The following is a 144,179-nucleotide window of genomic DNA, read 5'->3' as shown; positions in this document are numbered from 1 at the left end:
TTTCGAGACAGGGTTTCTCTGTGTAGCTTTGGAGCCTGTCCTGGAACTCACTCTGTAGACCAGAGATGGCCTCGAACTCACAGAGATCCGCCTGCCTCTGCCTCCCGAGTGCTGGGATTAAAGGTGTGTGCCACCACTGCCCAGCTCTCCATTTCTACATTTTAACCCATGAACTGTTACCTAAATTGCTTTCCCTCTGGGGTCAATTCTGTTCCTAGATCATGAAGAATCTGTCCCTTCCCCAAACCCAGAGCAGAGTCTGGGGCTCTCACCCCATATGAAGACTGCTTTTTCTGCATCAAAAAAAAAAAAAAAAAATCCAGTTAAAAGCCACCACATGGTAAGTCCAGCTTCAGGATGCAGGTTTGCCTGTCATTCAGGAGTGGGCAGAGTGAAGGAGGGGGAGATGGCAAAGGTCCCCTGGGTTGCTGGGAAGGGTCCTTTTCCGGGTCCAGCTGGTGAGAATCTGTCTCCAGTGTTTGCTCCTCAAACATCTCCGGTTGGTTCATAGAACAGCCCATGATATTTCCCCATTTAAAGCAAAGCACTTAGCGCTTTCCATCTTTCCTGAGACTGGCTGCAGTCTCGCCAGTTAAGGATTCCTAGCCCCAAAGTAGCCACACCCCTAGCACTTGTGTGTTTTGGAAAAGTTTTCTCTCTGCAACATTGCAGAGTTTCTGCTCTCAAGACATTGATATGCTCTGGCAATGGAGGACTGTAGATGTAACGGTCTAATTAAATAAGAAACACAGAGCCAAATGCAGAGTTAAAAGCCTAAGAGGTCAGAGCAGTAGCTAAGAGCTAAGACCAAGACCGCCTTCTTACCCCTCACTGCCGCTGCTGTCCTTCCCCTGAGAAAGAGACCTACTTCCTGTGTGTCTGTCATTTTATTGACTTTCTGTTCTGCCTTCTCATTGGTTGTAAACCCAACTACATGACCTCCTCGTCACTGCCTGTCTGTACAGACCTCCTGGGCTCTATGGTTGGTATTGAGATTAAAGGCATTGTGTCTCCATGTTGGCTGTATCCTTGAACACACAGAAATCTGCCTGTCATGTGATCGGGATTAAGGGCATGTGCTGCCACTGCCAGACTTCTGCTGTGGCTTGCTATTATTGCTGACCCCCAGGTAACTTTATTTATTAACATACAAATAAAATCACATTTCAGCACAAATAAAATATCACCATAAAGGACGTCAGAGTGTGTGTTTCAGAACGAGTGGGCATCTCTGTGAGCTAAGGCAGGCTGGTGCTCCAGGTTAACACTGCGCCGTCAGATCCCATACCTGGTCCCATGGTGACTGCCATCTTTATCCTCCTATCTAGAACACCTGCACTCAAGTCCCTCAGGAAAACTGTTCCCTATTGACAGTTTCCCCATCGCCAAGCCACCTAGGGCTGTTGATAGTAAACGCTGTGAACTAGGCAGGCTTTATTGATTCCCAGACACCCTACAGCACCTCCTATCTCACACAGCACCCCACTTCTATTCTCCTGGCCACAGCAGACAGGGCTTCTCTTGTTCTTCTGCACTAAACAACGAGAGTGTTTACAGTTGCGGCTATGCGCCCTTGCTGTCCCTCCACAGCCCTGGAGCTCAGAGGTCCCTCCACAGCCCTGGAGCTCAGAGGAGGCTGAGAGGCAGCAGCAGCCAGGGCTCCCTCCCTATGCACAGAAAAGTGTGCAATTGTAACTCAAATCCCCATTTGATCCTGGATGGAAGGATGATTATCAGTGAACTCCTAGAAGTGGCCGTAAGTGGGGCGTGTGTGCCTCTTGATGCCCAAGACTGGGTTTGATTCCCACTCAGGGGAGATTAATGCATCAGGCTGAAGTAGATGAACTGTCCCCAAAACAGAGGCCCACTATCCCTGAGGGAGCAAGGATTGTTAATGAAGGTATAAGAAGAAAATAATATTACGTTTTCTCTTAAAACTTTTAAAATAAATTTAATAACTTTATTTTGGAATATGTTTAAAATATATTTAAATATATAATAAATATCAATACAGAAGCATAACTGTGTTATTTAGAAAGGAAAAGTAGATGGCAAAGGGTGTCTCTCAATGGTTCGAGGCCCCAGGTTCAGTGCCCAGTACCAAGACACCCAGAGATAAATCAACAATATCAATAAAATGAAAGGGTGCATTGATATTGAGGCTACCTGCTCAAAATATTTTTATTGCCAGGGACAACCTGAAGGAACGATTTAAAGAGCATTATATTAGAAGGTCTGAACAGTCTTGCCTCATACTGAAACTCCATGGTTACACAGTGTTACATCCTAGGACAAATGCTACCCATACAGACCTGCTAAAGAGGGAGTGAAAACATCCAGTGGTCTCCCAGCCATAAAAGAATTCATAAGGGTTGGAGTTTTTTGTTCGTTTTGTTTTGTTGGTTTGTTTGCTGACTGGGACTTTGGATCTTTCCACCCTCCCAGAGGGAACCAGATCATAACCAGCTCTTGGGATGCAGCAGGAGGAGGAGGCTGTGGTCAGTTCTGTGGGCTCCATCAACCAGGCTGACCCTGGTATAAAGAATGTTACAGCTTCTAGTCTTTGTATATTGGGCAGCTTAGATAGAACAATGCTATTCTAGGTCTGTTAGGCTTTTTTTTTTTTTTTTTTTTTCTAAAGTGGCCTGTACCATCGTCAACCTCTAAACTAGAGAAGGGCCACTTGGCCCTCAAGCATGTCCCGGCAGGACTGACTAAAAGAGTTTGCCTAACCTTTCACTCTGGCTTCATCCCTTCTTCCTCCACATCTCCCTTCCTCTTTTCTCCACTCTTTGTTTTCAGCCTCTCCCTGGCTTCTGAGGATGCTGGCAGCTTACCTGCTCCTCTCCCCAGGCAATACAAGTTGAGATGACCTCATTCCATTGGCCAATCCTTATGGGAAAAACTCTGAGGAGTCTGTATCTTGGCTCATCTTGCTCTTGATCCCTTCAGCAGCACCTACAATTTAATCTTTCCGAACTCCTCCTGGGCAGAAACACTGCCAGCGCGTACACACACACACACACACACACACACACACACACACACACACCCCTGAAATCCTCAGTTTAGGTGCCACTTTGGCCTCCCCTCGTTCCCTAGGCGTCATCCAAACACACCCATAGTTCCATTCACTGACGTTGTTCCACGTACTTTCTCGTGGCTCACGGACATGGCACCAGCACTGTTCTGTCTCTATCCTCCTGCCGTAGTATGAACCATCCAAGGCCAAGGTTGAAAACACTTCTCCATAACTGGTATGGACATAAGTTCTTAGTCCATTGAGTGAAGGAAGGAAGGAGACCTGAAGCCAAGTTTCTCTTCACAGTCCTGTCTGTCCACCGGAATGAGAAATATGCTAACAACAAGAGCAACCACAGCAGAGCTGGGGCCATTGTGCGCCTCCCTTTGCTTTCAGTGAGAAACCAATTAAGGCTGATAACTGGTTGAGCAGAGACCAGCAGAGCAATTAATTACACACCTTGTTCAGCTAAGAAGCGGCCGCCTTCTCCCGACACTGAATCATCTGGTCCAGGTAGAAAGCATCTCCTGCCGCCTTGGCTCTAATGGTGGGATTGTTTTTTAAGATCATTTCTTAATCAAAGCTCGCCCAAGATTGTCTCTGCATCTTGGGGACTCAGACTTTGCACCAGGAACTTGGATTTGTTTTTGTTCTTCCACAGTTGCTGGAAATCTGCCAGTACTTACCAACCATCACTAATTAAAACGATTAAAATGTAACTTTACATAAAGGTAATTCTCTTTCCTGGTCCTCCCCAGGAAGGCCAATCACTTTTTTTTTTCTTTTGGTTGCTGGGGAGATCTTAAGGCTTTGTATAAGCTAGACAAGTGTTCTAACACAGAGCCCTCAGGAAGTCACTTTTAAAAGCTATTTATCTAATTACAGGATTTATTAACTTCGATTACTAACTTCTCCCCTTGACTTCATAGTCTCAACCGCGGGGGTGGGGGGGGGACATGTTTTTCTTTTATGCCTGAACTTTACATGAAACACACACTCTCTCTCCTCTCCTTCTTCCCTGTTATCTTTCTACATCCTCCACCACACATGGTGTATACACACACACACACACACACACACACACACACACACACACACACACACACACACCTCTGATTTACAAGCAAGTCAGACATTATTAACCAAAGCTTATACAAGGCCACCCAGAAACAAAGAGTGGGGAGTGTCACTGTACCCTGAGCGAACCTCTGTCAGGGTGCCTTCCCCATCTAATCCTTACTCCTAGGCTCACACACCTGTTTCAGCCATGCGTTCATGGAGAAAAGTTCCTCCACCCCTCCAGAATCTTTAAAAATAAATTCTCTGGGGGCTGGAGAAATGACTTGGTAGTTAAGAGTCCCCACTGCTAAGATCGAAGTTCAGTTCCTAGCAGCCACTTGGGCAGCTCACAACCACCTGTAACTCCAGCTTCAGGAGACTCTGACGCCTGTGAGCTCTGTGGGCACCAAAACTCATGTGCACATACCCATTCACACAGACACAAACAGACAGACAGACACACAGACAGACAGACAGGACAGACAGCAGACACACACACAGACACACACACACACACACAGACACACACACACACACACACACACTCACACATGCACTGGCAATTAAAAATAAAAAACAAATCACATTCTTTCCCCTCTGGCTGAAACTATAACCACCAGAGGCACCACAGTCTTACCCAGAAGATAACTGAACTGCAAGTCAAGTAAGCAAATCCTACAGTCATCTGCCACCGCAGACTCACTAGGTCTCTCTGGATCCTTTAGACATTGGGCAAATGTGAATTGTCTTAGGGTTCCTATGGCTGTGAAGAGACATCATGACCATGGCAACTCTTATGAAGAAAACATTTAATTGGGGGTGGCGGCTTACAGTTTCAGAGGTTCAGTTCGTTACCATCATAGTGGGACATGGCCACATGCAGGCAGGCATAGTGCTGGAGAAGTAACTGAGAGTTCTGCATCTTACAGGCAACAGGAAGTAGATTGAGTGTTACACTGGGTGAAGCTTGAGCAAAAGAGACCTCAAAGCCTGCCTTGTGCAAAGTGCAAAGTGATGCACTTCCTCCAACAAGGACACACCTGTAGGGAGCCGCCATTCAAAGATGGCGCTGGCTTCCTGGTAGCCTAGCTGTAAACAACTCCATATTTGGCTATGCTCTCGGGACTACGTGTCCTGTGTCCTGTGACCTGCGCATGCACGGGTATGGTAATTGACCTTATGTCCTCAGCCTATCCCGTGGCTCCCTGTGCTTGCATTCTGGCGGGACCCAATCACAGTACGGCACGTTTGCCTGATTCTCTATATAAGCAGCTGCAGTTTAGTCCTCGGGGCCCCTCACCTCCCACTCTCCCTTAACCAAGAGGCACTCCAATAAAGTGTGATCTGAGAAGAATCCTCGAGTGGTGGTCGTTCTTCCTCGCTGGCCGAGGAGCGCGCCGCACATACCTACTTGAACAAGGCCACACCTCCTAATAGTGTTACTCCCTTTGGGGGTCATTTTCTTTCAAACCACCACATTCTACTCCCTGGCCCTCAAAGGCTCGTAGCCATATCATAATGCAAAAATGCATTCAGTCCAACTGCAAAAGTCCCCATAGTCTATAACAGTCTCGACGATGTTTAAAAGTTCAAAGTCTCTTCTGAGATTCATGCAATCTCTTAAATGTAATCCCCTGTAAAATTGAAATAAAAGAACAGATCCCACCTTTCCAACATAAAATGGCGCATTACATTTTCTCTTAAAACACTACATGCATTTTCTCCTTTTTCTTAGTTTTGTTTTCCCACTCTTCCTGTTTCTACCAAAAGTTCCTGGGAGCACAGACAAGGTAATGTATATAAAATGCCTTGGATCCCTACAAAGGAGGCATATGAGTTCATATGAACTGAAGATGCTATTTTTAGCACTGGGACAACACAGTTAAAAGTTCTGTGGCTGGTTTCGGCTATTGGTGTGGACTATGATCCTGTACCAGCCAGCTTTCCATCACTGTGACAAAATAGCTGAGAAAATCAACTTAAAGAGGAAGGAAGTTTAGAGCGTGTGGTTTCGGAGAGTTTTGTCTATTGTTGGCTGTCCCTTTTGCTTTGGGCTGAGACAGAACATCATGGCGGCATAAACATATGACAGAGGAGGCCACTCACTCTCATGATGGCCAAGAAGCAAAATGACCAGGAGAGAGGGAGGAGGAATGGGCGGGGGGGGGGGGGGGGGGCATTTTAAATAAAAGAGGCAATTTCAATGTCAAGTTCCTATCTCAAGGTCAAATGCAATTGATCTTGGAAGAAAACAGCCTGAAATCCTCTGTGCCAATAATATCAGTAACTGTCATAATAAAGTTCTGTAAGCATGGCCTCAGACTGCACACCCACCCCCTGCTGGCCCCAAAGAGCTGCAGAAAGCTGAGCCAAACTTAGCTTCAACATCAGCCTTCACAGGCTCCTCCTGAGAACACACACCCGGGCCTGCTGCTCCAGGATGGACAGGCAAGGGCTGATCACTGATTACATCGAACTTGTTTTCCATCTACTTCTCCTTCAGCTTTCAGAGGGACCATTTCTCAATCCTATGCTATCCCAGAGAACTGAATGCCAATGGTCTCCATGGGGATATCTGACAACTGGGTCATAAACCATAATAAAGGGGTTCACCAGAAGGTTGACATAACCTCCTACCACTTGGCTGACTGGCGCCCCTGGAGCTGCAGCTGGCCCTTTCTGGAGAGCACATTCCCTGGAAACCAGCTCTCTGGTTGTGTCTTGTTGGTACAGGGCAGGGCCGAGCCCCAGAAAAGGAGTTATAGTTCCATCAATCACAGAGACCTGTAAGATGTTAGTGCATTTGCAATCTGGTTAGCTTAACTCCTCATGTTATAGATGAGGGTCTGAGGCTGGGGTCTGGCAGACAATCTGTCCAAGGTTGCAGTCCATCCAGCTGCATCTGAAATAGAAACCATGCCACGTACCAATCAGGGTCAAGGACTCAACACCGTTCACCTGTGGCCAGGCAGGTAGAAAGCTATGGTAGATTGCATACTTTGGAAGCAAGCCCAGCTTCACATTCTATCATGTTTCCTAAATAGTTGCAAGATATGTCACTCTCTGGGCCTTATTTTTCTCATTTATTCCTTTGGCATAATCATTCTGGTGTCTGCAGGCTGACATCAAGATTACGTTGAATAATGTGTGTGGGAGTTCCAACACAGGTCTCCATGAATGGTAGCTTTGATTACTGATATTACTTTGACCACTAGGTCACCTGTATATGCTGATCCTTATCCAGGGAAGGAAGCTAGGACACTGTGGGTCTACCTGGTAGGGTGAGGGTAGCCCAGAATGCAGAGGATGGGCTCCAGGGTGGAATGCAGAAGAATTCAGAAAGAAGTTTCTGGGCTAGCTGAGGGCCAGGAGGCATAAAGGACTTTCCAAAGCTGGTTGGCTATGTCAAGGCACTATATTCTCTGGGACTGCCACATACCCACATGTGGGAGCCCATTTTCAGGTTCCCAGTGGCTTTACCCAGCAGGTCTGCATAGAGAGGATGATTGGACCATGGGCCTGCATGCAGGTGCCTGAGATGGTCTGCACTTGGCTATGCTGGGGGGAGGTCTTTTGCTCCACCCCTTGGCATTTCTATAAATACCCTAGGCCAGAAACAATCAGGGCCTGTTGGAATAGGTTCCAGGCTCTCTCGAGGCTATTCCATATTTTCTATCTGTTTATCTCCACACTCTAAATCCTTCTATGTAGCTGAAGGTTTCTCTGGTCCTACCCAGTTCCACAGACCCTGTAGCCACTTATAAAATAATCACTCAGAAGCTTATATTAATTAAAATTGCTCGGTCATTAACTCAGGCCTACCACTGACTAACTCTTACATTTAAACTCAGCCCATTTCTATTCATCTATATGTTGCCACGTGTTCTGTGGCTTTACCTGTGTGCCATTACATGCTGCTCCCTGGACAGTGGGCTGGCGTCTCCTCATTCAGCCTTCCTCTTCCCAGAATTCTCCTTGTCTGTTTATCCCACCTATACTTCCTGCCTGGCCACTGGCCAATCAGCTTTTTATTTATCAACCAATCAGAGCAACACATTCACAGCACGCAGAACATCCCACAGCACTTCTATCTAATATTTCCTGCTACTCTCCCTCAAGAAAACTCGGGGTAGCTGTGGGGTTGGTGGGTAGCCACCCCACATGCACAGTGGTGTTCAGAAGGCTACTGAGTGGGAAACAACAAAGAATAAAGCCCCTCCTTTGGAGGCTGGAAAAAGAAAGTCTACTTACTAGGCCTGTTGTGAAGGAATTGGATGGATGAGAGGCAGGACTTGGCCCCCAAGCAATTGTAACTGAGATCCTCAGCTCTCCCCCTGCAGAGTGCTGAGTGGTCTCTGGACACAGTAACAGATGATCCACCACTTACGTAGTCATTAGGTTGTTTTGTTTTGTTTTGTTTTGTTTTTTATTTTGCTATAACCAAATACATGCTAAAAATCAACTTAAGGAAGGAATGCTTGTTTGGGCTCAGGAGTTGAGGGTACAATCACTCATGGAAGGGGAAGGCATGACAGAGAAATGCATACAGCAGCTTTCTTACCTCTGGCCAGACTCCAAGAAGCAAAGAGTTGGGGAAATGGGTGTGTTCAGCCAGCTTTCTCCTTCCCCATTTTTATTCAGCCCATGGGATGGCACTACCCACATGTAGGGCAGGTCTTCTCAGGAAACACCTACACAAATGTGTCCCAAGTTGTGCCTCATTGCTGCCCTGGGCATTTCTTAATCCACTCCAGCTAACAATCCAAATTAGACATCACACCAGCAGTCAAACTGTGATCCTCTGCTCAATATTACCCACGAGTGTGTTAAACCTCCAGAAGAGTGGCTGCCCTACACCCTCCTGCCCCACCCTGCCCCACCCCGTCCCACCCTGCCCTAGTGAATCTGGAACTCTGAGACTGATCTCCAGGAAACTGGTTACCAAGCCCTCCGGCGCGATTCTGAGATTCAGTGAGCTTGAAAACCGTTGACCTGTGCATTTTTCCCCGGTGTCCAACCCAACCTTGGCTGCACCTAGAAAACCCAGAGCCAAAGCTGCAAGCCAAATCACTTGAAGTCCAGCCTCAAAGACTGCACCCAGGACCAGCATTCGAAAAGCTTCCTCCTCTAGCTGATTTCAACGTGCCGCCAAGCTGAAGACCCACTGACTTTGGGTGAAGCAGTAACCCACACCGTTTGTGTGAGTGTTCAACACAGCAGTGTCAGTCGACTGGCAATGCTGGACCCACAGCCTTCCCTTCACCCAGGGACTTTGTGTGCCTTTGTTCTTCCCACTATACTTTCTGAACTGTTCTGAACAGTTCCATGCCCTCATGACAAGTTCTGAGTACACTTATCTCCTACCCATTGTCCCACTGTGACTGATGCTGAATGATGAAGTTAGTTGATGGGTCATTGGTCAGTACTGAGGAAGACGGAGAAGGAGGCTCCTTCGTTGATGGACTATAGAATGACTAATTAAAGACAATCAGAATTCTGTCATGCATATTGGTCTTCCTAACATGTTGCTTTTGTCTACAGTGTTCTTGTTATAGTCCAACATTTATTTAACCAGAGTAAGCTAATAAGTACCCATCTGCCTTAGGGTTTCTTTGGACTTTGTTTCACCTGGTACTTAATTAACATGGTGTTGGGGGGAGGAATCCACACCATAGGGTGTCCTCCCTGGGGAGGGGTAAGTTGTCGGGGGCAGTGACGGGTGGGGGGGATTTTCCCCATAGTTTGTAGATCATTGCCCTATGAGGAGGTTAGTCGGTAGACTTAGGACCAAGGCTTCTGATTAAAATGCTATGCTCTGAACTGGGGCAACAGGGCCGTGTAAGACATCAGTAGAGGCTAGACGGAATTGGAGCTTCTGATTAATTGCTTAGTTTTAGAAATCTTCCCATAAAAGTCCAATTTAGAAGTTTATGCAGTCTGTGCTTTAACAAGCTCAGCCTGCTGATGTCTATCTAATGTCCATCCCCAGGAGATCTCCCCACGGAGCCTCCAAGAGTTCTGAAGCCACTCTGGAGGCAGAAATGGATGCGATGGATATTGACTCTTTCTGTACAACATTTCTGTCCTTGGCATGATGATGGAGCCGCCTGATTTCCTTGGAACTTTACCATTTTAATCCTGAAACTCCCACATGCCAAGAAGCCATTGCTACTGGGAACGCTGGAACGCTTTGTTACGTCTACATTCTCTCTAGATCTCATTATCCCCTCCTTCTGCTCATCCCACATTCCTGTGCCATCTTGCCTGCTACCTTGTTTGAGGCAGTGTCTCTTGTTTTTCTGCTGTGTAGTTTGGGTTAGCTGGCCTGAGAGCCTGTCTCCACCTCCCATCTTCCCATAGGAGTCCTGGGATTACAGACACTTGCTGTACTCATCTATTTTTTTTATAGGGGTTATGGGGATTTGAACTCTGGTCCTCACGCTTACACAGCCAACAGTTTTACCCACTGAGCCATCTTCCCAGCTTTTATAACATCTTTCTTTTCTTATAAATCCTCCTGTCTCTGATTCACGAGATGCCTCTGCACACATCAGCACTTGCATTTAGGGGAGTGTGTGCAAACACACGCGTACCACCGCCATTCGCCTCCTGCTCATGCTACTAACACAAATGCATGTGCGTGTGTGTGTGCATTCTTGAATTTCTCCTCATTTTTCTTATGGCCAGCACCACGCTATCTCTCCGTAGGTATGAGTCCAAAACATCATGTTCTTTTCAGCCAGTTGGCCTAGACAAATGTGGAGTGTGTATGTGCGTTGGGGGGTGGGGAGGGCAAGGGAGGACTTCTGTATTTGAGAGATAAAAGAAAATCTCATGCTAACGGCAACAGCAAAAGTCTTTTTATGCCATGACATAAATCTTTATCACCCGTTCCTTCTGCGCCAACGACTGTGCACGGAAGGCCAGGCATCAAGTTAATGGGTGTGACAAATGTGCCCCCCCTGGGCTGGGGAGACTGGCAGACACCCTGGATTTCTTTGTCTGTTAGTTCTCCACCAGTAGGTAGGGGCACCAGGGCTTTGTTTAGCCGTCGCTCACCCTGCCCTGTTAGGAGCGATGGACTCCGTTGCTGGTTTGTGCATCTTAGCCAGAGCACTGCTCGAAGATCATGGCAGCCTCTCTCACTTGTCAGAGCCCCTCCAGGTCCTCCCCATGGTTAATTCATTAGCCATCCATCGTGTGGCAGTGGCTCATCATCTACTCTTCGGATATCAAAATCAGCTGGTGGGATTCCAGCCAGCATGCACGCTTCTCTGCGACGCTTTCCCCCATCCACTGGGGTCATTTTTCACTTACCCTCTCAGCTTCAATTAGGAAATTTTTTTTCTTCTCTCTGAGGCTACATCCTTTATCTTTTAACACTTCTTGTCTCCCTAGATAGCCCAGGCTGGCCTTAAACTCATTACATAGCCCAAGTTGGCCTTGAATTTATGGTGATCCTCCTGCCTCAGTCTCTCAAGGTTTGGGATTACAGGCATGTACTACCAAGCTCAGCTTTCAAATACTTTGTTTGTTTGTTTGTTTTTTAAAACTGTTTCAAGCTTCTAAATGATTGGCTGCAACTGTGCAATGCTAAGAAATGGTAGCACACCATTGTATAAAGTTGCGTGTTTGACCTGATAGTCATATTTATTGTATTGTAACCTCTTATGTCAGCTTTGAAGTTCCAGAGATGGCTGCACCATGGAAATTCATTTCTGTTTTCTCATAGAAATTAGGAGAATTTCCATGAGGAAAGCAAAGACAGTCCCAAAATTACTCACAGAAGCTACAAAAATCTCAATCATCTCAACCATGTACCTTTAGGATACCCAGTTTTACTCAGTGTAACTTGCACAGCACCCCACCCCGTGTGTGTGTGTGTGTGTGTGTGTGTGTGTGTGTGTGTGTGTGTGTGCAAGTGTATGTTCATGCATGTGAGCACAGGTGAATATGTGTCATGGTACACACACAGAGGCCGGAGGACAGCCTCGGGAGGCAGTCTCCTCAGTCCACCTTGTTTAAGAAAGGGTCTCGTGCCTCTTTCTTGTGATTCTCCTGTCTTCCACCTGGAACTGCAGATGTTCTACAATGTCCAGCTGTGCAGAGATGCTGGGATGAAAACCTTGGTCCTCATTCTTGCGCTTAACCAAACTCTTAAGCCAGTAAGCCATCTCCCCAGGAGCCTGTGTCGCTGTTCTCAAATGAAGAGCTGTGAAGAACTGTGTCTTTATGTGGCCTCACGGGTGAATTTGGTTTTTAGCACTATTTGGGACTCCACAACACTGTGCCTACTGGCCAGTGTACTTTGGCTTTCTGTTGGTTCTCCATCTATGGTTCTTCTTGCTGTCTATGGGCTATCTCACTCATCAGCAGAAAAATCTATAAACACAATGAAAACTAAATGCACATGATGACGAGTCCCATAACACGTGTAAAGCGAGCATGGTGCTGTGGTGCCAGGGGAGATCATCATTCTCCCAGCGCTTCACGCAGCCACTGCCACGTGTGCCACGAGATGCCATCTGAGGAGGAGGAGGGCTGCCCGAGTCACCGTGGTAAGAATCAGGACTCTGCATCGTGCTCCACCGGACTTGGGAACACAAAGCAGGGCTCAAGAGTGCCGTCTCCATATTAAAGCCATTTCGTCTGTTTTCATTCCTTCTCGTTAGGTGTGATCCAAAGATCTTCCAAAATGGAGTGCAGCCTGGTATGAAATTCAATTAATCTCTTATTTGTGTTACAACAGAGAGTATGTGTCCTGAGTGCTAGTAGGCTGTAAAGCTATTGTAGTTTTTTTTTCCCCCAAAGAAAGCAGAAAAGGCTGTAAAGATATTCTATTTACTTGAAAGGGGGAGGAGGAAAAAACCATTCAAAGGGAAGATTAGAAAAGAGAGAAGCACACAGTGTGTTATGCATTTGAAATCCCCCAAGCTCCTTCCTCTGAGACGGGCATTCTCTCGCTGGATTTGTCCACCTCACTGTTTCTATTTACTATGCCCAGTCTGCTGTGCAGAACAGGAGCTCTCTAAGAAGTCCCTTGCCCCGCTGGCTTCAAGGGGGTGGCTTCTGTCAGGCAGTTCCCTTAGCTCATTGTTCCCCTCTGTATTACAGTGACTGCATTTCCTAAACAAAGCCACCTGATATCACACAGGCGTGACAGGGCGGTCTTTGTGGTGTTTGTATGCATGCACTCACATGCCCGTGAGTCTGAACTGGGACTGGAAGACAACAGCCTGAATGTTTCTCTGTAGGGATTACTTCTGGGTCTGTCCTTCAAGATGCTGCCTTCCGCAGCCTGGAGAAATCCTTCTGGAGATGCCACGCCCCAGACGACCATGTCGAAGAGGAGTCCCCGGGCAATTCTTATAAGGAAAGGCCAGAAGGCCGCTTGCGAAGGCATATGTGCTAAGAGACATCTGACTTAGCAGAGAGGCCCCTGTGCAGCTGCGGCTTGGAACACCTTTGCATTTTGTAGCTGTGGAAACGGGGAAACATCACATGACCCTAGGGGCTGCAGTTCTCCTATGCAGAAAAACGAAATGTTTTAAGTCAGGGTATCTCTACCCTGATACTCACTAGACTCACTTGATGTCAAGGGAAAAAAATTAGGCACAAAAGAGCCGTACTTGTAATCAAATTCAGCCAACTTGAAGATAGTGTGTGTGCTCTTTAAAGTTCCCACAGGAGACGCTGCACAGCCAGGATGGAGCGTCTCTGGGGTCTCACCACCCTGTCACCGTAGAACTGGTCCTGGCCTTCATTCAGTACTACTTCATCTCAGCTCTGCTGTCTCCTCGGCTGGCCACGTTGCCCGGCTCTTCTCTAATGGAAAAGTCCATGTGCTGAAGTCGCCAGGCCCCCAGCTCCAGCACTGTGTGCTGGGACACCTGCCGTCAGCCGGACTACCCACCTAAAGGATGCGGTAAGGCTGCCAGCAGGCAGCAGAGGTTCTATTGTTAAAGGAATCCTCGGGGCCCCTAAAGAAACAGCAGGATGGCAACGTAGCCAGCTCTTTTTCTCTCTAGGACCTCTGAGCAGCAAACTCATTTGCTGCTCACACCCTGAGACATTCCTCCTTTGCAGCCCAGAGCTGGGCTGCACAGATAAACTAATTGAATCAATAGCAGGGGCAGCAATTTCATCTTGTAAGCATGTCACACGATTTCCTTTTCTAGGGCAGCGACAGGCACACTTCGCTCTGCCCCCATCCTCCTCTTTCCTCTCGGAGCTCTTTATATTCTTATTTCTCAGCCTACCGGGTCCGACGTGGTCCTCAAATTATCCATAAATCTGCCCCTTTGCTCTGGCCCCAGCATCCTCCACAGGAGCCACCTTTACTATTGGCCATTCTCCCCATTTTTTAGTCTTGCCCCCTTCCTCCTAGCCTGCCATTTCCAAGACAATATTTCTGGACCACGGATGGGTGTGAGATATGAAAGCCTGAGACACAGGCATGAATAATAAGTTGGGGAAGGCAGACTGAAGCCAGCAGAACTGAGAACAGTGCTTCAAAAATGCAGCCAAGTCATTGAAGGAGGCAGTATCACATTACTGCGGTCCCGGAAGCCCCAGACACACTGCTAATTACGAAAACCCCAGCTCTAAGTAGGAATCCAGTCTTGAGATTTGGGCGGAGGGCCGAATTCATCCCAGCTTCAAGCAAGCTGAAGCCAAGGAACCACCTGCTCTCATCACACTGACCAGTGACCTACTGGCTCATTCCAGGAATATCATTGCCGGGTTTCGGGTGGGGCCAGGGAACAGCTGGAAGGGGATTGTTATAGAGCGGCTGGAACTGGAAATTCCACATTGCAACCGGGTCAGAAGGCAGGAGAGAGGAATCCAGATCCTCTGCTGCCAGAAGGGAACTAAGCCAGAGGCTTAGACTCCAAGAAGTACAGTCTCATCGCTATTCTTGGTCAATTGGAACCAGCCTAGGGAGCAGATCTCAGCTCAGATTTGTCTGATCCTAGACGGTTTGTATCTAGTCTGAAAACTTCTCTGGACCTTCTTCCACAAGAAGCAAGAAATGGGTCTGTGGTACTCTTAGGTTAATCTGGAGACTGGCTGGAGATGATCTGAAAGCCTTGGTTTTTCTTTGGGGGAGGGTTGTTTTTTGTGTTTTGTTTTGCTTTCTTTCTTCCTGCCCCTCAATACCCTTGTTTTCATCCCTGAACACATTGCCAAGCCATGTAAAATATAAACCCACCTACTGCTCACCTGTTATGAACCAGCCTCTAGCTCCCTGTCAACTACAGAAGCGAGGCCAAATTCTTAATCATGGCATTCAAGACCTTCTGTGACTTACTTGGGTCAACTTTCTACCTTCAGGCTTACCACTGCTAAGCATCCAGTGATGCTGAATGCCTTGAGTTTGCACACACGGCATCCCTCATCTACATACCTTTGCTCAGCCTATCTCTTTAGCCAGAGATGTCTTTCCCGCCTGCCATGTCTGGTATAATGAGTTCCCATTGAAGTCCCAAGACTTAGCTTTGGAATCCTCTGGGCTGAATATTGCTCTGGAGCCTCTGAACTGGACTTCCCTTTGTGTCTCCATGATATCCATGCCACCAGACATGTTCAGCCTGGAATAGATACACTTAGTGAAGGCAGAAACCCAATGCCTGAAGTACAGTAGACACTGATTTGCGTTTGTTGTGTGAACCCTGTTTAGGAAGGAATAGAGACCCCAGGATAATAGTACTCCAATCTTAACCAGCATCCAGATGACCACAGCTGATGCACTACAGAGTCTACCAGTCTGACCAGTGTTCCCCTTCTCTGCTCCTCCCCATGGAGAGCTCTCCAGCACCCACCCTCCCCCATCCTAAGATGCTCCAACTGTGAGCTCATGGAATCAGCTGCTCCCAAGTCCCCAGGCTCTTCTGGTCTTGGTTGGGCCACGACAGGCTGTGGAGACACACCCTGATGACTCCCGTGGTGCTAGTGGTGAACTGAATCCTTCCAGCCAAAGCTTAGGTCATTGTCCCCGAAAGAAGGCCATGTCTGAGTCAGGAGGAAACAGGTAGGGCAGGTGTGACTTTCTGTTTGCAAATTCAAACGTGCCGGAGAGGGAAAAAAAAAATATATATATATTTTGATCTTTTTCACGACTCATTTTAATGTCTATTTTGGTCTTGTGTTTATTTTGGGAGCCAGCCTTTCTTGATCCCTCTGCCTTCTCCAGACAGCTGAGCTCCAGGGGCGCCTTGCAGGTTGGGGGAAAGGCTAATCTCCTCTTCATTCTCCCTGCCATTTGCTTACTGTAGCTCTTAACTGGGAATGACTACAATCTTGCACTCTCCAATCGGGCCATTGCTGAGGAGACCTTACTCCCATCAGAGGAGGCCTCAGTCCCATCCTCCATTTATAGCTATTGGAGACCACAAGGCCACACAGGTGCCAGGACAGAGAACTCTGTGGGACGACAGAAGTCACATCCATCAAGTCTCACCAGCCGTTGCCACCTCACAGTGATGAGACACGGGACCCCTCTGCTTTTCGATGGTCTGAGCTCAGATGTGCAGGGGTTGGGGGTTGCTTTGGTTCTGGTTCCAGCATCCCTAACATGGGGCACAGGAACCAAGACTAGGAGCTCTGAGTCTCAGAAACCTACCAATATTTGTGATTTCACAACCTCTCCATCCAATGTGCTCTCCTCCAGTTGACAGCATCCTATTCCAGCTAGTGTGCAATTGGAGTAAAGGACGGAATGACTTCCTGTACCCATTTGAACTCTATCAATCCATTACCCCGGTTTCCATTTCCTATGAGCTTATCTTTTGAAAATCAAAAGCTTCAGAAGATTTTTTTTTCCTTCTTTTGATCTTTGCCATCTTGTCTCTTCCCTTGCTAATGATCACAGGATAGCCACAGACTGGAGAGAAAGGCCAGGGCGAGCCAAAGGGAACTAACTTAAAGGGAAGAATGTAAGTGTGGGCAGCGGAGCCAGCACCGTTCCGAAGATGTGCGAACATAAACCGACGGTTGAGCCCCAGCCGTCCAATGAGGCAGGTACCCGCCCCCCCCCCATCATTCCATTCCACAGTGAGGAATCAGAGGCTAAGCAGAGACCAAGCGCAGGAGCTGAGACTTCCAAACACAGGAAGCCGGGCTCTAGAGCAGGGATTCCCAACCCGTTGGCGGCAACCCCTTTGGGAGTGTCAAACAACCCTTTCACGGGGGTCGTTACCCAAGACCGTTGGAAAACACAGATATTTACCTTACAATTCACGACAGCAGCAAAATTACAGTTATGAAGTAGCAATGAAAATTTTATGCTTGGGGGGCCACCACACACGAGGAACTGCATTAGAGGGTCGCAGCATTAGGATGGTTGAGAAACACTACTCTAGATTCTGCACTCTAGCCCTCTAAGGACATTTTCTCACGAACCAACGCTCCGTCACCCATCCTTTCAGGATGCGTAGGAGAAGGCATGTTTAAAATATTATGATGGAGCCTTCCCATTTCTGCAAAACGTGCTTATGTTGGGATCTAACTTTGATAACTATGAGACACCTGTCAGTCATCTCTTGGCATGTCAAAAGACATCAAGAAAAAGAGAAGCAAGTCCTAGAAGTATTTAAAGGCAGTGTCTACCATCACCAGCACTACAGCCATTGCTCTCATTGGCCTTTGACCTTTCAGCAGTGGGTTGTGGTACCCGACCTCTGAAAAGGCCTGCCAGTTCCATGGGTTTGACTTTGCAGGCCTTCGTGGTTCTACCCATTCTGAGAATTACTTTTGAAAGCGAAGGTATTCAAGACTACTTGTCTCCTGAACATCCATCCTTAGTTTTGCAGCAGCTGTTTGTTTTTGTTGTTGTTTGGTTCTCAGAACCTTTTTGCAGTCTCCGGGGTACCTCCCAGGGGGAAAAGTACTGCATAGATCCAACTGTACATATAGTTTCATTAAGCATGTGTCTCAGGGCTGTACTGGAAGAATCCAGAAGGGAAGCTGCTCTTCTAATTTCTGTACCTTCAATACCCAGCAAAGAAGAAACTAACTGAGTCTGGCCCCGACCCTGATTCAGCCCTGGCCTATCAGTAATGTCTCTTTATAATAAAGGAAGAGACGAAATTAGCTGGGAATGTTTGGAACTAACAAAGGACTCTGTTGCTTGCTCATTCAACATGCAATGTGTGTTTGCCTCTGAGAGCCAAGCAGAGCGTCACCAAGAGCTGTTTCCAGGTGGACTCCTCTGGTTTCTGGACAACTTGGAGTTACACATATGATTCTATGTGTCTTGTGGAATTCAGGCAGGGAAGTTCAATGCTCTTATCCTCTGGATAACTTTCAGAACTCTACACCCCGTGATTGCAACATAGGCAGTCCTCTACAGGATTTTTTCCCTTTGAGAAGGAAATTTAATATCTCAAGCTTTAAAATATCTCAAAGAAAACAATAGTTCTTTGTACCTCTAGAGCAGCAGCTTTTAACATGTGGGTCATGACCCCTTTGGAGGTCCCATATGAGATATCTTGCATATCAGATATTTACATTACAATTCATAACAGGAGCAAAATTACAGTTGGGAAGTGATAACGAAATCATTTTATGGCTGGGGGTCACCACAGCATGAGGAACTGTATTAAAGGGCCGCAGCTTTAGGAAGGTGGAGAACCACTGCTCTAGAATACCTTGGAAGAACAATTACCTCAGCTTCTCACTTCTCTAATCAGAGAGCAGAGGGAGAGCTTGGGTCGAGGCCAAACATGACTCGCTGTTTGGAGGAAACACAGAGATGGTTCAGGATAAACTCTGTAAGCAACTCCGAGCCCTCTGCAAGAAATCATTGTACCAGCAAGCGCAAACATTACCTAGATTATCATTTGTGGTTAGTTGGATTCGTGCCAGCGGGGTGATTATTAAAAATAAGTAGGGCAAGCCAAGCGGAGACGCCCGAACGATGTTGAGAAATAGCATGAAGACCTTCTCCATTTTTCATATCCCTTTTCCTTTCCTCTCATGTTGTGGTAACGTAGTTGATCCATCTTATTCGTTCCTATTAACATTCTCCATGAGTGATGGTTTTGCTCCTGTGATCTCTTCCTGTTCTCAAGTTTTAGGATCTTAACTGTGTTCATGGGTTTCTATGTGTACCCTGGAAAAGGGCATCTTGGTTACTAACAGTGCTCCTGAGCCTTAGTGTTGCACCACATCTGTCAGTAACCTTTGTTTTTTGTTTTTTTGTTTTTTTTTCTTTTGCAATGTTGGGGATCCAATCTGGAGCTGCTGACATGTTGGCCAAGTGCTCTACTTTTGAACTGCATGCCCTGACCCTGTAACTATGCTTGCTGTAACCTCCATGATGAGTCTATCTAAGACCATACAAATTACATCCCTGTAAAACTGTGATTGCAGGCCGAGCATTGTAGCAGGCTATATTTTAGCCTATTCTTCGGAGTCAAGAACTGATGGGGCTCTGGGAAGTAATTAAAAAGTGAAGCTCAGCCTTTAAACTTTCCATGAGCCGCTGTTCCTTGGCATGCTTCTGACAGAATCAACTAATCTCTTCTCCCACCGGGGCTGGCAGAGGTAGATGTTCTATTTGTTTATTTGTCTTTTCAAAAATAAAGCTCCCTCTAAATCGGTTCATAAAGGAAAAAGGAAAAAACCAAAAAAAAAAAAAAAAAAAAAAACCAAAAAAAAAAAAAAACACCAGACAGTAAAAGTTGAGCAAAAGGGGAAAAAAAAAGTATACTGGCAACAAAGCCCTGAATTTATGTCCTGTACTGGGAATATTCAAATCCATGATTGCTTTGAGCTTCTGTTTAAAACAACTGTGCACACGGTGAGAGGCCTGAGACAAACCTGTGCAATCAAGGAGGAAAATCCAAGAGTAATCAAGGAGTACAGCTGAAGGAGGCAAGAGCCTACAGAATATCTAGCTGGGCATGGTGGCATACACCTCTCCTTAATTACAGTACTTGGCAGGCAAAGAGAGATGGATAGATCAAAGTGGGAAATACCTCCAATAAAGATTCCAAACAGCGTCCACTTTCAAAATAATTTCCATCCCAGATTTGTCTTTAAAAAGTACAACTGACGCTGGATGGCGATGGCCCATGGCCTTTAATCCCAGCACTCAGGAGGTAGAGCCAGGAGGATCTCTGTGAGTTCGAGGCCAGCCTGGTCTACAGAGTGAGATCCAGGACAGGTACCAAAACTACACAGAGAAACCCTGTCTCGAAAAACAAAACAAAACAAAAGTACAACTGACTCAAAAAGCAAACAAACAAACACACAAAGTACAACTGATTTGAAACTATTCAGACTGTGGATACCTTCCTTGTGTTGTCTCACTGAAGGAACTTGCCTTTAACCAAGACCTCAAAATTAATGAAGGTAAATGCTCCAACAAACATGCATTCACAGAAACATTCATAGTAGGCACACAAACACAAGATATCATAAATGGAAGATCTGAAAATCAATGAAAAAATTACAAGATTATCCAGAAGAATATTTAAGATTAAAAATACAGTCAACTCAGCCAATCCAGATTACAGGGAAAACAGCATTGGAGGAATTACAGTTCAGCACAGAAAAAAATGAGGTAAAAAAACAGTTGAAGACCATACTGAGCCTGAAGAGATGGCTCAGTGGTTAAGAATGCTCATTGCTCTCTCAAAGAACTGGAGTTCTGTCCCCAGCCTCTGGCCCCGGCTCCAGGGGAGCTAACAGTCTCTTCTGGACCACTTGGGTACACACACACACATACACACACATACATATGCATGTACAAACACACACACACATGCACACACATATACAAACACACACACACACACACACACACACACACACACACACACACACACACAAACACACACACACTAACCAAAGAAATCACTTTTAAAGACATTATGAACTTTGTAGTATTGCATTAGTTTCAGAATCAGTCACAAAAGAACATACTAGAATGGGGATAAGGTAATATCCACACTGAAAATGGCTAAGCGTTTTCTGTAACTGTAAAAATTCAATTTTCATGTTTCAAAGACTAACAAATCCAAGGATGATTAAATTTCTAGGAATCTATAAGTATGCTTAAAACCAGCATATAACAGAAAATAATAAGATTTACTTAGAAGTAAGAAAAAAAACCTATATGTGCCTGTGTGCCTGTGTATAAAAATCACAAGAGAGTGACAATTAGCCTAGCAGCTGACTTCTTGTCCCAACAATGAAAGTCAGAAGACACTGGAATGAGATTTTTCAATAATCTACAAAAAATAACTCAAAAACTAGAATTGAATCTATATTAATTTAGTATTCAAAATTACGAATGAGATATATGTCCTAAAACAAATAACAAGCAGTAAGGTATTGAATAGGCCATGTCTATAACCATTTCTGAATAAGCATTCCCTAATGAAAAAAATATAAATCCCAGTCACAACGTCTGGGGTAAAAGGAAAAATGTCAGTGAAGAAATTAGTAAAAATTCTGGATGATGCAATCAAATCATACTATGAGCGAGAATAACAATATCATCTTTCTGTGCCAACAATAAAGTAAAGATAAAACTAAAAAAATATACTGGGATGGCAGTGCAGATGAAGTAGTCCAGTGTCTATAGCATGGGTTATTTGAGACAGTAGTAAATATATCGATTAGAGTTCTCAGTTTGTAAAATGTCCAAGGTAGCCATTAAAGTAATGCATATGCAACAAGAGATTTGCGTGCACGCACTTGACAAAGCCTGCTATCATGGAGCGATAGATCTCTGTGGGGAGAAAGCAGACAGAGACGTCCCCTGCCTCTCCCTCCCCTCCTCCCCTCCTGTGTAATAACAAGGCTGTCTAATCCTCTTATTTGCTGTAGTGGCTCCTATGAACATTAGCTCTTGCCTCCTCTGCAACTTACCCAGTTGCACATTTCTTGGAGACCTGACTCAAGTCTATGATTTTCTTTCTAGGTCCCATAAACAGGCAGTACTGGGCATTGTATGCATCCGGTGCTTAGTTGATCATTGACATATATGAGACATTATGTACTATAATTTGTGTGGGTGTAGAACTGTAACCTATTGACTCATTTGAATCATTAATACATTCTAACACGTAAAACTGAATGTCGTGTCTATGAGTGTGGGATGGGTTTCAAACTCTGAAGAACCACTGTTCTTTTTATCTTGATTTGCTGCCTTCCATGTTCTAAACTACTTGCTAAACTGAGTATATTAAAGATAGCTTATTTCAGGCATTTAGGAAAGCCTCACAAAATACAAATTTGTCCTATGAGCAACCATACAACCATGTTTTAGTGTCTTTATTCTATGTGGATTAAAAGCCAGCATATGGAATGCATTCTGTGACCATGTTTGTCTACGCCAGACTTTATCTGAAACTAAAAACTCAGGAGAAGGCCATGATAGAGTGTTAGATAGAGACAGGGTATTGGGCATGCAGCTGAGGGTGAGGCATTAATGCCAAATACCCTGGCCATCACTCATGAGGGTTTTTAGGGAGCTGAGAGGTCACAGATCAGTTGCAGCTACAGAAGCCAAACTATGTGCTAGGCGTGGGGAAGCAAATGACTGCCTGGAACAGTAGTTCTCAACCTGTGGGCTGCGACCCCTTTGGAGTTACACATCAGATATTTACATTACAACTCCTAACAGTGTGGAGGCCTGCAAAGTTTCCTAGTGAGATCTGAGCTTGCTTTACCCAGCAGAGCTGCATTAGAAGATGGCTTGACCACGTGCATGGTTACTAGGTGATTGGAACGGTTCGCACTTGGCTGTGCTAGGGGAGGTCTTTTGCTCCACCCCTTGGCATTCCTTTTAAAAAGCCCTTCAGAAGAGACAGAAGGAGCCAGTGGATAAGGATCCAGACCCTCCCGAGGCTATCCTGTGTTTTTATCTGTCTCTCTCCTCTCTATCCTTCTATCTAAATCTCTTATCCCTCTCTCCTCAAGGGTACCCTGGAGGAAAAAAGTGGGATCTGGTCTCCCACATAACAGCAGCAAAATGACAGTGATGAGGTGACAATGAAATAATTGTATGGTTGCAGGTCACCACAACACAAGGAACTGTGTTAAAGGGTTGCCCCATTAGGGAAGTTGAGAAACACTGTTCTAGAGCCTAAAGTCACATGGACAAAATCACTTTATTGTACATTCATTTGTATCCCCACTAGTCAGATGCCATTAAAGACAAGAATCAGAAAGGTCCTTACAAATGTGTGTGCTGGAGAGGTTTCTGCTAAGAGTGATGGCTAATCTTCATTGCCAACTTAATTGAATTAAGAGGCACCTAGGGTATTCTGCTGGTGAGTTTCATCTGTCAACTCAACACAACCTAGAATTACCTGGGAAAAGAATCTTAGTGAAGACTTATTTAGAAGACTTATTTAGACTTATTTAGATCAGGGCATACCTATGAGGTTTGTCTTAATTGTTAGCTGACCTAGGAAGACCCAGCTGATTGTGGGTGGTACTATTCCCTAGGCAGGGATTCTTGAACAATATAAGAGAGGAGAAAGCTAGCTGAGAGCAAGCAACAAGCAAGGGTTCATGCATTCATCTTTCTCTGCCCTAGGCTTTCCATGTGATGCTTTAAGTCCCTGCCTTGACTTCCCAACAACAGTAGATTGTAACCTGGAATTGTAGGCTAAAAATACAAAACAAAAACAAACAAACAAAAACCCCACATTCTTCCCAAGATTTTGTTGTTGCTATTACATTTCATTAAAGCAACAGAGTGGAACTAGAATAGGCATTAACAAGGCACACTGGGACAAGTCTGTGACATTCGTTCCAGAGAGATTTAACTAAGAAAAGAAGACCCACACTGAATGTGGATGGTGTCTTTCTATGGGCTGGGGTCCTGGGCTGAATGATAGTGGAAAAGAGGAGAAAGGCAGCTAAGTGCCACCATTTCCCTGCCCTTGGGTCTCTAATCTGTCAACATGTGAGGTGTTGTACCATCATGCTCTGGCTGACGTAAACTCCACCATACCTCCCCTGCCATGATGGACTATAAAACAGGAGCCGAAATAAGTCATTTCCTCTTTTTAAAAAAATGTCATGTGCTTTGATAGCAGTGAAAAGAGTGGGATACTAGCATTTTATTTTCTTGCCACAGAAGCATTTCTTTGAGCGGGAGCGTAGAGAGGTATCCACTATGTTGAAGGTGTGAGTGGAGCATGATTGGGGCAACTGAGAACATTGGAGTCTGACTCTGTTCAATGACCCTTTGTCAGCAATGTTCTCAAACTTGCATGTGTAAAAGAACCACCTGGAAGTCCTTTGAAAATGCAAATTTGGGGACTTCATCCTTCAAGAGTATAGTCAGAAGACCTTGGAGGGGTTTATGAATATAAATATGTCAGAGACCCCTAGGTATATGGTGCAAATCTGTCTTTCGCTGCAGAGCCAGGAAGGAAACCTACTATGAAAGGTGCTCCCACCTCGTGTTGCTAATACTGTGATAGAGCTCCAGACTCTTCAATCTCTCTGTCCCACCATAATTTCCTCTGCACTCTAGACTTGAGGAGGTAGCACCAGAGCTTATCAGGTTGGTGGAAAGAATGTTAAGAACTTGTTTATTGGAAAGCAGCACTGGCAATAACGCAGAGCCTAAATTCCACTCTTCCCAAATTATCTTAACAAGAGGAAGCACAGTGTCTTCTTGATGGTGTGCAATGGGGAGGGACACCAGCTGAAGCCCCCAAATAGATGAACTGTATCCTGGGCTCCATCAGGGAATTTCTTCCTGACATTTGCCTTGGTTGGATTTTCATGAATGCACAGCTGCTCCAGTCATGCAAAACTGCTTCACAGGGAAGCAGCAAGAACTTTACATGTTGGAAAAGTTCCTGGCTCGTGACACAACTCTTGACTTGCTGTTGTCTTGTGCAAGAAATTGGGCACTGATAGACAAGACACTCGATGTCTACAATGGGGTTTTGTAGAGTAGGAAATGCACGGGCATTTTCTTAGGTGTGTTAATGCATTACACTTCGATGTCCACCCTGTCTTTTGGATGTCAAGAATCAAGAGTTATGGCTTCTTTTATCCAGACACCTTCATATTGGTTTTTATGCTGGTCAACATATCTTGGTCAGGGAGATGTCTCTGTGACTAAAGCCTTTGCTCCAACAGCTTGAGGACAAGAGTTCAGATTTGTTGAGATGGGAGGCAGAAACTGGAGAACCCCCTAGAAGCTTGTGGGACAACTAGCCTGGTATACAACGACAGCGGTGACACCAAAGAGAATGTGTCTCAAACAAGGGGGAAGATGAGGGCTAACACCCGAGGTTGTCCTCTGACCACACACGCCATAGCATATGAACACACTGAACACACACAGTACTTGCACACAAATAGACACAGACACACACACACACACACACACATACACACACACAAATACACACAGCAAACACACATGCTCAGAAAGCTCTAAATGGGTGGTGCTGAGGATCATTTTCCTTCTGATGCACTTAGAAGACAGATCTGTTGACGGGGTTGCAGCCTTGACACCTAGAAGATGGTCAAGACCTAAAATCCAACAGCTCAAATGTGTCATGTTTCATTTAGTATTTCTCTATAGAGCTAAAGTTTAAGATAGTCTAGAACCTAAAGTTTGAGACCATCTCTAGACTAATCCAGTAAAGAGATGTCATATAGCTAACTTGTTTTTCCATTTGAATTGTGGGAGTCCACAAGCCTTTCAATAGGAAGGAAATGTGGGAATACCAAGCATTACACTGATGTTTAAATAAATGTACCCCAACTTTAATAATAAAATAAATGTTCACCTTGGAGACCACATTGCTGTATGGATGCAAGGTGTCAAAATCATGCAAGAGTCCAATTTTTTTAAATTGCTTTTGAAGGCAGGTTGGGAATCACTGAATTAATCCATCTTATTTCAGCAGTATGTGTTGCTTTTTGAAAGCTCATATCTCTTCGGAGGGAAGATATCTTAGAATTCTTCAGCTGCTGTCCATACCAAACCCAAAAACCCCTTAGTAGACCAAATAAAAGCTTTAAGACTTGAAGTTTTAAGTTTTTAGACTTTAAGTTTAAGGATTAAATTCTGATTTAAAGTTTAAGTTAGAAGTTGAAATTACATTTGCTCTTTATGTACTGATAATAAGACTGTTATTTTTCAATTGTTCATACATTTTTCAATTGTTCATACATTTTCAAAATATGCCACAGATAGAATAGATCAATATGATTTTTAATTGTTCACTGAATCATAGACTATGTTTTAGTTGACCTGCTTTTGACAATTTTTTTTTAAAGTCACCCTGATTATCCACTTTCTTCAACAGGCTGATTGTCGTCTGATAATTTGATTGTGTTCTGACAAATAAAGATTGTTTGGATTCAAAGGGTAGAGCTACCCATTAGCTGACCAAAAGTAACCATAGAGTTTTGGAGGACTATAGACAGAGAGGAGACAGGAAGTAGTAAGGTGGGGCTGAGAGAGGATCTCAGCCCCTTTTGGATGGAGGAATTGGTGGCTGCTTGTTCCTTCTCTGATCTTTCAGGTTCTTACCCTGATATCTGACTCAGTTTTTTTTTTTTTTTAATAAAGATTAACTAGATTAATGCTTCACCTGGTGTGCACCCTTTGGGCTGGAATTCATGAGATAGCCACTTGCTGGAACTATGAGCAGGAGCTACACCTGTTGCAGTCACCAGGCCACTGGCTGGCTCTTCCCTTTCTTCCCCAAGCCCTCTAAGCGAGTCTGGGATTTTCCTGTTGCCATCTCCATGAGCTGCCAATGCCACAGGCACCTGGTCTCCAAATGCCACCAGACTTAGCCCCTCACCACCAGCCAGCTTTGCCTTCAGGCAGTTCTGTGCTTTCGCTTCCCGCCCATCACACATGGTGCTTTCGCACGTTGTTCCCCTGTGTGTGTCTGCCTTTCAGAAGGCTGACTCTTTGGCTCCTTTTCCCCATGGGTTGTGGGCTTCCCCTGGGACCCCTCCTCAGGCTGCGGCCACACTAGGGTAGCCACCTCCACACCTGCTCAGGCAACTGCCACATACTCTCAGCTCACAACCACGTGAGATCAGCAGCAGCTGTCCTCAGCCAGGCTGGGCACCACCTGTGTTCCCTGCCCAGATGTGCCTCACAGCAACAGCCAGCCTTACACTTCACCATCAGCAGCAGCAGCAGAGATCCCCCTGCCCCCACCCCGAGATAGATTGCACAATGCTTTATTAACTGTGACTTTCCGAAATGCTAATGAGAAAGGAACAACAGCTGTGGAGAGATGTGTTGATCTGAGTGGCATGTGCTGCCCATGGGCGACATGATAACACACTGACCTGTCCTGCTGCTGAGGGCCATGTCTGGGTCCACAGTCCTGAAGCAGTCATGCTGATGCCAGGAGTCTGGACTGCCAACTGGGGTCATATCTGTGTCTGAGTGCCACACTACCTCTGGAGCCTTACCAATTAGAGTGGCCTGTGCTGCCACCTGAGGCCAAGTGACATTCAAGCCCAGGCCATGCTGCCATCGAGGGCCATGGTGTCATATGGGCCAGAGCTGCTGCCAAGGGCCATGTCTGGGTCTGTGACCCAACAACAGCCTGGACCTGGCCTGATGTCCATGGCTGTGTTACCACAGGGAGTCCTAGGAACCACATGTGTTGAAATCTGAGAACCGTGCTAAGCCAGCTCTGTCCCTCACTGGCCCTAGGAGAGCTGGCCTGACCCCTTGCTGGAAACTACAGCGGGAGAGCTGGTGCCACCCCTCACCATGGCAGATCTAACTCCAGCACTCAGGAGAGATGGCCCTACCCCCTCATCACAGGCATAGGAGAGCTGGCCCCAATGGCAAGGGCCTAGGAGAGCTGGCTCTGGCCCTCGCCTGAGAGAGTGGTTCCAATGGCCTGGATCAACCAGTCCTGCTGACACCCAGACCCACATCCTGGGCCTTGGGTTGGCCCACCCTAACAGCTGCCCCATCTATGACCTGCTGGAGTGAGTGAAGGGACTGGTCCTGCTGAGTAATAACCACAGGATCTCCACGACTCAAGGCAACAGCAGAATAGGCAAGAGGAGTCTCAGTGAGGATCCACTGATGATGGTGTGCCAGGAACCAGAGGCCTGGAAGTGGATCAATGTTTCATTGCAATTAATACTTGGCAGGCGGGGCTGACTGGAGAAAAGGGGTGTGCTGTGTGACACACCACAGCTCCCGAGGCCACTAGGATGAGGTGTTGGGAAGATGGAGGAGTGAGGTGGGTTTTCTGTTTGTTGGTTTGTTTGTTTTGTGTCGTTTTTAAATTTTTTAGGAGGGCACATTGCAGGAGCAAGGGGCGGATATGGACAGACTGAGAGGTGAGCAGGATTGGGGTGCATGATGTCAAATTTCCAAAGAATCAATAAAGAATCATGTCTTAAAAATTAATAAAACTATTTTTTAAAAAAATCGAAGCTTTGAATATAAGGAAAGTAGAAGAAAAGGCATAGGCTTTCTGGACAGGGCTCCAATGGCACAGGGAATAACCTGCAAACTGACGAACAGAATGGCAGGAAACAAAAAGGCTCTCCACAGCAAGGAAACCATCTGCAGGACAGCAGCGATGGAATAGGAGAGAATCTTTACCAACTGTATGTCAAACACAAACACAGGGTCAGCATGCAGAATATGTACACAACTGCAAAGATTGAATGTCTAAATTTAAAATACAGTTCTCAAAAGAATAAATATAAATACCTAATAAAAACAAATGGGTATGTGTGTGTATGTCTGTGTGTGTATGTGTGTGTATGTATGTGTGTATGTGTATGTGTGTGTGTATGTGTGTGTGTGTGTGTGTGTGTGTGTGTGTGTGTGTGTTTGGAGGGCACATATATGTGGCATGGCACACATGTGAAAATGAGAGGACTACTTGCAAGAGTCTTTTTGTGTTTTTTTTTTCCATCCTGTGGGTCCCCAGGCATAGAGTCCATGCCATTGAGTGTGGCGGCAGTCAACTCTACCCATGCAGCTATCTCCACAACCAGCCCACGCAATGACGTCTTTAGGAACCGAACACTTCATAACAAACAAGAACTTGAGTGATCTGAGAGAAGGAGGCTGCTGTCCTCCCTGGTAGATGCACCATGGGCATTTGTCTTTGCTCACTACAAGTGTGTAACTGATGTCTAACAGAAGTAGCTGAAGTTTAAGCAAGGATGAGTAACCACAGGAAATATCCTGAGAAGTGGTGGGACATGGATATGATAGAAACTAATGTGAGGAAAACGAAAACACCCCAGTCCTACCAGAATGTGATGATAAGGATCATCGGAAGATGGGAAAAGTGGCTGCTACAGTGGTTACTGTCATGTATAGATACACAGTGGTAATTGTCACCTATAGAGACACAGTGGTGACTGTCATGTATAGAGACACAGTGGTGACTGTCATGTATAGATACACAGTGGTAATTGTCACCTATAGAGACACAGTGGTGACTGTCATGTATAGAGACACAGTGGTGACTGCAATATATATAGACACACAGTGATGACTGTCATATATAGAGACACAGTGATGACTGTCATATTTAGAGACACAGTGGTGACTGGCATATATAGAGACAGAGTGGTGAATGTCATATTTTGAGACGCAGTGGTGACTGTCATATATAGAGATGGAGTGGTCACTGTCATATTAAGAGACATAGTGGTGACTTTTAGATTTAGAGACACAGGGGTTACTGTCATATTTAGAGACACATTGGTGACTGTCATGTTTAGAGACACAGGGGTAACTGTCATATATACAGAAACAGTAGTGACTGTCATATATAGAGACACAGTGGTGAATGTCATATTTTGAGACACAGTAGTGACTGTCATATAGAGAGTCCCAGTGGTTACTGTCATATTTAGAGACCCAGTGGTGATTGTTATATAGAGAGACACAGTGGTGACTGTCATATATAGAGAAATAGTGGTGACTAAAGGAATACACGTTTGCCAGGATCAGCTTATTGGAGAAGGCCAATATGCTTCAGTACAAGCACAATGTTTATATGATGTCCAAACCCTAATTTTATGTCGAACGGCAGCCTTGAATGCATGGGACAGAGTTGAGGAACCAGGAAAAAACCCGAGTCATTTACAAAGGTTATGCAAAGCCCTAAAGAATTTTTCAAAGATTTTTTACAAAGACTGGCTTCAGCAGTAAAGAGAATGGTCTCGGATTCAGAAGCTAGTAAGATAATAATTGAATCTTTGGCCTTTGAGAATGCGAATGCAGCATGCAAAAGAATAATCAGGCCATTAAAGGCTAGATCTGCACCTTTGGAAGACTGGATTAGAGATACAGTTAATGTTGAGGCTCATGAGCCTGATGATATGTGGGTAGGAGAAGCAATTTCAAAAGGTTTGAGGAATTTTAGATGTTTTGGATGTGGAAAGCAAGGACATTTGAAAAGGGACTGTAAACAGGTCATTCCTAGAAACAATGTTTCTTCAAGGAACAAGGGCAACAGAATGCTCCATCCTTCTGGAATATGCAGAAGGTGTGGTAAGGGAAAACACTGGACCAACGAATGTAGATCAACAAAGGCCAGACAGGGTAATCCTTTGCCTCAGTTTTCGGGAAACTCCCAGAGGGGCCTCATGCAGGCCCACCTAGCAAATCCAGTTCAAACCTTTCCTGCAGCCATAGAGCAAACCCCTGCTCAGAGCGATTAAATAACCAAATGCCTATTGGAATAAATCATGCTGGTCAGGATGATGAACCAGAGAGAATAGAAAATTCAGGAGAAATCATAAAGAAAAAAATTTTTCCCATGTCTTACTTGTTTTCAAAGTGTGTCTGTTTACTGTGTCTGTTTCACTGCTGGATCATTTTAATAAACCTTTCCAGCATGATAAACATCCCTCCCACCAGGGTGGATTGACAGGCAGTCTGAGACAATGCTTAGACAGATGACCAAAAGACCTTTACTTTTATCTGCATTTATTTTATGTGGAATTTATTCCCGTGCCATAAGTTTTTGTTTCTTCAGTTTCTTCTGGGATATCTTCTTCTTCTGCGCAACCTCCTCTTCTGGCTTTGGAACAATTTGTTCCTTTAGAGTGAGGATCATCTCGATGTGGCAGGGGGAGCTCATGTACAGGTTAATCCGGCCATGACCTCTGTAAGTCTTTCAGCGCCTCTTAGGTGCTTTGTTTTTGAAAACATAAAGAAATTTTTTTGGCAAACTTCTATTAATGGGCAAAGACCAAAATTAACGATAAATATAAATGGTATTTTGTTGTCTGGTCTGGTAGACACAGGTGTGGACTTTACCATAATTGCTCCAGAATTTTGGCATCCAACTTGGCCTCTTCAGGAGGTAAACGTTCAACTGTTAGGAATTGGAGCATTGTCTCAGGTGAAACAGAGTGCAAGATGGCTGGAATGTATAGGTCCAGAAGGACAGAGAGGAAAATAAAAACCATCTGTGGCTAATATAGCTTTGAACTTGTGGGGTCGAGACTTGTTGCAACAATGGAATACTCAGATTAACATCCCTCCAATCTCAGAAACAAATCATAAACTATCACATGTTTCTGAGAGAAATATTAGAAGGCATTATTTTGAGTGGTCACCAGCCATCCATATTATTATACAAGAACAGGGCACAACAACTGATGATCTTCCAAAGACACCAACAGCTCTACCTTTAAAATGGTTAACAGACAAGCTTGTATGGGTCCAGCAATGGCCTTTAACAACAGAGAAACTCCAGGCTTTAGAAGAGCTGGTAGAAGAACAGTTAAATGCTCAGCATATTGAAGAATCAACCAGCCCTTGGAATTCTCCTGTATTTGTTATTAAAAAGAAATCTGGTAAATGGAGAATGGTAACAGACCTTACAGCAATTAACAAAGTAATTCAGCCTATAGGCTTAGTGTAGCTGACAGACTCATTTGTGAAGTAGGATGTACACCAGGTCAATAGTTCAACCTCACATTGGGTGAGAGCAGTCCATGTACCAGAAACACCTGAATTCCACTAGTGTCATGTCATGATTCAGGATTTTAAATTCTGGAAATTATTGACGGTTTTTGAATTCAGCTGTCCATTCTTCTTGGCTGTGTATATATGGCTTCATCTCATCAACCCCTTCTTCTCCAGGTGACTGTCATATATAGAGACACAGTGGTGACTGTCATGTATAGAATCACAGTGGGGACTGTCATATATTGAGACACAGTGGTGACTGTCGTATTGAGAGTCGCAGTGGTGACTGTCAGATTTAGAGACACAGTGGCGACTCTCATGTATAGAGACACATTGGTGATGATCATATATAGAGACAGACTGATGACGGTCAAATTGAGAGAGAGACTGATGATGGTCATATTGAGAGACAGACTGATGACGGTCATATAGAGAGACTCAGTGGTGACTTTCATGTATAGAGCAACATTGGGAACTGTCACACAGTAACTCAGTGGTAACTGTTATATATAGAGATACAGTGGTGACTGTCATATTTAGAGACACAGATGTGACTGTCATATTTAGAGACACAGTGGTGACTGTCATTTATAGAGACACAGTGGTGACTGTCATATTTTGAGACACAGTGGTGACTGTCATATATAGAAACACAGTGGTGATTTTCATACAGTAGTGACACATTGGTCACTGTCATATATAGTGACACAGTGGTGAGTGTCACTTTTAGAGGCTCTTTTCAGATTTCCTTACCCCTGTTGCTCAGCTGGCTCCACTGAAACCTATAGCTTGACTTCCTGAGGTTTCTGATGACGTCAGAGGAGGTCCGGCACAGAATCAGCCACTGATGTTTCAGAAGTCAAGTTCCCACCATGTTGAATCTGGGCTGTGAGAGCATTAATTCCCAGTCATGGCACTCCAACCAATGAAATTCACATGTCAGGTCTCACTGAAGTTGTTTTTCTTCGGTAAATTTTATAAGAAGCATACATTTATGTCTATGATGAGATCTTGAAATACCATTTTTATCGTCAACAAATTGAACATGATCCTTCTAGAAGTTAGTCATATTTTATTTATTTTTGTTGTTGTTTTGTTTTGGGTGCTGGGAATCGAATTGGGGCAAGCACTCTAACATCCCTTGCTTGAGCTATATTCCCAGTCCGATTTTTTTTTAAAGAGTGAATTGCACAGTTTTTAAATTATCAGAATCTGAGGAACTCGTTTTGATTGCCAGCTCTCTCTCTGTCCTACTTGGTACAGTTAAGCAGAGAAAGATGGTGGGCCACAGTTTTCCGGTGTAAGGATTGCAGTTAATACATCACAGGACAGTTTAAGGAGATGGACTCAGTCTGGCTCTGTTGGCGAGCACAGACTGGGTGTTTCCCATGCCGCCAATTAGCCTATTCTTCCCTTTTCAGCAGCATCCACTTCCTTTGTGCCAGACTCTTAGCTGGGCACCAAAGAAAGATGCAGAAAGGCTGCAAGGGGCAGCCTTCTGCCTTCCAAACACCTGTGCAGAGTCCCGTGGCTTCATGGAGGGGCTAATTCTTGGCCGTGTTTTAAAATGAGTGGCTAGGTATTTGTTGTTTAAGCGTGCCAAGTATCAGGGTGTCTCACATGTCAGTCACCACCTTCCTTCCCCTCAGAGTTTGGAGACCCACGTCATATATTTGTGTGAGGGCCAAGGCCTGTGATACCAAATAAGGAAACTGTTGTGGAATAATCTTTTTGTAAAACTGTGCAGATTTGTTAGTCTGCTTGGTTATTATAAAAAAAAAAAAATCAAAAACAAAACCTGGGCTGGGCAGTCGTGGTGCATGCCTTTAATCCCAGCACTCGGGAAGCAGAGGCAGGCAGATCTCTGTGAGTTTGAGGCCAGCCTGGGCTACCAAGTGAGTTCCAGGAAAGGTGCAAAGCTACACAGAGAAACCCTGTCTCAAAAAACCAAAAAAAAAAAAAAAAAAGAAAAAAAAAAAAAAAAGCTGAATGGCCAATAGCCAGACAGGATTTTTGGGGGCAGAGAGGATGCTGGGAAGAAGAAGAGCAAAGATATGGAGAGTCACCAGCCAGAGATGGAGGAAACAGAAAAGCAGTGTGGGCAGTATAGAGGAGAGGTAATAAAGCCACGAGGCAGAAAGTAAACGAATAGCAATATGTTAATTGAAGTTTTAAGAGCTAGTTGGAAACAAGCCTAAGCTATCGGCTGAGCTTTCATAATTAATAAGAAGTCTTCATGTCCTTTATTTGGGAGCTGACTGGTGGGACAGAGAAAGACTCCCTACAGAAAACACAACACATTCTCCTTTGTGCTGCATCTAGAAAGCAGACAGGAGCTGGTGTCTGCCCCCTCCTGCGTGATGTGCTGTTGTGGTACGCCTGTACCTTGAAACAATACACAATCGAGAAGAGAGAAAGCCGCACAGCTACACTGGTGAGAAAATGTTACTCCGGTGAGGCCAAACCTGTTTCAAGCACATTATGAAGGACAGGGTTTACATGGGGCACCAATCAGAGGTTTCTTAGAATAGAATAGCATAGGTCATCCACCTGCAGAGAAGATCTCTAAAGAGTACGTGTGTGCATGCCTACCCTTACATTAGGGTCTATATGACATAGACAAAGGGAAGCGTGGCTCCTGTGAGCTGTTAGTGGTTTAAAATATTTTAGATGCAATATCTTCTCCCTTTTTTTTTAAATTGAGTGCTGCATTTGTTTCTGATGATCAATATCATGCTTTTTATGACAGAAAATAAGTAGAACAGTGTTAAGGAGTTTCAGTCTCAGGTGTAATCTTTGCATCTCTGCAATTCCCAGTGACGGTGACCTTCATCCGAAACTCTCTGGGGTCTCTCTACTCCTGAGGTATGAATGCATGAGCCCTTCCTAACTCAATTGCTAGAATATGACCTCCACATGCGGCTTTATCCCTGACCTCGCAGATATTAGGTGCTTTCCCAGGGTGACAAAATGTGTGTCCTCAAGGACAAGTCTGAGTTTGTTTATTTATTTTTAGTTCCTATTACTGCTTAGAAGAGTGCTTGATCACTGCCCAGCCTCCAGGAGGGACTCAGTCACCTCAGCTCCTGGTAGCACAACCAAACGTAGTCCATAGGATGTCTATCCACATTCATGAACTATGAATCTTCCACAGAAGTCTTGGGCACCACCAAGTATGCTCGCTCACAACTACTTTTGGAATTTTAGTACACACATAATTTCAGGCTCAGATCTAACTTTTCCACGGGCCTTTCCAGGGCTTCACTCATATCACAAGCCAAGTGCCACTCAGTCACTCGAGGAAGGAGTCTGTCTTTTCCTTTCCAGATCGAAAGCCTACCTCTCATCTCCTGGGATAACTGCAAATCCTTTCCTCCAGGTACCCTGCCCCCAAGTGTGTGTACACAGGCTTCCAGAACTTCGTCATGCCCATCAGAGAAGTCACAAGAAGATCCTGATGGCTGGCATAGCCACTTCCAATCCTGACTCCTGTGGGCCCTGGCAGCAACGTGGATGCCAGGGACTCAAGGGGTCACCCCTCTTCTTTTTCCTCCAGTCAGAAGAGAGCTTGGGAAAGTTCATCCTTGTTCCCCCTGTCTATGCCCAGTCTTTCAAAGCAAGTGGACAGCAAAACACACACCGCACACACAAAAACAACTTCTGCGAAGTTTCTAGGGGTAATGTTTTTCTAGCTCAACTGATATAAGCATTCCAACTAATCCGAATTGCCACACACCTTCTCTGGCTTTCAAGTTTCCTGTAAGCAGAGGACAGTTGTCGACCTTACAATTCATGTTCTAAAAGGTCCTACACTGCAGCCCCTCCTACCACACGGGGAGGCTGCACCCCAGCAATACTGCCTACACCCTCAACTCTGTCATGCTCACACAGCAAAAGATCCAGCCCTCTGTCCACAGAGCACCCTGTTTCAAAAATGCTGACTTTCAGTAACCCTTTCTTAGAGCTTTTCAACTCAATCCCACACTCTCAGAATATTGTTCTCATCTAGTCTTCAGTCACACCTTCTGTTCCAGCATCTGTAGAAACAGCTGGTTCTCATCCAAGGTACCACATACAACCATTGCAGATGTGGTAATCACGGGAGTCAGGTGAGGTGAAGGTTTACAAAGAAAGTACCAACATCCAATAAGGAAGATTTCCTTGTTAATTTGCCGATGGTAGCGAGCCTGTTGTCTCGCCTCTGCTCCCAAAGAGCAGCAGACAACCGCTTTTTCCTTTTGCATTGACATAATTTTGCACGTGCAATTTCTTTAGCCTTTTAGATAATGTGGTTGATGCAACAAGTACAGTCCATGGAGAGGCAAGATTGTAGGTCGCCTGCAAGGATAGAGGAGCTTAATTGTTGTTTTCTGCATTCCCAGATCGACAACTGGGATTCTAATTTACATTTGGCTGGCAGAGTATATATTAGACAAAAACTACAGAGCCTTTGGTAGTCATTATTCTCCCTTGAAATTTGAGATATATATATATATATATATATATATATATATATATATATATATGCACCTAAAATCGAAAGAACAGTGGAAAAAAATGATCCTGTCCTTATGGAAATACCAGTTTCCAAATAGATTAGTTTTGCAGACTCCGGAACCACTGGGAGAAGTTAGACCTGTCTAAGGACTCAGAGAATTTCAGAAAGGTGCTGTGGTTGCCACAGTTTGGTTTCTGGAGCTTTTCAAATAGAGATGCCTGAATCTAGATTATGCAAGGGCATAAAGGATCTGGAAAGTGTATGAGAGAGTCCCACCCACCAACTGACACTGTCCCAGAGTGTAACATAAAGGTAGACACTTAGGAAATACTAGTTGAATTAATAAATGGCCATGGCTTATCGGTTTTACTGGATGTTGAGTAATTAAGACATTATTTTCCTAATTAACATAAGTCCTTAACAAAGAATAAAATGAAACGAGTGCATTTTAGAAACTATTTAATGATCCAGACAAAGGAGTTTCTGGATATGATCCTAAAAGCATAGACAACAAAAACAAGAATTGCCATATGAGATGAAATCAAACCAAAAGGCATTTGAGCATCAAAGAAAATAATCAGTGGGATGAAAAGAAAACTTACAAAATGGGAGAAAATGTTTGTGAAGTATTCGACGAACACAGAACTATGCTGGAGAGACACGGAACTCTGGCCCCTGTCATAGTTTAAATACGGAGTGCCCCCCTCAAAAGGCTCATGAGTTGAAGGCTTGATCCTTAGCTAGTGGATCTGGCCATTGAGAATGACTGGATTGTGAGGGCTCTGGCCTATTCTACTAAAGGATTCATAGTTTGGTGGAATTATTGGGAGGTAGTGGGAGATTTCAGAGTTAGAAGAATCATGTCACTCAAGTGTCCCTGTCTTTGGGGACTACGTCTTATTCCAGCCTGAGCGAACGCTCTCTCTTTTCTTTCCCTCTGGCTCCCCCACCTCATCCTAGTCACACAAAGTGAGCAGCCAAGTTCTGCACATGCCCTCCTCGCAAGTGGCACCTCACCATGACCAAGGAAGCAGGAAGTCATATGACCATGGGCCTGAACCTCTGAAACTGGGCATCCCAGAATCTCCCCGGAGGTGCATGTCAAAAATGACAACAGCTAACATCAAACTAATACAAAGCCAAAAGGCTCAATAGCAATAAAAAATAAACAAACCCATTGAAAGTGGGCAACGACTCCAGTAGACATTTCCCATGATATCAATGGCCAATGGGCGAATGAAAACAAATCATTCAACATGACTGACTAATCATTGGGGAGGGATGCAGATCAAACCTACAGTGAGATCCCATCTTACCTCAGTAAGATTGGCAGAGTATTTAAAATAATACTATTTTAAAGCCCCAAATACCAAATCCTAGAGTGGACATGGGGAAGGAGGAACTCTCAGACACTGCCAGGGAGGATGTTAATTAGCATAGACACTACATTATGTATATGTGTATATATATATATTAGAGAGAGAGAGATGGAAAGAAGTTGCTTAGACTATCAGAGACAGAACTACTCTATGGTCCGGCAGTCCCACTGTCGAGTATATGCAAAGGGAATGAAGTCATTTTGTCAAATAGCTGCTCTCCCATATGTATTGCATTCTATTCTGAATAGCTGAGATATAGAGTTCAGCCCAGGTGTTCATCTATGGATGTGGATTAAAGAAATGTGGAGGAAATGCCAATGGATGAAAAGAAGAATACAAATCAGTTATCTGTAGCAACAGGGATGGGACCAGAGGAGTGCATGTTATATGAAATGAGTCAGGCACAGAAAGACACACATGTTCTCACTTGTATGTGGAAGAGACAAATCTGATCTCAAAAACACAGAGTAGAAGAGTGGTTACCAGAGCTTGGGAAGGGCATGTGAGAGGAAAACAGAGAGAGAGTGGCTTAGGAGATCAGGGAGCAGCTGGGTAAGAGGACTAAGTCCTCTGCCTCCTGGGTGCTGGGATTACAGGTGTGTTGGGCACAAGGCTGAGTCTATACAGTGCTGGAAATGGAACCCAGGGCTTTGGCCATGCTAGGCAAGTGGTCTATCAACAGAGATACAACCCTAGCCCCTGGTGGGCAACAATTAACTGCATATTTCAAAGTATTTCAAAGTAGCTGGTAGAATGGATTTCAAATGTTGCCAACATAAAGAAGCGATAAATATCTGAAGTGATTGGCATGCCAACTATTCTGATCTGCCACTGTACAGTGTATATTGACATGTATTGAAATGTCACATGGTACCCCATAAGTATGCTCAATTGCTGTATTTCCATTAAAAATTCTTAAATATACCTCCATCAGTTAGGTCACTGGAGAATCCAGGATGGAATGTAAAAAGTGGCCAAAGGGTCTCAGGATACTGGATGAAGCAACATCCCTCGAGGGAGCAGGGGCGGTGCTGAGCTGACTCCTTGGGGACTGAGCACAGCCTACAAGAGCATGTGCTCTGGCTGACACAGCAGCTTTCCATAGGGTACCAGCTAACACCACACATGCCGCTATGGATGCGTAGACCAGAGGTGAGCAAGCAAATGGATGGGAAATGGCAGGGGTCAAGCATCCCCTGTTGGAATGACAGTTGACAGATAAGCATCCGTGAGTTCCTGAATTTAAATTGGACCACTCAGTATGAATTTATTTTCTGCTTATCATAGCTACAAGTGCATCTGAATGCACTTTGCTTACATACAGAATATTTATAGATACACTCCCCTGTTCTGCTGACCTAGAGGGACTATGATAAATGGCAGGTCACAAACCTAGTGCCCAGATCTTGCTTATCAATGGCACCTTCCAATTCTTCAATAGGAGAGATGAGGGTCCATGGAAAGAAGGGCTAATTATTAAGCTGGAGTCAGAAAATACCGGAGGGACCAGAATCTTAATAGTGCCAAAAAGTAAGAATATACTTCTAAAACCTACAACAAGAGCTGGGAATTGCTCAGTTAGTACAATGTTTGCCGTATGAGATCTGGGGTCAGAGTTTCAGCCTCAGAACACATGTGAAAAAGCTGGGCATGATGATTTATACTTGCAACCAGCACTGAGGAGGTAGAGCCAGAAGGATAGCTGGAGCTTGCTGGTCTAGCCTAGACTAACCGGCCATCCTTAGGCCAATTAGAGACCATGTCTCAAAAAGCAAGGTGGGTGTCTCCTGAAGACTGATACTCTAGGCTGACTTCTGGCCTGCACACACATACATATATACCTTCTGCAGACATGGATACACAGGGACACATATGCACAATAAAAGGATATAACAAAGAGGTGCAGAAGTCACAAAGGATTTCCTCATGCTCCAAGTTAGAACAATTAGAGCAACAAAGTAGAATGAACTTATGACCTAAATAAAATTAAAGCCTACATCAACCCAAAACACTGAATAGACCTGGCTCTGGATCCTATTCCAAGTACTATGTAACACCTATCAAGTGTTCTATAGTTGCTTCTTAGTTGATGACATTGACAGTTTTGGGGATGGGGACTCATCACCTGTTTTATAGAATGTACCAAAAGTGGGATGCATCCCCCTTCTTTCTCATGACTCCACATAGGTTTTAGGGTTTGCGGAAGAAGGACACAGAATAAGGGGATGTAGGTAAGAAAGAGACATTTGTGCAGAAAAATTCAAATAGTTGAAGTGCATCTCCCTGATGGAGGCAAATACAACTCTCTACTTGTTGAGTATGGGTTGTGCAGAGTGACATTCTCCAAGAGTGCGTGTGGAAAGGGAAGAGAAAGTGACCACCCACTACAGCAAACAGAACACTTTCTCCTTTGGAGATCAAGGCCAACAACAGTGAATAGTCATAATGACCACAGATCTCCTGGGGACAATACAACTCCCCTTGCTCTGTGTCCTTCCTCCTCAAACACGAAACCCATGTGGGGTCATGAAAAGGAGGGAGATGAATTCCACTTGAGGTACCTTCTACAGAACTCATGACAATTCCTCACTCAACTGTCAAAGCCATCCACCAAGCAGGGGCTTAAGAGACGTGATAATTAGGTGTTACATAATACTTAGAAGGGGATCTAAAAACAGAATAAAGAAAAAAATTACTTAAAAACTAAGGAAATATACATAAATTATGGACTTGTGGGGGAGTTGTTTTGGTTTTGTTTTGTTTGGTTTTGTTTTGTTTGGTTTTGTTTTGTTTTTTGAGACAGGGTTTCTCTGTGTAGCGCTGGATGTCCTGGAAGTCACTTTATAGACCAGGCTGGCCTTGAACTCAGAGATCTTCCTGGCTCTACCTCCTGATGCTGGGCTTCAATTCATATTGATCTATGAATTACAACAAACAGACCATAATAATATGGGAAACTAGGTTCAGGCTATGTGGGGATTCTCTGTACTATCCTTGTATTTTCCCCTTTATAAACCCATTAAGTTGACATCTGGGAGGCAGGCCTCTGAGCACACCTGTGAAGTATTATTGACCTTAAAGTTAGCTTCTGAGAATGCCTGTGGAAAACTGTCTTGATCTCATTCATTAATGTGGGAAGATCATTTTCATTGTGGGTGGCACCATTCCCTAGGCAGAGGGCCCAGGACTGTATAGGAGTAGAGGAAGTAAGCAAGCACCAGCATGTGTTCATTCATTGGGAGGATAGAACTCGAAGACTTCTCTCAAGCTCCTGCCACTCTACAATGATAGAATGTTCATTTGGAAACATGAGCCAAATAAGCTTTTCAGTTGTTTTTGTCAAGAGTATTTTATCACAACATCAGGAAAATCCAAAACTGATTTAAAATGTAAAGTCTTTTTCCCCCCTTCCATAGTGTGTAAACAACCAAATGCATATGAATCCTCAGAGAAATGGGTTTGAAGGCAGGGTGAGAGACGACAGGTCTCTCAATCAGCTGCAATCACGAGCTTTTTGGCGGCAAGGCTTGTGGCCAATGGAATACAATCTTAAATTCTGAACCTTGGCCGTGATAACTCCAAAGACACTCGGGGATTTATGATCTTGTTGTTTAAGGGTTGGAACAAGAAGGAAGGGCTTGTGGAGTCCTCTAATGATTAACCCACATGTTTGCCTTGTTCAAGTTACAACAAAGAACAAAGCAAAGTCCTTCATTTCCAAAGACTTCAATCAACCACCTATCAGTAAGACTTATTAAAATATTTTGTTTACATGACATAGAAGTATGACAAGTAAGGAGACCTTATTTTAGTAATAGTTCTTAGTTGACTTTTGAGATCCTTTAGAAGTCTACAGTGATTGTGTAGTCACTCAATAAACTCATTTTAGTAACATCATACTTGTACATTTTCTTCTCCACATAGCTAATATTCCAGGTCATTCTTGGGGATGAAAACTTTCGCCCATTTAGTTTATATTTATGACTTAAAAGCCCTTTGTATAGCACTCATTTTTCATTGCATGAGCCCCACGGTGCCTGTTAAATTTTAAATTTATGTTAATCCTAAGGAAACTTTTCCTGGCGATAAATATTTTATTCTCCTATTAAATGTTAATGTTTTGTCTTATCAGACTAAGTACATGTTCTGTCTCACCCAATGCCTCCATAGATATGATAAGTGAGCTTTTGCTCTCATTCTCCATTTCTTTTCCCTTTCTCTCCCTCTCCTTTCCAAAATGCTTAGTGAGCATCTTCCCTAGTGAGAATTCAGGAAAACCAACATGAATGACAGACAACAGGTATCAACACCTCACAGATATATAGGAGAAGGAGCTAGAGTATGGGTAATGAATGTCACTGTGTGAGGATGAGGCTAGAGACTGCAGAGGATGCTCATGAGGAAGTGCTAGACCTACCACTGCTCCTGAGGATGCTCCTGAGGAATCACTGAACCTATGGCTGCTCCTGAGGATGCTCCTGAGGAGTCACTGAACCTACAGCTACTCCTGAGGATGCTCATGAAGAAATGCTAGACCTATGGCTGCTTCTGAGGTGGCAGTGCCTCTTTGTGCCTCCTTCCCATGCTCAAAAAATTATTGTCATTTGTCAGAAGATTCCCTCTGTGTCTTGGAATGTATCTGAAAGCTGATCCCTTCAATCAACTTTCCAATGCGTCAGATGTAATGGAATCAACAAAGCTACTTATAGTGACCTGGTCTCCTTTCAGCAGCACTTTCTACCCATACAAAATGAGGACTTGTAATCAGGCTTTGAATGAGCTCTCTCCTGATCAAACCCACAGAACACAAGGGATTTATAAAAACTGACAGTCAATAATGACACACTCTTTTCTACAATATTTAGTCAAATGTTTTAAGGGTTAAGAAAGCTACTGAGATCATTTTTAATGGTTTTAACTGTTTTTTTTTTCTTAGACTACGTTTGGTCCCAGGGAACTTTGATTGGGGGTGTCTGTTTTTTACATCAACTCCAAATGACAAATAGTTAACAAGCCATAATCTGAGACTGATTAAGCCGATCTCCATGGCTGTCTTGGAAAAAGAGTGCTCCCATTGTAATCTACAAGGGGTCAAAGTGGAATCCTGTCAGAGGGTCTCAGTGTCACGCTTTTGCTCCGAAATGTGCTGGATGCCAGGAGCTTGTGTCGAGTTACTGTGGGAGGCAGTGCTCGTATCAATACACAGATCTACTTTATATAGAGTAGTCAGAAGCCACCAGCAAGTGTCAGCAGCGACACCGGACTCAGCATTAGTCAGCTCAGCTCCGTCTACCAACGCTTAGCAGTGTGCCCTCCAAGGTTTTTTTTTTTATTATGAGTGAATTTCATTAAAATTATTATTTTGCTCAAGAAAGAGACACTTTAAGTCTATGAACATTAGTGGGAGAAAAAGTCATTTACACACAGCCTCAACATGCTCACTGTTCTTTATATTGTATTGAAATTGTACCCCAGAAAAAGAGTTTATTAATGCTGAATGTTAATAAAAATGCAAATGAGGCCACCAGGGTGGCATCTGAACTCTCCTTCGTAAAAGTTAACAATGTCTGCAGAGGAAGGAAAGTTCCAAGGTGCTTAGAATGTTACCTGGTTTCAATGTGCTGCGGGTGTGAGCCTGGTAGAGCTGTGGTGTTTTAACAATTGTTTCATTAAATATGGAAAGTCCTGATGGTGGATCTTTGTCTAAACAGCCTCCCTGACAGAATGGGATGCCCTATTCCGGTCTAACTCAATGAGCTATAGCTGCACTGCCTTGATAAGCCAACTATTCCGGGCATCCGGGATGCCCACTGTGCTGCCTCAAATTGGGGCTGGGCTCCATTCATCTTCCCAACACCATCTGTACTTTGGAGGTGGACCATAGGGTGAGAGGGAAATCCCACCTAGAAAAAGACTAGCCAGAACCAGCTAGTGAGAGACTGCCCAAGACCTACCTGTCTGCCGCCTGCTCCCTGAAGCTCTTCCCGCCCCTTCCCTGCTTTTCTCCTTTACTTTCATGGGAATAACTATTACTTACCCATAAGACCCTAATCACGTTCTTTGAGGAACGAGCTCTTGCACTAGGATAACTTAGACAGCACGTGTTCCCATCACATCTGCGGCAGGACCACCCTCCAGCAGGTGAACACTCCCTGACTGGTGCCGTGACCCTGGCTTGAACACCTGCCCATGCAGATACTGTGAAGCAAGAATGGCGATAAGGAAGCCCGATGGGTTGGTGTTAGGGAGGAGAGTGGCTTGCAAGGTCGATACTGCCTACTCTGAACTCACCGGTGCAAATATCAGCACACGGGAGAAGGCCATAATTAACGTTGGCACCCTCAGATGAAAATCGAGATCACTGTGCATCTTGGAAGCAATGCAAGAGAGTTATATCAAAATCAATCCCAAGAGGGAAAAAGTTTGGCCTGAAGTGTGTGTCTGTACATACATGTGAGACAGAGGCATATGTGTAGCATACCCACTGCTTTGTAAAAGAACGTGCCAGCCACCTGGGATGTGTTTGCCTCCGCCCCTGAGAAGAAATTTCTTGGCTTGCCATGACTGGCACTAATTCAAATGAGATAATCCCAGCAGAATCACTCACCTTGTCATTACAAAAGCCAGATAATATTTAGTTTTAAAGTAATTATTTCTGTCCTTCTCTCAAAGGTGATTAGGCCGTACTGCTAATTCCCAGCAATACAGTGGTTGGAGTTTGCTACTCATGACATTAACATTTCCAATAGAACCAGAAGGATTCTAGTCAAGAAAGCTTGAGGACTTATTTCCATTCCAGCATGATCACTTGGGTCATAGAGACCTCACAAAATTGTCTGGCGTCAGTAAAATTCCTGAAATCTGACACAGGGACACCAGTCACAAAATGAGTATGGAAGAACAGAGTTTGGGATGGAGGCCACTACCTGGTCAAATTGCTCGGGAAAGTTTCTTTCCAGAGGTCAGCGAACTTTCCAGAAAGTGCTGGGTAGTAAGTATGTTCAGCTGCGTAGGCTTTCTATGGCCTTGGTCACAGCAGCTCAGCTGTGGAAAGGCCTGGATTCCCAAGAAGAACCAAACACATTGCAAGTTCTTTGTATTCCTAACACCCATTCTGCACAGTTTTTAGGTTGTCATCACCCACGACGGATAAAGGATTCTGGGTTTGAATGCTTGCTCTGCCCCTAATACGCCATGTGACATTAGGCATGTCATCTGATTTTCAAAGCCTTGATTTCCATATCAATATTGCTACTAATCATTTGGAATTGTGGTGAAGACTGGGGAAAACAATAGTTGTCCATCATGATAACTGTTTAATGACTGGACTGTCACCCACGTAGTGTCCTCAAAAGTCCGCCTTTGTCGACAAGAAAGCCAAGCTTTGCATCCCCTGTCTGTTAAGCTGTCTGTGTAAGCTGTAAGCTCTATAAACTGGTTCCAACCATGATCAAGCTTGTCTCCCTAGAAAATCCAACTCCTGACTGGTGTAGATGTAACCATCTTATTAAAATAGAAACACAGGGCCAAATGCAGAGTTGAGAGCCCAAGAGGTCAGAGCAACAGCTAAGAGCTAAAAACCCTTTATTACCCTTCACTGCTGCTGCTGTCCTTCCCCTCAGAAAGAGGCCCACTTCCTGTGTGTCTGTCTTTTTATTGACTTTCTGTTCTGCCTTCTCATTGGTTGTAAACCCAACCACATAATCTTCTCGTCACTGCTTGTCTATACAGACCTCCAGGTCTTCTATGGTTGGTATTGAGATTAAAGGCATGTGTCTCCATGCTGGCTGTATCCTTGAACACACAGAGATCCACCTAGCTCTGCCTCCCAAGTGCTGAGATTTAAGGCATGCACCACCACCGCCCCGCTTCTGCTATGGCTTGCTATTAGCTCTGACCCCCAGGCAACTTTACTGATTAACATACAAATAAAATCACATTTCATTACAAATAAAGTATCACCATAGACTGGCTATTTCAGGGTCTCAACTGGTGATCACCATGAAAGATAAATATCCACTCATTGCCTTTAAGCTGGTCCACCTAGGGAAAGGATCAGAGTTCTTTCCACATGTTTTAAGTCTGTTTAACAGCATCCTTTAATTGCATGAGCTTACATTTTTGTGTTCCCGTCCCTCTCCTCCAGACACAAGGCTCCTTTTGTCTTTGATTTTCCAATAATTAGCACAGTGGTGATCGCATAGCAAGCACTCAGTGGATGTCTTTTGAAGGAATGTTGGCTACAGGATGGAATGGAGACAAGGAACTAATATAAGATCAAAGTAGCAGCCTGTGACTTGCAGGCTGTTTTCTTGGGACTCTGATTTCCTACCCTGTATAGAGCCTCTTCCAGGGACAGGGCCATTCTCAAAGGGAAGACTCATTGTGGTAACCTCATTCCAGGGAGAAGCAAACTGATAATGGCATTCATTCTGTACACTCAACTGAACAGGAGCTATTAGTAGATTTTTCTGTAAACTCAACTGAAATTGTGTTTCACGCTCCTCTGTTCTCGGTGGAAGAGGCTTAGTTTGGTTCATTGCAGCTCCTTTTTTTTTTTCTTGAACCATTGTGGGATCCGGACTTCATCTAGTCCTAGGACAATCCCTGTCCAGCTGCATCCCTGAGGGGCCACTGCACTGGTCAACCCTGGGCATCAGGTAGCCGGGAGTCAATGTGTTGTTTCTATTTACCATCCTGGCAGTGCCTGCCAATGTAGTGCTTTTCCTGCTCTGCCCCTGATCCATCAGGCACACACAGTTGACTCTGTCCTCTACACCCTGATTCTTTCATGCCCCTGGGGCAAGAGGCATTAATGTCCTAGGTGATTTATGAAAGAAGGGTAAAGGGTACAAGGAAATGAAGTGGACACAAGCGTACACATAGAAATGGGGAAAAAAAAACCTGGTTAATGGTTCAGAATCTCTCTGCCACATAGATCATTCAAATTAAGATGGATTGAGGGAGGGGGGTGTGCACCTGTGTACAAATAGCCTGTGGAGTTCTCGGGAACAAAGCTGCTCTGAAGTCCAGAAGACACTGAGAAGTTCCTCCAACTCGCTATTTGAAGCGAACAAGCAAAGAGAACAAAATTGAAATGATTAGGGCCGTCCAAAATCGATAGTAGCTGCTTCAGGGCCAGCGTGTTCCTGGACAGAAAATGATCATCTGAGGTCCTGATGCTTGCTTAGGTAGAAGAGATGGATAAGGAAGTCCTGGATAGATGTCTTGAATAGCGTCTGGAATGTGATTCTTTGGGAAGGAGTGTGGGTCTGTATGTGTATGCTCACAGAGAACACAGGGAAGGGAGGAGAGACAGAGTTTGAAGTGGGGAGGGAGAGGAAGGAAGAAGAGCAGGGGGAGAGAAGAAAGGAGAAAAGAGGGAAGAGAAGGGAAGAAGGAAAGGGAGGGGACAGGAAGGGAGGGGAAGGTAAGGGAGGGGAGGGAAAGGTAAGGGATGGGAGGGGAGGGGAGGGGAGGGGAAGGAGGAGGCTCATTAGACAACCATCATATGAAGTTTTAGAGATTTGGAGGCTTGGTAAATGCAAGATCTTTGGAGTAGACCAGCAGGCAGGAAACCCAGGGACCTGCAGCTCAGGTCCAAAGGTCATCTGTTGGCAGAATCCCCTCTTCCTCAGAGAAGCTGACTCTTTGTTCTACTAAGGCCTCAAGTGCCTGGGCAAGACCCACCCACATTGGAAGGTTAATCTTTATTCCATCTTCTTCAAGAAACACCCAAAACAATGACTGTCCACATACCCAGACAATCCAGGCCTCAGCCAAGTTGGCACATAAAATTAACCACCACGCTATGGTTCATAATAACTCATTCCAGTTTCTATTGAGTTTTCCCACGTCCTGGCAATCATGGAATATCAAAAGGGTCTGATCTTGAAAACAACTTGTGAGATGATACAAGGTCCTGTAGAACTGCCCATGTTTTCCACTTCCTTCTTCTCCATCCCCTCTTCCCATTTCTCTTCTTCTTACATCCTCCAGCTCCCCCCCCCCCCCCGGGCCCTCTCCCCCAAGTTTTTCTTAGAGGAAAAAGCTGCTGGAGAAAAAGAAAGAAAAAAAAAAGACAGTTTAACTGCAATACTTTTACAGGGCGATACCACGGCATGTTGCAACACTCTTATGCCCGAGGCAAATGTGTGTGAGACAAATTCCTCTTTTAGGTGCACACCATACCGTAATTCAGCACCTACCGAGCTTAGCCCTTTGATGTCTCTATATGTATTTTTCTTCTTACTCTGGTAGGTAATTTTCAAAATGAAACAAGCATTTAAAGCGCTGAAGTTCGGCTCCCAATTTCCTATGGGAAAAGTTTTAAAACCTTTCGCATACAATTATTTACGTAAGCTCCATTGCAAAGGGCACTGTGGGAGCAGACACCTGTGGCTGCATCCGTCTTTGTCCCTATGGCTGGTGCTCCCCTCGCTGGTATAGGTGTGGACAGGAAGTGGACTGGGGTGCTCTTCTCCATGTGGAGAGACTCAGACCCAGAAGGACAAGGGCAGAGACAATGATGCCCATTGCCATGACCAGCCTGCACTGGTTAGAACCATTATTTCTCCCCCCGCCTCCCCCCAAAGCTGAGGACCAAACCCAGGGCCTTGTGCTTGCTAGGCAAGCACTCTACCACTGAGCTAAATCCCCAACCCCCATTATTTCAAAATGTATGCCTCAGACAAAAAGCAAAGGGCAGTTCTTTTATTTCACACCAAACTAAAAGTGCAGTTGCTGCGTAAATAAGTTATAAGTTGCTGGGGGTGGGGTGAGTTAAGTCAATATAAAAAAGAAAAAAAAGATGTTTTTAAATGGGCTTTGTATAAAACTATCAAACCTGAGAAATAGCCTAAATATCCATCAATTTATAAATGGACAAAAGAATTTTAGTAGGTGCCTATGTAGAATACTTCTTAGCAAGGAAAAAGAGCAACCACTGCTACGTAGAACAACGTGAATGAGTCTCAGAAGTGCCGTGCTTAACATTAGAAGCCTGGCTTGAAATGCTCTATTCTGCATGTTCCTATTTGGGTGACTTCTAGGAAAAGGCAAAACTGTGAAGAGAGAAACAGAAGAGCAGTGCTCACAGTGTAGGGTGACGGAGGAGGGAAATGTGGAGCTCTCTTGAGAGTCGGTGGGGGGGGGGGCTTGACTGTCTTATTTTGTGTAAATTTTCAGAAAATAATATCTAAGGGGTGATTCCATTTAAAGTAAATCCTAAAACTCTAACCCCTAAAGGTGGCTAATTTGGGGTCCATGAGCTCTCTCAGCACACATGACCATGAAATAGGGGTGCGTGACCACACAAAGACGCTCAAGAGACAGTAGTTCCTGGAAACCAGTTGCTAAGGAAAAAAAGGTGACTGGGAGAAGCCTGCTGCTGATCTGTCTTCCCTTCTTACTCTCCCAGAGCTCCAGGCATCCATGAGCACCCGAGCCACTGCCTTTAGGGGAGACAGAAAGCACAGAGCACAAACCCGGATTCCTAAGCAGTTCTGAGAGGTGAGCCATGCCAGCACACCTAGGTTCTTTCTCCACCACTTTCCTTATGTCTTGGAAGACTGGAAACATCCAAGTCAACTTAAACCTTCTGGGTTCTTGTCCGTGAGTGGTGGGAGTTCCCCCAGAGGAGCCTGCTGGGTCCCAGCTGGTTAACTATCTGTCTGGAGGCTTTAAGTGGGTTCCCACCAAGGAAGCTGTTTCTTCTCACTTCCTGCACATGCTACTGTTAAGAGTGTGGCTTGTGGCTTCCAGACTCCTGTTGGAATTTAACCCCCACTGTGAGATAGTCAGGGGATGGAAATTTAACCTAATCCTGATGTTTAGAGATAGGGCTTCTGGGAGGTGATTAGGGCTAGATAAGGTCATCAGGGTGAAGCCTTGTTATTGAATCTTCCCGTTTGTATAAGAGAGAAACCAGGAAATAGACACACACACACACACACACACACACACACACACACACACACACACACACACGATATCCCTATCACTTCCTGACTTTGCCAGCAAGCTAGCCATCACCAGACGTGGTCCCCAAGTCTTGAAGCAGAACTGTGGGCCAAACTAGATTCTTCATAATTAACTCAGGCCTTTAGTATTATGTTATAGCAACAGAAAACAGACTAATGTAGTACCTTTGGATGTTATGCCAAGACAACTAAAAAGACAGAATTTTTATTTGCCTTCGAGGATTGAAACAAAGTATATGGATGAGGGTTGCTAAGGTAAAGCTACTAAATTTCAGGGCAGAGATGTGCCGCTTACAGTGCCGGCCAGTACTTCATTTGAACTCCAGGCCATGAGCTGTTAGCCCGAAACAGTGTAATTGAATCCTGATTGACTGAAGAGGAGGAGCGGGTAGGGAAACAGGAGGCTTCACAGGGATGAGAAGAGACAGCTGAAAGACAAGCCCAATCAGACTGAAGGGAGTCTCTCAAATGGCACCCAGCAGGGACTTGAACTGTGAACCATCCCGAGGGTATAATTTGTATTCCTTCTTTTCTCCCCCAGATTCACCTGGGTCTAAACTTGTTTACTTCTTGGCTACACAGGGTCATGCATGCATGCACTGCCACCTGGCATACTGCTGACTTGCATGGGCACTGCGGTACCTCCCTTCCTGTGAGAGCTGCAGGGAAAAAATGCATCATTAGCACCATGCTTACTAATCCACTCAGCCAAGCTGGGTATGCACTGCAGAACCCTGCCTTCTGTGGGTGACGTGCCTTCTTCCACACTTGAGACCACTCACGTGGTACACCTCCCTGCACCGGGTCTTCTTCTCTGGGGGATAGAGCTTCTCCTATTTTCTGTGTCTTGGCAACATGGAGACCTTGGGCTGAGTTGGACTTTCAGCTTTGCTTGGTAGAGCACTGGCTTGTTTTTTGGTAACTTATTGGCTTGGTGTTGGCTTTAACACTAACCTATGATAATAAGGATTGCATGGGGGGAAAAATGAGGCCCTCTCAGTCAGAACAGTGGTCATAAGGCCCTGCGTGGCGTGTGTGTGTGTGTGTGTGTGTGTGTGTGTGTGTGTGTGGTGTGCGATGTGTGTGTGTGTGTGTGTGTGTGTGTGTGTGTGGTGTGCGATGTGTGTGTGTGTGTGTGTGTGTGTGTGTGTGTGTGTGTGTGTGTGTGTGATTTCCTGGTTTCTCTCTTATACAAACGGGAGGATTCAATAACAATCCTCGCGCACAGAGGACCTAAGTCCAGTGAGCATCCTGAAGGTCTTGCCGCCTGTGGCAGGAAGATCATTAGGACTGATGCAGGTTAAAAGACAGAACACAAGGGGCTTAGGAAAGAAGGAGTAATATTTGGCTATTTCAGCAGCCAGAAGTGACTCAGATTCAGTACTTGTACGCAAGAACGTGGGATTCTTAGGCTACTGATTCCTGAGATCCGCGGGTACCCCACATATAGCAGATCTTCACCCACCACCATAGCTCAAGGAACTGTCCCCCTTCCTGCTTCATCCTGCTGGAATGCCTCGAGTCTGTGCTCACAGGAGCTCTTGGGTGCTTGGGCAGCAAAAACTTCGATCAAGGCAGGAGACAAATTTCGCTGCAAGATCAAGTTAGAGTAGCGCCTTCCCGACAAAGGTTGGCAGGAAAGCTGCCAGACTCTAAAACAGCCACTGCAGATGGGAATGGATGGAAAATGGTTGTGAATCAGGAATTCTGACCTCTGGTTTAGAATTGTTTGTTTGGTTGGTTGGGTTTTTCGTTGTGGTTATCATCGAGACAAGAAAAATGTTGTAAAATGTTTAAAAGCAACAAAGGGAGGTCTGGAAGTAACCCCTAAAGGAGGCTGGTGGCTGGGAGTCAGGACAGGCTGGGCAAGAGGGCATGAGCACAGGTCGGGGGATGGGGGTGAGGGGACGGGGGTGGGGGGGAGACAAATGATCTAAGATGAGCGTTGCACAAACAAACCAACAAAAACCGGACAACAACATTAGTCTGGGGAGGATAAAGGGCAAATGAGGGTTCTAGAAGTGATTAAAATAGAAATCATGGAAGGAAAATCCTTAGAGCCACCTGCCAATGGCGACACATGAAAGGAGGTGTCACTTAGGTGACCTTGTGCTCTAAGGCTTCGGGAAGCCCTGGAGAGAGATAACTTGAGAAATAGAGATTGTGAACTCCTTCCTGGAGCCCGAGTGGGAGATCAGATTAACTGTTGGATGTAGGAGACACCAACTTTAGGAAAAATCAAATGGAACATCACTTCATGAAATCATTAGAAACCTTACTTTTTTTTTTTTTTTTTTTTTTTTTTTTTTAAGACAGGATCTCAGTTTGTAACCCTGACTAGACTGGAGCTAGAGCAGGCTGGCATCGAACTCACAGACATCCACCAGCCTCTGCCTCCAGAGGGCTGGGCTTAAAGGTGTGTAAAGGGGTTACACACCAGCCTCCTTCAGGGCACCTCGGTGGTAATTCCAAGTTTTTCTTTTTCTACATGACAGAAAACCCAAGGGCTAAGTATCGCTAGCAATGTCTCATCTCATGTTTACATTGATAGTCTCTAGAAAAAGCAGGTTCTACTTTTTTTTTTTTTTTTTTTTTTTTTTTTTTGATAAATGAGTTTTGGGGATTCTTGTTTTGTTTTTGGTAAGGAACGGCTGTTTCAAGATTACTACATAAAATGGTCAATGAAATGACTCAATGGCAAAGGTGCTTGTCACCAAAACTGAGGACATGAGTTTGATCTCCAGCACCCACCCACCCACCCAACCCCCATACACGCGCAGGCACACACACACTAAATGCAATAAAACCTTTTAAAAGACACTGAAGTTACATTAGAACTAGCAAAACTTATCTTTTGTCATGATTCCTTTCTCCTAACAGAAACAGAGATTATTGGATACTTGAAATTCTATTTAACTGGAGTACATTCAAATTACTTTTCTCAGAGTACAAAGAGAAAGTGAGTGTGTCTGCAGAGGCAAGCTGAAGAACCCTGTTTATAGTTGCTGTGACCTTGGGGATTAAAGAGACCCTCAAAATGCCTTCTGAGAAAGCATATTGGTGCACTGGTTGAACTCTCAGGGGGTTTGTGCCTCTGTGGCCTGCCTTGAGCTTGGCACACAGAACCATGCTACAGCCGAAATGCTCATGAGAGCTGTGGTTCTCAACCTTCCTAACGCTGCAACCCTTTAATACAGTGATGTTGGGGTGACCCCAACCAAAAAATCATCTTCATTGCTACTTCATAACTGTAGTTTTACTACTGTTACAAATCGTAATGCAAATATCTGATATTTCCAATGATCTCAGGCGACCCCTGTGAAAGGGTCACTTGACAATTCCCACGCCCCACCTCAACCCTACCCCTCACTGCCCCCCACCCCACCCCGATCACAACCTACAGGTTGAGAACTGCTGCATTAGAGAAACATGGAAATACCTGAGTCTCTAGGATTGGTCATTCGGTAGGATGGAGGCAGAAGTTCTGGGTGGTGAGGATGGCTGGGGTGTGGATTTTAATCTTCTGGAGGCAGTCAAATTTGGGTGGTCCAAAGTTGAAAACACAGAATTCAAGATATTTCTTCCCTTTTATTCTGTCCTTCCTACTTCTCCCTTCCTGTCTTACCGAACTTCATCTTTCCTTTCTTCCTTCCCTTTGGATGCTAAGGAGACTTCACATGCATCCTTCATAATATTATTCTTTGGACCCAGAAGGGAGCCAAAGGTCATGTTTTCAGCTTCTGTTTCACAGCTCAGAAGAGTGGCATAGTCCAGAGATCTGGAATTCAAAGGTCTGGACTTTAGCCTGAGTCCCACCCTGGAGGTCTATACCCTGGGTAAATGCACCACCCTTTTGAACTCCAACTTTCTCATGACCAGAGATGGAGTTCAACCCTCCCACCTCCCGGTCCAGGCTCCTAGTGCCCTGCTGTTCTATATCCTATGACAGCTTCACCTTCCTTCTGCCTCGGCCACTCACCCGTGTGTGGTCTCCACAGATGTTCTCCCTAGCATCGTCTGGTCTCTGTGCTGCAAAGGGTAGAAGCCACATCCCTCAAAGAGCACTGGGATGTAGTTCTTCCTAGTCCGCATCAGTAGATACTCTGATCCCCCAAGAGCATGAAACTGAATAACAGACTAGATAGCCTTTCCCACATCCTGGCCTTTGGATCCTTGAACTCTCAGATCCAACATCCCCAGGTAGGTAGAGAAGTCCAGTTTGGCTCCCTGAACCTCAGAGTTCCCACTCTGTGGCCTTGGAGTACGGTGTCCCTCCAAATTATAAAATTGTGATCCCACTGGTTCTGTCACATTAAGAAAGTCACGAAGCACCTAGCTGCTTCTTCATCACACCATTAGAACTGTGAGGAAAGCCTGGCCTAGCCAGTGTCCTCAGTTATGGGACATTGCTATGTAAAAAAATGGCCTTCATTGCTGGGCAGTGGTGGTGCTCACCTTTGAACCCAGCACTTGGGAGGCAGAGACATCAAGGCAACAGATCTCTGAGTTTGAGGCCAGCCTGGTCTATGGAGGGAGTTCCAGAACAGCCAGGGATACACACAGAAACCCTGTCTGAAGAAACAAAACAAAACAACAAAAATGGCCTTCACCATTTGATGAACGTTTTAAAACCGTCTGCATTTATTGAAAATATAGATCAGACTCCAAACTAGGTACAATATAAAACCTAGTGTCCTTAACTTACAAAGTAATCCCTCTGAGGACTGGAGAGATGGCCCAGTGGTTAGGAACACCTGTTACTCTTACAGAGGACATAGGTATATCTCCCAGCACCTTCATGGCACCTCATAACAGTCTATAACTCTAGTCCCAAGGGATCTGATGCCCTTTTCTAGCCTCTGCAGGTACCGGGCATGCATGTGGCAAACAGACATACATGCAGGCAAAGCACCCATACACATAAAATAAAATAAAAACAATCTTCAAAAAATTAAAGTAATCCCCCTGAAGATGTATATACATCCCATTTGATAGGTAAGGAATGAAAGTCAATAAAAAAGAACCAAGAAGGACCATCCCTGAGTCAGAGGGATAATAGTGATGTCATCCCTATTTAAATCGTGGACTGAATTTAAGAGTTGACTTATCCAGCACCCCAACCTGCCAGATGGTGGTGGTGCACTCTTTTAATCCCAGCACTTGGGAAGCAGAGGCAGGCAGGTTCTCTGTGAGTTCGAGACCAGCCTGGTCTGCAGAGCGAGATCCAGGACAGCCAGGGCTACACAGAGGAAACCTGTCTTGAAAACAACCAAAACAAAGCAAAACAAAAGGAGTTGACTTACCTGGCATCCAAGCCACCTCTGTAGATACACAATATACACAAATTGATATTTATCAAGACATGGCCATCTGGGATAAATCTGGGCTGAACTGACTGGTTATAGAAGGCATAGAATTTTTTTTTTCCATTCTCCCTCCACCATGCCACCCAAATGGAGCTCCTTGGAAAATAAGGACTGGGGCCCTTCTGTCCACCATGAGTCACTGAGGCCAGTTTTCGGAGCACAGGTTACATTTTAGCGATGTGGCTCTCAGGCCGCTCTCTGCAATACAGTAGCATTACGGTGTGTGCCACTGGCCAATAAACAGAGCTGGTCTGTGCCGTGATCTGAAAGTCACATTTCTTGTCTTCTGGACACCAGCTCTGGAGGGCCCTTCAAGGGAAGGCTGCTGTCATCTCAGGCTCAGGCAGCTGAGTGGCGAGAGATTTGGGTGTTTGTTTTATTATTTTTGCCAGAATCCATTTCTGTTGGGAGACGGCTTCCGTAGTGATCAAAACCCCAGCTCTGTGCCATGGCTGTGAGTCCTCTCTCTCTCTCTCTCGTGTCTTGTGATGCTGACCCGGGGTGAGAATATTAGATAATGGAAGATTTATTTAAAGGAGAATTAGAGATAACACTCTTCAGTTCCCCTGTCTGCTTTTATGCTTCCGTCCTGCATCTTTCTGGAACCTGCTTTCTCATCCAATTCCCCACGCCCCCACCTCTTCACCCCTCCCCAGCCCTCCCAACCCTGAACCCCCCCCCCCTCCACACACACACCCGGGCAAGCCTGTCTGGCAGCTCTGCGGGTGTCCCCTCCTGCCACAGGCTCACAAAGCCTACTTGTTAATCAGCCCATCACGTGTCTTTTGACCCCCTTCCTACCCTGCTTTCTCCACATCTCTTCCAGCCAACCGCTGCTGCTACCACTTCGAAAGGGGGAAAAAAGCCAAACAGCCCCGTCAAAAGAGCTATTATCCTAAAGAGTCCTTAGCAAGGCCTAGAGCTTTCCAGTAAATGAGTCCAAGCTGCTCTTCCCCTCCCCCTCTAGAGCAGCTGACCCCTGGCCCCCCAAACTTTCTCCCATTTCTGGGTCACTGCAGAGCTGGCTAATTCTGTGTTCTGTGGCCACTGGGCATTCTGGGAAGCGTCTCAGCCGCCATCACTGTGTCTTCCCTTTTCGGAACTAGCTGGGCATGTCAATCCTCATGATTTGCCACCCTCTGACTATAGGTGAAAGGTGATACCGTGCATAGCTATTGAGTTATTTAAATTAGCGATGTGGTGGTTTGAAGGAAAATGGCCCCCATCGGTTCATAGGGAAGGACACTACTAAGAGGCGTGGCCTTGTTGGAGGAAGTGTGTCACTGGATGTGGGCTTTGAGGTTTCAGAGGCTCAAGCCAGACCCAGTGTCTCTCTCTTTCTGCTGCCTGAGGATCTAGAGTAGATCCTAACTCTAAGCTACCCCTCCAGCACCAGGTCGGCTTGCATGACCCCATACTTCCCGCCATGCTGATAGTAGACTAAAGCTCTGAACTACAGCCAGCCCCAATTAAATGCTTTCCTTTATAAGAGTTGCCTTGGTCATGGTGTCTCTTCACAGCAATAAAGATCCTAACTGAGACAGGGGACCGGTAAGAAACATCTATTTTCTAGAGCTTTCAATGGTGAATTATTGACTGGTCTGGCTATGAAAGTCTCCCGCACCTCACTTCACTGAGATTCACATGAGAAGAATATTAATCGTATGGGTTACGACTAGGAAGATGCACTTGCATTTGCAGACGTCTCTGCGATGGGCCCGATGGATTTAGAGACAACTTTGGTAACTGTGTACTCTGGGCCCAAAATGGAAGGAAGTCGTCACCCACCCCCAGATTTTAGACTGGAGGTTTCGCTTCCTCCCTGTCACCTCCCATGTCCCTCACAGAAATCAGATAACATCTGTCTCTGGGCCAAACTTTATGGCATCAGAAGCCTGAAAAGAGAGATGTGAACATCCATTTTTGTCTGGATTGGTTTTACCTTGTGACGTACCATGCAGAGAAATACGAAATTTTCCCAGATGGGATTTCCCCAGCACTGGTTATGAGCAAAATGCCAGCGATGTTGAGGCCCACTGATACCCAGAGCAACCAAAGCCCCAGGGGCTGTGGGAAGACAGAGAATAGACTCTAGCAGGGATGGGACCTCAGCGAAGTGTGTACTGTTTTTGCATAAAGAGCTACTGAGCAGCAAACTACCCAGGGGTTCCATAATTTTATAGGACCACAGATTGATCTATTTCCTTCACAAGCTTTATAAATGATGGCCTTTTTGGTGACTAAGGCCATGAGGTATCCCTGACCTATCTCAACTTTCAAAAAATGTTACAGAAACAGATTCCCTCTCTCTGGCTCAAACCATGAGAAGTGCGTGTGTGCGTGAATGTGTGTGTGTGTGTGTGTGTGTGTGTGTGTGTGTGTGTGTGTGTGTGTATAGATATCATAAGGCTTACTGTTTTATCCATTTTAAATACCCAAATTCAATGGTACCAAGTACATTTTCTCACTGTTCTGCACCCATTGGGACCATCCATCTGCAGAACTTTGCATCTTCTAAAACTACAGCTTTGTGCCCATTAAGCTTGAAGATTCCATCCCCCCTCTCCCAGCTCTGGCCACTCCCGTTATCTGTCCTGCCTCTTTGAAATCGATTGCTCTGTGCATCTCAAATAAACGGAAGTGTATGGTGAATGTCATTTTAAAACTGGTTTTTTTTCCCCCCTAGGCACCATTTCCTCCGTGTTCATGAGTGTTGGAGCGAGCATCAGAACTTCCCTCTCTTTCCAGCCTGAACACCAACCAGTCTGTTGCCTTTCCTCCTTGAGCAACGTGGCTGATGCACAATCCACATAAAACTAAGATCGGTGATAAAGTATAGCAAATTGGTCGCGTTGTTCAACCATGGTCAAAAACCTCGTTTTGGAACATTTTCAACATCTCTCCCAGACCCCTTGTGCCTATTGATGGCAGGTCCTCATTCTCAAAGCCCTTTAGCTCCCTCTGTTCGATTCCACCCCCGGTCTCCTTCCTGTCTTCATAGACTTGCCTTTTCTGGATAGGCATACAAGTGGATGATACCACAAGCGGTTGTTCGTGTTCGTCCTCTTTCATTTCGCACACGGGTGGTGAGATTCCAGAAGAACATAGAGTGTTATAATGTGAATCCATAGTTTAATTCTTTTTTTTTTCTCAATGTCTGAGTAGTAATTCCATTGTACCAAGTATATCACATATTATGTACTCGTTCCTGAACTGATGGACATGGGCGCTCTTCCCACTCTGCCTGTTACTGGTTAGTCTGTATAATTGTGTGTGTAAGCCTTTGTGTGGGCATACTTTCATGTCTCCTGAGTAGATGGCTAGCATGAGACTGGTGGGTCACGTGACAAATTATAACCTGTAGAGAAATTGTGCAACGTTTTCCAAGGGTCTGTCCACGAGGGAGGTTTCTTTAGGGCAGCCTAATGGACCATACAAAGGCGGAGGGGTGATGTCTTCCTCTGCAAACCCTCCCCCACTTCCTAATCCATCTGGAGCACTGGACGAGAAATTAACCTAGGTGATCCTGCCACTCAGAAGTGTCCTTGCTTTCTTGTGGGCTCACCTGGAAATCAACCCTTTCTACCCAGGGTCACCTTACAGTTCTAGTGTGTCTCCTGTCATGCTCCAGCCAGACTGCCAGAGCAGTCCTGGGCCACTCCCACATCCATTCTTTGTAGCTACCATTCCTTCAGTCTGGAAAGTCCCCACTGTCCCCAAATAGCAACCTTTCTTGTTGTGCAAAGGCCCCTTCCTCCATGAAAGGATGGCTTGTGTCTCTTTTTCTGGACTGCACCAACTCACATCCATTCCCTTCTGAGAGTTTCTACTTGTCCCTTACTGTTTTTCCTATAAAATTTCATCTACTGCTTCCTAAGTAGAAGCAACTCAATAAATATTCATTGACTGAAATTGAATACCTTTCTTATGTTAAGGTGAGAGACAGTTTTGTCTCATCCACATGGAAAAAGACCATGCATGAGAATTCTTTCACCCACTCTTCATGCTGTCTGAGCCCTCTCAAATATCCCAGCTTGCCTTTCCCCAGGATAATTTAATGACACACACTTCCTGATTTGACCTCTTGGGCTTTCTAGTTATAAACTACTTTACCTTACCCCAAAAGCACCCCCTGTCCCAATCTTGTCTCTCAATCTCCTACAATCGAACTCCTCTCTTGCACAGAGTGGTGCCTACGCGCTAAACCACCCAAGAGAATGGCTCTTGGGGAAGGTCTGATCCGTATCAGAGACCTCAAGCCCCAAGCAGAAAGCCCCATGAAAATCAACCAGTCAGTCGCCAGTTGCAAAAAATGCTGTGCATACACAAATTGCGCTGCATTGCAGGGTGCAGGCTGCAAGTCCCAGCAGAATGTGCACCACATGCATGGGCTTCCCAGCTTCCCAGAGGCTGCAACACACTTTAACAGCCACAGGAAGAACAGTGTGCAGGAGGGTGGTTTTTCATGTGCATCTCGGCCACTCTTTTGAAGTTTTTTTTTTTTTTCTCTCTTTTATTCTTCTTTTCATTAGGCAGGCCAAAGCCCTTTGCGACCATGTTGCTAGCATTAAAAAAAGAAGCCACGTTATGGATCAGCAGCAGCAGCAGCAGTATTGTGCATGTATCTCCTGTGAGCGCAGCAAACCATCAGAGGACAGTTTATTGAGCAGAAACCCCAAATTAACCCCTCACCTGCTGCGGTATGCTCTAGAACCAGTAGTCTTGCTGTGTTGCCAACTTCGATGCTTTTCATCGGGTTCCTCGGGTTATTGGTGCGCTAAGGATAAGCTAGATAAAGAGACTAAAAGCTGCGAACGCTGTCTATCCTATGAGGTGGGTGTGCCCCTCGGAGAGGACTTTACAGAGAAAGAATCGAAGGACTTGTGGAGCCCGAACCCTAGGAACCACGGATGTCTCAAAGACCCTGGAAGAGGGCCCAGAGTTACTGAACTGCAAGCTCCAGCAGTGTCTGGATTGTGTTTCTCCAGTATGGACCATTTTCCACCGGCCTGCTTGTTGGTATCTTCCCGTTTGGTGTCTTTGTAAGCGGGCTGGATCCTTCTTCAGAACTGAATGCTGCTGGAGTTCAACCAGAGTTTTCCTTACATGTTTGTTGAAATGATTTCCCCTCCCCGATGAGAAGAGTCACAGGGCGGAACTGCCTGTGTCTGGTTGGGCAACATGGCAGAGGATCCCTGAAGTCAGCAGGCTCTTGGTTCTAATCTCAACACTGTCACTTTTCACCTGAGGAGCCTGGACAAATTATATGACCTCCTGGGCATGTTTTATGCTGTGTAAAATGGGAGTAACCAGGTCCTAGCCCAAAGTAGGTTCTTTATGAATGCTAGTTCTACTCCCATCCATCTATACCATCCTTCCACTCTGCCCATACTCTCAGGACTAATGGGGGACATTGAGTGATGAGTAAACACTCCTGATGGTCTCCTTCCACTTCTCACATAGAAGCTATCCATATCTCCCTCTTTCATCTTTGATATTGTCCTGCTGTGTTAATACCACATAAAGAGGAAGAGGGATTCTGGGGCGGTACCTTCCTTCTCTCAGTAGAGTTATTCTGATTGAGGACCCAAGTAGGAGTTACACCAAGCCACCTCTCTGTGAAGCAGAGGGGCAGAGGGAAGCATCCAGGTGTTTGTGGGGGGCTTTTCCGTTTTCCGCTGAGGCCTGGCACTGAGCGACAACTTCAGTGCCTGGGTGCTTAGGAAACACCCAGGTCAAGGTGCAAGTGTGTCCTACTCAGGCAGCTGGAGGAAGGGAGGGGGACTGGGTGGTTCATAGGCTGTCCTCCTGGGAGTTAAAAGATTTTTCGCCCGAGGAACAATTATCTCGAGCTCCTTGTATCTCAGAGAATGAGTCACGCGCTGGAAACGGTGTAAACACAGGTGGAAGACCTGGGTGCCCCAGCATGATTGAAGGCCAGTCCTCCAGGCCAACTCTAGCATTCCATTGCTAAACACTAAAGTTCAAAGAGATGTGCTGAGCCATTTGCCAAAGGCCTGGGCGAGAGGTGTTGAGCAGGACCTGGAATCTCAATATTGTTAGCCCCGCTCCAGTCAGCTTAAGGCTCTTTTAGGATAACAGTAAGTGGCAGTGACGATGCCCACGCCCCTTTCACAACCCACCGCCCTTGATCTCATTATGGAACTCTCGACCCCTCTCTTCCGCGTTCCGTCCTTTTTCTCGCTCCCCGCCAGGGTCTCCCAGGGTCGCCTGGATGGAGGGATGCAGAAACCATCTACCCCGACACACCTATGTGTGCATTGTGGTTAAGGAAGGTTGGGAGCATCAGAGCTCATCCAAGCCGAACTATGCTGAGCAGGGACTGAGCTGGGGACGCTCTGGGGGGCTCGGCTCCAGGTCCAGGGGCGCCAAGGCTCGGGCTGGGGGCGGAGCCTAGGGTTGGCGAGCGAGAGGGCGGGGCGCGGTGCGGAGTTCCGAGGGACCTGGGCAGGGGCGGTCGCTCTTCTGGCTGGTCTGGGGACGAGCGGAGTGGCGGGACGCGCAGGCCGGGTGGGGACGCCCGGCCCCGCCGAAGACTGCGGGGGTGCGGCGGGAGCTGGGCGGGCGGCGTCACCCGAGGCGGAGGGGGCGGAGCCGCGATCGCAGCTGCCACCCGGCCGCCGGGCCCAGGCAGAAGACAGCCGCCCGCGGCCGGGCAAGCTCTGCGCGCAGACACGCTACAGACAATGCTCGGAGGCGCCCGGAGGGGCAGCGGACGGCTGGGCCACCGACGGCGAGGCTGCGGGAGTGCAGCCCCGAGGTGAGCCCACCACGCTCTCTTCAGATCCCGCTGCTTTTTGTCTGGCGAACGTGGAGGCCCAGGGGCTTTCGCGGGGTCGCTGCGGTGGCCCGAGCGGGCCAGCCCCTGCTGGCGTCCCCCGGGGTGACAGGCGACGGATCCGAGCGCATGGAGAGTCCGGACCGCGTGCGCCGGGTTGTGCCTTCGGTGCAGGCGCCGAGCCGGGAAGGCTGGGGAGTCGGAGGGGTGTTTTCAATTCATTCGAGAAAAGCTCGCTTTGAAACCGGGAAACTTTTCCTTGGAGTTCCGGGAAGGGGGATCGACTGCTGTGATGGTTTCACTGGTCTTGCTCGTCTATCCACGCTGTTTTGTTTCTTGGGGACTGCTTTCCGCCGTGAGTATTGTCAGAGGGGCAGAGGCCGTCAGGGCTGCTCCGAGGTGACGATTTAGGGGTTCAGAGAAACCACCTCTAGGCAGCAGCGGATCTCCAAAGGAAGGTGATGCCCTTTTGCCGAACCTTGGTGAGCATTCCATACCTGGAGCTGGCTCGCAAGCTTTGCTTGTGCTGCCCCCTCTCCAGCCGGGCGCACACACCCACATGAACCCACAAGCACACGCATGCACGCTTACACTTGGAAAATAGACTCTCCGCTTGTGAGTCCTGGGAATGGGAATGGAGGAGGCTGAGCATTCCCAGCTCACATCACAGCGCTCGTTCCCTGTGTCTGTTCTCCCAGGTAAAGCTCTAGCATGGCTTTGAAAAGCCGATTGCAGAGCCCAAGGGTCTAAGGGTGAGGAGCAATGCTTTCAGTCCAGAGTCAGGTTTCGAAGGTTTAACTGATCTGCTGCTCTCTACTATCCTTTATAGCTCCTTCTGAGGACATTTGACAGGAAGCCCCAGGGAAAGCAAGTTGGCTTTCCTGGGGTCCTTCAGAACTTTGCTCTCCTTTTTGGTTCGGACTGCAGAAGCTGCAAGTTCATATTTCTCCTGCTGAGTTAGATTGCTCAGCAATGGAGACAGCAAAAAAATAAAAAGTTATGTAAATATCGTAATTTACCCTCTATGTCTGGGGGGCGGGGGGGGGGGGGGAGGTGTTCGGGTGGTCGCCTCCTGCTTTCTTCCTAGACCACTCTGGCCAATGGAATATAATGCAGTCTAGATACTTTCCATACATACTTTTTTGGATGTTGCATTAATTTAATTTTTTAATTAATTGATGTTAATTTCTTTGTAAAAATATAATAGAATTTTTAAAAGGAGAATTTTCTGGAATTCTATCGGGGTAAGGCATAAGCAAATATGGGGTATTAGAGCCAAAATACTTCGTTTAATGGATCTGGCTACCCTGATTCTTCAGATTCTTTTTGAGGCGGGGTGGGGGTGTATCTGACAGCTCAGCCTTGTAAACTGTAGCCGCAAACCTAAGGCAGAAGTTTGCAGAGGCAAGGCTGTTCTATCATGACTTGCATCTCAAAGAATGCTGAGATCTTTTTTCTAATCTTACACTGCAGCCTCCCACTGAGAAATGGGAGAATTTGCATAATTCTGGGGGGCCCGCCTACCCTCTGAGGTAGGAATGTGAGCCAGAAAGGTACCATTCCCAGGCTTTGGAGAGCTGGCACTACCCAGGGCTCTCTGCTCCTGCTTGTGAGTGAGTGTCGCTGGCTGGCATGTGTGATCATCTTTTTTACTGAAAGCAAACAGAAGACAGTTCCAGGCACAAAAGTGCAACTCGAAGAGGCTGTTCTAGCTTCCTCGACAAGGTGGGAATTTCTGTTTGCAGAGACTAAGAAACCCGTTTTAAGAGGACATAGTGAGTTACTAATGGTGGGGAGCCCAGGATTTCCTTTGTTTCTTTTATTCAGTGATTTTTTTTCCTTAAGTTCCTTTGTGTTTCTGGGCAGTTGTATGGTCCATGTTGTGGTCAGCCTGTAGAAAAATGTCAGAATTAAGGAAGACAGAGAAGAGAGTGCTCATAAATTAGTGAAGGGTCTCAACTGGCAAGATAGCATAGTAATCGGGAGCCTACTGAACTCCCTGGGCTATCAGAGGCTAATGGCTACCAAGAAAAGGAGAGGAGACCTTAGAAAGTGGGGTGTCTGGGTGTTCTGGATTGCCTACCGAACAGGAAATGAGATGTGGCCACCCAAACTGCTTCTGTGTGAATGTGAGGCCGCCTCTGAGGAAGTGGTGGGATGACAACCTCCTCAGCTCCCCTAGCCTGACCTAGAAGAGCCAGGGAGCTGAGGAGCCCCAAGGAGCTGCTGTCCATGCTCTCTCCCCAAGGGGCACTGGAGCCTTGTCTACAGTAGACGTGGGCCTGAACATGGCTTTCCTGTGACCTGGCGGGTCTAGTTAGACTTCACGCATCGGAGTCCCTAGAATGTCAAGCTCAACTTCTCTGAAGACCAAAACATTTCCTCCCTCCCACCCTCTCCACCCCTGCCCCTGCACCCCTTACAAAATTTAGCAGCAAGCCTATGGCTCTCTGGGGCTGGTGTCTGTAGGAGAGAGACATAATGTGGTCATGATTCCTCGGCTTGTTGAAAGCCTGTGTCTTTTTCTGGAAGATTGGACGTAAAGAACCCGCTCTTTGGGTGTATTGGGGGAGAAGAACCTAGCCAGCATCTTTAAAGAAAGACCCTACAGTGGCTGCAAACACATTCAGGTTTCAGAGTGTTCATTTAGCTCAATGATGAAGCCGGTTCCTCATTAACTGGTTGGGGTAGGGGTACAGCTGCCTTCTGCACTCACTCAAGCTCCTCGTCTATGAGTGTGGGAGACCACAGAAGGAGTGCTTCCCACAAGGAGTCTGGAATGATCTTTGGAGCTCCCCGGTGATTCTATCTGGCTAGTCCTGATGCCCGGTTAGAGAGAATTAACCTCAGGCAAATTCTCACCAGATGAGGTGGAGAATAACCCTCAAGGGCCGTGCTGTCCCTGTTTAAGGAGAATCTGTTTATCTCGGGATTAGCCACAAGATTTTCCCTTGAGAGCTCTCTCCTAAAGGATGCCAATTCACCCTTAGTAAAGGAAACGTAGCAATGAGCGGCAGGCAGATGGATAACGGCAAGCTAATAATTAGTACCCTGAACAAGGTGAAGGTGAGGTGGCGTGGTCCAGTCAGTCCTTTGGTTTATCTTCCTAGACCAGCAAACTTGGTGTCCATGGCCAGATTCCAATGTTTGCTGTAAAATCTGCACCTGTAGAATGGGATTCACAGAGACCTTGTAGAATGTTGTTTGGATTACCGGGGTAATGCCATAGCTCTGTGCACCCTTCCTAAGGAGTGAATTCACTTACTGAGGACTGTGGGGAGCAAACTGGGCCTTTATATTGAGTTTCAGAACCATTGAGCTGTTTTGACAAGGGGACCACCTCTCCCCAGGGATATGATAGGACAAAACTATTGGATAACCTCTTCTCTCGTATTCTGCCCAGTCTCTCTTAGGCCAGGACCGTGGAGTCAGGCATTTCTGTCTTCTGTTTCCAACTTGGCATGTAGCCCCTGCTTTGTTTACCTCAGCACAGAATTGAATGGTGTAGAGTAAGCAAGGGGCAGGGGCAGACTTCCCATGATGCCCAACATCCTGACAAGGTGTCCCTATGGGACAGGCCAGCGCCGCGCCTCTCCCCCTTTTCAACAACTTGTCACAAGTATGGATAACAAGTTCCATTTCAGAGTCCCTGCCTGCTTCTGTTCCCGTTCAGTTTTTGTTCAAAACCTGCATGTTATTCCCTATAAACCCTCAATTTTATATGGGGTACTACTTTGTGGTTTTTGTTCTTGGGCAGTGCCCCAGGCTTTGGGCACCTCGATTTCTGGAAGAATGTAGGGAGCAGGTACAGGGCTCTCTTATCAAACTCTAAAACACTCAGTGTTTGGGGGATTGAAATGGTGTGTGTGTGTGTGTGTGTGTGTGTGTGTGTGTTTATGTGTATGTGTGTTTATGTGTGTGTGTGTTTATGTGTGTGTATGTGTTTATGTGTATGTGTGTTTATGTGTATGTATGTGTTTATGTGTATGTGTGTTTATGTGTGTGTATGTGTGTTTATGTGTGTGTGTGTATGTGTGAGTTTGCATGTTTGTGTGTGTGCGTGCCCTCGTACATGCATGTGTGGAGGCCAGACATTGACATTTGGTGCCTTCATCCATGGTTGTACACTTTTTATTTTGAGACAGGATTACTCCCAAAGCCTGGAGCTCACTGATTGGCTAGACCGCTAGGCCATCAAGACCCTGGGACCTTCCTGTTTCCACCACCCAGTTCTGGGGATTACAGATGTGTGCTGTGTCATCATGCCCGGCTTTTCAGTGGGTGCTAGGGATCTGAACCCAGGTCCCCATGCTTGCCTGACAAGCATTTTACCTATTGAGCCCAGAATGCTTTCTGTGTTGTCTGCTTGAGAAAAGGGGCCATGGTAGTTTGTACACTTTCTAATAAAGCTGCCTGAACATCAAAGAGCGTGTGAGCTGAGCACCGACCCCAGAAAACAAGGACTGTTGCCCATTGGCCATCTTGGCCCCTTTGCGTTCTTCTTCCTTGTTTCCGGTCTCATATTGCTTATCACACATCCTCTGGTAGGGTAGCTTCCTAATCAGGCAATGATCTGCCTTCCAGGGAGCTGATCTGGAACCCATCTCTGCCACCTACAAGACCCCATCAGAGCGCTGGGCCCAAGATGAACCCGCATCCTATCGGCTCACAGTGCTCCAGACCCTTCGACTGAACCCCGAGAGCCCAAACATGTCTGCGTGCAGCGACTTTGTGGAGCACATCTGGAAACCCGGATCTTGCAAGAACTGCTTCTGCTTGCGGAGCGACCACCAGCTGACGGCCGGCCATCCCAAGGCGAGAGCGAACAGCCTACCCGCCGGAAGCCGCCTACCTGCCAGGCCCGAGAACTGCCGCCTGGAAGATGAAGGTGTGAATGGCGTGGCCTACACAAAACCCACGATTGCTGTGAAGCCCACCATGATGAGTTCTGAGGCCGCTGACGTGTGGACCGAGGCCAGCCTGAGTGCTGAAGTCCCCAAGGTGAGGCTGACTAACCCAGCTGGTATTTTTACAGGACCTGTTCCTACTCTAGCACATGGTAGCTGGCTGGCAGCCAGGGAGGGCTGGTGGAGCAAGAATCCTGCAGGATAGTTGCCTACTAGCTTGCTCCGAGGTTGCCGCTCCCCGCGACAGCTGCTGCTTGGCAGTTCCCATCTACCTGTCTATTTCTTCCTTTAGTGCAGGACGGCAGAATTTTCTCCTGATTTGTAGACTTATACAAGGGAAAGCAAAAACAAAGAAAAACAAGAGCGTGGAATTATTGGCTCTCACTTTAGGTATTTACAGATGCGGCAGCCATTGTACGGTGACTGCCAGGCGCCCGGCCCCCCCCTCCACAGTGAGTTTCATGACCACTGCCATTTCATCCCTCTCTCCACCCACGTCCCTCCCCTGCACATTGTAGAGAAGCCGTAAGCACATATATTTAAAAGAGAAAGCCTGAAAAGATACAACCGCAATGCACAGTCACATCTAAAATACCAGCAAAAACAATTCCTTATAATTATTTACTGTCCCGCCGTTGTTCAGGCTTGTAGTTTTTCTCTTTTAAATTGTATGTGTATGTGTGGTCACCTGTGTGGGGTGTGTGTACACATGTACCTGTGCACCTGCCAGAGGTCCAGTATGGTTTCTTACTCAGTTTTTCTCAACCTTCTTATTCATTTGTTTGCTTATTTTTAACAATTTCCTTATTTTTATTTTACGTGTCTCAATATCTTGCTTGCATACGTGTGCACCGTGTGCATGCCTGGTGCCCGCAAAGGCCGGAAAAGGCTTTCAGATCTCCTGGAACTGGAATTGGAGATGGCTGTTGGCTGCCATGTGGGTGCTGAGAAGTTCCAAACCTACGTCCTCTGGAAGAGCAGGAAGTACTCTTAGCCGTCACTCCTGCTCCTTCTATTTTATTTTTGAGGAGTTCAACATTTCTCAGCTAGATTGACTGGCCTGTGAGTCCCCGGCATCTGCCTGTCTCTGCCCACTCCCCCAGGACTGGGGTTACAGGTTTGTAACACCCCACCCAGCCTCTCCGGAGAGTTCTGGGGATCTGAACTCAGGGATGTATGCTTGCATAGTGAACACTTAACCCACTGAACCATCTCCCCGGCCCCCAGACTTCTAGTTTTGCAGTATAGGCTTAGCTAGCTTTATCTAGGGCCACTAAACATTTATTTATATTGCCAGAGGTTAGACTTTTCTTCATTTCCTGAACGAAACCCATAAAAAGGTATAATTATGGATAGGGTGTGTGGGCCAGGGCTGCTGGAGGCTCCTGTCTGTGGACGTGTCCCCGAGACCATATGCCTAAGACATTCTAAGAACTCTTATTCCACAATGACCTCTTCCAGTGTTCTGGATTTCCTCAAGCAGGATGGTGCATGGATCAGGAAGGGTGTGTGAGTGTGTGTGTGAAAACAAAGGTCAGTTTTAAATCTAGAGTGGTTTGTGTGAAGAGAGGCACTTCCTGTGGAGGCAGCAGGCTCCCCGTCCTTTTTAGAGCTGTTCCGTTTTCCCTGGGCTGGCGACACCCATTCACCCAGCCAGCCTCGACACCTTCAACTTTCACCTATATAAGCCCAGTGACTCCGCATTCAGAATCCCCTGGGTAAGGAGCCCTAATGCCAGCCCTGCGTTGAGGCTCTCTGTACAAATGGGAGTGGGTAAGAAGAGGAGGAAAAGGGACAGTCACTTCGTTGATGGGAATGAGCAGGTCACACCTTTGTCTTGTTGCCCAACTAGTCCAGCCACTTCAGCAGGTGTGAGCTGAGCTCATGGCTGTAAACTGGCAGAAAGGGCAGCTGTGCGACATGGCTCCAAGGAACACTTATCAAAAAGCCAGGAAGCCTGGACTCAGCTCAGCAACTATCCCTTGGCCTCCTGCTCTGCACCTACTTCCTCTCTGAGGTGCTTTTAAAAATCATTCAGGAGCTGGGCAGTGGTGGTACACGCCTTTAATCCCAGCAGTTAGGAAGCAGAGGCAGGCGGATCTCTGTGAGTTTGAAGCCAGCCTGGTCTACAGAGCAAGTTCCAGGATAGCCAGGACTGTTACACAGAGAAACCTTGTCTCAAAAAAACAAACAAAATCATACAAGGGACCTGGGGAGATGGCTGCTCTTCCAGAGGACCCAGGCTTAATTTCCAGCACCCACATGTGCACTCACAATAGTCTATGACTCCAATTCTAGGAAATCTGATGCCCTCTTCTGTCCTTCTTGGGCATTGGGCACTCACATGTGGTGCTCAGACAAAACACCCATATACACAGAATAATAAAATAATTTTTTAAAGAAAAAACAAAAAACATCATGGCTTGTTTCTTCTAGAATGTGCCATACCTGGGTTATCCAGTGACCAGTCAGCAGAAGAGAATACCAAACAAAAATTTCAAACTATTTCCATGTGGGTGCTGAGAAGTTCCAAACCTAGGTCCTCTGGAAGAGCAGGAAGTACTCTTACCAAACAAAAATTTCAAACTATTTCCAATCCAGAGGAATTCTTTCACCTAGCCATTGAATTTTCACTCTTTTTCAATTCCTGGTTTTGATCTGTCTTACCTAACGGACATAAGCCAAGAGCATTACAATCCCTGGGTGGGATGCATAGCTTAGGATCTAAAGACAGATGGCTCAGTGGGTACCCTAATCATGATCATTCCACTGAAGAGGTCAAAGGTGACCATGGGCATTGCTTGCCCACGCTCCCAGGATGGGCCTGCATGCTGCCTGAGACAGGTGACAAGGTTATTATTTGCTTTTCATTTTTCCTTCTCTGATAACGGGTAACATGTGTTTTTTTAACCCCGGGACTGTGTAGGTCAACTGGAGAAGAGCCCCCGGCAAGCTCCCGCTCCAGAAGCAGGACGATGGGCCGATCGTTTACCTCGGCAGCTTCCGAGGAATGCAGAAGCCTCCGGGCTCCCTTGCCTGCGCAGATGGAAGCTCTTGCTGCTCCCCAGCCTACACCATGGTTGGACTGCACAACCTAGAGGCCCGAGTGGAGAGGAACACTGCCTTCCAACCGGTGAGCTTCCAGGAAGAGAAGCCTGGGAGGGAAGAGCTTCCCTCGGCTCAGGAGAGCTTCCGCCAGAAGCTAGCTGCCTTTGCGGGCATGACGTCCAGCTGTCCCAAGGGCCCCAGGCCCTGCCCTTCTCCACAGCCCCTGCGGGAGTCCCTGCCCTCAGAGGATGACAGTGACCAAAGGTGCTCACCCTCTGGAGACAGCGAAGGTGGAGAGTACTGCTCCATTCTGGACTGTTGTCCAGAGTCCAAGGATGCTGCGCACAGCACCGAGGGCTCTGGCAGACGTGGAGGGGACTGCTCGCCCATGTGCTGGGAGAAAGGGACATGTACAAGACCAACGGAAGAGGAAAAGCGGGCTCTGAACTTCCCCAGGGAGTGTTGTGTCCAGGGATCCACTGCAAACCCGTCTTGTCTGGGCCCCAAGAAGCCATCCCTCAACTCCGAGGCTGCTAGCTCTTCCGACGGCCTGTCCTGTGGCAGCAGCCGCAGCGGGGCCAGCAGCCCCTTTGCGCCCCACCTTGACAACGACTACTGCTCTCTTGTGAAGGAACCAGCCCTGGGGAAGCAGCAGGACTCCAGCTGCCACGCCATCACCTCTGGCAAATGTGGGGGGCAGGCCGGGGAGCCCCAGCCCCCAGCCCTTCCTAGGGAGGCTGTGCCGCCTGAACCCATCTACGCGGAAAGTACCAAGAGGAAGAAGGCGGTGCCCGTGCCCTCGAGGCCCGAGACCAAGGCAGAGCCCGGAGCCCCGGGCCACAGCCAGGGCCCAGTGTGGACAGGTGATACCTGGGCTCAGAAGGCACCCTCTGGCTGGAGCCAGGACAGGGAAGGCACAAATGTGGCGCCTCAGGTGGCAACCACCATTACCGTCATTGCTGCCCATCCCGAAGAGGACCACAGGACTATCTATCTGAGCAGTCCTGACTCCGCGGTGGGGGTGCAGTGGCCACGCGGGCCTGTGAACCAGGACACACAGGCTGGCGAAGAGGAATCCTCGGCTGGGAAGGGGCTAAGCTCACGGGAGAGCCACCCCCATAATGCGACTGAAAACATGCCCAAGGAGAAACCCGCCATTCCTCCTAAGCTGTCTAAAAGCAGCCCAGGAGGGTCCCCAGCATCACCGGCAGCCTCGCCTCTGGCTGACCACAGTGATGGGAGCATGGGTGGCAGCAGTGTTGGACCCCAGCTTTTGTCTCGAGTTCCTACTAATCGGACTTCTTCCTGTCAGACCAATGGCGTTGCCACCGGGGACCCTGCCAAGTGTCCCCCACCAGCCACCTCCTCCTCGGCCCTGGACCAGAGGCGTCCAAGATACCAGACTGGCGCTTGGAGCCGCCAGTGTCGGATAGAGGAAGAGAAGGAGGTCGGGCAGGAGTTGTTGAGTCAGAGTTGGGGGAGAGAAGTGGAAAACGGTACCACAGACCATTCAAACTCCTCTACCTGGCACCGGCTCCATCCTACGGACGGCTCCTCCTCCGGGCAGAGCGGCAAGGCTGGCACAGGGATGAGCAAATCCGCTTCCTTTGCCTTTGAGTTCCCCAAGGACAGAGGCAGGATGGAGGCGTTCTCACCACCTCCCCCACCTCCGAAGTCAAGGTGAGTGCCGCCTCTGCCCGTGTGGAAACGGGCATAAGAAAAAAAAAAAAAACCACCAGTCTGTACGACCTTTCCCAGAAACCTTTGCTTCTGCTTGCCTCTCAGGAAAGCCTAAGGCCCGTCCTGGAGTGCTGCCTGTCAGGGCACCAGTGTCTGCCCAAAGGCCATTGTGCATTATGTAAATCCCCCCCCCCCCAAGCCCCAGCTCTGCCTTGAGAAAGCAGGAACTCTTGCTTGGTGTGTGTGTGTGTGTGTGTGTGTGTGTGTGTGTGTGTGCTCTGCAAACAAGCCTAGAAGCGGGTGTGTGGACTGGCTGTGTGTGTAATGAATCTTACAAAGCAAAGAAGCAGGGGGGTGGGTGGGGATGGAGCTGAGTGGCAGAGCACTTGTAGCAGATGTTAGGCTGCGCCTGTTTGATCTCAAGCACTGGGGGAAAAAAAAAAAAACACTTGGGGTGTGGACAAGCTCCAGGATAGAGCCCATGCTTAGTCCGAGTGAGGCCTGGGGTCGGATCCCCACCATTCACAAAACAACACTACCAAGTTGTTGATCCTTTGGTCGCTTTTTAAAAAATCTACCTCCTCCTCCTGCGATCTCTAAGTATCTTCCGCAGTGTTTTCTTGAAAAACTCTGAAACTTCATCTGTGGCAACATAGAAAATAGGGCTAATGGGGGTCACACTAGAGAAATTAGGTCGGTAAAGCCAAGAATGGGTACAATAAACGATTACTGCTCTATCAGGCCTTAGGGGACAGTGTTTGGCTTTTTGTTTTTTGGTTTTTGTAAAGGAAGCTTTACACATGGTTAAGCGTCTCTGATGTGGGTTTTTCAAAGGGGGGGGGGGGAGAGTACAGTTTGGGGTCAGCGTGCTGAAGCTCCCAGCGTTCTCCTTGCCTGGCTACTCTGCTGCTGGTTTAACGCGCCTTTCAAACGCTCCAGGAAAATAAATGTCTTTTCTAAGCTATTGAACTGTGAATGGCATTTAAATTCTGGGGAATTTTTTTTCTCTCTCCCCTTTTAGTGAAGGCAAAACTGGTTTTGATCACGAAAGGAATAACCTGCTGTTACAGAAAGCCAGGCTCCCCAACTGGTCTCTCCATTGGAGCAGCGGCCTCTAGGTTGCTGTCAGAAACAAGGGAATTGACCACAGAGAGAAGCCGCCGCCGTGACATTTGCCTTTGAACTTCAAGGCGTTTTAGGCTGTGATGTGATCTAACACGGGCTTGCTTTTCATGACCACTGCTGTGTTCTGGTATTCCATTGGCTCCCCACCACGCAGTATTGACACCTTCCAGGGTCCTGGGTGATTGTAGACTCTGCCTGGTCCCTCAGCTGCAGTTTTTAACTCCCTAAAAGAATGAATGATTCAGTAGCTGAGTTCGCATTGTGAGACACTTACAATGTGGGAAGCATGGATTTCTTTTTTCAGACATTAGACATAATAACTCACTTAATTCTTAGAAGAGACCCCTGAGAGATGAATTTCCAGCCACAGTCCACAGATCATGAAATGGATTGAGAGCTGAAGAGATCTGTCCCTGACCGCCCAGCAACAACTTGCAGCCCAGCTCCTAACCTTACCGTGCACATCCGGGCATATAGCCACAGAGCAGGGTATGAGAGCAGAACATTGCCTGTGTGACTCAATCCTGGGTGCTGGTAAAGCACCAGATTCAACATCACAAACCCAGTCTATTGTGTCTCACATGTATCAGTTGAGCAAGCCACATACTGTCTCCTGGACACACACACACACACACACACACACACACACACACACACACACACACACACACACACGTGCTGTGGTCAGAGGACAGTTCGCAGGCGTCAGCCTTTGCAGGGAGCCTTTACCAGCTGAGGCAGCGTGGGCTCTCACCCCATTATTGAAATGAAATGAACAGAGTTCACCGAGGAGGTTAGTTATTATTCGGGTAAAAGGTGCCCCAGGGTGTCAAGTGTGATGGTGGCAACCCTGTCTTGTAGGAATCAGCCTGATTCAGTCCTGGGAATACCACCCAAGTCTTAGAAAAGTAACTAAAACTTCTCACTTAAGAGTCATAGGACTTGGAGAAATCTTGGTAACCATAGCAACATGACTCAGAAAGGGTTTTAATTAGCATCTAGGGTGATTCAGAAACCCTAGGTCCAATAAGCTATGACAAAAACCTTTGGGTTATATGTAGCTCAAATAAGGTAGGAACCCCAGAGGTTCTGGGTTCCATTTCAAGAAAAACAAACACCCCTATAAACCATGGCATTCAATTTAGAGTATGTCAAATGCGTTTGTTTGGGGATGCATTCTTTTTTTTACCTGTGTTGCTGGCAGGCACTATCTCTTGGATGTTTACATCTCTTCTGTGAGTAGATAGAGGGCAGGCTTGGGACTATAAACTCTCTTTGAAATCTGGAACTTAGGATGCATTGGATTCTTTTAAGGAAGACTAAAAAGGACTGGCCCCAAAGTATTTTGATCTCAGAAATCAAGTTGTAGGCCAATGAGCAGGCTAGGGGCCACGCAGCCCCAGCTGAGTCAATACCAACCATGGGGCACATCGGTAATTATGGAAGATGATATCAGTTTTCCAAGATGGAAATTATGGAGCATCTTCAGGCAACATGGAAGGTTAATCTGATTTCCATGCATAGAGCCAGACTTTGTTTCTAATGATCAGCTTCGTTATGTGTGTTATGTATGCTTAGCACCTAGACAGAGGTTGCTTCATGCAGGACGGCATTGTGTTCTACTTACATAGTGTGGAGAAACAGAAACAGGTTCACCTGCTTCCTGACCCCTCTCTTGAGGGGAGTGGCTTGGCCTTCTACGGCCCTATATTGAGTGAGTAGCTTATCTATCTGTTTGAGATATTACCTCCTGCTGTAATGTTTTGCAAGACAGACTCTCCAATCCTATTCAAGGTGCCTTTCTTGGCTGAATCTGGACTCTTTTCTTACTGACTGCTGCCAAGGCAACTGCCTACATCCACAAACTCACACGGCTTAGGGTGATGGACCTTACCAGGTTTCTGGGTCACCTTGTCCCAGTTCAGGGCAGGATTATAAGATAAGGATTGACAAGTACTGTTGGTTGTTGGCTAGGAAACAAAAAAGAAAAAGAAAAAAAAAACCTGCAGGCAAGAAGTGTGGGCTGTGCGTGCATGTGTACACACTTTACCTTCCAGACTTGAGGCAGTTCAGTGAGAACAGCAGCACCTGAGAAAGCAATTAGGATGCGCAAGACTCCAATTTCTTTCTGCCTTTCATTTTTGGGCAGACGCAAATCTACTTTGACATGACTTATGACTTTTGAGCGACAAGGTCAGTAGAAGGAGACATATCTGGTTAGGGCCTGCAGGCAAGCAGTTCACAAAGAGACCCAAATTAGAAGGGTAGAAGCAGGCCCAGGCTCAGAGGTGGACTCGATGGTGGAAGAAGAGGACGGGTGGGTTTTAGTTTCTGTACGGCCTGAGTCCAAGTAAGGAAGGCTGATCCAGAGAAAGGTTTCCAGCGAAAGCAGGAGATATTTTTGTTTGGATGTTACCGATTTTCTATTTGACCCACTCCATGGTCCATTGTTCTTTCCCTTTGGGGGTGCTGGGAAGCAATGCTGTGCCTTGCTCAGCCCCCTCCTGTGGTGGAGGGACATCATCACCGGTAGTTCTTCTCTGTCTACAAAGGCAGCCTCTTTGCTAGTGGAAGGAACCATCACATCTTCATTGCGTGGTCTCTCCTGAAACATGGTCACACAGCATGACCCCAAGGACAGGAAGAGCATGAGTAAGGTGGCTGTGTCTTCAGACTCCATATCCGATCTGATGAAAGCTTTTAACTCTTTATTTCAGCCCCACTTCATATTGTAATGAACTATAGGGGGTGACACCAACGCATAGGATGTCTCGAGACGTCATGGGCTCATCCGGGTGTCAATTGGAAAAATCAGTGTGTATTAGGAAGCACGGTGTATATGTGTAGCCTTCCTGACCATGTTCAAATAAGAGGTGGCATTGGGCTGGGGAGAATGCATCCTGGGCATATTCCATGGGAGAAACTCCATACCCTCCACACACAGTTTAGCAAATGGAGCAAGACACGTGTGTCAACAGCAAAGTTTATATTCCACTATGCCATGGGCAAGCCAGCAGTTGGCTCCTTCCCATGAGCTTGTAGACAGAATCTGAAAAAAGGGCATCTCATATGCCATAAGCAGGAAGTATTAAAATTAATTCTTGTCTTGTTCTATAATTTTTAAACAATTTCTGACTTGATGAATATATATAATGTAATATATATATATATATATATATATATAGTCTTTAAATAATTTCTATGCAATTCTGAGCTCACGTTCTTGACTACACCTAGGAGTTAGATAGATCTCGAAATCATTGGACATCTACTAATGACCTTCTTTTTATTGGGTTGCATGCAAGACGCTACGAATCCAGCAATGGTGGGTTTTTTTCTCTTGGGTTCTGAGGATTTCATCAGTGCGAAGTAAATGAGCAGGGGTTCAGTCTGACCACCAAAGACTTAGCCCTGCTTTGACTTCCTTGGATGAGGCTGTTCCTCCTACATCTGTTTCACCGCAGCCTGGGCTCTGTTCAGCACCAGCAATGGGAACTTAAGCTCAGTGTGCGGGACTCACTTGAGTGACAGCTCTCTCCTTCATGCCCTGCTGATGTCGCTCTCCAGAAAAGCACCTCACTTCTGACTTGACACAGAAGAGGTGCCCAGGAGACGTTGACAAAAGAAGCCTATCGCTTGGGCTATGAAGTGTCCTGAGCCGAGTTCTCTTGGTGGCCCTGTGCTTTCCTCACGCCTCACGTGGGGAGGTTGACACAACGTATCTCTCATTGCACTAAACTTGGCCCAGGGTTTCAACTCCTCAAGAGACTGTGAAGCCCCCCAGGAGCATGAGCCATGACACATGTGTTCCTGCTTAGCGTTTTCACCCCACCCTTTAGCACAGAGCCAGATATATAGTAGATATTCAGTGCAGAAGCCATTTTTTAAAAAACATTATTATGGGCTGGAAAGATAGCTCCATTGTTACGAGTGTTTACTGCTCTCGGAAAAGACCCAGGTTCAGTTCCCAGCACCCATTCCAGGTACCCAGGATCTGACACCCTCCCCTGACCTCCACACACATGCTGTACACAATACGCTCAGGCTTGCACAGGTACACATAGAATTAAATAACTAAACATTAAAAAAGTATTGCCGTGCGTGATGTGTGGGGGCAGATGTACCAGGCTGCGCGTCTAAAGGTCAGAGAACAACTTTGTGGAGCCAGTTCCACCGTTGTGAGGGTTCTGGGGACCAAACTCCGGTCACCAAGCCTGCAACAGACGCCCTTACCTGCTGAGCCATCTTGCGAGTCCAGAACTTCGAATTTTTAAGAAGGCCATAGCACACTAATGATGAAACAACTCTTCATCTGACTTTTCAAGCGACAGCCACTGTGATTCCGTGGCTGTCCCCGCTCAAGAGAACGTTGCCACCTTGAGTTAAATAAACCGAGGTTAATAATTGTTCGGGCTTCAAGGTGGGCAAACACAGTGGAGCACAATGCATTCTTTCATGGATTAATCACTCTCCAGTGATTGTCCATTTCAGTCTTGCAAGTGGCCTCCGCTATTTAGCTTTTTGTTTTTTTTTTAAGCTGAGCAGGTGTGTGGAGCCAGTCTCCTCTCGCCACAAGAATGTTCCTTTCAGGTAGTAATCATCTGGAATCTTCTTCCCCAGCAGTGAATTACAAGAACACAGGAATTACAAGAGGTTGCTTCTCTGAGCATGACTTTTTCTTCCTTTCTGAGGGAGGTTAGGAAACACAGACTGAGGTCTCTGTGTGACGGAGACCCCTCTGTCTGCATCTAGTAACCAAAGGGACTCGGTTGCTGGGGTGTGGCCTGACGGCTTTGGGAGCATGGGAGTAACAAACTGGTAGGCAGTTTTCTCCGTTGGCGTCCCAGGGCATGTTTTGTTATGTGGAGATAGTTGGTTGGGTTAGCTTTAATTCCTTCTATCACGATTGAGAGATGAACTAGAGAGAGTCCTTGCTGCCCTCCACACAGGGAGCAAGTGCATTTCAGATTTTCAGCACCTTCTGTCTCTGCGTTGAAATCGTTCAGCATTTGTTTCTCATGGCTGTGGGCAGATCCCAGGAAACATTAGGTGATAAGCATGTTCATACTCTTCCCGTGCAGCTTTGTAAAATTTCCTGCTTCACCTACCTTACGCCCAGTGCCCTAGATGACTTAGTCTCCATTTTTTCCTGACAGGCAGACTGTTACACACAATTGCTCTTTGCTGGATGACAAGGGAAAGCCTCCACGTTGAAGACTGTTTTTTAAAAACAGAACTTTCCCTTTTGTTTTTGTTTTGTTTCATTTATTTACTCCTGTGTGTGTGTGTGTGTGTGTGTGTGTGTGTGTGTGTGTGTGTGTGTGTGTGTAAAATGACAGCATGTGCATTTACGTGTGCAGGTAGGTAGCTCTGTGAGGGTGCACGTGGCAGCCAGAGGCAGATGTCTATCTTAGTTATTTCTTCACCTGAGCCCTTGAGACAAGCTCTTTCTCAGAACCGAAAGCTCCCCCTTTCTCCTCGATTGGCCAACAAGCCTCTCCTCCCCACACACACCGTTCTTCCCTCAGCCCTGGAGTCACAGGCCTACGCCACCATGTCCGGTGTTTTAGGTGGATGCTGGGCATCCCTACCCAGGTCTTCATTTTTTGGTCAACAAATGTTACCCAGTGAGCCATCTCCCAGTCCAATAGCCTTCTTTTTTTGACTCAGATACTGTTCTTCAGCTAATTATTGTTTCTGTCACCATCAAATGACTCTGTCTTCTCAGTGGTTTGGCTTTCAGCCATTTCATACCCATTTACCTAAGTGTTGTCCAACCTCTTTAGAAGTCTGAAACCAAGCTAGGCCATCAGGGTGTCACAGTATGCTCCTGAATTGTGGATGTGAAATCAGGATGGCTGCTGCTCTTTGGGAGTTCCATGCTGGCAGTCAAGATTAATGGGAATAAAATAGACTGCATAAATACAAGTTGTTGAGATCAGTGGACATAACAGTAAGTAACACAAACTTGAAGACAGGTAAGAAAGCAAAAGGAGAGACTTTAATTTTTTTTTTAAGATTTTTTATTTTTTATGTATAGTGTTCCGCCTGCATGTATGCATGCTGGACAAAAGAGGGCACCAGATCTCATTATAGTTGGTTGTGAGTGGTTGCTGGGAATTGAACTCAGGACCTCTAGAAGAAAAGCAGGTGCTCTTAACCGCTGAGCCATCTCACCAGCCCCCAGGACTGGAATTTTTAAAATCAGTCATCATTTAAAATAATTCTTACTAAAATGTGTTGGTAGAAGCACAAATAGGCTTTGTAGCCCAATGTCCTTGAACCAGGAGGGCAGACTCTACTACGCCAGTTCAGATCACTTAGAATACTTCCCTCGAGCTTTACATGAGAACCCAGGCTGTGAGAAAGTTTTCTGCAATTGATCAGTAGTGTCTGCAGGGTGGGCAGAGATGGAAGTTCTGACACATATGCTCGCCATTTGTATAATCAGCATTCTAACCTAAAATTTACCATCTAAGATGCAAAAAGGCTCAATAACCATTTGCTATGTTAACTTAGGAATTCAATAATTCCTTTATTTTGGGGATGGGAGCCTCTATTCTGTCTAGCCTAGAGTTCCTAAGTTGAGTGTTAACAGAAAATGTAACCTTTGATTTCCGACTGGAATGTCAAAATGTCTTGTTTCCTCTCAGTGAGTGATCCATGACTTATCACTAAGTGACTACCTATTCCTTAAGGGGGTACTTCTTTTTATAGACCTCACATTTATTTTTTCAGTCTTTAAAGCTTTTAAGCAGTGTGTGTTCAATCCTTTCCTGTTTGGCTTGTCCCGTGGGCTTTCTATGTCCGTGACTGGAAGGTGAGGGATTGGATATGGGAAATGTGTCAGAATCCTGAGGATGGTTATGATTATGGAAATGAAGTATTATGAATTTGAATTAGACAAACAGAACAAAACTGATTTTCCTAGCACATGCTGGTAAATGATAGATGGATCATCTTTTATATAAAGATGCTTTCTGGGGACAGAGAACATCTATCGGAGTTGGTAGAAGAACAGGGCAGATATGTGTCTATGTGTCACATCTCCTTGGGGTTATGACTGGAGTCTAGAATGCCCTCCGTGTATTTGAACAGTTCTGTAGGTGTCACGTTTATGAGGAGGGACGTGTCTAGCTGAAAGATGTGGGCCACTAGGGGCTTGAGACCTTGAGATTTATAGACCCATTCTGTTTCCTGTTTCCTCTCTGCTCCTGGCCGACCATGGAGGGAGCCAACTGCCTCACATTCCTGCTACCCCAGAGCTGCCTGCTGCCCTGCCTCGCCCTCTGTGAGGGCCTCTATCCCAAACGTGAGCCAAAATAAGCCTGTCTGCCCTTTAGCTGCCTTCCAGGTATCTGCTCACAGTGATGAGGAGAGCATGAACACACTTGACAACCTTCATTCACATTTTCTTCCTCCCTCCCTCCCTCCCTCCCTCCCTCCCTCCCTCCCTCCCTCCCTCCCTCCCTCCCTCCCTCTCTCCTCTCTCTCTCTCTTACTTCCTTCTCTTTCTTTTGTGTGTATATTTAGGGAGATATGCACATGTGTGCATGCATATATGGAGGCCAAAGTCAGGAGTCATACGCCCCCCCCCCTTTTTTTGAGACAGGCTCTCTCACTGGGATCTGAGGCTTGCCAATCGGTCCAGGCCGGCTGACCACTAAACCCCTTGCCACTACCTGTCTCCACCTCCCCAGTTCTGGGGTTATTAATTGCCTCTGGTTCCAACTTTTGGTGTGGGCGTAGGGTTCGAACCCAGGTCTCCGTGTTTGCACAGAAGTTCTTTACTGGCTGAGCTATTCCCTTAGCCTCACTTGCTACTTGTTAAAAATGTCCTCTATCTATTCACATCACCTCCAGATTTTACAATAGGGAAATTTTCTTTAGACTCTGGATGGATACCCTTTGAGATACCCTATTCTCAAAGCTTGTCCACATTTCTTCCGAAAGCATAAAGAAAGATCCCGAGAAGCTTATGGGATGGCTAGCCTGCTATGTGCTATGAGCAAGAGACTCTGTCTCATTCAAAATAGAAGACCAGGACTGAGACCTGAGATTGTTCTCAGGCCTCCACCTGCCCACCATAGCGCACTCATACCACAGGTACACATGTGTGCACACGCACACACGCAAAGATGGAAAAGCATGGCAATAACAATAAAGAGAAATGAAATCAAGAAACAGACTTGCCATACACCAGATGTATACATCAGGTATTACCCAAATTTTGGCAAAGAGAAGAAAAAAGCTAATACGTCCTACTGGCAAAAGTTGAGGCTGAAGTGATTTGTTTTTTGTTTTTGTTTTTGTTTTTTCATAAACAATATGATGTTATCTCATAAAATTAGCTATTAGAATACACCATATCCACGTAATCTTCATTCTTGAGAAATACACAGGGGTCAATCAAGGGACATATACAAGAAAAAACCATTGCAGTATTGTTTATAGTAGCAGGAAGTTTGACCAATCCCAGATAGTCATCTCTCGAGAAACAGGTAAGTGAAATGTCACTGAGTCTAAAATGGAACTGCCTAGTGTAAGCCAAAAGCGGTGAACTAAAATACATGTACAAAACCATAGATGGACCTAAAACTGGAGTGAAATTATTGAAGGACCAAGGACACATTGCAGAATACAGTCAATATAAACTAACGCAGGCACAAAGTAGCTGTGTGACATGCCATATCTCTCTGGGCTGTGGGAAGGTTCCTGGCAAGTGAACCCGGGGCCTGGGACCTGCTGGGCAAGCGCTCTACTGCTGAAGTACACTCGCAGGCCTTTCTTGAAGCTTAAGATGGGGTTTCACTAAGTTGCAGGCTGGCCCTGAACTTGTGAGTCTTCTGTTTACCACTCCCCCCCGCCCACCCCCACCCCCAACTTGCTGGGATTACAGGTCTGCTTCCCTTCCCACCAAAGAAAAGATGCTTTGCTTTCATATCTTTTTATGTGATTTTTTTAAGCTATGGTAAATTACCTCTAGCATAGAGTTTGCAGTCTTAAAACCATTTTTACATGCAAAGCTGAGCAGTAAATACAGTCATTACTCCATATCCATAGGAGATGGATTCTAGTACTACCCAAGGATACCAACCTCCCTGGATGCTAGGGCCTCTGGTAAAGTAATTTAGCATTTGCATATGACCTATTCACATCCTCCCAATTGCCCCAAATCATCAGTAGAGTTATTTCAACAATGCACACAATGATTTGTAAATGATTTGTAAGTAGTTGTTGTAGTAGAGTGCATGGCAAACAATGGTGGGAAACCAAGTGTGAATATTCCCAGCAGAAACCACATTTACTTCCAAATACCGTCTCCCTATGCTGGCTAGGTCTGCAGAAACGGAACCTGTGGGTTGAGAGTTGGCTACATAGTTGTACAGTCGATCTCCAGAAGTCTTTTCATCTTGCAAAACTGAAACTATACATCAAACAATAACTCACCACTTTCCCTTACCCCTGGCCCTGACAGCAGCCATTCTATTTCCTGTTTCTGATTCTGCACTAGATATCTCATATGAGTGGGGGCATGTGCTAGCTGTCTTTTTTGTGACGGGCTGTTGCCCTTGGCACAGCATCTTCAAGTTTCATCCATGTCTTGCTTTGACAGAATTTCCTCTTAAGGCTTAATATTCTGCTGAGCCCTGTACTTTGTCTGTTCATCTGTTAATGGACACTTGGACGGCTTCCATTTTTATAGCCATTGTGAATAATGTTGCTTTGTGCGGTCTCCTGTGCCTTGCCTTTGATTTTTTTGGAGTATATAGCCAGGAGTTAGAATTGCTGAATCATTTCATATCTAATTCAAAAAAAGTTTTGGAGGAGCTGCCACACAGTGATGCCCTATAACTGTAGTGCACTATTATTCCCACCAGTGGTAAACAAGGGCTCAGATTTCCCCACATCCTCTCTCAAACTTGTTACTTCCTGGGGATTGTTTGTTTTGTTTTCATATAGTAGCTCTTCTTATGAGTAAGTATGAAGTAGCATCTCGTTGTGATTTTGATTGGCATTTCTTTAATAATTGATAGTGTTTTTAAAAAGTCGTTCCATGTGTTTTCGGGCTATTCTGAACATTAGAGGAGTGTCTATTTAAGGTCTTTTCCCGTTGTAAACTTCTGTTGTTGTTACTGTTGTCATAGTTACTGAGTTGTAGAAGTTCATGGGCACTGCATGTTGGATCCTTATTAGAAATAGTGTTTGCAAATGTCTTTATCCCAGCCTGTGGGTTGCTTTCTCGCTATGTTGAGGATATCCCCTGATGTATGAAATTGTTTCATTTTGATGCAGTCCAATTTATCATTGTCTTTGTGCATCCCTTGGTTTAATTCCCAGAACTCATTGCCAAATGCAGTGTCCTGAAGCGCTGGTCCTGTTTCTTCTAATGATATGATTGCTTTAGGCTTTACATTTAGGTCTTCGATCCACATTGGGTTAGTGTTCATTGGTTAGGGTTCAAATCCATCCATTGTTCTAATCTAACACCACCTAATTGAAAGACTGTCCTTTTCCATCAAATGGTCTTGCCACCTTGACGAATATTGTCTGAACAATGTGTTCAAATAAGTTCCACACTCTTGATTACCACAGTTTGGTGATAACTTTTTTTAATTGAGTAACCCGAGATTTCCAGTATTTTGACAAGACTATTTCATCTATTTGTTGTGGCTCAAAAGTTCCTGTCAAGCCGGGCGGTGATGGCGCACGTCTTTAATCCCAGCATTCGGGAGGCAGAGGCAGGCGGATCTCTGTGAGTTCGAGGCCAGCCTGGGCTACCAAGTGAGTTCCAGGAAAGGCACAAAACTACACAGAGCACAGAGAAACCCTGTCTCAAAAAAAACCAAAAAAAAAAAAAAAAAAAAAGTTCCTGTCAATATTAGGATGAAAATCTCCAGTTTCTGGGGGAACTAGCATGAATTAATTATGGCCTTGGATTCATGTCTGTACATTTTTCTAGAAAAGAAACAGGCAAACAGGCAAAAGCAAGGATGGTGGGTGTTTGGAGTCATACACACGGAGGAGGTTGGAGCCAAGGCTGAGGGTGGGGAAATGGAGTCATTGAGGAAAGAGTGTGGGAGTGTGAAAAGAGCCTGTGAGTGTTCTGATTCTTCTTGGCTAACAGACTGGAGCAGCATGAAGAAGGGGAAGAGTTCATCCTATCAGCTGCGTTCTAAGCAGCCTTCCAAGCAAGGCAGGTAGAAGTGGGGTCTACTATAAATATACACTGATTTCTAAAGACAATTAGTGGGGGACAAGTGCATCATCTGGAAAGTGGACTTGAACTCTTTGTCAACCAAGAACAAGAGGCTGAGAATTCTGAAACCAGACTCACCAAAACCAATAGCTTAGAAACAAAACTCTTACCATCGGGCCTACATAATCTTCATGGGTGGATTGTTATAAATATAGATAAAGACTACAACCAGTGACTCACAGAGTGAGAAGAGGTCAGTTACCACTGACTTGGTTGAATCAGCTTCTAGAGGTATTTGCTGTCTCATGAAGACGAGACATGAAGAGGAAGATTTTGTCCTAGGGAGCCTGAGGTATTCAAAGGAGATTCTCTTCTGCAAATGATAGGATAATATAATCAGGGCTGTTCTTTTCCTATATTTTCCTCTGCTAAAAGCCAGGCAGTGAGTCTGGTAACCTGATTGGCTGGGGGCAATGAGTTGAGTAATTTGATTGGCTGGGGGCTGTTGGCATCTGCATCTGGAGCGATGCTCTAAATGATCCAAATGTTTAACACATAGATTCAAAACGAGGTCTGAAGGATGAACAAATCAACTCTTCCTGGTTTAGAATAAAGTGTGTCCTCAAAGCATCATCTTGGTTATTCCCCCCATTCCCCCACCCCCACCCCCGCTTTAGGCTCCTTAAAATGCCATAATGAAAACAGAAGCATAAAGGCGGAGTGAACCCTCTAATCCTTCTGACGTGGTAGTGATAAGGACACTGCATGATCTACTAGAGGCTGATGAAGTCACTGCTCTGTTACCTCTCCATTTGTCCATCCTATCATCTATTCCTCTGTCTGTCTGTCCAACTAAGGAGCACTTTCTATGGGCACGGTATTATTTGTAGTACTTTGTAAATGCTAACCTCAGAACCTTCCCGGCATCCTCAGAGACAAATGTTCATAATTTACAGTATACATTGGAAGGTGAAACAGAAAAACCAAGTACGTTTTTTTTTTCCCAAGACACAGCCAGTAATCTTGGGAAATCCCCGTGTTCGGGCTAAGCTGCCACACCAGTGGCCTCTAAGGTGACCTGGAAACCCATTCAGGAGGTTAATCAATGGCTTGGATGGCTGTTCTCCCACAGGCTCCTGAGGGCTATGCCTATGTACAGGACAGGTCATGGGCACACCCTTCTGAGACGGGCAGTGGCTTAGCTTGTCCCTGCTTTCGTCTCCTCTTCCCAGCCATCCCTCTTGTGTGAACAGAAGGGTAAAGCTTCCTTCTTCCCTACAGACTTTGCAGGCTGTAAGCTGGAACGCGTGTTCTTAGAGGGTTGTATTGGAGATGAAGGGTCATGGGTTGGGGAATGGAGTCTGGAGTCTAACTGCTGAGTTCTTCTGCACTCGCCACTTACTCCTCAACTGCTTCGTCTCCATCTTCAGCCTTCACCGAAATCTCATCCCAGGAAGTTCCGGGTATCTGCCATCTCTCCCCTGAACCTGGCAGCCCAGCACCTCTATGAGAAAGCATATATTCATGACATAAACACGAGAGTGCCTCTTGGAAACCCAGATGATGACCCGTCTTTTAATGAATGGAGTGTCTTTGAGCAGCAAAATGTAGAGTTAGGGCAGATGCCTGTTTCTGTTGACCAACTTCAGCATTTTGATAGTTGACTAAAAGCAACTAGGAACCCTAACACCGTGTGTGTGTGTGTGTGTGTGTGTGTGTGTGTGTGTGTGTGTGTGTGTGTGTTTCTGAGACTATCGATATGCTAGCCAGCTTACTGTCAATGAACTTCAGTGGAGGGAGGATTCATTTTGGCTCCTGGGTCAGAAGACAATGAAGATGGTCAGCTAGCTCCTTTACTTTAGGCTTGAGGCAATTCAGAATGTCACAGCAGAGGAGGCTGCTCGCCTCCCGTCAGCCAGGAAGCAGAGTGACAGTGAGGAAGGGGCTGAGAACAAACACATCCTTTAGGTGACCTCGGCTAAACTTTCCACCGTCTCACAGTAATGTCTCAGGTGAAGGACCCACCCGTGAGTGAGTTAACACTCCAGGGAGGTCAGAGCCCTGTAGCCCAGTCTCTTAAAGGTGCCATCTCTGGACACATGGTTGTGCTGGGACTGTCAGCATATGAGTTTGTGGGGGACATTGATTCTGTGGGTGATATTCCAGATGCAAAGTATAACAACTGGAAAAACCAGTCTCGCTTGGTCCAATAACACTGCCTCAGCAATGCGCACAGAAGACGTCTATAATCAAACACAGGGGTCCTTTCTGTACACACCAGGCAGTCACTTATACAGAGAACAGTAGCAAGGTGTCTTCTACTTCAGTCCTGTCCTGTCACTCTCTGCCTGGAGACATTGTCAGGTTCTGTGGTCTAAGGTCTAGTCCCTGCTTGCCTCTGCCCTCTTTCAGATCCCGATGACAAGCCCTGAGTTATTTTACCTGTGCTTCTGACTGAGCTGTCAATCGGGCTCCCACAATTCCTCCCCTAGGCTTGATTGATCTGCTAGAGCAACTCAGGAAATAGATCCATGTACAGGTTTATTAGAAAGATCTCCCAAAGGCTTCTGATGAATGCCAGGTGGAGTGGAAATAGGTCAAGGGACATGGCTGGGCTGCGGAGCTTCTGTGTCCTTTATGGCGGACCACTCCCAGGAAACAGATGTCTTCAGTTCCCCAGGAGGGACTTTAGCCCCGCCCCTTGGATTTATGGCACAGACATGATTGATTTAAGCATTCTCCATTAGTGATTAATTTAACCTTCAGCCTTCTCCATTGCTGGAGCTTGGGAAGTGGGGCTCAAAGTCCCAACCCTCTAATCCTGCCTTGGCCATCCTTCCTGTGACCATTTTCCACCCTATGACTCCTCCAGATCCTGTCAGCCATCAGCCAACTCATTAGTACATAAAAAGATACCATTTTGGAGAGTCTAAGAATTTCAGGAGTTGTGTGTCAAGGACACCAGGACAAAGATTAAATATACATTTTTTACACTGCCACAGTTTCTCTCGAATTAATTATGGCTTCATCTCCATTTCTATTTTATTTAAAAGATTTATTCTGACTTTTACATGGTTCGCACTAAAGGCAAAACTGAGCCAAAGGGCCTTTAAAGGCTGTAAAATCTCACCCGATGGCGAGTCATTGGTGGCACACGCCAGTGAACAAGCCTGCGTTGTGGGGACCAGAGGCTTCATCTGACCACAGATGAAACTCATCTTCTAAACTTATACACGAAAATAAGTGAGTGGGGAAAGTCCCCCAGAGCAGCCTGTTCCTTTCGGTCTTCTCGGGTGGCACTGAGACACTGCCAAAATAACTCTGAGAACATCTTCACCAAACAGCATGAAGCAGGCAGATACTCAGAAGTTCAGGCTCGACATCATCAGAGCTCTCGCGTTGAAAGCCAGCTTGGAACATGTGAGAGCCTGTCTCTAAACAAAAGGGGGGAAAAAGGAGCCTGGGAGTAGTGCCTCCTGCCTTTAATCCCAGAAGCAGATGCAGAAGCAGGTGGATCTGAGTTCTAGGCCAGCCTGGTCTACAGAGCGAGTTCCAGGACAGCCGGGGCTACACAGAGAAACCCTGTCTCAAAAACAAACAAAACAGACAAAACAATAATAATAAATTCTTTGATGCCAGCCTAATTCTATATTCTCCAAAAGACTATACAATATATTGAAGTGTAGGCTATTTCAAGACCATTATATTTTGTAGATAAGAGGAAGTTTTGCATTCAATCACAAGTTGCTCAGCCTTCCTGCCTCTTGCAGGTTTTGCCAAGCAAGGCTAATTCTTTCTTAAGGAGAGCATTTCTTCTCCCAGATGCCAGGGAGATCTTGAAACAGAAGCAGTTATCTGAATCAAGGAGTACTTAATAATCACTCTGTGTTCCAGCATGTCCTGCGTGTGACACAGCTCTGCGACCAGCGCCTGGTTTGGGGGTGGTAAGAACCTTGCTTCTCATGAAACAATTAGAATAGTTCGGCCAGATTTATACGGATAGGCCCAGTGAGATGATTCACTCGGTTCAGTGTGAGTTTCAGAGAGAGGGGACGCCAGAGAAGACTGGAGCAGGGGAGGAATTCTTAGGTAAGTGAAGCCAATGCTCACCTAAGGGTGGAAGGCTGGAAGGGGAGAGTGGGGGAGTTCCTTTCTGCCTGGACAGGGAGAGGGAAAGGAAATGCTGGGCACTTTGGTGTCGAGCAGAAGAGGGATTTTGTTTGAGCAAAGGGATCTGTAAGGGAAAGTGGTCGTCTATTGACCCAAATGGTGTTCCTCTTAGTGTGTGTGGAGGAGTGTTTGTATGTGGTTGGATTCTTCTTTGGGCTGTCAGTTTACAAATAATGACATGGTAGACTTCTTATTAATTATGAAAGCTTGGCCTATAGCTTAGGCTTGTTCCTAACTAGCACTTATAACGTAAATTAACCCATTTCTATTAATCTACATTCTATCACATGGTGTTACCTCTCTTCTGTCTAGCACCTCCCGTTTCCTCTTCATGTCTCCTGGTTTCTCCTGCCACCTAGATACCTCCTTCTCTTCCTCTCTCTCTCTACTTGGAAGTCCCGCCTATACCTCCTGCCTGGCTATTTATTAGCTGTTCAGCTTTTTATTACACCAATCACAGTAATACACTTCACACAGTGTACAAATATCCCACATTTCCCCCCTTTTGTCTAAAAAAAGGAAAGTTTTTTTAAATTCTAACATAGTAAAAACAATTATCAAGTAAGAATTACATTCATAATGTTTAGTCCATATGTATTTTGCAAATTTGTAGAAAGTACTATAGTATATATCCTATCTTAGTGAGTCCAAAGCTTTATGCCTAAACCATTTTTGGTCATAACATATATTACCATCCTAAAAGTATATTTTTAGATCTTAAGACATCTTTTTAGATTAACAACTTAAGCTTTTACATGTCTTAACCTCATAAACTTTACATCTCTTATGTAAGTTTCTTTTTTTGAATTTGGTAACAAGGAAAACTGTAACTGTAACTATCTAGTCTTCAACTCTATCAAAGATAGATAGAACGTCATCTGAGTAAATAGGAAGTGCAGAGCGAGCAGCTTCCAAAGCTATGGAAATGAATGAAACAGCTGGCTCAACAGCTGGCTCAAGGTGCCTCTGCAGTGTGGGGGCATCCATCTTCAGCCTACAGGCCTAGAATGTCTGACAGACTTTTTTGCAAAGCAGGAATTTTGAAGGACTGTCCTATCTTGTCTTGGTAAAGTTTGGCAGTTGCTTTCTTTTATGTCCTGCTTGTCCAGCTTGTACAGAACACTGTCAGCAGTTGAGGCAAAGGCAGATTCTTGCCCAAATGGCTAGCCTTGCCACATTGAAAGCAAACTCCATATGGAGGTTCTTCGATGTCCATCATCCTCTTTTGAAGTAAATTGCTGCTGCTGGGAGTAAATGTGTCTCACTGGCATGAAAAGCCTTATGTTATTAAAACATTTAAAATGCCATATTCTATAGGTCTTTGAAGTGCTTGAAGACCATCTATCCATTTAAAATATATCTCTGACCTTGAAAATATACCTAACATGACTATAAGTTCGATTGTTATAGATGACTAACTATTAACCTGTCTTTCTTTATTATCCTAAATAGCTTTTAACGACTAGAACTTAGCATTACATTTTTAAATGAGCTGCATAGGTATAATACCTTAAGAGTAGAAACATATATACAGTATAACAAAAATAACCTTAAATTTGTATCAATATACAAAAATACCTTAAACAAGAGTAGAAACATATATAGAGTCTATTCTAACAAAAACAACCCTAAATTTGTATCAATATACTAAAATCCATACCTTTGTAAAATATTTGAGACTAGTAGTTCTTTTTTAGCCTAAAAGTAGATTCAATAATCTACCCTTTCATCCTATCATTTTTATACTATATCCCCCCTTTTTCCCTTCATAAAGAGATCCCTGAATCTAATCTCCTTTGTTCAATTTTTTCCTTGACCATGACCAACAACTTGTAACCAACCCCACTAAATGATGATAAACATCCATAATCCGTTGAATCACCAAAACCCATCCAACCCACCTCTTGAGAATGTGGGCTTTGTGTTCTCTAGCCTGCTTCCAGTTGTCTGGGAGTGACAGCATCTATAGGGGACCCTGAGAAAACTGAAATAATGGTCAAGTCCTGGGAGAGCTAGCTGTATTTTTTGTTTAGTGTCTGTGTGGTAGGAAAGTATAGAGCTTATCTGAATTCTTGGCTAGATAGTCTGCGAGACTGGACCATCTCAGCTAGCTAGCAGTTTTGAAGTTGTTTTGGATGAAGAATTTTGAAAAATCTGCAACAGAGATTCTGAGAAGCTGAATCTGGGATACTTTTCTTTATTGGTGTCTGGTCCTTTTTTTTTTTTTTTCTGAAAACACATAAACTTTTAAAGGTAACATATATATCTGCATTAACACTGTATGGAATATGCAGTGTGCACAAGTCAACTAAAGATGATTTTCTGCTTGAGCAAGTAAAAGGCATCTGTCAGTGTTATGTTTGGACTGTATAACCAAACCTCTATCCACACCATATGAAAGAATGGCATGTAATAAAAAGTCATGAAAGCTCTGTAGCCAAGATTTATCATGTCTCATCCAGTCTCAGAGCTGTTCCCATGCAGAGGGATCAGCATACATGTCACCTATCTTGTAGTCTTTTCTGTCTTTCTCCCTCATGTCTGTAGCCAAGATCCTCAGGACATCTTCCCTGGTCAAATCTCATCTCTATTCACTTTGAGGGAATCCATAGCTGTTCATTTCCTGTGGAAACAAAGGCATAACCTCTCCCCCAACTCAACACATTTCCTGACTTCCATTCTGAAGCTAAGGCATCTCTAAGGTATAAAAGCTGGTTGAATTCAGCAGCCCCTTCTCTAACCCAGTGTCTCTGTGCACCTGTCATTCATCAGCATTCAAAAAATTCAAAACCAACAAAGCCACATGCAGGATCCAAATGTTCTGGGTATTTTGCATCCTTACGTGGCTTATTTTTTTAAATATTACTTTATTCTTTTTTTAGAGACTTCATTTTATTATTTTTAAACTCTTTTTTCCTATGACCATATATATCCATTTTTTTAAAACTTTACCATTTAAGCACATGTTATTTATTTATTTATTTATTGGTTTTTCGAGACAGGGTTCCTCTGCGTAGCTTTGCGCCTTTCCTGGAGCTCACTTGGTAGCCCAGGCTGGCCTTGAACTCACAGAGATCCGCCTGGCTCTTCCTCCTAAGTGCTGGGATTAAAGGCGTGCGCCACCACTGCCCAGCACCATTTAAGCATATTTTAAAAGAATTCTGTACCTATTTAGAGATTTTTGGGTTTTTGTTATTGTTGTTTTGGGCCTGGACCTGATTTTAGCAAGTGCCCACAGCATTCTCTGAACATATGAGCCAAAACTTAAATGGCTAGGCAGTGGCCAGGCCCTTGGATGCTCGGCTCTGGTGGCTGGCTTCACTCCCCTCAGTTCCCTGGGAGCCTAGCCTCATGCCGGTGGGTATGGGAGGGAGCCTCATTTACTGCCCCAGCTCTGGAGGTTGCTGAGCCTACTTTCTGGAGTCTCCAAGAGCAGCAGCTGACTGTTGTGAGTGCTCACAGTAACAACTATAGAGCCTGTTGGTGTGACTTCTCTGCCCATGTGGCCATGCCACACATTGGAATGCCAAATGTAGTTAGATTTTTTTCTTTGGGTTGCCAGCTCACAAATCATGACACCGAGACTTCTTATTAATTGTGAAAGCTCAGCCTATAACTTAGGCTTGTTCCTAACTAGGCCCTATAGCTTAAATTAACCCATTTCTATTAATCTACATTCTATCACCTGGTATTACCTCTCTTCCATCTTGCACCTCCTGTTTCCTGTCCAGTCTCCTGGCTTCTCCTGTGTGCCTAGATTCCTCCTCCTTTTCCTTTTTCTCCCTTCAAGTCCTGCCTATACCTCCTGCCTGGCTATTGGCCATTCAGCTTTTTATTACACCAATCACAGCAATTCATCTTCACACAGTGTACCACATTATCCCACAACATTTGTATGTGTGTTGGGAGGAGGGAAGATGGTGGTGTGTGTGTGTGTGTGTGTGTGTGTGTGTGTGTGTGTGTGTGTGTGTGTGTAGGGGGTGTGTGTGCATATGTGCATGTGTGCAGGAGGCTATGGGTCAGTACTAGTAGTCTTCCTCCTTCACTCTCCAATTATTATTATTATTATTATTATTATTATTATTATTATTATTTTGAGACAACTCCTCACTGGACCTAGTGCTTAGGGTATTAACTACTTTTCTGTTGCTATGTTAAAACACCATGACCAAGGCAACTTGCCAAAAAAGAGTTTAATTTAGCTTATGGTTCCAGAGGGTTCAAGTTCATAATGGCAGTTGTGGAAGCAGGGGACATCGGGTTTGATGGCAGGAGCAGCAGCCAAGGGCTCTCACCTTGAACCACAAACATGTGGCCGAGAAATCTAACAAAGCTAACCGGAAATGGCATAAATATTTAAACTGTCAGATTCTGCTGCCAGTGATATACTTCTTCAAAGAAGGCCACACCTTCCAAACCTTCCCAAATAGCTTCATCACTTGAGGATCAGGTGTTTAAAAAGATGAGCAGGTCAGGGAACATTTGCATTAAAGCCACCACATTATCCATTCGGCTAGATCAGCGTTTCTCAACCTTGTCCCATATCCGATGTCCTGCGTCTCGGATATTTACATTACAGTTCATAACAGTAGCAAAATTACAGTTATGAACTAGCAACAAAATCATTGTATGGTTGGGGGTCAGCACAGCATGAGGAACTGTATTAAAGGGTCACAGTGTTAGGAAGGTTGAGGACCACTGGTCTAGATGACCTTCAAGCTCTGGGATCCACTTGCTTCTACCCCCCCACCCCCCCACCCCCCGCCCAGCACTGTGGTTACAGACTTACACCAACTACCTGGCTCTACCCCTGGTGGGTTTTCTAATATGTATGCAGATGCTAGCAGAGACTGTTTCAAAATGAGATTGTCAAAGAAAGCCTGTGATTTTTTTTTTAATCACAAACAAGTGACAAAAATATGGCAAACAAGATAAAGCATCCCTGTGGGCACTCTGTGTAGGACTCAGCATTTATCTGTCGCAATGATAGCATTGTTCTGGGAAAGAGTTTGAGCCGGGATTGCAAGACTTTCTGAAGATGTGGCTGGCCTTCTTCCTAAAAGAGCTTAAAAAAATATTTCCCGGCCCGTTTGCAGGTTTGCAGCACCAGGATTGTGTTAGTTCCACTCACTGTTGCCTCCTCCGGCTCCTAACACAACACTCAGCACAGGGCAGATGATGTGTACGTAACGTCAGGGATCCCAGGACTGCTACTGCAGATAGACAGCAAGGAGGACGTGTCGCAATTAACACGGACATCTGAGAGAAGTTCAAAGAGAGGTGTTCCTACCCATCGAGCAAACGTGAATCACTTAGTAAACTTTCAGAGAGAGAGGCTCAGTACTAGAAAGTAAGTGGAGAAACGCGATGTATTTTTAGAGCCAGCCCAATGAGACAATTGGTGATTAAAGGCGCGGGTCAGCGGCAGAGCCGTCCCTGCTTTCCTGTGCTCCTGCAGGAAGTGCATTTTATAGAAAAGTCAGAGAGGAACTGAGGGAAGCAGAGAGCCCCGGAGCTGGGGAACCACAGCAGTGCATCGCAGCACTCGGGACCACCTCTGGAGCTGGCCCTTCTTCGCCTCGCAGGTTGCTCCATGCAACCCCGGCGTCACTGGCTGGCCAGTCACGGGGCTCATGAGGCCACCCTGATGAGGACAGCACTGGAGCTGGAGGCAGGGATGGTAAGAGCTGTTCCTTGTTCATAGAGGCATTCGCCGACCGTTCAAATCTGAAATGCTTGACCTCTGCTTAGCGATTTCGAAAGGTGTGTAGAAATGCTTAGTGGTTTCCACTTCTGGAACGTGAACGTTAGTCTTTAGGTTTTTTTTTTTTTTCATTAGGTCTTCTCCATGTTATGATTAAACTTATTACTAGATGTGATCGATTCCAACACTTGGGGGTGTGTTTATCAAAATCCAAAGAGTTCGCGCCAGACTCCCAACACAGGTGATGCTTGTGTTTTCAGATCTTTAGCGACAGAGGCAGGAAGCTCTTCTCCAAGTGTATGGGAGCTAAAACTAAAGCCAGCCGAGGGAATGACCGTTTGCTTCAGTCACACGTCAACTGCGCTGTCACCAGTGGGCTCTAGCAGCCATGCGAAACAGCTGGACATGTGGCCTCATGCCGGACACTGGCACATGGCCTCGGTGAAGGGTTGCAGCCATTCCGAAAGCTCTCATTCTGGAGGCCCTGAGGGTATTTTTAGATGAGGCTTGTTCCTATGAATGAGGAAGTCTGGCAGATGGTTCTTCCGGCTGACCCCTGCCCCACCCCCACCCCCACCCCCTAGCTCTCTTCCAGTGTAGCCTAGAGAGCACGCTTACAAAACTTCACTCTCTCAGGACAATGGAGGGAAAAGCACCCGGTAGCAGCTGCAGAGTGAGGTGTATAGAGAAAGGCGCTGCGCCACGGAGCTGTGTGTTTCACACAGATCTCCTGTGACCCTGCACACAATCAACAGTGGGAGGCGGGAAAGGAAGTCTGAGCAAGAAGAGGTCATGTGTCACAGGACGGAGCCGACATCATGGAATCTATTTCCCCACCAAAGAGAAAAGACTAGTAGTGTATGTGGGTTTTGTCCACTGAAGTTACTTCCTTCAGTCACAGGATGTCAGATTTCATTTTATAGAGGGGGTGACACGGGCTTTGTGGAAAACAAAACAAATTGAATTATCGTTATAAGTATAGCCTTGTTGTACATCATTAGCTTTCTCCTGTTGTCACTTGGCCTTACATCTGACAGAATGCTCCTCGGAGGTTCAGAGGCCACCTTTGGGATTTTCAGCCCTTCTCAGGCAGTCTTAAGAAGTCTGTTGCACACACAGACTGAAGAATCAAAACCATCTTGATTGTAAGTCTGGGCTTTGATGCCTTTCATTTTGAAATGTGATGTGGTTTGGCTCGTTCCCTGATTAAAGTGGCAGGTCCTCAAAGAGGGCAGATGGCCCAGGTTTCCACAGTGGAAGCTGTTCATGCTGAGAGTCATCGCTTCTGAGATTGGGCAGCTGGTTATATGATTCCGTGGCAGTGAGGATGTAACCCGGGGCCTCATATACTTAGGCAGGTGCTTTACCTGGTGCATCCCTGACCCTTCCTAACATTTTACCATTTTGTTTTTTTTTTCTTAATGGGTCCATCCCCGTGGTGTATATCAGACAGTGTGTCCTCATGTATACCAAGCACTCCCAAGGCCTCTTGAATTTTGAATTGCCTCTAGGAATTCAACTGCATGAGATTTACCAGTAGGAAGAAGTATTCTGATCTTCAGAAGTCACAAATTCTGCTTGTGCCTCAGATAGGAACATTTGCCCAGGCTCCTGTTGGGTACCTCTGTCCTTCCCCAAGTGTGCGTATTTATCACACTGAGAATTTATCCTGAAACCACAGACAAAAAAAGGATGTGCACTGTGTCCACTGGGTGAGACTCTAAAGAGATGCCTTCTCCATTATATGGGCCAGATTCAGAAGGACTAAGATCTGAGGAGAAGCACTCTCCATCAGCAGACTCTCTGGAGGGGGGAACCAATAATCACTGAGCGTATGGTTTCCTTAGGGAGTTGGATGGATGATGCTTTTCCAGGCCATAGTAGGTCCTTGCCTTCCATTCATGCTCTAGTGGATCCTGTCCCCTCCCCCTACCAGAAGGAGACATATTTATTTTCCGTGTATCATATATTTTACACATGCAATGAAATTCAAGTAATAATTTAACTGATACTCAGGTGTCTTCCCTAAGATTTTTCAAATATTAACATTTTGCTGTTTTTAGTTTTTCCTTTGTTTTGTTTACTTGTGCGGTGTTGGGGTGGAACCCGGGACCTGGAGTAAATGAAGCACATGCTGTACCACTGACCTGCTCCCTCAGCCCGAGGTTTATCTTAGTAAAACTTGACTGATGCCATGGAAGAGCCCTCCCCATCCAATTCCCACTTCAACTTTCCATTGCGTGGAGGCCCAGATTACTCAGGGTCTGAGACTCTGAGCTCGCTTTACCCAGCAGGACTGCACAATGGGATGATGTGACCACGGGCATGGTTAGCGGGTTTGGAAGGGTCTACACTTGGCTGTGTGATGTGCTTTGATCTTGCAAGGGGGAGGTCTTTTACCTCTTCCCTTAGCGTGTCATAAAAAGCCTTTTGAAGAAAACTTCGACGCTGTTGGGTATTGATCCAGGCCCTCTTGAAGCTATCCTGTGTTTCTTTCTTCTCATCATCTAGGTCTCTCTTTCTATCTGATGTTTTCTTATCCTTCTCTCCTCCTCCTAAGAACCCTAGAATAGGTGGGAAAAGGTGGGAGCTGGACTCCCACAGTCCCCCCACACCATTGACAGTGAAAGCCAACAAGCATCATTTATATTTTATTAGATGACTTTGAAGAATAAATCTATCATATGTATTTTTAAAGCCTGTAGGTGGTATCACATGCACTTGCACCTTTATACGAACTGCTTTCAATTTTTAGCATTTTAAGAATTTTTTTATGTTTGCACATAATTCCATTTACTTGTTTTCAGCAGCCATATTTTATTCCACTAGAAGGCTGTACCGCAATTTTTGTGTTCCTTTATTGATGGAGAGTTCTGTCTGTCCTGGACATTCCTGTACATGACTGAGAGTTTCTCTATGTTTCTCTAAACGCTGCCTCCTAGTTTAAAGTGTAGTTAGCACGTCCAGTGTGCCAGAAATATAAAATACATGGACGATTTTGAAGAGTTAGAGTGAAAAAAAAATCTTAAAGTGACTCATTAAAAAAATGTTTTTGGCCAGGCAGTGGTGGCGCACACCTTTAATCCCAGCACTCGGGAGGCAGAGGCAGGGGGATCTTTGTGAGTTCGAGGCCAGCCTGGTCTACAGAGCGAGATCCAGGAAAGGAGCAAAGCTATACAGAGAAACCCTGTCTCGAAAAAACAAAAAATAAAACAACAACAAATTTTTTTTTTGTATTAACTGAGTATGGTGGTTGCATTGTTGTAATTTCAGCACTGGGGAGACTGAGGCAGGAGGATTGCCAACAATCTGATGCCAGGGTGGGCCATATGGAAGTGCCAGGCCAAGCAGAGCTGTATAAGATCTTGTCAAAAGAAAAAGAAAAACGAGTGATTACCTGTTGAAATGGCAGTCCTTTGGTTCGTTACACTGAAATACAATACTAAAGTTGGTAGCACTGATCTTTTATATTTTGAAATGTAACTGCTAGAAAAATTCAAATTACACATATAGTCCACATCGTATTTCTGCTAGAGAAGGCTCCTCTAGAACTTGGTAACTGTTGCATACCTTCAGCCTTCTATAAAGAACGCTTTATTAGAGAGCCTCTGCACTCATTTTCAGTGGCTGTGGCGGTTTTCCTGCCATCCCAGCAGAGTGGAGCGGTTACAGTCCATATGGTCCTGGAGCCTCAAGCACTCACTGCCTTGCTGTTCAAGGAAAAACTGTTTGTTGGTCTGAAGTCTAGAGTAGCTTTTGTGAAAGCCAAGGACCACATAGAGAATATTTAATATTTTATTACAAAACAAATTTTCACGAAGGCTCACTGTGTATATTTTTCTGGTCATTTCTACTTGGTTGAAATAAACCATTGGCTAGTAAACTTTTGTAACCACAAGAATGATTCAACCACCCATTCTCTGCTAGTGATTTTAATAACTTCGCTCGTGGATAAGTAGGCTTCAAGGTGGACACGGGGTTACATTGGATTAATTTTCAGGATTCATTGAATTGGTGGTGGTGGTGGTGGTGGTGGTGGTGGTGGTGGTGGTGGTGGTGGTGGTGGTGGTGGTGGTGGTGGTGGTGGTATGGGTGGTGGTGGTGGTGTGGTGTGTGTATGCCTGTATACTAATCTATGGTCCCACAAACAGTGCAAGCAAATTCCCATTCTCCTACATCTTTAAACAATGCCCGTTATCGCTAATCCTACTGGATGAAGTGAGAGCTTGTTTGGCACACAGTCTTTTTACTTAGTGAGGCTGACGACCTTTTTGGCATTGACTGACTTTCTGAGCCTTTTTTTTTTTTAATGAATTGTTTATTCATTCATATTGCCTCAGAAAGATTTTAAAACTTATTGAGTACATGTGCATGGTCATGTGCTTGCCATGGTGTACATTTGGAGGTCAAAAGACAACTTTCGGGGGCCAGTTTTGCCCTTGCAGCTTCTGAGTGCCACGAAGACTTGGCTGTACTCACCCTTACCCTCCGAGCCATCCTGCTGTCCTCTGTTGCCCTTTTTAAAAATGGAGTCACTGATGTTTTCTTCAGGCCTTCTTTGGATATTCTGGATACCAACTTTTATGGTGTGTGGGGTTTGCAGATAATGTCGCTTATTCATCCCAAGGTTCACTTTTTCATTTTCTGTATGATTCCTTCCATCACCCAGAAGTTTGAAATTTTAAAGCCCTGAAAATTATCTAGCGGTTCATCTATATTTCTTTTTCTTTTCTTTTCTTATTTAAGTCATACCTTCTTACGTCAGGTCAGAAACATTTTTCTTGATAGCTTCTGCTTACAGATTTAAATACTCCCCATTTTTTTTTAAAACCACCAAAAAGACCAGGCTTGTGCACTGTCTGAGATACAACATTTTTGTGTCCTGTCATAACTGGCCATTTGATATTTCAGATTGGCTTACCATCTTCCCATCTCCCCAGGGCTGCATGTGTCGAACAGCAAGTTCGACACACCCTGCGGGTCTGTATCCTGAGACTCCCGATTCATATCTTGGTCCTATGATTGCCAGAGCTCACTCTTTACTGATGCCATTTACACTGTAAGGCCTCGGTGACTTTATGGGAAGTTCCGGTGACCTTTCAAGAATCGCATAAGCCTTATAAAAATGACATCAGATAATTGAAAAAGAAAAAAAAATGATTCAGTTCATTTTTGTACTTCGGATTTAACCTTTACAAAAAGACAAGAAAGAGAAATTGTGGGCTGGCTTCTAAAGGAATATAAATATGAAATCCCTAAATGACATACCAGTAAAATTCAGCAATGGGTGATAAATTGCAAATAAAAAGTGTCTGCCAGAGCCCACAACAAGCTCATGTTTTGTATTGAAGCATTCTTGGTCCTGATTTGTACTGAAGCATCATTGTTGGTCCTACTTTCTAATGAAGCATCATTTGTCCTGCTTTGTATAGAAGCATCCTTTGTCCTGCTTTGTACTGAAGCAGCGTCCTTAGTCCTGCTTTGTACAGAAGCAGCATCCTTAGTCCTGCTTGCATCCAGCCTCCAAGAGCTCCCTTTGCTTTTAAACTTGGCACACTTGCATGTGTGTGTGTGTGTGTGTGTGTGTGTGCATATGTGTGTTCACATATGTGCGATCTTGTGAGCCTCTTAGATTTGTTTATTTCACATATGTGCGATCTTGTGAGCCTCTTAGATTTGTTTATTTCACATATGTGCGATCTTGTGAGCCTCTTAGATTTGTTTATTTATACACAGCTCATCAAGTGTTTCCTCAGTGTGTAGAATTGGTACAGCGCCAGCTCAGTAATCAGGGTGCTCAAGTTTCTCCCTTGGTGATCCTCCCTTTCCTTCTCTCCCCCTCCCCCATACCTCTCTCTCTTTGAGTTTTTTTTTTTTTTTTTTTTTTTTTTTTTTGAGACAGGGTTTCTCCATGTAGCCCTGGCTGTCCTAGAAATTGCTTTGTAGATCAGGCTGGCCTCTAACTCACAGAGATTCACCTGCCTCTGCCTCCCGAGTGCTGGGATTAAAGCCGGCACCACCACTGCTCTCTCTCTCTCTCTCTCTCTCTCTCTCTCTCTCTCTCTCTCTCTCTCTCTCTCTCTCTCTGTGTGTGTGTCTGTGTGTCTGTGTGTGTGTGTGTGTGTGTGTGTGTGTGTGTGTGTCTGTGTCTGTGTGTCTGTGTCTGTGTCTGTGTCTGTGTGGGTGCCAGTACATGTGCCCATTTAGTCATGCAGAGGCCTGAGGAAGCCAGGTATCTTCTATCGCTTTCTGCCTTCTTCCCTCAAGATAGACTCTCCCACTGAAACAGAAGCTCATCCTTTCGCTAGGCTAGATAGTCAGCAGGCTCGCAGGATCCACCTGTCTCTGCCTCCCACAGCTACACCTGGCTCCCATCCACCGAAGCATCTCCCTAGTCCCTGTTTGTCTAGGTCTGGGGACTGGGCAAATCTAGAAGACACTTTGGAGCCAGCCTCTCCCCTTCATGGAGTTGTCCATGTCGAAGCTTCATCTTGTGACTTCTGAGAAGCCCATTTCTGTTTGCGTTCCATCACAGTGACTAAAGGCTTGAGAAAACCGACTTGAAGGAGGAAAGGTTTCAGTCGGGGATGACTTGGATCCATTGTTTCCGGGTCTGGGACAGGACAGGACATTAGGGTTGGTGCCAGGAGACAGAGCAACAACGCTGCTGGCTTCATGGTAGCCTGGGAACAGAAAGACAAACGGGAAAAGGGCTAGATACAAAACACACCTTTCAAGGACATATCCCCTATGACCTGCTCCCTCCAACCAGGCTTCATCTCCTAAGTGTTCCATTGCCTCTCCAAACCTCATTAAGATCTGAATTTATAAATGGATTAATCCATCCATGACGTCAGAGACCCAGTCATCCAGTCACCTCCCAACGTCCCTACTTTCATACTCTGCTACACAGAAGGCCAAAGCCTCTAACACACAAGCTTTGCAGAGCTTTACAATCTACAAGCTGTAATGCTGCTGCTGAAATACCTGATGGAGAAAATATATTGTTAATCTTGCCAAAAGCTTAAGTAAACAACATTGCTCCCAAAGCATGAAGAGGTCCTTGTGCTTTTGCTCTGTTTTCTATTTTTTTTTTTTTTTTTTTTGGTTTTTTCGAGACAGAGTTTCTCTGTGTAGCTTTGCGCCTTTCCTGGAACTCACTTTGGAGACCAGGCTGGCCTCGAACTCACAGCGATCCACCTGGCTCTGCCTCCCGAGTGCTGGGATTAAAGGCGTGCGCCACCACTGCCCGGCGCTTTTGCTCTGTTTTCATTTTCTTGTATTTCTTTGTTGGTCTTGTTTTGTTTTCCAGGTCTTGACAATGGTTCTAAAATGTTAAGATCTACTCTTACCATTACTGTCATGGCCACTTAATACTTGAAGGCTTTGAAACAAATGCCACTATGGGTCTTGAGGTGGGAAATGACATGATTTCTGAAGAGCATTTTCTATGATAGCAAACAAGCTCCCTCTAAATCTTTTGAATAAAAACAAAGAGGATCCAACCACAAAGTGGCATCTCTCGGTTCCTGACTATAAGGATGTGGACACTAAGAAAGGCAGTTCTGCTGCTAAATCAATACCACATTGAATGTTTCCTACAGCAGATACTGTGGTGTGGGTGTACTACAGTAAGAGGCCATCAAGGAGTGTCCATTCAGGCAAATGGGGACTGATTGTGGGTCTGTGCCATTTCACAGTGAAACTGTCAGGTGACAAGTGAATAGTCCTGTGGCTCTTAGAAAGAGGGCAGGAGGGAGTCAGTGACCTGAACACTCTGCCTGCTGCTGCTTGTTTTGAGGCAGGGGCTTTGCTCTTACAGTTGGTGTTCACGTCTCTGATATGTGGGTCATGCTATCTCAGTAATAGAACAAACCGTCTCATAGGAAATCAAATGGTCATTTGGGCCTAAGGGTTAATTTGATTCTGTTTAAGCGTTTCACTGGAAGTCTGGTTAAAATGTAAATAAACTTTTCTTTGGGTCCAAGGAGCAGACCACTGAAGCTATGGCGGAAGGGCGCCAGCAAACAAAGGCTGCCCATGGTTTTAGCTCTAGTTTGCAGGTCAGTCCAGGGCCTGCCAGAGCATCCGGTTTCTGCAGCTCTCCATTCAATTTCTGTGTGTCACTAGGAAGTGGACTACTGGATGCTGCTGCATTTTTCTTCTCAAAGCCACATTTCACAGACTGTAGTAGATGACATAAATGGCAGATGGGATCAGATGTAAAGCCAGCTCCTCCCGAGGTGGGACGTTGGAGCTTGTCTGAATTCATCGACTCTTCTTCTAGACACTCTCAGCAAACACCATTCAAGTGCATAAGATTTCATAAGAACCCCTGTTCTTGCTCTGCAAAAGTATTGTTTGTATAACTTTCTGATGTTGGGCAGCTTTTGAGAGCATGGGAGACCTGTGACCCACCAGCAGGGTCTCTCAGTGGAAACCAACTGAATCACGTCCACTGTTTGTTCCCTCTCCAGGCACCTGTTAAAAATGAACAAGAGCAGCTCTGACTTGGAAAAAGTGAGCCAGAGTTCCGCAGAAAGCCTCAGCCCATCCTTCAGAGGGGCCCACGTCAGCTTCACCACGGGCTCCACCGACAGCCTCGCCTCAGACTCCCGGACCTGCAGCGATGGAGGTAACAAAGCCATCCTTGACAGACAGGCTTGCAATATGTGGAGTCCGCAAACCAGACCTGAGTCAGGCACCCAGTTTAGAAAGGCTTGAGCAAGTCCTTTAGTCCTGGTGCCATTTTGTGAAGAAGTAGACCCTTCAGGGGCTGGTGGCATTCATTCCCTCATGAATACATGATGAGCTACCTCATTATATCACCCTCTGTAATTAGAAGTGTACTGGCTTGGTGACAGGGTAGAAAGAGGCTACAATCAAACACAGGTTGAGGTTGACCAGATGGCTCTGCTTATGAAGTGCTTGCTATACAAACATGATGGCCTGGGTTTTGATCCCCATCCCCGGGCACTAGAGAGGCAAAGATTAGAGGATCCCTGAGGCTTGCTGGCAAGCTGGTCCAGCTGACTCAGCAAGCTGTAGGTTCATTAGGAGGCCTCTTCTCAAAAAATAAGGTGCAGAAGTGATTGAGGGAAACACCTGACATTAACCTCAGGCCAACACACGTGTATGAACACACACACACACACAGAGAGAGAGAGAGAGAGAGAGAGAGAGAGAATGTTGGAAGGCTCCTGATTCTCTGAATAACAAGTCATAAGTCATATATATATATATTTCTACAGTGGTCCCTGGAACCTCAGAATGTCTTGATGTCTCATTTACATGCATACCCATGTATGCATATATGTACACAATAGATATTTACCCAAATGTTTGTTGATTAAAAGGTGAAGGCTTTGTAAGGTCACTGCCCACCCCTCTTCTATATTAACCACTGAAGTACAATGTATAGATACGTCCTGTTTGGCATATTCCTAAAAAGGAGCTTGAGGCTTTCTGCACTTGTGGATTTCGTGGTAGTGTTTATGACCTTTCAGCCCTTAGGCATGCTCTGTGTATATTCTCTCCCATTCTTCCCCTAGGCTGCCTTAGCATGTTAGGTTTACACCTGTGCTGGCATGACTTCCTCATTCTATGGAAGTACTTTTTCTCAAAGGTCGTTTTTGGGGTAGAAGACCCCATGACACATTCTTGTCAACAAACATGGATTATAAGTTTTCTAATGAGAAATCTCTGCTAGATCTCACTCGAAAATGTATTCGTCTGGATTTGGGGGAAATGTAGCAAAAACAAAATTGTCTTTTTCTGTAGCTTTGCTGGACTCATATCACCTTCTTTTTCCCACCCCACTGTGCAAAATTTCAGTGAGGCAGATTATTCCCTGAAGACCTGGGTATCTGAGTCATGCACCCACGCCAGCCAGCTCCAATTCACTCTCTTGAGAACCATGACCAGTTCTAAGAGGACTCTGTACAAAGCACCCCTCCCTCAGGCACCACATGGGTGATATCATGAGAAATGGACTGAAGTGCTTCACCATAAATCATGAGCTGGGAAAGATAAGATTAAAACATATCTGACACATGAGGGCTTCTGGAATGAGCGTTGAGGGCGAATTCCAAAAACTTTTTTTTTTTTTTTGAGAAGATGGGTGTGGCAAGACATGAGGATGCAAGAGTGGCAGAGCAAAGGATTTTCCAGGGTACTAAAATAGTCAAAAGGAGCCAAAGGCTCAGGGGAACATTGCATGCTGGGAAAAGGAGAGCCGTTTAATGTGCTATTCTGGGTGCAGGTGGTGGGGAGCTTCTCTGCATGGTGCAAGGCACTGTGTGTAGAGTAGAATACAGAGTCACCTGCATCTTGTGAGGACAGTGGTGACACCCAGTAGAGGCATTTTCCCATATTAATTTCTGAATAACATGAATCAAATGAATTTATTTCCACAGTTATTTGTTTAGCACAAATCATGTATTTAGTGGGCAAGAGCCTCCAAATTTAGAATCCACCATCAACAAGGTGTTGTGACCCTTCCCGTTTGGGCAAACCATTTCTCTCTTTCTACCTGCTGCTCTTTCATATGGGTCTGGATCAGGGCTAAGTTTTGAAACTGACAAGAGAAATCCTTAGTTCCCCTTCCCACCATGGATCAGGTCTGCTTGCCTTCAGACTCTTTTGTTTTGTTTGTTTGTTTCGTTTGGGAGATAGATAGATTTCATAGTGTAGCCCTGGCTTTCCTGGGACTCATTCTGTAGACCCGGCTGGCCTTGAACTCACAAAGATCCACCTTCCTCTGCCTCCCAAGTGCTGGGATTAAAGGCGTGCCGCCGCCGCCGCCACCACCGCCACCACCACCACCACCACCACCACCACCGCCAGCCTGTTAAATTTTTTAATGTAGGAGTTTATCTAAATTTTAAAGTAACAAAATGGGATTTTTATATCATTGTAAAATTTTCCACTTTATACCTTTATCAGATCTCATATCCCTCTATACCTTTATCAGATCTCATATCCCTCCTAGGGCATCTGTTAGGACATTTTGCCTGTGGGAGCAGTTTGTTAAGCAGACAGTCAGCTGGGTAGAGGGATGAAGCGGTCTCAGCAGTTGTTTAGATGGAGCTTGGTTCAGGAAGGACAAATGTAGGGTTGGGTCTGTTGTGAGAATGGATGGGTGGCTGTGGGGGGAAGTCATGAGTTAAACAGCCAGCAGAAGACTCTTGTGCTTTAAGTGGCCACCTTTGAATATACAAACCTAAAGCCTTGGAGGGTGGTGCAGGTCTGCTGTTCCAGCCCTTCTCTGGGGGAGGCGAGCACATCCGGAGTGCAGAGTCATCCACAGCAACGTGATTGGTAATCTAGGCCAGCCTAGTGTATAAGAGACGCTGACCCCAAACAACTACAAAAACCCAAATAAACACAGACTTACTGTCCTATTAAGATCATTTCCCTCTTTGTTTTAACCGAGCGATTCAGCAGAGGAAGGTTAGAATTTGCTGTGTAACAGAAGCCACCAGAATCGGCAACAGACAGGGCAGGGAGCTCTAACCATGCAGAGGACAGCAGACCCTCACCGGATACAAGAGCGAGAAGTGCTCTGTCGACTCTTATTGTACAGCTAGCAAGCCAGAGCTCGAGCAGCGTAACTGTATACTGTGGCATCAATCAGCTTGGTTTTTTTTCCCACAATAATGCCAAAATAATAAGTCAAAATAATACATACACGTGTGTGGATGGGTGTGAGTGTGTATATACATACTCTGTCACTCATTTGATAGATGTTTGGTATAAACGATGTGCTGGGTACCAGCACCATTCCAGATCCCGAAGACCCAGAAATAACCGCCCAGTCCTTTTCTTCACAGGGTGCATGGCTAATTCCACACATACAATACGTGCCGTGGTCAAAGAGCAAGCCAGAAAGGGGGCAGGGAGGGGTGGGAACGCCTGTCAAGGCGAGAGACAGGAAGCCCACAAAGATTAGCCTGTAGTCAGAATGAGTGACAGCCTGACCTTCCAGCAAGCGCTTGTTCCGCTCTCCAGCAAGAGTCACCTCCCGCTCTGCCAAGAAGAGGTCGTATTTTCCAAAGAGATCCTCAGAAAGGCGTGGGCAACTGTCTACCTCAATTGAATGCATGCTCTAGTAGATGGGCTTATTAGATCGATTGATCTTAAATCCATAGGCTCAGTCCTATGTATAAGTTATGTAAGTAACTGTCCTAACGCAGTATATTCCCCCAGCCCATTGAGAACTGGGTCCAGGATTCTGTCCTGGGAGACGTTACTGAAGGACAGGGGTTTGTCCCAGAGGAAAGTATATTCCATTTAAATACTTTCTTTCAGTATCCTGAGCTACCCCGTCAGCAAAGAAATTTCGCTTGAAATGGTTTTCTTTAAACTGAGTTTGAAGCTACTTACTTCAGTAAGCCCGTACATCATCTATGATTAAATATCAAACAATGCAGGAAGATATACGGTGAAAAGTCTCTCCCATCAATCGATCCCAGCACCCACTGCCACTCTGAACATTTTTTTCCATGTTGTTATGACTCTCTCAAGTGTCCTAAAATTCACTTGTATACATTTTTTGTACTGGCAGTCTTTCAGTCAGAACTTTTAGTACAACTCAGTTTTTAAAGTTGGTGTGTGTGTGTATTTTTTCATTGTGAGCCACTATTTAAACCCTTCACTTACCAATGCTTGTTTAAGCTGTTCTGCTAGAAAACAAAAGTGGGATCCTGAGACACACACTAGGGGGATTTGGTTAGAATAGCTGAGATAAATTCTTAGTCCCTAAGAAATAGAGTTGGTGTGTTAAAATGTGGATTTATTTCCAATAGTTAGCCTCAGCTTGTCCTCTGAAAATGTCAGCTTACCTTTCTCCCAACAATGGAAAGTGATTTGGATGAAGCTGTTGTTTAGTTACCTAAGAAGAAACCCCTCGCTGGTTGTGTCACAGGAAGAGGTTGAAAGATGTCAATTCCGGAGCCCCCGCAGGGGCACTGGCTGGCAGAGGAGGCCTGGGGCCTGCCTTCCAAACGGAGACCTTCCTCTTTCCCTCCATGCAAACCACATTGTTGCCTTGATTGTTGCTTGCAGGGATGATCGAATGGTCTGGAGAAATTCCTCACAAATGCCACATGTTCCCATCCAGCTGCAAAATGCTAATAACATGCTTCCAGTCCAAGCCACATTTAGCTTCCTGGACAAGCAAGGCATTCCTTTGTCCTTTTATTTTTCCATGTGATACGGAGCCTCTTCAGGTTCTGGAACCAAGTGAGAAGTTCCACAAGTTCCCTTTGGAAAATTGTGAGGCTGGAGAACCCCTGAGCCCCGACCTTACCCACTGGTTGGCAGAAACCTCCCGAGTGCCTCTTTCTGCATGCCAAGGTGCCTACACAGGTGGTTTGGCTGTACTTTCCTCATCTCTAATGAGGAATCAAACTGCCCCAGGGTCTGGGCAGAGTTTCCTCCGTCTGACTCATTTCTAATATCTTACATTTAGTAGATGCTTAAGAAATCTTAACTGACGAGTGGGCAAATCTCTGAAGCTGTTCGCTCAGCTACATTTTGTTGTCAAGTGTCAATCCATAGACTATTCCAAGTTTTGCACACACACACACACACACACACACACACACACACAAGTGCACATGGCTTTGCCTCACCCGTGGTTGGGGCAGTGGCTCACACACATGTGCAGAGCTTGGAGATCTCAGGAGGGATGGTGCCCTCTGTCTCCACACTTGCTCCAGCCTGGCTACAGGCAGAGAATGGTATATAGAAGAGCTGAACAGGGCTCACTCATACGGCCCAAAACAGGGCTGACCACTTCCTCTGTCAGCCCAGCTCTCATTTGGCTGTAGAGACCATGGAAGTACCTATTAAAGCCAGCAAGAAGAGAAGACTGTCATAAGGTAGACCTCACGCTACCACATTTGAACTTTTGCCCTGAGTTCTGAGTGGGGTGTTTCTTCCAACCGTTGAAGTTCTAACTCCTTCTTTGCTTTCTAAATATAAAGATACCAAACTAGTATACATCCTCCCTCTGCCCTTGTGAGACCCACCCAGCATTCCACAGGTGATGCTTCCCACGGGAGGAGTCTTTTCTTGTCAGAAGTCCACACACTAAAGGGACGCTGCATGTTCACCTCTAACTGAGTATGCTGTGTGTGGAACTGGAGACTGAAAGGAAAACTTGGGAAGTAGTGTTCGGAACCCTTGGTCTTGGTTCACAGGCGAAGCTGGAAATTTAGGTCAAACACCACAGTGCTTGCCTAGTTCTCAGAAATTCTTCTCAGCCTTTCCTACTATTCACTGTAAGCCAGAATTTGGAGGCAGTGATCCAAATGCCAGCATACAACCAGGATATAATAGAATTGGTTTCATGTGCCATTGAATGTGAGTCTTTCTGGCCATTGGCCAAAGTCATTCAGGATTTCTTTTTAGGCAGATTTTCCTGGACCGATGACTTACCTGTGAATTATGAAAGCATTTTGGGTGTTGGGGGATGCTTGTCAGGGGATTCAAAGGCTGTTTGCCTGGGGCAGTGTTGAAGAAATGGTTCTCCAAAAAAAAGAATCAAGAAAATGTCAGGGTCAGCCTGGAGTGACAGCTCTGTCCCATGCTAGATAAATCAGTTCCAGGTAGAAGGTCACATTTCAGCATCCATTTCCCGGTAGCACAAGTATATCCACACGGGAGAGACTATAGGACCCTGAGGTGTGCGCAGCTGCCTTCTCCCTAGCTTGTAGTTCCTATACCTGTTGCAGAAATACAGGCATGTGCACATGTGTGCACATTTGTGTAAAGGTCAGAGAACAAACTCAAGTATCCACACGTTGTCGGTGTTGTTATTGTTTTAAGGTTTAAGGCATGGACGCATTGACCCGAAACTGACAAAGTAGCCTGGATGGGTAAGCCCTGGGGAATCCGCCTGTCCCCTCTCCTCAACCCTCGTGATGGAATTCCAAGCTTGTTCCGCCATGCCTTTCTTTTTACGTGGGTTCTGGAGCTCAGACTCATATCTCTTTACCACCTAAGCTACCTCTCCAGACCCATTTTTATTTAAAAAATGAAAATCTTTTATGTGTGTATACAATACCCAGTTGGATACATGAAGTCCACACTTCAAGTGAGCCACCCATCACTGATAAGCTTTGTGCAACTTCACGCTTGTCCCTCTGCTGGGCAGGTGTGTGTGAAAGGGTTTTTTGCACCCCTATAAGGGATTGCTCCACCGACGCAGCAATCCAAATCAGACTAAATTAGAAAAAGCCCCAGTTTAATGGGTAAAACATTCCCAGGTGATTCTCCGGCCCCCCAGAGAGGAGACAGAGATGAGAGACCTGAAAACCATGTGTCTGTTTTCTGGGATGCAGCTTAAATACCCTGTGGGAGTGGTCTTGAGTACCTCTAGGGGAGGAGCCATGTTTGGTGGGCAAAGAGATGGGGGAGGGGAATTGAGGTGGATCTTCCACCAGAACTGTAAGATGCAGGAGCATCTCTACAGTACCTCCCTATCACTAGCTGGAGCATCATGGCACACATTCACAGCATCTAAGAAACTAAACGTATTTGGCCAACCTACCTGCTAGTCCTTGGAGCTGCACCTGCTTCTACACCTAGTACTCCTTACCAGGCTCCCCAAGCAGCTCTAGGGTTTGGATCCAATCAAAACTACCTACCAACTCAGTTCCTACAGGACTGTCAGGGGATCACAGAATGGTGGCAGGCAGGGGCATCTTCCTCTCAGCTTCCTGAACACCGGTTCTGCACAGAGCCTGTGACTGACATTTTAATTCTCCTTGGCAATCTAGGGAATGAGCGTGAGATGGATTAGAGTCCCTCCATCGTTCCTGATTAGAAAATTCACCAGCCTCCAGTGTAGGGACCAGAGTTGGAGAGAGGAAAAGATGGAAGTGAGATACCCATCTGCCTGGAGATTGTATAGGGGTTTCTGAGGTTGCTTTCAGACAAACATGCACGTTTAGAAAGGTTGAAATGGAGAGTGGCTGAAATTACACATCATTAGTGGTGAAACTCCAAACGGTGCAATCCAGGCCTTTTCTTCTTCTTCATCATCATCATCTTCTTCTTCTTTTTTAATGGGGTAACTCAGCTGGGTATGACTAGTTTATTCCTGTCACTGGCCCTCAATCGCAAGTAGAAGCATAAAGGGAAATGTTGGTGACATTCAGAGAACTGACATTAAAGATGAAGGCAGAGCCAGTCAAGCTTAGGAAATCCGAACAGAACTTAAAGAGTGGACAGGCCCAGACACTGGCCTGTCAGTAGCCCCACCAGCACCTTGAACTTGGGGTGAGAAAGGAACCCTGTTTCTAGGCCTCTGACCCTGGAGGCACTGATTTAGGCCTTTGGGTATTCAGATTTCACTGCCCTCCCAACCTTTACTTCCAGCCCTTGCCCCAGTGATAATCCCAGTGATAACCGTGGCTGTGTTCTGGTACCCAGAAGGCAAAGTGATGAGGAAATAGATGTACCCAAAGCACCTGCCTTCTTGCTTCTGGCCCTAGGGATTCACTCACTAGCAAAGGCCTTCTTGGCTTGGGGAGTCTCATAGGCAAGGGTCATGCCCCTGGATTTTTTTATTCAGGGTATGAGGAAGCAAGCCTCCTCCTCCCTATCCACTTAGATGGAGAGGAAATGAATCATCTGTAAACTTTGTCCCCATTACTGACCCAGTCCATGGCAGCGGAGCCACTTTCCTGGGGAGCATGAGACAGGAGACCTGAGGACTCCAGGTTTGCAGAGTCCAGTGTGATCTCCCGGCCTTACACTGGCTGGTTCTAGAACACTGTCTGCTCCGACTCAGAGGCAGAAGTCCTAGACACGGAAAGCCTGCTGGTCCCCACTGTGCCTCTATCGCTGTTATTAACCCCAGCCTTCTGGAAGAAACATAAATCATTCACTTAGCCTTGCTGGCAGGAACACCCAACACTCCCACCCTCACTGAGCCTGCCTGCTGTGGGCTAAGCAGGGCCAGGTGGGATGGATAGCCGCTGTGATCCTGATAAACGTGTGTGTGTGTGTGTGTGTGTGTGTGTGTGTGTGTGTGTGTGTGTGAGAGAGAGAGAGAGAGAGACAGAGAGAGAGAGAGAGAGAGAGAGAGAGAGAGAGAGAGAGAGAGAGAGAGAGAGCAGGAAGCAAGAGCAAAAGCCATTGCAGGCTGGAAGAGGGCAAGGGGGATAGTGTGCCAGCCCGCATGTCTTACTGTTTGCTTTTCTTTTTTTGTCTTGAGATAGGGCCTTGTGTAGCCCAGGCTAGCCTTAAATTCAATATGTAGCCAAAGATGATGTTGAATATCCGATCTTTCTGATTTCTCGAATTTCTGCAGATTTGCCTTTCTCTGAGATCAGAAAGGTATTTGTGGAAGCCCAAAGATCTGCACAAACACAGAGATTTGGATTAGAGAGATGGCACAGTTATCAGGATGTTTGCGATTCTGTGCTATTGTGACGACCTGTGTTCTGGAGCCTGTGTGTATATGTAATATATATATATATGTATATATATATACATACATATATATATATATATATATATATATATATATATATATATATATATATATATATATCAGGTGTGGTGACTCCGTCTATGATCCCAGTGCTGGGAAAATAGAGATAGTTTTTATCCCTGGGGCTTGCTGCCCAGCTTGTCGGCCTCCTGCCAATAAAGGACCCTTTCTCAAAAAGCAGCGTGGATGGCACCTGATAAATGACATCTAAGGTTAACCTCTGGCTTCCACAGTCATACACACGTGTGCTTGAGCATGCATATATTAACACACACATGCACGCATCTCAGAAACACAGACATCAAAGATGGGGAGCAAGCACATTTTGCGCTAGTAAATAACACTTCCTCACACCCGACTTTTCAAGACACGTGTGTTCAAGTCCACTATTGCTGTTACAGTGGTGTTGGCGAAGCTCTAGAGTCACTTGCCTGTCTATCGTGAGACAGCTAGTTACATTGTGATACTTACCTCCGATAATATGACACCACTAGTCAGAAGAACGAAATAGATGAACTCTCCCCAAGACTTGAAAGAAAAGCAGTATTCCAAAGAATGGACACTGTGTGCTCCCATGCATGCAGATGTATTTTGAGAAATTGCTGGCAGAGAAGTCCTCTGATCTAAGGTACTCAGTGCTAAGGGGAAAAGCACAAGGGAGACCCTACTGTCAGTGTATACCGTTCATGTAGTTTGCATTTCATCCACTGTGTACACACCGTTTAAAGAAATAGAAAAAAAAATACAATAAAATGAATTGCTTTGACCAATTTTAAAAAAAAAATCCTATAGCACCTGGGCCAGTGGCATTGATCTCTAACCTGATGATTTCTGCTATTTTTTTTTTAGGTCCATCATATGAACCTGCCCACTCACCCACCATCAGTGGGAAAAAACTCTTCGCTCCTGTCCCTTTTCCGTCAGGCTCCACCGAGGATGTGTCCCCCAGTGGTCCTGCGCAGCCTCCTCCTCTGCCCCAGAAAAAGATAGTGAGCCGGGCAGCCTCATCCCCTGATGGCTTCTTCTGGACCCAAGGCTCCCCTAAGCCGCGGACCGCCAGTCCCAAGCTGAACCTAAGCCACTCAGAAACGAATGTTTGTGTCCACGATGAGCCTCCTTTTAGCTATTCCTTAAACTCCGGAGACCATTCCCATCCTGCCTTCTCCTCTTCCGAGCCTCTGGAGAAAGCTTTCAAAGGCAGCGCCCCCTGGGGTCCGGCTCTGGGGCTGGCGGGCAGCAAAGGTGGCTGTGGGAGCCCCAGTCTCCAGTGCAGAGCGACCACGTCCACCTCGTCTTCCCAGCTCAGCGTGTCCAGCCAGACCTCCTCCAGCAGCACTCAGCTTCAGCTGCACAGCCTGTTGAGTAGCATCAGCAGCAAGGAGGGCACCTATGCCAAGCTGGGGGGCCTCTACACGCAGTCCCTGGCCCGCCTGGTGACCAAGTGCGAAGACCTCTTCATGGGCGGCCAGAAAAAAGAACTGCGCTTCAATGAGAATAACTGGTCACTCTTCAAGTTGACGTGCAACAAGCCTTGTTGTGACTCCGGGGACGCGATCTACTACTGCGCCACCTGCTCCGAGGACCCTGGCAGCACCTATGCTGTGAAGGTGGGTACCATCCCCCCTTCCATTCTGTGGTTTGACTAGCTGATCCTGTGGAGCCATTCCACCTCTCCAAGCTTTTGGAAGCGGGCTAGTTAGCAAGCTTCCTTTTAGACTTGGTACTTGGTGATCTCACTCTCTGCCCGGCCCTGGGAAGTAGCGCCATGAGATTCTTTTTTTGGTTTTTCCAGATAGGGTTTCTCTGTGTAGCTTTGTGCCTTTCCTGGATCTTGCTCTGTAGACCAGGCTGGCCTCGAACTCACAAAGATCCCCCTGCCTCTGCTTCCCAAGTGCTGGGATTAAAGGCGTGCATCACCACCGCCCGGCTACATGAGATTCTTAGCATGAGTGTGAGATTCGGTCTGTGCTCTTATGTTTGTGGGTCCGGTTGCAATAGGGAAACAGCTTCCAGTGCACAGAGTTCAGTCAAGTATTCGGCAGGTTTTCACTCTATGCTACGTTTTTGCAAAGATCTGAAGATAGAGGTGTGAATGCAAGATTCCTTATGGAGTTTATAATCCAGTAACAGAAATGGACCGTTAAGGTGCCAGCTCTTCAAGTGTTGGAGGCAGGACATTGTCCTGAACAGTGTAAGTGGCGGCAACATTTGCTCAGTATTTATGGTCACAGTTAAATTCTTGGCTGATGGATTAGTTACCTGTGCTACTGTTGTGAATCTTACTTGAGATTTTTCTTTGAAGAAACTTGTGATACCACCAGAAAAGACAGATTGAGAACACTGGTGAGTTGTTCAAGGGAGCTCCGTACACTTAGAAGAAGCCTCCCCTCTGTCAAGAGGGCACAGAGACAGCTACTCGGAAGCTCCACATTGTTAGACAGATCACACCAGGATCATCTTTAGACAGATCACACCAAGATCATAGACAGATCACACCAGGACCATAGTTAGACAGATCACACCAGGATCATCGTTAGACAGGTCACACCAGGATCATAGTTAGACAGGTCACACCAGGATCATAGTTAGACAGGTCACACCAGGATCATCGTTAGACAGGTCACACCAGGATCATCGTTAGACAGGTCACACCAGGATCATAGTTAGACAGATCACACCAGGATCATCATTAGACAGGTCACACCAGGATCATCATTAGACAGATCACACCAGGATCATGGTTAGACAGGTAACACCAGGATCATAGTTAGACAGATCACACCAGGATCATCTTTAGACAGGTCACACCAGGATCATAGACAGATCACACCAGGATCATACATAGTTAGACAGATCACACCAGGATCATAGTTAGACAGGTCACACCAGGATCATAGTTAGACAGATCACACCAGGATCATCATTAGATCACACCAGGATCATAGTTAGACAGGTCACACCAGGATCATCGTTAGACAGATCACACCAGGATCATAGTTAGACAGATCACACCAGGATCATCGTTAGGTCACACCAGGATCATAGTTAGACAGGTCACACCAGGATCATCGTTAGACAGGTCACACCAGGATCATCGTTAGACAGGTCACACCAGGATCATCATTAGACAGATCACACCAGGATCATAGTTAGACGGATCAAAAGAACTGGATCAGGCTATGACCAAGAGAGTAGGCATTGGTAGCAAGAAAATCCTGCCAGGCCTGGTGATCCCAGCTGCTCAGGAGGCTGAAGTAAGAGGATCCAAAGTTGACAGCCTGCCTGGGCTGCTCCGTGAGCTTGAGGCCAGTCTGGATAAGTCAACCAGACTTTGTCTTCAAACGACTTCTGGGGATATAACTGGGGATAGATCTGGGGATATAACTCAGTAGTGAAGCACTTGCTTAACACATGTGAGGTCCCTGCTTTCATCATCAAGGCCACAGGAAATGGAGAGGAGGGGGAGGGGAGGGGGGAGGAAGGCAACTGTCCCAAGGGAGCTTCTGTGTTACTAGTTTTTGGAATTCATTGCCTCTTCATGTCTGAACCTAGATGCTGACTTCTGGGTAAGCCAAACTTCATGTCCCCCTCCCCTGCAACCAAGGTTAAAAGGAAAGGGCCATAGTTTTTTCTGCATGGATGGCTGTATCCAGTATCTTTACTTCTTGACTTAGGCTGAAGCTATGTCCCCAAATTCCTAGTGTAAGTTGCAAATGTGGGAAGTCGAAAATGCATTGAGTACCCTACCTACTGTCTGGCTCGACAGCTCAGCCAGCGTGGAGTCGCCATTGCTTCCCATGGTGACTAAAAGTGTTTTTTCCTGCCCCTGCCCCATCCCAAGAATCTTCCTGCGTCTTGCCAGCCGAGGGGAAGAGCAACTTTGCAATGCAATTGCTACTGAATTTCTATTTCCCTTTGCACCATCACGAAGTAGACAAGATGGTCATACATGTAACTGTTTGCAATCGGGGACCATCTGAAGGAGATAGGGTGATTGGAACATGATCTGAACCAGAGGAACTGAATGCCCCAGGTCTCCATGTGGATTCCCTGAGTGGAGAGACTGGAAGGCAGTTTAGATGTCCAGTGAGTGTGAGAATGTGGCTTGCCCTCCAGTCTTTGACCCTGTCTTGTGCTCATGAGCTTCCGTTGCTCTGGTCTTACTTCCTGCTGCTGACCCTGGGGGGTCTCGTGCAGTCTTGAAGAAACTTAATTCAAAGAGAGTGATGGGATTAAATGGCAAGAACCAAGGGAGGGCCTAGCACTGAGTTCAAACCTTGGGTAGAGAATCTTTCCCTATCTGTGAGCGGCTGTACCAAGTAGCTTGGAATCTCCAGCCATTGTGCCCCAATACATAACAAAAAGTTCAGTCTTCCCAGAGTATGGTAGAAGCAGGCATTCCCACATCGATTTAGGAGTTTAAACAAGAGGAAACCTGAAGATAAGCACTGATTCCCATAAAGAGAGTCCTAGAGGGTCCCTATTTGACTTTCCTGGAGAAGTGATAGCTCATGGACCCATCCATAAAACGAAGTTTGGAGAACAGTATCGACGATGTGATACTGTAATCGGGAAAGGCGTTATGACTTTGCGAATGTGCCTGGTCTGGCGATGGGGGAGTAGGGGTTGCAGGGAGCTGTGAGCATCGTTTGGCACGTGCAGCTGTTCCACTTCATTAGCTCTGCCGTCTAGACGGAATACAGTCATCTGAGAGCCCACAGGAGGGGGAGCTGGGCTCCTTCCCAGCCGCCCGCCTGTGTGTCCCTGAGCTCAGCTCATCTGTGTGTGTTAAGCAGGAGCTGACGCTGAAATCAAATGCAGCGTTGCTCCTGAATCCCAGTGAACAATAGCAGATGAGCACCTGCTTGCACCTGACTCCGGAACCTCCAATCACAGGCTCATTGACCTGCAACATGGAGACATAAACTGGCTCTCAAAGCCTTACTCCATGAATATGTGGCAGAAAGAGAAAACAAAATCATTAGTTCCTGGGGGGGGGGGGGGGTTAAGCTGTTTCTCAGCCATGTAGAGATGAAGCTCATAATTAGGGACCTATGAACCTTGGGGCCATTTTTCTTTCTTCTTGTTTTATTTATTTATATATTGCTTAACAGACATGGCTTAGTCCAGATTTTCACCCATCAACAAGGCTCTGGTTCCAAAGCTTAAAACAAGACAAAGTTTGCACCAAGTTTGACATTCGAGCCGAGCCCAAGGTCTTTGGAAAGTTCCAGAGCTAAAACCAGGGACAAAGTCCCTTGGAAATGAGATGGGTGGCAGAGGAGGAAGACAGGGATGAAGATCACTGTCACATCTCCATTCCTCAGTCTTTATCTCACTCTGTAGAATGATTTTTGGGATGCCCCACCCAGGGCTGGGAGGGGGCTGGTTAGCTGTTCCAGGAGCAACTGACTCCAATGGCGGGGGTGGTTGTGGTGTGGGGCCTTTCTTGAGGCTGCTGCTCACTGGTTTGGTAATGCATCCAGCCGGTTACTATTTACCCAGTCCCTTCATTTACATCTCTGTGCAAAATGTCAGTGGCTCCACAGGGGCTCTGGGCCCCTGTGTTTGCTGGACTGGGGCCTTTCATACCCTGAAGGAAAGACAGCCTTGGAATCCCTTCCCAGGCCCTGGCAGCTGCTCAGTTAAGGGTTGTAGAGAACTTGCAACCCAGCTCTGGATAGCTCTGCCCCACCACATGGCTACAGACATAATGGCAAGAGCAGTCACCATAGCAACCCTTTCATTGCAGGCTCACCATGGGCCAGGCTTGGTGCCCAAAGCCATACCTGTATCATTTAAGCTAATCCTCAGGAGCCACCACTGCCCCAGTTAAAAGCACAAAGAAAACAGAATGAGAGATAAATGCCGCCGCCGCCGCCACCGATCATCAGCATTGTTGCTCCCTATTCGTAACATAATCTGCCCACCAAAATGCATTTGTAACCCACAGATCAATACTCAAAGCGTTTTCCCGTCCTTTGTGGGCACGTGCCAGGCAGGGGAAGATGGGGATGGCTGAGTGTGCGTGTTTCCAGCTGATGGGGAATCAGGACACGATCTGCACCTGCTTTCTGCTCCGACCAAAAGCGTGTGTTATTTTTGAGTGTGCTCAGTGCCTCCCCTTCACACGGGGTGCTTTTCATAGTCTCTGTTGTTCATGCGTTTGGTGTTTAGAGCCCCCCCCCCCCTTCAAGTGAAATGCGAAAGGATTGTTAGTGTTCCTAAGCAGGGAGCCGGTAATGGGACTTGCAGAGAAAATCTGACTTATGTGTGTGTTGGCTGTGAATTCACTGTCAACACTATAGATTAAATAAGGCTTCTCTAGACAGAATTGCGCACAAGACAAAGTCACATCAGCTGTTGAAAATACTGCAGCCAGAGTCATTGAAACCTTGCCCTGTGTTTGTTAGAGCCTGCCCTTGTTCTGTATGTGCCAATTCCGTATCTGAAGCTCCTTCGTAGACCACAACTACTTCAGAAAGGAATCGCCTGCCACTTGTCAAAGGTTGCCGAGTTGATATTTAAACCCATGCCTTCTCCTCCCCAAAGCCTGGGCATTTGACTCTAGAGAACACTCCCAGGTGCCTAATCGGGTAGTTTCAACTCAAAGCCTCAGTTTCCCCCTCTGTTAGAGCATCTACTGCTTTGAGCTTCGTGGCATTCATTCAAGGAGACATCTTGTGAGAGCCCAATCGGCAACAGGGTGCCCCAAACATGCAAGATCCAGTGTGTAACTGCTGTGAATCAAGAGTGAAATACCTCCACCTGAGCTTGGCGAACAGTGGCTGGACACTCACCGAGTATTTATAGGCAAGGCTGTTTTTGAGGACCTGTCCCCGCCAATTTCCTTCCATTTAAAAATGTCCCAAGGCCAGAGGCATGGCTCAGCCAGCAAAGCATGGGCTCTGTGCAAGCCTCTCACCTGAGTTTGAGCCCCAGAGAGCACTGGGAAAGGAGAGAACCAGTTAGGGGAAGTTGTCCTTTGATCCCCTACCTGCTCTCCCATCCTCCATGGCCCACCCTCACACACAGCATCCCCCCCTCTCCTTGCACGCACATAGCATCATCATAACAAAAATAATAAATAACGTTGCACTTAATAAATGAAAGGATTCCAGAGGAATGTCATTTAAAAGCAGCATGGCTGGGCATGGTGCAATGAGACCCTGAGGCAAGACCCTTTACACTCGGATTCCAAATCAGTTTTTATTAGAATATTGAGGAATAGTGTCTGGGGTAGATATACTTTCATTTTATTTTAAGTCTGCCTCCACAGTAGAGAGATTCGTGCATTAATTTGTAACCTACTCCTTGGTTAGCTTTATAAAAATTTAAAAAAAAAAAAAAGCTTTATTCAGAGGCTGAGTGAACGCTTTGATTCAGAGTCCCATACTGTAAAGTTTATATAGCTGATAGAGAAATCAATGACTGTAAACGGTATAAGTAACGGACTTCAGACTCCAAAAGTCTTGTGGCACTTTGTAACTGTTGTGATCGGTCCTTGGCTGCTGGCATTTTTTAATTGGTAGATAGGAGGTATCTTTCTTCCCCTCCCTAAACCTGGGCAACGCTGCATGAAAGGCAGAGGATAAGAGAGACAGAGACAGAGAGGGGGAGAGAGAAAGAGAGAGAGAGAGACAGACAGACAGACAGACGGACGGACAGACGGACAGACGGATGGACAGACATGAAGAAAACATCTCCAGTTCCTCCCAGTGTAATTACAAGGAATCTGGGGCCCAAAAGGACCTTCCGGGCTGGCTTGAGAATCTCCAGTTGAGTTGGGCTCAATGCAGGTTATTAGCTTTCCTCTGATGGCTGACCCTGTGAGCATGAGCAGAAGAGACCACATCATGGCTGTGTGGATTCCCCCAGGGCACCCTCCCACAGGGGAGTTGGAGATTATGTATCTTGTTTATTCCTGCTTTCCGTCCTGAGGATGGCCTCCAGCCAGCCATGCGGACTCTGTTTTCTCAGGAGAGCTGGCTGTTTTGGTCCAGCTGCTGTGGCTCTGGCTTGGAGCAGAGTGCATCTCCTGCCCAGCAGCTGCTCCGTCAGCCCCTTAGGTCATTTTAGAGAGCAGGCATTGCGTGTTTACCTGGATCTAGGAAGCAAAGCAACTTAAGAGAACACGGCCAAGTCCTAAAGGTGTGGGAATACCATGGTTCCTGAAATTCCCTCACAGTGATGTATCCCACGCCCCACCCACCTTTTCACAAGAAAGGATAGGGGGAGTCAGACTGACTGGGTAGCTTTGTGATATTCCATCCTGGCCACTCTGCCGACAAAGAGCCATCTTTCTCTTGTTCCACAGTGCCCCTGAAGCATCCTCCCGGGCTTCGGGCTATTTTCTTCTGTGGATCACACTTCCGGTGTAGCTTCTTAGAAGGAAGGAAAGAAGCCAGGCAGTGGTGGCGCAGGCCTTTAATCCCATCACTCCGGAGGCAGAGGCAGGCAGATCTCTGTGAGTTCGAGGTCAGCCTGGGCTGCAGAGTGAGTTCCAGGATACATAGAGAAACCCTGTCTCTAAAAAATCAAAAGAGAAAGAGAGAAAGAGGAGAGAGAGAGAGAGAGAGAGAGAGAGAGAGAGAGAGAGAGAGAGAGAGAGAGAGAGAAGGAAATGCTGCTTAAACTGAAGTCTCAAGAGATACTGTCATATATTTCTTCCATGTTTTTCTAAAATTTGGACGCTTTGGCATTAACTCTTAAGTCTTTGTGAGCCCCTTTGAGTGATTTCTGAATGTATGATATGCGGAAAGGAGTTGTCTACCTCTTGGTACGGCACCAACTATCCTGGCATCTGTTCCACAGAACCACAGATCCCACTCCTAACATGATTTTCCCTTCTCGCCACAGATCTGCAAGACCCCGGAACCCAAATCAGCCTCTTACTGCAGCCCGTCTGTGCCGGTGCACTTCAACATCCAGCAAGACTGCGGCCACTTCGTGGCCTCTGTACCCTCCAGCATGCTCGCTTCCCCAGACACATCCAGCAAGGACCCTGCGCCTGCCGCACCCTCGCATTCCCCTGCCCAGGAGCAGGACTGCGTGGTGGTCATCACCCGGGAGGTGCCTCACCAGACGGCTTCGGACTTCGTGCGGGACTCGACAGCCAGCCACCGGGCCGAGCCTGAGGTTTACGAGCGGCGGGTGTGCTTCCTGCTTCTCCAGCTCTGCAATGGGCTGGAGCACTTGAAGGAGCACGGGATCATCCACCGGGACCTGTGCCTGGAGAACCTGCTGCTAGCGCACTGTAACCCTCAGGGCTCCCCCGGGCCCTCTGCCACTCCCACCGTGCCCACCACCACCACCACCACCACCACATCCCGGTGTCCCTCTGCCACGTCCACAGCCACCGCTCCCTGCCCAGGAGGGCCTGGTGAGAAGCACCTGCCCCGGCTCATCATCAGCAACTTCCTGAAGGCCAAGCAGAAGCCAGGCGGCACCACCAACCTGCAACAGAAGAAGAGCCAGGCCCGGCTGGCCCCGGAGATCGTGTCTGCCTCCCAGTACCGCAAGTTTGATGAGTTCCAGACGGGCATCCTCATCTACGAGTTGCTCCACCAGCCCAACCCATTCGAGGTGCGGGCCCAGCTACGGGAGCGGGATTACCGGCGGGAGGACTTACCCCCACTACCCACACTGTCCCTCTATTCTCCGGGCCTACAGCAGCTGGCTCACCTGCTGCTCGAGGCGGACCCCATTAAGCGCATCCGCATAGGTGAGGCTAAGCGGGTGCTGCAGTGCTTGCTGTGGGGGCCCCGGCGGGAGCTGGTGGAGCAGCCATGCACCTCGGAGGAGGTGTTGTGTAGTACCTTGCACAATTGGATCGACATGAAGCGAGCCCTGATGATGATGAAGTTTGCGGAGAAGGCGGTGGACCGAAGGCGCGGGGTGGAGCTGGAGGATTGGCTGTGCTGCCAGTACCTGGCCTCGGCAGAACCCGGGGCCCTCTTACAGTCCCTGAAGCTCCTGCAGCTTCTCTGAACCTCCAGCCAGGCATTTCCACCTCCGCCTTCCACACCCGGCCCGGGGGCCCTTGCCTTGCCTGCATCTGGGTTACCCTGGGAAATGGTACAAATGACTGCCGTCCTTGGATGTAATATTTTATACATATATATACATATATAATATAAATATGAAAGACCGAGGGTGTCATTTCACACACGCCAGCTCCCTCTCCTCACAGAGCCCCCATACCACCACCACCACCACCACCTCTGTAATTATGTACAGTTCCAGCTTTATGAAAGGTCCTGAGGACAGTTCCACCGACAGAATGAAGCTTAGACTCCGGCCTCACTACCCCATTATGGAGTCTTCTCTCCCTTTTGTCAAACTGTTATTTAAAAAACAACCTCCACAATAAAAAATAAATAAAAAAACGTCTTGCATTGTTGTTTTTATTATTGGACTGAGTCACAAGCAAAGCCCTAGTGCTTGAGTGCACTATAGTCTTTCGATGAGTAGCATCTATTAGCCACTGCAGAGGAGCGGACTGGCTGGCACCTCTTACCAGGCTTTCCATTTCTCTTTCCACCCAGCAGGCTGCAAGGAATAAGGAATCCTTGGGTGGGATCCCAGGGATTTGAAATTTAATCCTGCTGCTCCAAACCCATCTCCAGCTTGCCAAAGCTGTCGCCATTGTGTCACTGAGAGACCTGGCTGAAAGCAAAAATCCACTCGCCTAGTTCAAAGGAAGGACCCTAACACAGTCTTCTTAGCCAGCGTGGGGGCCAGGAAAAGACCAAACAAAAGCAAGCCGGGGACCCACATAGAAGGTGTTTGTTGTGAGGCCTCTGCAGCCAGAGATGGAAGAGTAGAGTTTGCTGCTGCATCCGCTTCCTACCTGCCCGCCATCCCCAACCTCATCTGACTGCAAGGGAGCTTGGGTAATCCTCCCCAGGCAGGAAGAAGGAAAGGGATGCCACGTGACAAGCAGCACACTTCCTTGCCAGACAAAACCAGTGCAAGGATGGAACTCTGGGGTCCGGCTGCCAGCAGGAGATCTCTGTTTTAAACACACCTGTGGCTCTTTTGCTTAAAAATCATTTAACAGCTGGCCACAGGAATCCCAGCACTTGAGAGGCTGAGGTAGTCTACACAGCAAATTCCAGCTAAGCCAGGGCTACAGAGTGAAACCCTGCCTACAAAGACAAAACTCATCAAACTCACTTAACATGGACCTGCTATCTACTGAAGCTAATATTATTGCTATGTCTTTTTTTTTTAATGCACAGAATGAAGAGACAGTAGATCTAATTAAGAGAAATAGAGTCTAATTAGGAGAGTTAGGTCTTTCCTCCTAAAACCAGATGCACACACTGAAGCCTCAAGGAGAAACATCCCCAAAGACCTTTGTGTTTCTACCTGAGGATCATCATCCAACTACTGAACCCACTGGTTTCTCATTTCTTGTTAATGGCCATGGACAATTTTTAAATACACACGAAGATCATAATAGCAATAGATGTCCTAGACATCTAGAGGTGTGGTTAGCAGTCAAGCAGATTGTCCCTTTTTGCAGTCACCTCGCTCTCTGGGCAAGCTCCATCCTCCGGTCTCTGACACCATGTAAACACACCCATTGTTTCCTCCCACCCGTGAGGAAAGCAGCACCTGGGGCACCTTAATAACAAACACTTTGTCACTTGAGCCTGGAGGAAAGAATTGGCTCAGACCAGCTCTCACTGTGTCCATGGAAGGTCTTGGACATGGAAATTGTGATTCTCTGTAGGATCTGTCTAAATGGATGGAGCTGTGTTCGCCTGCTGTTTGTAGCTGGGAATTTTCCAGGCCCAGAACCTCTGCCCTTGATGCTGTCTTTTGGGGTTTTGTTTTTGTTTTTGTTTTTTTGTTGTTGTTGTTGGTGGTGGTTTTTTTGTTTTTGTTTTTGTTTTTTTTTGTTTTTTTTTTGTTTTTTTTTGTTTTTGGTTTTGGTTTTTTTTTTTTTTTTTTTTTTTTTTTTTTTTTTTTTTTTTTTTGTCCTTTCTCTCTTGAAATCAAGAAACAATGGAGAGGGAAGAAAGGAGCATTCTTCTGGGGGACCCATAGGGTCAACTGGAAGCACAGGTCTCTGGAGGCGTATTTCTAATCTCTGAGTTAACGGTACCTTTTTAATATGCCACCCACCTCGAGAAAAGAAAAAAGTTGTATTTGTGAGGACGATTTCAGTAACCAAGCAAAGCAAAAAAAGGGAAGGGAGGGTGTGAAAGAGGAAACATGGCAGTGATTCTAGTGAAGGGAACGAGACCAATTAAACTTCCTTCTGGACTGCTCACCAGCCTCACCTAGAAGAGAAAGCACCCTCTGGCAGAATTCTTTCTCGTGTAATTTTAAGGAACTATTCACCAAGGGGAGCAAACCTTTGCCCAGCCCTTAGTTCTAGAGGGAATTTGTCAAGGAGCCTTCCTTTGAAGACATGGAATAATTAATATCCTAGTAGCTGTTTTGAAAGGGAAAGAAAGACAAAGCATTTTTCTAAAATAGGGCAATTTCTTATATCCACCGTGGACAAAGTCTAAGTGTGTGGCGTTCCGGCCTCTTCCCAGCAAGGCAGGTCCCTGGGGTAATTGTGACATCCAGCTGCAAATAACAGTTTGGCCAATAGCTTCCATCACGGCTACAGTCAGGGGGTCAATACAACGGGGCATGTTCATTCTGAATTCACTGGGGTGTGCCGCTTGTTCCTACAGTACGGTCTGGCTCTGCACACAACCGGAAACAACAGTTTTGTGTGGTAGGGCTGTGGGTCAGAAATACCCAGGGTCTGAGGACTTGGTACAGCACCTTGCTAGTGAGCACTTCCTCTGGGGCTGAGGGTGCAGCGTGGTGCAAGAGGGAGAACTTAAGCATTGCAGGGCTCTTGGTTCACTCGCCGCCGTCAAAAAAACAAAAAAGTCAGTACAATGAACCAGAGATTTTTAAAAACATTTCTGCCGTGAACCCGCCCTCGCCTCCTGCTTCTCCTCTGCGCTTGAAAACTAACTACTGGTATTTTTCTTCTGTTCTGAGTCAGGTCGCCCCCATATCTTTTGCACATATGTAATTTCTGTTGTTAATGGGCCTTTCCTACTTTCATGCTGAGAAGTGGAATCTTTTTTTTTTTCCTTCGCCCAAATTCTTTCTGTAGGAGTGACGACGCCTCACAGCTGAGTCCTGAACACCCCTGCCAAAAGCAAGACAGGCACTTGGGGGGTTGTTTGTTTATCATCACACATGGCTCAGCTCTAAAAAGCCCAGGCTCTGTAGAGCTCCAGTTACCACTTTATATAACACTTAACTGGTGTTCAAGAGCCAAGGGTTGGAGGAAACTCGTGTGATGTACACATGCACACAAAATATTATGAACATTTGGAAGAGGGAAGATACATGTTACTTCAGTGACTTCTCTGAAATCTGTGCTTTAACCACATGGCCAACAGGGCTGGGGAGAAGGCTCAACAGATGAAATACTCATTGTGAGAACACGAAAACCTGGATTTGGATCTCTACCAGGTAAAAGCCAGCCAGGCCAGTACACATTTGTAACCCCAGTGCTTGGTAGGGTGAAGTAAGTCAATCCCAAGGACTCGCTTGCCAGCCTGTCTAGCTAAAATGACAAGCTACAGATTTGGGGAGCCAATGACCCTTAGGTGAAGACACCAAATGTCACCCTCTATCCTCCTCACATACACCCACAGATGAGCACCCACACACGCACACCCACCAAAACGTACACTTACAAGATAGTCAGTAAGCTAGCCAGACCATGTTCCCTCTGCTGACATCTAAGAATCTTTCAAAAATCTAAAGATAAACCTGGTAAATTTCACTAAAGGTGGAAGATTTTTAATCTTAATTTACTTGCTATTTTTAATAAAGGGTAATGGGGATGGAATTGACTCCACAGAGCGCAAACTGTGGGGCAATGGACAATCAGTCAGTTGGTAAAGTGCTTGCCAACTGTATAAGTGCAAGCATGAGAATTTGAGTTTGAGTCTCCAGAATTCATCTTATAGAAGACAATATAAAAAACATCAGGCATACTGGGGAATCCCTCCTCTTGATAGGGTACCATCACTTTAACTCTATACATGCGTATCACATATATGCATATCTTGGGAATCTTCTACAGTAGTAAGTCTCCATGTGGCTCTCTCAAGATTCTCTAGGGTTAGTTATCCCTCATTCTAGCACATAAAAACCCCAGCACCAGGAGTGGCCTACGTCCTTTTGAGTTGTTGAACTGTGGGGTCCCAAAAGACCCCAAATAATATGGGCTGTTGTCACTGATCTTGATTATCATCCAGAATTTAACAGTAAGACCCTATTCCTGAAGATACCGCAACTTGAGTTATAAAACATAGAGAAATTGAGTGAGTACTGATCTGGAAGCTTCATCCCTACTGGCCAGCTTTCACAGTGCCAGAAGATGCTATGTATGAAATGAGAGAAGGAAAGTACTCACCAATCTTAGCCAGCTAGAAAGCCTATGAGCAGTAATGGTGACTGTTCTGGCAAGTATGCCCACTGTGGCCACCGTGGGATTAGTTTTATGGTAGTAACCAACCAGTTCCTGGGTGGATTTAAGGCCCACTCCATGAGAGGGAACCATTTTCAGGGCCAAGAACCTGAGGCTAGATGGATCACGAGACCTAGGGGAGAACCCTAGAATTTATTCTACTAAGTGGACACAGAACTAAAACAACTCCTAGTGACTTATTGCTACACCCACAGATTAGCACATCTCTGGATATCATCAGAGAAACTTCTACTTGCAGTAGACAGCAATTAATTCAGAGACCCGCCACTGGTCAGCATGCAGAGAATGAGATTGAAAAATGAGACATCTCCATCAGAGCTCCTCCTCCCAAGCCCCAGGAATCACCTCCGAAGACGAAGTGGAAAGTTAAAAGAGACAGAGGTGGTGGGTGACTACAAAGAACGATGTTTGCCAGACTCCCTAGGACAGTTCTAGGAACTCACAGTGGTTGTGGCCTGTGTGAGCTTAAACCTGACATGATCCCAGCATGAAGAGGGAAGTCCCACCCTAAACTGAGGAGTTCCTGCCATTTGATACCTGCAGGAAGAGGGAGAGGCAGCTGTCTTTAAGGTAGTGACCCCTGGTAACTCATCACCATTCCAGGGCAGGCCCCTCATCTGAGAGTATTGGAGGGACACAAATTGAGCTCACTAATGGGGTGAGAGAGAGACAGAAACAGAGAGAGAGAACACAAAGTCGTCAAATGGATAGGGAGGGGGTGGTGAATCCGGAAGGAGTTGGGAGAGGAGGAGGAGGGATATGGTAAAATGCATTTGCATGAAATTCTCAAAGAATCAATACAAATATTATTACAAAAAAACTAAAAGCCAGGCATGATGGTGTGCACATGTGATCCCAGTGCTCGGGATGTGCAGACGTGAAGATCCTTGAAGCTTTCTCATCAACTTGATGAATTCCAAACTAATGAGAAGCCCTATCTCAAGTTTACAAGGTGGATAGCATAGAGGAATGCGAACCAAAGTTGACCTCTGGCTTCTACATACTCTTTTTTTTTTTTTTTTAAATTGGGACAATATAATACCTCTTTTTTTTTTCATCTTATTCAGATTCTTTTTTTCTGTTTATTAACTTTTTAAATTATTTTTCTATTATCAGCTTAATACAGCATATATTCTTATCCTAATAGTGAAATGTTTCACTGAGGCTTGCCCAGTGATTGAGTAAAACCAAAACTTATTATAAGCCACAGTCAATCCTAGGGTCCCCCCTGCTGTATAACCTTCCTGGTTCTGTGGGTTGCAGTCTGAAAGTTCTTTGTTTTATATCTAGAATCCACTTATGAGTGAGTACATACCATGTTTGTCCTTCTGGGTTTGGGTTACCTCACTCAGGATGATATTTTCTAGTTCCATCCATTTGTCTGCAAATTTCATGCTGTCGTTGTTTTTTCTCCGCTGAGTAGTACTCCATTGTGTATATGTACCACATTTTCTTAATCCATTCTTCAGTTAACAAGCATCTAGGTTGTTTCCAGGTCCCGGCTATTACAAATAGTGTTGCTATGAACATAGTTGAGCATGTATCTTTGTGGTATGATTGAGCATTCCTTGGGTACATGCCCAAGAGTGGTATGGCTGGGTCTTGAGGTAGATCGATTCCCAATTTTCTAAGAAACCGCCATACTGATTTCCACAGTGGTTGTACAAGTTTGCACTCCCACCAACAGTGGAGGAGTGTTCCCTTTGCTCCACATCCTCTCCAACATAGATTGTCATTAGTGTTTTCGATCATAGCCATTCTGACAGGTGTAAGGTGGTATCTCAGAGTTGTTTTGATTTGCATTTCTCTGATGATTAAGGATGTTGAGCATTTCTTTAAATGTCTTTCAGCCATTTGTGATTCACCATCCCTAACATCAAGCTCTACTATAGAGTTATAGTAATAAAAACAGCTTGGTACTGGTATAAAAACTGACATACAGACCAATGGAATTGAATTGAAGATCCTGACATTAATCCATGCACATATGAACACCTGATTTTTGACAAAGAAGCCAAAACTATACAATGGAAAAAAGAAAGTATCTTCAACAAATGGTGCTGGCATAACTGGATGTCAATACGTAAAAGATTACAAATAGATCCATATCTGTCACCATGCACAAAACTCAAGTCCAAGTGGATCAAAGACCTCAACATAAATCCAGTTACACTAAAATTAAAAAATAATTCAAAGAGAAAGTAGGAAGTACTCTTGAACACATTGGCACAGGAGATCACTTCCTAAATATAACACCAGCAGCACAGACACTGAGCATAACAATTAATAAATGGGACCTTTTGAAACTGAGAAGCTTTTGTAGGGCAAAAGACATGGTCAATAAGGCAAAAAGACAGCCTACAGAATGGGAAAAGACCTTCACCAACTCCACATCTGACAGAGGATTGATCTCCACAGTATATAAAGAACTCAAGAAACTAGACATTAAAATACTGAACAATCCAATTAAAAAATGGGCTAAAGAGCTAAACAGAGAATTCTCAAAAGAAGAATCACAAATGGATGAAAGACATTTAAAGAAATGCTCTACATACTCTTAACAGGTACACACACACACACACACACACACACACACACAGAGAGAGAGAGATGCACACATGCACACACAAACCTAAAATGTAACCCAGTTTATGTTACTGTTTTAAAAAATTAAAAGATATTTGGGACAGGTGCTAAGGGTGAATGCCAAGTCAAGCTTCTCTCCTTTGTTCAGTACAAATTGATACAGGTAAAAGGGTAGTCAGTGTGTAACAAACGGTTGTCCTAGAAACAGAACTTACATCTCAGAAAAGAGTTAGGAGGTAGCCTGCTGGGTTTCGTGGTCCCAGGAAAGAATTTCCACGTTAAGTTATGAAAGATTTCATCGATTCAGGTAAAAATGAGATTGGACCAGTACTCAGTGGATCCTTACCAGATCTAGGGGATTCGGTCTTCACTGTCCCCAACTCCCAGGACCTAGTTTATCCCAACTTGATGGAGTCAGGGGGAACAAAGTCAAATTGACTTCAGTTCTTCCCACTCTGTCACCGTGAGAACTTGAGCACACTGTACACACTGGTTACACATCCTAGACACTGGTGTGAAGTCGTGAAGCCACTCAGCTCTTTACCCAGGAAATAATTATGGTCATTTCTTATTTTGTTTGTTTGGTTTGGTTTTTTTGTTTTTGTTTTTGAGACAGGGTTTCTCTGTGTAGCCCTGGCTGTCCTGGATCTCGCTCTGTAGACTGGCTGGACTCGAACTCACAGAGATCCGCCTGCCTCTGCCTCCGAGTACTGGGATTAAAGATGTGCACCACCACTGCCAAGCCTGTAGTCATTCCTTTCTTTCTTTCTTTCTTTCTTTCTTTCTTTCTTTCTTTCTTTCTTTCTTTCTTTCTTTCTTTCTTTCTTTCTTTCTTTTCCTTTCTTTTTTTTAACAGGGTTTCTCTGTGTAGCTTTGCACCCTTTCCTGGAACTCACTTGGTAGCCCAGGCTGGCCTCAAACTCATAGAGATCGGCCTGGCTCTGCCTCCGGAGTGCTGGGATCAAAGGCATGCGCCACCAGCATGTGTGCCACCAGCATGTGGTCATTTCTTACAAGGTCCTTCCTAGCCACTACCTTCTCAGAGGTAATGGGGGGGAGGTGTTGTAGAGACAGATGGAGGGAGTTGAACATGGAGGAGAAGGCGGGAAAGGAGAGTACACGATTATAAGACAAGCAGACCGCATTCCCCCATGCTGGCATCCAACCCTACGACTATCCCAGCAGCCCTGAATGTCCATCTGTGTCTGCCTGCCATTTCCTGGGCTCACTTACACACTGGTCTGTCTGTGTTCTTCTTACACATCTGAAGGAAGGAGGAAGCAATGCCTGTTTGCCCTTTTCTACATTGTGGGGAGTTCGGTTTCAAAGCTGGAACTCTTGGGTTCCTTCAAGAGTAAAGACGAAGCCCCTCTGTGGTTCTGAAGGTGGCATTCAGACTTGGGCATGTTCAGCAAGCCCTCCCTGTACTATACCTCAGCCTAGAGCTGTACCCCTCTCTTATGCCCAGGACTAACACTTTCCCTTGAAGCTGAGGACTGGACCCAGGGCCTTGCACTTGCTAGGCAAGCGCTCTACTACTGAGCTAAATCCCCAACCCCGACACTTTGTACCACCATGATGATATAAACAAGCCTGTGTTTTCCTAAGGGAATAATGGGATTTTTCTCCCCTTTCCTCCTCAGCTCACTGGGTTTTTGCATGTTTGTTTGTTAACTAAATAATAGATGGCAGTGAAAAATTAAAGATTTTCCAGACAGTAAACCAAGAGAAGTATCTTCCCCCCATGTTTCCATCCTGTTCTTATTTCCTCCTTTCTTCCTTCTGTTCCTAGCCACTCACTATAGTAACCAAACAGACCAGTCTATGCTTTATCCTCCCTGGGTTTCAGTTGTATAGACACCAGTAGCCAGCCCTCCATAACTGTGGCTTCTGCATGTGCAGAATCACCTAACTAGAGATTACAAATATTCATGAAAAAAAAAAAAACCCTTGCACCTGTACTGAACGTGAAGACATTTTTCTTGCCATTATTCACTGAACAGTACTGTGTAACAACATAGTGTGAGGCATCATAAGCAGGCTAATGTTATTTAAGGTGTAAAGGAGGATTGCATTGGCTATATGCAAACACGTTTTTACTTTACATAAAGGACTTGAGTATACAAGGAACTGGGTGTTCATGGGCCCTGGATGGATAACTGTGTACTTCTTTCTTACACTGAATTAGCACAATAGACAGGCAAGAGCATTTGGCTTTTCTCCCTGCACAGTCCCTCAATAGGCCGAGTCCTGAAAAGGCAAACATCCCCATCTCTCCATTCTGTCAGAATAAGTCTCGTCACGCCTCCCACCCTTTGCAGGCTTGGACAATCCCAACTCAGCAAATCTTAAGTATCTCGTCCGGTCTTGCCTCTTGGGTTAGGCTTTAGGACAACCTATTCTCTTCCCTCGGGAAATTCAAGATTGTTTTCTTCCCATACGGAAATCTTCCGGTGTACCCTAAACCACAATTGGCGTTGGCAGCGGACTCCCAAGTTCAAGGATAAAATTCATCCTGATATCCATATTAGTGCCTGGAGCAACAGGGCGGCTGGTGTTTGCGTTTGAACCTCGACTTCAAAAATACGGCTTTGATCTTTTGCAACAAACCCAACCTGATGACGGCGGCCAGTTCTCAGGGGAAAGTACTTGAGCATAAGCTTCCAGACTGGTGCCTAAGAAAGAAGGAGACTGTATGACCCTATGCCCTGGCATTTTGGTGGCTCCACTGTGGTCATTTCTTTCCATGACTTGAGAGAGCTTCAACCGAAGAACGCAGCAACACGAACTCCACTCATCGAAATCATTTACGGGAGCTTGAACCCCGAAAGCCTGGTGCGATTAGTTTCGGCTGGCTCTCTCTGCCTGTGAGTCACTGGCTGTGTCGAGCACCTGATTGAACATGGGGGGTGGCATGGGGGAATGAAGCTGGCTGGGTGTGAACCAGTGAAACACTTCCCTGCGGAGACAAGCTTCAGAGAGCACACCCAAGCAAAGAGCGCTGAGCTGAGCGCCCTCTCAGCCCGCCCGCTGCCCCGTGCTCACCGAGCCCTTGCAGCTGGGCTTGGCAGGCTCCTCCGGGGCTATGAATCACACATTTGATAGCAGCCAAGACCTGGGCCAGCTGCTGGGTTCTGGCTTATCACCCCACAGTCCCTTTTGTTTCGATTCTGAAAAGGCAATAATAGCCCACTGGGGACAGCGTCGGAATGACAAAAAAAACCCAGGGCATTGTTCAGTGGCGATGGAGGCCATTTGTGTCCTTTTGGGAGGATAGCCATTTCTAAGCCACACCCGGCTCCTAAGTGTTCCCACAAAGGAGCTTTATACTGGGGCTCAGGCCTGGGGGTGGGTGTTGCTCTGCTGGGGGGGGGGTATTATCACATTCCAGGGAACAGGCCCTGTGAGGTCTGGAATTTCTCTTTTGTGGACAATTCTCTGAAGGGGCAAAAAAAAAAGGAGGTAGAGAAAGACATTTAATATTCCGGGAGAGTGATGTTGCCGAGAGCATGTGGGGAGCCCTGGGAAAGAATGTTACAACTGGTCTCTGTGTGGTGTCTGTGTGTCTGTAAGTGGACACCACTCCCTTTGGTGACCAGAAACTGGCCTGACGTTAGGATTGTCTGTCTAGCTTTCACTCAAGGGCCCCTGTGGTCTGTGGGCCAAAACAGTTATTCATTAATACCAGTGACAGTGTGGTATCTGATATAAATACTGGGAAATTATGAAGGATGTAATAATCGGTTCTTTGTTTACCTGCCTTCTCTATTCCAGAAGACTTAAGTGAGTCTTGGTATTTAAAATATTATTCTACCTCCTTACAACATTTCTCTGCTTTATGAGGAAATCTGGACAGGTATGCCAGAATTTAATGTTTATAAGTATATGTGATTTAAAAAAAGGGGGGGGGGCGCTAGAGTCTGGCCGGGGTGCCTTGCACTCTCTGTTAAGCTGAGCACCAATGTGTATTTGTGATATTAAATGCCTACTGGGTAGAGACCCTTCAGCATGTCGGTATTCCTTCAGCATTTAGTTCAAGTCATCTTGGCTCAAGACAGTAAGGCTTCTTTCTCTCTCGGAACTCATTTCACTTCTGGATCACTATATCCTTTGGTTCCGTCCTAAGCACACCATTTTTCACGAAGTAGACTATAAGCCATTTGCCATTATGTCCCAGACAACTTCCCCATCTCCCTAGTCTCCTGTATTGTATACAGTAAGTGTTAAGTAAATGCCACTTTCTCGTCACCCCGACAGAAACAACTTGGGGGGGGGGGCATTTCTTTTGGCTCCCTGTTTTTCATAGAAGTTTCGGTCTGTCGTGAAAGGAAGAAAGGTATGAGGGTCGAGGCAGCTCCTTCCATAGCTGCAGAATCAACCAGGCCCAGAAACAGCATCAGCTATAACCTTCAAAGCCCCACGAGCGACTCACTTCTGCCAGCCTGGTTGCATCTCCTAAAACCCCACAGACCCTCGAATGTGTACTGACAGTCAAAACGGGAGTCTGAGGAGGACCTTCAGATTCAAACCATTACAAATACGTTATGGCATCTCTGATGGTTGCTTGGCTTACGGATGATGACTGATAAACAAATGATTGCCCACAAGCCATACCAGGTTCATAGTGGGTAGAATGCTTTCACATGCTATCTCCCTACAGCTCTCGAGGGTCAGACAGCATCCCTCTAGGGCAGCAGGACAATGAGCCTCAGAGAAATTGAGTTGCCAGAGAGTCCTATGACTGAAAAGTGGCAGGGCCCAGCCAGAGCTGAGTGTCCTTTCCACCACAGTGTACCATTCTCCTTGTTTCTGAAAAATAGGGATGGGCCATCGCCCAAGGACCCACACACCTCTACCCTTCATGCTAAGGCTGTAACTTATTTTTCTTGTCTTGGGCAGCTTCCCCTGCAAGCGTGACAGTATGGTATGCCATTAGCAACATTAAAATTAAATCAGCCAGGTGTGATGGCCCACACCTGTAATCCAGCATTTGGGAAGTTGAAGCAGGAGGATGACCATGAGTTTAAAGCCAGTCTAGACCATAAAAAAGGACCCTATCTCACACTAACAACAAAATATTAAGCTCAAATGAGCATTTTATGTTTTGTTAGGCATGCCATGCACATAATATCTGTCTTTCTGAAGCAGGTAGCCATGAGATGAATAGAGAGATAACATCAGTGAAAGCTTCTTTTTGAGGGACTAAGTCTTGCTATACAGCCCAGGCTAGCCTTGAATTTGTGATCTCCTGCCTCAGCTCCTCAGCAGTGAGAACACAGAAATGCTCTTACCAGTTCACACACTACTTTCGTTAGAATCATTTTCAACCGAATGATCCCAATTGCATTGGTGACATCTCTCCTGGTACTTGGATGGAAGAAAATTCTCTCTTGGACCAACCCCTCCATCTGAGCCCATGCTCTGCCCCAATGCCAGCTTCTTGTTCTAAGACCTTGTATAGCCTTGTGAGACGGGTGAGGTACCTACCTGGTCCAGCTCCCACCAGCCTGCTGAACCAGTCTCTGCCTCAATAGTCTTCCCACCCCTGGCAGCAAACCTGCATTCAAACTGCTTTGGTGCCTTAGTCAACCTCCGGAGGTGTTTCTGCCCACCAGATTTCTCCGTGTTCAGCTCCAACTCGGGCGAGAGACCGTGTGGCTCAAAATCCCCAGTTTTTCTACCTACCAAACAGGCGATCTGGACAGAGAGGGAGCAAGAGTCCTCAGGTTGCCTAAGCAGCCTGCTTTGCATCATGAGGTATTCTCTAGAAATCTTAGTGTTATCACAATGCCAACCTGTTGGGTGCTCATGCTTCTGCTAAGGGTGTCCCAAAACTCCCAAATAAAACAATTCTGGTGCCACTAAAAGTAAGTGGGCTCAGAATACGCAACTCTATGCTGGGAGTCGCAGAGACAAAGCCTTTAAATATTGTCGTTATAAAGGAATACTGTCCCAATTCCAGAAGGAAAAAAAAAAATCCATTCATGAGTTTCCCCAAATTTGGGTTTGCATTAAAAGATAGACTTCTATTTCTTGGCAGTGGCCCACGGTGCTTTCATTGGGAGACGCCTCCTACTGTTCTGTTTTTACAGCAGGAATTTGGTTTTCCAAAATCATTGCTCCGGCCTCCTGGGACTGGGGAATCTGATGAAGCTGCTCCAGTACACTAGCACTGCGGTTGGGAGAGTTCAGACTCGGCCTGATTTCGCTCCCATTTCTGGTCTGAAGGTCTGTCCAAATGAGCTAAACCCCAAGCAAATCATGTCACGGGGCCTCATAAAGCTATGTCAGAGCTATGACAGGAAGAATGTGGCTTCAGAATCGACTTTGAAGGTGCCAGGGAAATTAATCTCCTCAGCCCAGGGCCCTGAAGATCGTGTTGCCGGAAGTACGGATATAGCTCAGTTCCCTGCACACAAGCTCCTTCCTCCTCCTCCTCCTGCTTCCAAATAAATAGCTCTCTGGGGCAGTGATGTCTACATCAAAAGCTACTTGTCACTCAGTGGGCTTCCCAAATGGAAAAGTGTTTGTTTTGGCTGAGAGTGACAATTTTCTCTGCATCCGGAGTGGAGCCTAGGGCTGCCTGCAAGGACTCTCGCTGTAGCAGGGTAAGCTAGCAGCTGCTGGTTCTTTCCAGCTGCCATCATCCAGAAAGGTAACAGGAAGTGAAGAGCGGACTTCCCCAGATCTCTCATGATACATACATGCCTGCCCACCCACCCGCCCGCCCGCACTCACGCACGCACGCACACATGCACGGAGGCACATATGCATACACTAAGAACCAGAGACTACCAAAAATGATCTGAACCTACTGGCTGAGAAGACCTCAGACCTTACCTCTGGAGTGTAGTTGGCAACACCCAATGCTTGGCAAACTTTGAGATCTTGATAGAGAGCTACATTATCTTTCCATTAAAAATATGCATATTAATGTGTGTGCACACAGGTGCATGTGCCCCATAGCACACATATGGAGGTCGGAGGCCAGCTTGTGGGGAGCCCATGCTTGCCGACTTTGTTGAGACAAGGTCTTGCTTCCACCATGGAGCAAGGTATTCCAGCCTAGCTGGTTCAAGAACCTCCAGGTGACTCTCCTGTTTGTACTTCCCTTATAGATGTAGGAGGGATGGGATAACAGACACCTGCCATTTACATCCAACCTTTTAGGTAGGTTGTAAGGATTGAACTCCAGTCTTTAGGCCATCTCCCCAGCCCTGAAATTGTTTGTTTTTTTTTTTAAACTATTTACTCAAGAGGTAAAATGTGCAAATCTTAGCAGTTTAGTCAGCTTTTGCATCCAGAAGAATCCCAGGGAATTTTGTCTCCATTCCAAAGTTTGTGGGCCATGTCATAAATCAAAATCCTGGAGTATGCCATGTCTCCCCTTTGTCAATCCACACAGTGAAATCACTGTTTGATGTTCGCTGTGGCCTTAGATGTCACTGCTTTTTTAATTGATAGAAATTGTAACTTTGTTTAATTATTAAGAGCTGTAGTAATCTTGGCCAGTTATCTCAAATCCCTTTAATACTCCTAAGATACTTTCAGTTGGGTACCACATGACCTCAACATCCTTAGTACGAAATGTGTTGCCCATCCACCAGTTGATGGATATTTGGATCTGGCAAAATGATTACAATTGCTCTGTACACTTACATGACACATTTTATTATTATCTTTATTTTATTGAAAATTCATACAATATTTTCTGATCACAGTTATCCCTTCCCAATCTGCCACAGATCCTCCCCATCTCCCCAACCATCCAACTCCACACCTTCTTTTTCTCTCTCTCTTTAGAAATCAAACAGGTAAATAAATGAACAAACCAACCAGAATAAAGACAGACAGAATAGAGAAGAAACGAAGGAAGGAAGGAAGGAAGGAAGGAAGGAAGGAAGGAAGGAAGGAAGGAAGGAAGAAAGAAAGAAAGAAAGAAAGAAAGAAAGAAAGAAAGAAAGAAAGAAAGAAAGAAAGAAAGAAAATAAAAGAGCACAAGAAATACCTGCACACACATATAAATGGAACCCATAAAAACATGAAATTGGAAAACATAATATACAGGTAAAAATCCACTAAGATAAAAGATGCCCTTACAAAAGCAATATGAAACAAAAATTAAAAACACCACCAAGTTTGTGTGTGTGTGTGTGTGTGTGTGTGTGTGTGTGTGTGTGTGTGTGTGTGTTGACCATGTACTGCTGGACATGGGGGGGGGAGCTGTCCTTAAGTATGGTTTATATACCCAGTGAGACGCCATTAATGAAAACTAATTTCTCCTTTCCAAGCTTTTGTCAGTTGGAGACAGATTCTTGGTTAGGGATGGGAGATCATGTCCACATCCTCCTGTTGGCCCTGGACCCTGTGTGGCTTGAACCTGTGCAGGCCCTGTGCATGCTGCCACAACATCTGTGAGTTCACGCCTGGATGACACCGCTCCTTTCCATCCCCTCTGACTCTTAATCTTTCTGCCTCTTCTTCTGCATAACTCTGTTGTTTGTTTTCACTCTTTCAGTCTTTTTTGGGGGCCCACCACCCAGCTCCCAAGTAAATCACACATGGTGGCTTATACTTAATTATAAATGCCCGGCCTTAGTTTGGCTTAGTTTCTTGCCAGCTTTCCTTAACTTAAATTATCCCATCTACCTTTGGCCTCTCGGATTTCTTATTCTCTTACTTCTGCAAATCTTACTCTTACTCCATGGCCTGCTGGGGAGCTGGGTAGCTGGTCCCTGGAGTCCTCCTCATTTCTCTCTCATTCCTTGATTTCTCCTTCTATGTATTCTCTGTGCCTGCCAGTCCCACCTATCCTGTCTCCTGCCTTGCTATTGGCTGTTCAGCTCTTTATTAGACTAATCACGTTTTAGACAGGCACAGTAACACAGCTGCACAGAGTTAAACAAATACAACATAAACAAAAATAACACACCTTAAAATAATATTCTAGCTGGGCGATGGTGGCGCATGCCTTTAATCCCAGCACTCAGAAGGCAGAGGAAGGTGGACCTTTGTGAGTTCGAGGCCAGCCTGGGCTACAAGTTCCAGGAAAGGTGCAAAGCTACACAGAGAAACCCCGCCTTGAAAAACCAAAATAAATAATAATAGTAATAATATTCTACTACATAGCTCTCTGACCTCTGAGGGGAGGGTTTTGATGTGGATTTTCTACTTAGGATTGGATATTCCAAACTATCTTACTCTCTGTACATTGTCCAGTTGTGGGCCTTTGTAATTGTTTCCACCTACTGGAAGTAGAAGCTTCTCTGATGATGCCTGAACAAATACACTGATCATGGGTGTAGCGCCGGTGCTACTACCCATTTACTATGTCCGAGCGAGGGGCTGAGGATTAAAACAGAGACCAGACAGCGGGCCATTCGTCTCAGTAGAATGCCCTTTATTGAAGGAGGGGAGAGGCCTTAAGTACAGGCTCACAGCACAGTGGAAGAACCTGGGAGGGCAAAAGTTTGTTACAGATGTTTTACTTTCTAGCATTGCACCAATATGCAGTATACGAAAACAAGGAACCTTCGGTAAGCTGTTTAGGAGGAAGGAAACCAGCAGGGAATTAGCTTAGGGAGGACATCTGATCAAGGTCAACAAGCAAGGCAACAGCTACCCAAGGAACGGGGGGTCAGGGCCAAACACATGGGTATAGTAGAATGTTGTTAGGGGTCATTACATTGTTTTCCCCTAGGTCTATGTCCTGACTAGTTCCAGATTCTTGCCTACCTGAGTAGTGTCAAAGTTTTCGTCTCGTGGAGTGAGCCTTAAATCCAGTCATATAGTGGTTGGTTGTTCCCACAGTGTCTGTACCACTACGACACCAGCGTATAATACAGGCAGGACACCATTGTAGATCAAAAGGTTTGTAGCTGGCTTGGTGTTTATCTTTCTCTTCTGGCAGCATGAAGAGCGCTCTCCAACACCATGAAGGCTAGTCAGTAGGGGTGAAGGCTCTAATTGGGCACCAGAATGACTCCTCTGTCTTCAATCAGGTATGCTAGTGTTGTCTTCAGTATTAGGTCCTTACCATCAGCTTGTGGAGAACAACCTCAGTAGCCTGAGGTTTTTTTTAGTTGGGGGAAGTGGGGGAGATGGTTTCCATGGGGCTCCTTAGACCAACAACACAATTAGATGTAGCCTATTCCTGGCACCGAAAGTTTCATTTGGTGGCAAAAGATGTCCAGTTGGGGCGTTGTCTCCCCCATTATTTGGTGACTCCACTTCGATTTCTTTCATATATGCGTTTTAAGAAACTTCTACAGTAAGAGGTTTCCATATGACCCCTTCTCATCTCTCTTGAGTATCTAAGACTGAGTTTGCTGAGTTATGAGTTAACATTTTTAAGGCATTTGTATGCTGAATTCATAGAAGACAAAGCCATCTATATTCATTTAGAACACTAGGGTGATGAAATCTATGTGATTTCTTTGCCTATGGAGTAGTAGAATAACTACTACTAGTAGACTATCTAGCCACTCTGTCTTTTGGCTTCCAATTCATTGTACTAGTAGATAGTATAACTGAAAGTGATTGAAGTAGGCAAATTAGTTCTTCAAGGAGCACCTAAAAGATTGAGTTTGGGGGAAGGAAGAGATTTGGAGTTATGGTTATATTAATCCTTCTAGAAGCCCTAGGGAGTAACTGGGCACCTAATAAAGTTTCTCTAGCATTTCGGGGGGTGGGCTCCAGTAAGAAATCAGCACTTCATAACTGTCTGTTTCTACTGATGTTGGAGGGCAGTTGGAAGGAATGACTTCTTAAAAAGATAATAACACAGAAGCCAAGTCCAAGACAGTGGCTCCTTCTTCCCAGCCTTCCCCTCACTAGTGTGGTCTTCAAGCTGTGTGGATCTCCCTGACTTCCACCAGACAAGCCAGACTTACTCATAAAGAGCCATTTGCCATTAGTTGAATGCCAGCTTTCTGTACATCTTTCTAACTATCTCTGGTCCCTGAGGTGCTGCCCCCACAGTCTTTAGGGTGTTCTTTATATCACAAACCTTTGTTAGACTCTTAATGTCAGCTGAAACAGCAATAGAAATTGTGACACACAGAAGAACGATAAACATGAACATACCTGTGTGCTATCATGGAGATGTTTCAGTGTGCAAGGACAGTGTATAAGAGCTATAGGACTTGCCTTATGTAGTGGACAAAGAGAAGCATGAAAAACATCACAGATAAAGAGATACAAGAAGTACACCCCAAGGATACTTAGAAATCTATAATTTGGACAAGGATTGAATGAAGATTTTATTTTTAACATATTTTTTGGGTACAACTATTACAACTAAAAATGTAATAGGCTTTTCCACATATATCTATATATAAACACACTCACACATACCCATGAAATCAATGTCATGATTGAAATAATGAATATATCCACTTGAAAATGTTTCCTATGATTCCCTATAAGCCATCCCTTTTCCCTTTGCTCCCACTGACCACAGCTAATTTGTACTTTTTGAGAGTTTGATACAATGGGATAATAGAATATGTATCTTTTCATCCTTTGAATGTGTATCTCTTCATCAAACCTGAGATGGATTGCTGTGGGATGTTCTGTATGTTATGTGTGTTGCTCTCATTGGGTAATACATAAGACACTGATTGGCCAGTAGCCAGGCAGGAAGTATAGGCAGGACAAAGAGAAGAGAATTGGGGGAAGTAGAAGGCTGAGGCGGAGAGACCTGCCAGCTGCCACCATGACAAGCGAGATGTAAGGTACAGGTAAACCACGAGCCATGAGGCAACATATAGATTAATAGAAATGGGTTAATTTAAGATAGAAGAAGTAGATAACAAGAAGCCTGCCACTGCCATACAGTTTATAAGTAATATAAGTGTCTGAGTGATTATTTTATACGTGGGTTGCGGGACTGCGGAGGCTTGGTGGGACCTGGAGAGAAGCTCTCCAGCTACAATGGATCTGCCTTACTATGTGTATCTGTAACTTATTCCTTTCTGCTGTTGAGTGACATTTCATTGTATGAATACAAAACAGTTGTACTGTTCCTTAACTTTTTCTTTTTAAAGCTAGGAGTCAAAAATATCAAAATTGTGCCCATTACTAGTGGATACAATGGGTTGTCTGGTAGATGTGCAGTGTTCAAGTGAGGTTAAAGGAATGTGTTGCATTAAACACTTACTGTATCCTTGTGGTGGTTTGAAAGAAAATGGCCCCCAAAGGAAGTGGCACCATTAGGAAGTGTGGCCTTGTTGGAGTAGGTGTGGTCTTATTGGAGGAAGTGTGTCACTGTGGGGCCTGGCTTTGAGGTCTCTTCTCTCAAACTGTAGTCAGTGTGACAGTCAACTTCCTGCTGCCTTTTAGTTAAGATGTAGGCAGCACCACATCTGCCTACATACTGCCATACTCCCCATCAAGATGATAATGGACTGAACCTCTGAAACTGTAAGCCACCACCTCAATGAAATGTTTTCTTTGTAAGAGTTGCTGTGGTCATGGTGTCTCTTCACAGCAGTAAGAAACCCTAAGACAATCCTTATGTAAAAGCATTCAAAATACTTCCTTGTAGTTTTTTTTTAATACTATATGGCATATGGCTATTATTGATAGTAACACATACAGTCATTGTCATCTTTTGATGAGACTGTTGTTTCCAGTGTGGTGTTATAACAGGTAAGATGGCCAGGAGCACTCACACACACAAACCTTCATTTAGACATATGCTTTCCTTTCCTAGTAAATACATAAGAGTAGAGAAGGCTTCCAGAGTGGGTGTTAGCTGAGTATCCCAGGGTTTTCCAAAGTGATACACACTTGCATGCAGCATGTTGGAATTCCAATATCTCCACACAAGGCCAGTCTTCTTCATTTTAACTTTATCCATCTGTGTCTGTATTGGGTGTATGTAGAAGGCAGTAATTTCTGAGGATACCCATAAAAGACCATCATAGAAATGATATGAGTATTTTCAGTTTCCTGTTCCATATCGCAAATTGTTTTTATAAATAACTTTCAAACTAACTTACCATCTTAGCAAAGGCTTTGTGTTACTGGTGTTCACACCTCCAAATTCTTTTGTTTTTATTATTGTTGGCCTCCACTGTGACCCCCAGTTCTTCCATGAATCTCTCTGGGGAACAAGGTAGAAGGAAGCCAGTGAGGTAGTGACAGGAGCCTCAGCCTGGGGTCACAATGAAAAGGGGTTGTCAAAAGCACCCAGGGCCTAGTTCCAGACTTAGATCGGTGTTCCTGCCCAAGCGTGAGGCTGACTTACAGCTACTTGCAGCCTGATTAAAAATACGGCTTTTTTTTTCTGCCTCACAAACCACCTATTTGTAATCATGTGAATATGCCTGGCTTCTGCAATCATTCTGCTATTAAAGAAAAAAAAAATCAGCCCAGAAGTTACATTGGAAGGTAATTGCTAACATATTTTTCAGTTACACAGTTCTCTTAGGACTATTTAAGAAGTACCATGTCTTTCTTTCTTTGTTTTCCTGAGACAAAGTTTCTCTGTGTAGCCCTTGCTGTTCTAGAACTCACATTATAGACCAGGCTGGCCTCAGACTCACAGAGATCTGCCTGTCTCTGCCTCCTGAGTGCTGGGATTAAAGGTGTGCGCCACCACCGCCTGACCACTTCTGTTTTTCTACCAGTGCACTCTCCGTTCTTAAATGCTGAAGGACTTCCTCATGAATATGATCCTGGGAGCTGACAAGATGACTCAGAGACTGTGAGCACTCACTGTTCTTTAAGGGAACCTGGGTTTGGTTCCTAGCATCCACATAGTGGCTTACCGACATCTGTAACTCCATTTCCTGGCGATCTGATCTCTTCTTTTGACCTCTTCAGGTACCAGACATGCAGGTGGTACACATACATACACACACACTGTCAAATTGACTACATCTGGAATTAACTAAAACTGAACAGTGGGACAGACCTATGAGGGATTTTAGCTTATCTGAAGTGGGAAGATCCACTTCTAATCTGTATCTTTGAGATGGAAAACACATTCAATATAGATCTTCTGAGGAGGGAAAATCCACCTCTAATCTCAGCCGTGCCTTCTGCTGGAAGCCTATAGGACATGAAAGAAGGAAGCTTTTACTGTTTTGCTTGCTTGGCCTCACCTCACTAGCACATCCATTCATTCACTGGCATTAGAGCCTACTTCTTCGGGATTCCATTGTACACTAAAGACCAGCTGAGGCATCCAGCCTCATTGACTGAATGACTCCTGGATTCTTGGACCTCCCATTCATCGGCATGCATTGTTGGATTAGCTGGATCACAGTCTGTAAGTCATTCTAATAAATTCCCTTTCTATATGTATACAGAGAGAGATTCATTCTATAAGTTCTATTACTCTAGAGAACCCTGACTAATACACAGGCAAAATACTCATACATATAAAGTAGATCTTTAAAAATAAGGTGTGTACAAGTGTTTACAACCCCGTCACTTTGCATTATTACTAAGTTTGGGGGTTCAATCTTGTCCCACCCTGGAGAGGAACTGGACATGATGACTCTTGTCATACAGCAGCCAGCCCCAGTGGAGGCTCAAGGGCACAGGATGGACTCTAGGCAGGTTCTGGTTCTCTGATGCTGCCTTTTGTTCTGTTGGCATTTGGTGGCATTCCAGTGGCCATGGCCTGTGTTCATAGTCACCTCTGAGACCCTGTCTTGGGGCATTTGGGAAGGGTGGCACAGGTTGAGCTATCTGCAACTGGATGCAGTCAGTGTTAACTTACAGTCAAAGTTATTGAAATATATGGGCCATTCTAAGCCTCTACCTTCACCATTAATAATGTAGGTCAGTAAGGAAGAATATCTCTCCAGCCCTTTTTTTCTCACCATCATTAGTCTGAAATGTCTCTAGAGAGTTACTGTGTCCAAATCATGTTTTGTTTTGTTTTGTTTTTTTTTCCGTATGAAGTCAAGACCATTTGGAGATGGTCAACTCTCATTGTAGCAGGACTTTGCCCCTGACTCCTCCAACTCACAAGCAGCTTCCTTTGCCCCCTTTCTCCTCATGTTACCCTTCTCTTGCTCTCTCTGTTTTCCCTGGGTTCTCTCTCACCTTGTGCCAGTGGGAAGGCATTTCCATGAATTGAAAAGACTCTCAGAGAATTCCCCCACCCAGGGGGGATTTCCCAGCTGAGTCCTTGGCCCTGTCCAGGTGGCCAGCTCTTTTGGAAGTAGTTCATTTCCTTTCTGCGTCTGCCCACCTCCCAAAGCAGAGCTGCAGACCCAAGATACTGACCCATCCGCTAGCAGCTGGAGGGGGATTTTTTTCCCCACGCCTGGTCTTTCCCAGTCTTGTTCTGGCAGAGCAGACATCCTCGATTTTTCTGACCACACTGTCAATACTGTTTAAGTGCTTGTTGCTACCATGTCCTTTGTCCATGGCTGGAGACAGATACCATGAACTCTGTTTAAAATCAGAGGAGGATGGGATCAAAGCCAAGCGTTACATCATTGGGTTCCCTGATGACTCAGAGGCCAATGATGACCCAGATAATCATCATCTTATTCGAATTGTCATCTGAATCAGCAGAACTCAAAGTGGCCTTTGGCTTCATCCAGCCTTTTTCTGTTCCTTGGAGGGATGTTTCCATATATGTATGGGGATTTATGGGATGGACTCATGAATATGGAGAAGAGGACATTACCCAGGCCTTTCCCATAGCTAGTAAGCCTTCCTG

At 45.8% G+C, this 144,179-nt stretch overlaps 1 protein-coding gene across 2 annotated transcripts; it reads left to right on the top strand.

The window, feature by feature from the left end:
• Nucleotides 1-61,730: 61,730 nt before the first annotated feature.
• On the top strand, nucleotides 61,731-121,766 carry Prag1 (PEAK1 related, kinase-activating pseudokinase 1). Of its 2 annotated transcripts, none has more exons than XM_006973962.4 (6): nucleotides 61,731-62,020; nucleotides 66,623-67,039; nucleotides 69,872-71,673; nucleotides 102,350-102,507; nucleotides 112,228-112,985; nucleotides 120,238-121,766. In XM_006973962.4, the coding sequence occupies exons 2-6, from the start codon at nucleotides 66,749-66,751 to the stop codon at nucleotides 121,366-121,368; spliced, it is 4,140 nt and encodes a 1,379-aa protein (XP_006974024.2). In that variant the 5' UTR covers nucleotides 61,731-62,020; nucleotides 66,623-66,748; the 3' UTR covers nucleotides 121,369-121,766. The 2 variants fall into 2 exon arrangements, with proteins under 2 accessions (XP_006974024.2, XP_015848295.2); XM_015992809.3 differs by lacking the exon at nucleotides 61,731-62,020 and adding an exon at nucleotides 62,049-62,520.
• Nucleotides 121,767-144,179: the final 22,413 nt, after the last annotated feature.

This window comes from Peromyscus maniculatus, chromosome 17 (assembly GCF_049852395.1).
Source record: "Peromyscus maniculatus bairdii isolate BWxNUB_F1_BW_parent chromosome 17, HU_Pman_BW_mat_3.1, whole genome shotgun sequence".
Lineage (NCBI taxonomy): Eukaryota > Metazoa > Chordata > Mammalia > Rodentia > Cricetidae > Peromyscus > Peromyscus maniculatus.
Note: the sequence above shows the minus strand (reverse complement) of the source record. Positions and strands in the feature narration are given on the sequence as shown.

Coding starts and splice junctions, on each gene's coding strand:
- Prag1 (XM_015992809.3), top strand. CDS start 62,500: ATGCCCTTTTGCCGAACCTTG. Junction 71,674..102,349: donor CCCCCACCTCCGAAGTCAAG/GTGAGTGCCGCC, acceptor TTCCCTCTCCAG/GCACCTGTTAAAAATGAACA. Junction 102,508..112,227: donor CCGGACCTGCAGCGATGGAG/GTAACAAAGCCA, acceptor TTTTTTTTTTAG/GTCCATCATATGAACCTGCC.